Source organism: Drosophila tropicalis, unplaced genomic scaffold, assembly GCF_018151085.1.
Source record: "Drosophila tropicalis isolate 14030-0801.00 unplaced genomic scaffold, ASM1815108v1 contig_158, whole genome shotgun sequence".
NCBI classification, from domain to species: Eukaryota; Metazoa; Arthropoda; class Insecta; order Diptera; family Drosophilidae; genus Drosophila; species Drosophila tropicalis.
Genome location: NW_027172602.1, coordinates 10,149,849 through 10,286,817, shown reverse-complemented (window position 1 = coordinate 10,286,817; position 136,969 = coordinate 10,149,849). Strand labels below are relative to the sequence as shown.

The following is a 136,969-nucleotide window of genomic DNA, read 5'->3' as shown; positions in this document are numbered from 1 at the left end:
ACATCCAGGATGGCTGTGGTGAAAGCATCGGGGCTTCGGAATCTGTCGGTCAATTCTGGACCCATTGATCTTGAAGTCTTCGTAAGTCTGATATTTGGCTACCCAAATTGGTTGTGGCAAATGTGGATAATAACGTAGGTTACTGGCAAAGAATGGCATATCATATCGGCCACAAGGCGCATTCACATAGATGGGTCCTCCAGTTGTGGTGGTCGTTGTTATTGTGGTTGCAGCTGTGGCAGTGGTTATAGTGGTGGTTGTTGTGGTTATGATGGATGTAGCTGCTCCACCAACACCCCCCATCAAAGGCGCCCAGTCCATGCGAAAAGTCATTATCATTGCTTATACTGATATTTATACTATTCATTTGATTGCCTGCTGGCATAATGTCGCCTACTGCTTCTAACTCATCACTGTCGCTTGTTGCACTCTGCCGGAATGAAGATTCAGTATTTAGAACTGCGGCAGCCTGTGGCAGCTCCTGCTGGTTGGCGTCCTGTGGGTCCTGTTCGGCCTGTTGGTCCTGTGGAACCTGCTCTTGTACCTGCTGCTCATGCTGCTCCTCTACTTCCCTCGGATAGTCCAAAGCAGCAGACGGATCTACATAGTTCCCGTTGTCCTGCAAAATTTGATGGGGGATGATGTTCGTCCTGTGCTTCTTGCCTTGTTTAGGCATGTTCAGACTCACCCCAGTTCCCGAATTGATGATAATCTCCTTTGGAGGATGATCTTCTTTTTGATTCATTTTAAAAAAAAAAAAAAAAGGACCAAAACCTAAAACAACCGAAATAAAAATTCAAGAACTGATCAAAAAAATAAATTCCTTAAATTTTTTTTCAACTTTTTTTCACTTTTTTTACTATTTTTTTTACTATTTTTTTTCACTTTTTTTTTACTATTTTTTTTTTTGTTTGTTTTTGTTTTACTGTGATTATTATTAGTTAGAATTTTTTATTTTTTAGTTTTCCGTTTTATATATTTAGTTGTTTTCACACTCGCTGACTAAAATTAAATGAAATCTCCTAAGGCTGAATTCTCTATGTGGGCCAAAAGCAAATTCGAATTGTTGTCAAGGCCCTCTTGATTTCATCCTTAGACCCAAATCTATGAGACAAGGTGTAACTGTGTGTGTGTGTGTATTATTTCTTTATATGTGTGTATTTTCAGAGTTGTAGCTCATAGCACGATGAAAGTACAAAGTCATAGGCGGTGAGGGGAGCTGCAAACACTGGAAATCACTTTTTGAAAAGAGCAAACACAAGTCCATGAACATATATTATTCGATTAAGATTTCGAAACTTAAGTAAAACGTTCTCAAAGGTCTTTTAAATATAGACCAGGTTTTCGGTTTGTCATTTGATATCAAAAATTCAAAACTTAATAGAGAAAACTGAAGTTGGTCTTAAACTAAATTCAATTCTTTACTTTATTCATAACAAACTAAATGTAATCCTTTAAATAAACCTCATAAATGGCATTCACTTTGAAAAGAAGTCAATTTTGAATGAATATAAATGAATGTTTATTCATTTTTGTCTTTGTAATCAACTGCAATTGCAATTCAGACAGTTTAAGTATCTATTCACAGAGTTTAGTTACATTTATCTTTAAAGAGTCGAATATTAGTGAGTATTTTGGACAGAGAGATATTGAATGACTTTGTCATAGAGTGGACTGAAGGATGGGAAGATGGAAACAGAGTAAAAATGGTGCTAATAATAGAACAAGATAGCCAAGAATGGGTAGGGAGTAGATGAGGTTTGTCTGTCCAAGACTCTGGGCTAGATGATAAACTAATCGACATTAATGGAATCATGCTTCTACTTAAGTAGAGTAAAGAGTGAAACTTTTGTTTTCATATATATTTCAATAAAGATCAAAATGCATTCATGCAGTTCTCTCATAGAGTTGTCCACAATTCGCATACAGAAATCGAGAATCTAAATGTCTTTAAATTTCAATTGGTAAAGAGATGAAGAAATTCTTTTGGTAACTAATTTTCATTCAATCTCACGGATTGGGCTTATCTTTCTCTACCGCCAATTGGTAGCGAAATAAAACATAAACAAATATATACAAAAAAAAAAAAAACAAGTTAAACATGACACAATGACACATTTTTATTTGCTCTCAGCGAAAAATGAAAAAAAAAGTAGTTATTTGCAATGTGTGTGTGTGTGTGTGTGGGTGTGTGTGTGTGTCTTACTCCACTTTGCATGTGTCCTAATTGTGTTTTTTGTTGTTGACAAGAGGAAAGAGAAGTGCGAGTTCAAGTGTGTGTGGGGGGTTGGGGAGGAGCTTCATCATATCTTAACCTTTTGCAAAATGTTTTCATTTCTTTAGACTCTTTTTTTGCGGTTTTGTGTGTTCTTGTTTTCAGTATCTCAGCCAAAGACGTTGCTCGTGGCCTTCTTCTGTTTTGTTTTTGTCGATCGTACGTGCTCTTGGCCATTGGCCATTGGACAACGGACAACGAACATATTCATATTGTTTAGAATTTGCAGCACAAAACAGAAAGAGTGCAAAACAGGCTTATCGGAGACATAGAGAATCATCTTATTCTCAAGTCAGCCAAGTTTCAATCAAAAGCTTTGGCCAATAGAGAAAGCTTCTGCTTTTTGCTTCTTTCAAAGTAAACACACAGACACAGTGGTCCTTGGACAGGCAAAAAAGGAACAAATTGTTCAGGTAAATGAAAAAGAATTTTATTACATTACATGATTATTATGATGAGAATAACATGCGGTTGCTTGTCGCGACGGTTTTTGGCCAGGTAGACAGCAATGTCATTTGGCCTTATCGTCGAAGAAGAATGCAATGTGTTTTTAATCGGTTTCAATTGTTGCCTGCCTGCCTGCCCATCCTGCCTGCCTGCCTACTCGTCCTGCCTACCTATTCAGGCTAAGCAACGATTTAAGCCAGTTGACTTTTTGAAGCCATCGAGTGAAGTTGAATGTTTGGTAAGACATTTACGTGAATATTTCTCAAGTGTCTTGGAAAACTTTTGTCTGAATTGGGTAAGTGTGAAAACTGTGAGTTCATTTTTAGCTAGTTTGATACCACTGTGCTGCAAGGAAGCAAAAGCTTATGAGATATGCCCCCCCCGTCAACTCTGTCGCCCACATAGCGACTCTCTCACTCTCTCTCTCTCTCTCTCTGTCTACCACTTGTAGCTTGCGAAGCTTCTAAAAGATATCTCTAGATATATCCATGAGCAAGCACATGACGACACTCGATTTGTTTTAGTCGCAATTCGCAGAGGATGACAAAGGGAATGAGAGAAAGGAAAGTCCATTTTGTTTGACTTTTTCTTTGTTCGATGTGAGAGAGAATTCTCTCTCTTTCTCACTCTATGATGGCTTTTGCTTTCTCTGCGCAGAATTAAACTCTTTTGCTTCTTGTTAATCTTGGAATTATGCACAAAGAAGGCTACTTGCAATAGAGAGAGACAGAGAGACACAGAGAGAGTGAGCAGCAGCAGCAACAGTTGACCGTAAACAGTCGCAGACGTCGCTCTGCCTCTGCCGCCGCCATTGCCGCAGTCGCTGCAGCAGCAGCGCATTTGTTAGTTCATTTTGAGCTTCAATCATAAACGGTGTGTGGGGGCAAAAACAAAAAGACAAAAACAAGAAAAATAACCAAATTCGAAAATTAAAATTCAAAAATTTCAATTAATAATGACAAAAAACGAAAGGAAGGAAAAAAAACAGAACAGAAGCGAAACAAAATAACAAACAAAGAAAAGACGATATATTCTTTTGAGTTTGTTTTGTTTTTTTGTTGTTTTTTTTTTTTTTTTTTTTTGAGTTTTCGAAATGTGAAATGTGCTTTGTGTTTTATGGCATTTGTCTCTCAAATCAGTTAGTTCGATCTAGTGGGCCAGATACGAAAGGCAAAAATCAACATGCAACTTTAAGGGCATTTGTTGTTCATTATACAATTTCGTTTCTACCTAACAGTACCTCTAGATATATTTCTATAAATATATAAAAATATATATATTTATTTAATATTATTTTTTTTTTTTTTTTTGGTTTCGACTTGACCGATGTGAACAAAAGTAAAAACATCCTGAAAAAAACAAAGTTTGATTCAAGTGGAGAAATTCTAAATTCCTGTTTCGTCCTGTTTTATCCTTTAGTCTCTGCCCGTGTATACAAACGAAAAAAAAAAAAACCGCGGAAAGTCTCGAGTGCTGCATAAAATTATATTGTGACGTCACAAAATTAGTGCGTTTTGTCTGTGTAACCAAAAAACAACAACAACAACAACAACTAGAAGTGAAAATCGAAAAGTGTTTGTGCTCCAAAATGTTGCAGTACACCATGGGGCGCAACAAAAGGAAACCAGAGCAAGATACACAACAACAATATAAGCAGCATAAAGGCAACTATCAAGGACGTCAATCCTCCAAAATGTTTTACAATTCAAATGCACGTCGATCATGGTCAAGTGATCCGAATTCTTTACCATCAATAGCGAACATGATGACAACGATCAATTATGAGAGCAAGCCCCATGCAACATCATCACCAGCAGTAGCAACAACAACAACAAATGGAAATGCAATAGCAATTGCAACAACCTCATGTGAGTTTTTTTTCTTTCTTCTTTCAATTATTGCTTTTCATCTTCTTGTTTTACTTCGGTTTCTTCTGTTTCTTAAACGCATTGCACGTTTTAAGTGCAAATCAGCTGATTGACACATTCATGCACAGTGGTTGCAATATGCTCAATAATTGCACAGTTTCAAGAATGGACTTCTTGCTGTGTATATTGAGCTCTAAAAGAGACAAGAAGATAACAGAAGATAACAAAAGCCAAAATATGAGAGAACAAACCTTTTTTCTGCCCTTTTTTCGACAAAAATATTTTCTTTAAAAGGCTCCTAAGTCTAAAGAAAACCCCAATTATTCAAATTTACAGAAAGTATGGCACATATTTATATCCATGAATGTTATAGTTTAGTTTTCATAAGCAAACAACATTGTTTGGGCAAATTCTGGCTAAAAATTTGAAATCATTTTCAAATGAAATTTGGTAGGCTTGGAGCTATGTCTCAAGATAGAGATAAGTAAGGAGAGCAGACGATCATATCAATGGCAAAGAGAGAGAGAGAAAGAAAGAGAGAGAGGGGAAGTTGGTAAACTATTTTTTATGTGGCCCTAAAATAAAACAAAGTGTATTCTAAAGAAATTGCTTATCTTAACTTGTAAATGTTTTAAACTCTCTCTCTCTCTTGCTCACTCTCTCTTGTCACTCTCACTCTTTTGTTGTATTCTCAACCACTGTGATGTACTGCCCAAGGATGAAAGACAAATGTATACATATATAGGATGTATTTAAGTAGGTCCCCAAAGTGCAACAACAACAACAACAACAACAATTATTAAATGCGCCGGCAATATTTAAAACAACAAAGAATGAAAAACAGGCGAATGAACAAATGAACGCACTCAACACGGTTGTTGTTTGTGTTGTTGTTGATGATGTTGTTGTTGTTGCTGCTTCTGCTCTGAGGTTAAGGCACGGCAATGAACTTCATTTTAGCCCCAGCGTGCGGCCTGACGTTTGTTTTCGAGGTTACACATATTGTTTGTTGTTCTTGTCTGTGTGTGTGTGTGTGTGTCGAAAGAGAAATTTGGCAATGGCATTGGCATTAGTCTGCCCTCTTCGCCCCTGCACCATTTCTATGCCATAGCTTTTTCCCTTTTTAACTGTGTATCAGCAGTTTTCGCTTAGCGCCTTAGCAATTTGCCCCCCTCCCTACTGCTCTGCTCCCTACCTCAATGCCGCCTACCCTACCCTACCCCACCCCACACCCTATTCCATACTCAATCAACAGAAGAAGAAAAAAAAGCCATGTCGAAATGAACTGTGCGGCAAAAATTAAATAAACAATAGGTTCAATGCACTTAAAGACGCAGTAGAATTCAATTTGCGAAAGCACTAAAAACACATACATATACGCATGCATATGTGTGTGTGTGTGTGTGTGCATATTGTTTATTGAGAAATATAAAGAAAGCTTTTGGTAAAGCTTCAATGCGATTTGTTTGTGGCCTTCAAAAGAAACAAAAAATTGCACTAGGAAATTCTATTGCGAAAATTCGCATTGAAAATGCGTCGTACGTCAAGTAATTTGTAATTTCCTTGATCATTTCCAACTGATAATACTGAAGGAAAGGAACATTTGAGGGCATTTGTTCTCTAGATTACGCATACGCCTCGTGGGCCGCGTATTAGGCAGGTTGATCATCATTCGCCTGCTGCTTTTTAATTACTTTCCATTTATTGTTATCCACTCTCCTTTCAAAAACCTGTCAGAAGAAGCTGTCAAACTTCATTTGGTGCTTGATGTTTCTCCACTTCGTCTCTATATGGAATGTCTCTTAATCTCAACTATGATTGAGTGATTAAATATTGGCTTTTTAATAGACAATTCATTTAGAGACGTCTAAGCAGTTAACTTTTTATATCTTTTAGCTTTATGCTTGTTAAAGACAATTCCAAAAAATTACTTATACGCCACATGTGCACTGCACAGAGAGAGAGAGAGAGGGAGAGAGAGGGGAGGTGTCGATATTTATTTTTATTTTTTGATTTCAATTTAATAAAATAAACAAACTCTTCCGATCATGTGACATAAGGAACTCTCCTTCTGACAGTTGTCTCGTTTAACCCTTATCAAGCCCCGCACCTCATTTCCTTCTTCTCCAAGGCGAGGAGTTGCAGCAGGTGGCCGATACATATATGTACATACACACATTTGTATGTAATTCTTTTATTTATTACTTCCTGATGAACAAAGAAGAGAGGAGCAACAACAACAACAACCACATCGATAACAATGAAGGAAGTAAGTAAATATAAAACGTTAATTTCTTTTTGTTGCTGCCTCTGCCGCCCCTTTTCCTGATTCTTCTGACCATGAGAGATCTCTAGATGCAAATTGAATGACAAGAGCAGAAGCAAAAAAAAAAATGTATAAACATGTTCATAATTATTATTATTTTTTTTTTTTCTTCTTCTTTCTGTAAAGCGCATTTATGGTGCGTTATTTGCTCTGCCTGTTGTCATTGTCATTGCCCTACCCCAACAATTTGCATTGTGCAATTGATGATGAGGGAGAGAGAGAGAGAGAGAGAGCAAAACGAAGGTCAGTCCCAAGCAGCAGCAGCAGTAGACCAGACCAGCCTCAAAATACAAAAAAAAAGGGAAAGGTTCAATCAACCGAAAGCCAACAGCAGGCAAACACGAGCGCGAACTAAAATGCGATACGATACGATGCGAAACGACCCCTAGAACAACACCTGGGGTACTGACTTTTCCCCTACAGCTCCTCCTCCTCCCCCCCCGCTCCTTGGGGACTTTGTCTGCAATTGCGTCTGCGTCTCTGGCCACGTGCCAGCTGTTTGCAGGAAATTTGCTGTCATTCAAAGAAATTGCAGTTCAAGCACCTGAAAAACAAACAAAAAAACAGCCAAAAATTTGTTTCTAAATAATCAAAAAGAAACACACGAATTGCACCCTCTCTCTTTCTCTCTCTCTCTCTCTCTCTCTCGTCTCTCTGGCTTTCTAATGAAAATGCTTTCAATAGAAAAAATGGTTCGCTTCACCGATAAGCTTTTTTTTTTTTTGGTATTTTCTATATTTATTTTGACAATTTCAATCGTTAAAAGTTTCCAATATATATCAAAGCTCTTTTTGGGGTGGGGGTGGGTGGTGGTTGATAAGCCTATGCTTAGGGTTCTATATGGGACCAACTGATCTCTAAATATCACTCATTTGTCTCGTTGTTTATTCTGTAGACTTGTTTTGGTTAAAATTTATGAAACAAACAAAACAATTTGCAATTAAAGAGACTTCTAAAAGGTTCACAATGGAACATTTGATTTTTGACTTTTGTCAACAAAAACAGCAACAACAAATTGTTAAAATATTTGTCAATATTTTATGGCCATACATTAAGAATATCACGAAATTGCGCATTAAGAGCAAGAGCAAGAGCAACAGCATGAACTCGATTTAGATATAAACCCCTTTCCCAAGCCTCCCTCCCACCCACCTCCAAAAAAAAAAAAAAAAGAAAGAAATAAAACTTGTTATACAAATACATTTTTGGTTTTTGTTGTTTTTGCTTTTCTGATCTGAACAATTAAATGGGCAACATGTACATAAATTTACCCAACAGATGTCCTTTTATTTAAGTGAGTTCATTGGCCAAGGAATCACTTGTCCCCAGCCAGATGATGATGAGATACACAAACACACACGCACACACTCACACACACACACTCACACACTCACACACATATATAAAATCAATAAAAACGAGCCATGGCTGTGTGGAGTGAAGGTGGTGCAAGGGGTGGCCATAATGGAGTCACTCACTTAGATTCATTGAACCTCAGAGAGAGAGATATATTTCTGTGTGTGTATGTATAGAGTTTATTTCATCAGACATGGCTGACGGCCCCGTCCTTTAGGCCTGATGAAATGTTATGGTTCTTTTTTCGAGTTAAGCAAGGACATACATACAGGGACACGTGTATGTTAGTGGATAAGGTTAATGGCTTTTGCTGGGAATATGAAATGAATACCTTGCACTTGGAGCCTTTTTTCCTGTTCACCACTGACGTGTCGCTTAGGAGTTGAAAGGTTAAACCAAATGGTGGGAAATTCTCATTAGCATTGAACTTACGTGTATCTGGGCAATCATTATTTATGTATCTCAATCTACATATATGCGTATGATTTTGGCCATGTCAAAGTCATTACACTTGACGTCACTGGTTCTGCTTTGTTTTCTAATCTCTCCTCTCTCTCTCTCTTGTTAATTGAAAGTAAGCCATGTTTGGCAATTAATTAGCTCCTAAGCATTGCTAAGAGATCATGAATTTGCAAAAATCAAAACTATTAATCGTTCGAAGCCAAAAGCTCTTCACTCTTATACTTCTTACTCTTCGATAGATGTCTCTCTGGCTAGTGTGACCAGTTTCGGCAATATCTTAATTTCAGTTTGAATTTCAAAGTTCAGACTTTGTTTCTTTGAGAATTACTTTAATCCATTAAATTTATAAACAGGAAAACTTTGCTTCTATTTACTTGGAATTTTGATAGTTTTTGTTGTTGTTGAACAAACCCCACATGGCGTTGGAGAAGAGAGAGACCAATGCAAGCATTCTCACGTGCTTGCTGATCGTGCCCGCTCACCCTGCTCCCACCCTCCCCCCACACACACACGCACGCAACAAAGTAAACTTAAGAGCTTTGCCGGCATTTTGAATGCTCTCCATTACTCTCAGTGCTCTCTCAGAGTGCTTTCGCTCCAATCATACCATGGGAACGATCCCATCGTCGTCGTCGTCGGCGTCGTTTGCTTCTCCTCTTCATTCATATTGAGCTTGTCAAGTTGCTTCAGAGTTTCAGTCGACATCCCGCCGTCGTTACAAACGCAGGCAATAAGAAAATTGTGCGCAATATTTTCTTTCAATTAATTAAACAATTTTTTCTGTGTGTGTCTCTGCCGTCTGTTCGACTTTCGCGCGTATCGTTTATTATTTTTCGGTTTCAATTCGTTTTTCTCTTTATTTTTTTTTTTTTTTACGCAAAATTTTTTTTGTGAAACCTTTTGTGAAAAAAATACAACAAAAAAAAAAAAACGAAAAGAAAAGAGAAATAGAAAAGAAAAGCATATATTTTACTTTGGCTTTTGTGTGTTGTGTGTGGTCGGCGGCTAGTAAAATCCCATGCAAATCAGTTACGCCAGATTTGCAAGGCAAAACAATGGCGTTAATTGTGCCACAACAACAACAACAACAACAACAAAAATTACAATTGCAACTGCAACAGGAAGTCAAAAGGCAAACGCTTTACAAGCCAAAGGATATTGAAACAACAACAGCAACAGCAACAACAACAACAACATCGTTTAGTCAAAGACCACAAAAATTTCTAAAACTAAGCCGACAACGTTTCACCACAAAATTGTCCCATTAAATTTGAGGCCAGAAAAGGGGGAAGAAAAAAAACAATACACACACACACACACACACACTCAAACACACAACGAAAAACGACACAAAAATATTTAAAAATTAAATATACAATAAATCTATAAAAAGTTAAGAAAATAAGAAAAAAAGTGTTTAAAAAAAAGTGCCCAAAAAAATAAATTAATAATCAAATCTAAAATGGAGCAAATTTCAAATTATTTCGAACACATGGATTATATATCCTTCAGTGTTATAGCCCTACCCTGTGTGGTTATAGCCGTATACGGATTTCTGCAAGTGGCCAGTGGCCTGGCCAAAGGCAAAAGTAAGTGACACACATGACTCATTGTCAGACTAAGAAGTTAAGCACTTGGTTAAAGCATGTTTTATTTTAAGAAACAACACGATTACGATTAGACGAGAAGCTCTGACTAATTGCTTAAGCTTGAAATTTGGAAATTTATTTAAGCGAAATTCAAAATCAAATATATTCCATGTATTTAATTGATGTCATGTCCTCGTTTAGTGTGTAACTATTTTAGTCCATTATCAACACTTGTTAAAATTTAACCTAATCCACATTTCTCTTTTCTTTCTTTCTTTCTTTGGCCTGATCTAAATAAGATTGTTGTTATCTAAAGTGTATAACCATCTCAAATAATAATAAGGGCATTACCCAGAAACAGAAACGGTTAAACCATATAAGTATATATATATATATATATATATATATTTGTATGTATATACAAAGCGTGTGCAGAAATTTTAAATATTCCTTTTTTTTTTTTTTTTTTGCTTTTGTTTTCATAGACTAAGAGTTTTAACAGGTGCATTTAACTTAGCCGTTCTGTTTAAACTTCGTCATCGAGTCGGTCTTTCCCAAGGCCTCTTGTCGCCCCCTCGTTCCCCCATTGTTTCCCCTCTCCCGCCACCTATATTTATGTACATATTTGACGTAGACGTTTCTTTTTTGGATTTGAATGAATTTTTGATACTAATAGATGGAGGAGACGAAGGAGGAGGCGTTAGCTCATTTAAAAATAGCTAAACTAAAAAATTTATATGTCAACAAAACGTTTAAGAACGCCAAGAAACTTGTTTGCCTAAAGCCCGCGGGAATTAGATGGGAATGGAAATGGGTGACTGGGAATCAATGTACGTGTGTGTGTGTAGGTGTATGTGTGTATTATATATACCTGACCTATCTTAAGGTTATTCAGATTCAGATTTCGAATTAGTTTCTTTTGTAAGATCCCCTCCTGCCTACCCCTTGTCAGCTCAAACCCCTCTTTCTCCACCACTTGAAGGCAACTTTCATAAGGAACCCCAAATTCAAGTTTCTTTTAGTGTGTGTGTGTGTGTGTGTGTGTGTGTGTGTGCCTTTTATCTATTAACTATATAAATGTTCATAAATTTAGCACGTCAAGACTTTGGTTTTTTTTATTTGTTGATGTTTAGTTTTATTTTCTTAGTGGCTTACTTTCTTTTTAATTGAGAAAGGTCTGTCTGCTGTCGACTGGTTCCCTCTCCTTCCCTCCCCTCCCCTCATAATCGTAGCCGAAACCCATTAATCTTTCCATTCGCCAAGTGAAAATCATTTAATCAGCTCATTTTGATAACAAACCAAAAACCCGCACTTGAATTTGGATTTGTTTAACCGGCTTTTCGACCCAAAAGAAAAAGAAAAAGAAGGGAAATTCATCAAATTAATTGGATTTGCAGTGGATTATGCAAGCAAATAACTATAAAATTCTCTTTTTTTCTTATCCTTAAACAAAAAAAAAACATTTTAAATGCTATGAATTAGTTAGCATAAACAAAAGAACGAAGCAATTTAATCAAAACGTTGTTGTTGTTGTTGTTCTACATCTAAATGAAATAAATAAATTCTCTAATCATTTAAGCCAAGACAATTTATGAGCATTTAATTTTGGGAATAAAATGTTTGCCATCTCCACACCCCTTGCCCCATCTCCCTCTCTATCTCTTGTTACCCTCTCTGTTGCTCTCGTTGTTGACAAAGAGTAAAAGTGTTGAAGTTGTTGAAACTGTCAATTAGCCTTAATTTTCAAAATGTGTGAAAAATAAAACAAAATAGACAAAAAAAAGAGATTTCGAAAATCGGCTACTGCTACTTCAGAGATACCCTACCTAAGTTTTTCCTTTATCTACAGATCATTTTGAGGTCTGAAATTGTTCCTAAGATCATCGAAATGGAATCGATTTCATTGGCTTAAACGACATAGTGTATATTCTCATTCAAAATGGTAGCTAATCAAATGCGAGAGAGAGGGTATATAAAAAGTAAAACGTAAAAACTTTCCTCTATCTGAGAGGGCCCTTGACAAATCTCTAAAAACAAAAAAAATAAAAATAATAGAAAATTTCTGCTTCTAAAGCACGATAGATACAATTTTAACTGCAAATTGTTGTTGTTGTTAACAAATTGGTCACACCTAATTAGGAAATAATACTTACATAACAGCAAAACTCATCCAATGGAGAGTCTGAAAGAGAGAGAGAGAGAGAGAGAAAGAGAGGGGGTGGGGGGAAAAAAGTGGGTGTCAAAATTTAAATGAAAGTTTTGCTGGTTTTTAAGGTCACTTGACTTCATCTCCATGCACCTTAGATACTTATTCTTCTTCCACTTCCACTTCTTCTTCTTCTTTGGGGTGTCTCCGTTTGACTCTCGGTATTAACTTGGCAAAGAAAGTGCTAAGGCCCTATATTAAATTTAATCGCATTACATATATATATATACCATATAGTATATAGATATCATGGACATCAATTATGCAGATTGTTATCGTTTTATTTGAAATGTTTGCACTTGCATTTAATTAATAGTTATTATCGTTTTTTATGACATATGTATAAGCCATTTGTTTCTTTCAGTGCTATAGAATATATATATATATATATATATATATAGATTTAAACGTGTATTATTCATCATTCATTTCAAAATCATAATTATCATACATTTTTGGCTAGACATATAGCCTAAAATAGTTTTAATCACCTTTTCAAGTTGTTTCCATTCATCATTTAAGTATTTTTCGTATGAGTGTGTGTGTGAGCATGTGTGTGTGTGTGTCTATATACCTACATATGATATTTTGAATTGCCTCACGTTTCAACAAAAACACAACAGCCACAGCAAAGTGAAAACGAAGTTGTTAAATAAGAAGTTCGAAACTTAACCGAAAAGAAAGAAAAACTTTCGCTTTGGCTTTGGACTTGGCCATCATCATCATCATCATCATCGTAGTCAGAAAGAAGCAACAAAAATTTATAAACTGGAAATGTGACTCGACGGGGTTCGCTTGATCGAGCGACCGATCGACCGACCTTTCTTATGTCACGTATGTTTATATATATTTTTTTTTGTTTTGCTGATTTTGAATTTCTTTGACTTTTCACTTTTTGACTTGGGGCACACACCACACACACACACACACACACACACTGAAAAAAAAAAACAACCAGCAAAAACATAAAACCAACCATGTTATTTATGAATCTTTTGTGGCTTGGCCCCGGCGATTGCGATTATGTCACGACACACGACCTTCTCCCCCCGTTCGCATGATCATCATGGGCGTGATTTCTAAATTATTTCTGATAATTTTCATTCTCTGCCACTCCACCTACCTAGCTACCTACTTCGTATCACTTGCCTGCTGCCGGGGTTCTATCTATCTAATACGGCAAACCGAAACTAAATGCCAAGAAATTAGCATAAGAGTTCAAATAAATTAAGTAAATAGAAAAACAAAAACACAAAACGATAAGAACATGTTTATTTTTTGTGTCGTTTTTTTTGTTTTCTTTCTCTGATATCACTAAAAATCACAACTAATAATCAAAATCATATGATGATAGCCTAACCCCTATATAAATTATTATGTAATCAGATCAAAAGCGTGGGCGATCGTAGAAGAGAAGGTGCAAGGGCTATAGAAAGAATAGACAGATCATATATTCCATTTCAATTAGGACAAGATCGTTGTTTTGGCCATTGACAAAGTCTTTCTCACCCCATAAATTACAAAAAGTGGGATCTCTTAGGTATAGCTTTACAACAAATCTCTTAAGAATCAAATTGAAATAGAGTTAGACATCTAGGCGAGGCCATATTGTTCCCAGATATGTAGAAGAGGATTGAGAGTCGTCGAGTAGTAAGTAGAAGTCACACAAATCTCTCAGCCGTCCGCTGTGGATACTAAAAGGGGAGAATCCTTCATTCAGAATGTGACTAAAGAGGAATCTCTTGTTGCTGCTTATTTAATCGACATCTAAACGACGACATTTCCCATGTCCCAAAGAACCTTAACCCCAAAGTCAACCCAAAAAGTGCGTCGGAATTGGTAGTAGACACACCATTTAGCTGATAAATGAAATGGAATAATTTGATTTGTTTTTGTTTTTGTTTTGGTTTTGGTTGTTCGAGCAACATCTGTCTGAAATTTCACCATATGTGGTTTCATTTAAAAAGATTAGACACAACAAAAAACCAAAAAAAAATAGCTTATTTGCCAAATGACACAACAGAAATGGTTAGATAATCAAAACATTAGATATGTCTAGTCTTAGTTTTTAGTTCTCACACGATTCTTATGGGAAATTTGCATTTGCAGTTGGTCAAGAAATTGGCTAATAAAGGAATTAGAGAAAGATTTGGCTGTGATAGTAAATACAGGTGGGTAAGGCGGCAAAAGAAAGCGAACAAAAATAGAGATCAAGCGAGAGAGAGAGAGATAGTTTTCAAGACATCTGAACAATCAAATGCTTCTGCATTTCAATTGGCAATTGCTTAAGACATATATCCGTCCCATGGCCATTTGGTTTGAATTTCGCTTCGTTTGGCCTAGTGAAAATTACTTTTGACAAAATGCTCTCAAACGATCTTGGCCAATATCTTGACTTCTCTTCTCGGTCAACGCTCCCTCCCCTCTCTCTGTCTCTCATAGAATCTCTGATTTTCATAGATTTTTCATTCATATGTTTTCATCAAATGATGATGATTATAATTATAATTATAATAATATATAATGTGTGTGTGTGTGTGTGTGGGATGGATATAGAGGGTAGAGGGTAAATATATCTACATAAATACGAAATATATATACATATATGCTAGTGAGATTGGTATATATATTATTGTCATTTATAAGTATTATTTTTAACACATAATATCAACACAACCGCAAACCTCGAATGATTTATTTGCCTTGCCTTTTGGCTTTTGCTTTGCCTCTGCCTTTGCCTTTGCTTTGCTTTTTTCTCTGATCTGCTTTGACTTTGGCTCTTGTGGCAAAAAGTAATCAAAGTAATACAAATGAGAGCACAATTTATAAAAATAAACAACAAGAAAACACACACACACACACACTCACATGGCAAAATGAAAAACAGTAAACAAAATCAGAATCAGAACAAAACTAATATATATATGTATATATCTTTGTTTTTTGTTGCTGCTTTCTTTCGGCCAGCAGAGATCTCCTTCTCTATATTGTAGAACAAGGGCAAGTCAAGTCTAGAGAAATTGATGGCAAATTTTGATGCATGCCGGCAGCTGCCTCTGCCTCTGCCTCCGCCTCTGCTTCTGCCTTTGCCTTTTGGCCACTGACACAAACCAAAAGCAATTGAAGAATTGTGACAGAAGGCAAACTTCTTCTTGTCACTTGTTTATATAATATATCAAATCGTCCATCCATATCAATTTCAATTTCTTTTTGGCTATAAGCGATTGATTCGATTCATTTTCTCTTGGGCAATGCAAAAGCTTTGTTGTTGTTGTTTCTGTTGCCAATAATGATGATGAATTATCGGGTTAAGCGTGTGCCTACGTCGCCACATTCCGCTCTAAATATATATTTTACATAATTCATAATACATTTATGAAACGTGACACATTAACCAGACATAATCCCGCAAAGGGAATATCCTTGTAATAGGCTGGGGCTTAAAATCAAATGAGATCGGGCTTAAAGGCGGACGATATGGTAAAAACTTTGATCTTGAAACGTTTTTTTGTAAGCCAAATATCTGAACATATGACTTCACTTGATATTTTGCACGTAGCTTTTCTACCATTGGCAACTTGCACAAACATATACATATACATACATATATATACATTCGTATGTATGTGTATGTATGTTTTTTTGGCTTTTTTTTTCTTGATTTAATTTTAAATAGAAAGTAACCTCAATTGCACTTGTAAAAAATATAAGTAAATAACATTGGGAATAAAATAACAAAAGAGACAGAGAGAAGAGGAAGAGCTAGAGAGAGAGGAAGAGAGAGAGAGAGAGAGAAAGAGCTAGGAGAGGGGAGAAGTCAAGTAAATCAGCTCAGATCGAGTGAAAGGCCTTATAGAAGACCAAACCAAATAGAAGAAAGAAAAAAAGGCAAAACACGCCACAAGCAACAACCAAAATAACCAACCTGAAGAGGAAGCTCAAAGAGAAGAAATTACATGACGTTGACGATGATTATGATGATCATAGTGAGAAAGTAAGTGAGGTGAGCCAGTGGCAAGTTAAGGTATGGCAAAGGTAACAACATCATACAAAGATTGGCTTTCTTTTTTATGGGCGGAAGTAAATTATAAGAGAAAGAGAGACAGAGAGAGAGAATAAGAGAGAGAGAGACACACAATTCTATTACATATCAAAAGGAATTTAAGCCAGAAAGAGAAGGGTAAAGACTGAATAATTGAAATATTTACTCATTCACAACAAATCAACAAGTCAGCGCGCCCACCCAATCAAATACACAAACACACACTGACACTCACACACACATCACACACACACACACACACTCACACACACTCACACACACACTGAATATATACCCCGAAAATATATTGATATTTGCAATTGGAATGCCATCAGCGAACGCAAAATGAACAAAAGTGAGCGACAAAGAGAAAGAGGCAAACATGAGTCTGGGTGCGGGAAGCTGGCGGTGTTAGGGGTGGTGGTGGTGGTGTTGGTGGGTCAATCAAGCGTAGAGATAGTGAAAGAGAAGAATCAAGTACTTGATCAGAGATGACCCATTCCACCTACATACACTCTCCCTCACCCCATGACGATAGACACAGGAAATAACATCATCCACAAAAACAACAATTCTATATTAAGAAGCGATCTGACAAACTATATAACAACAAAAATTTTGATTCAACTCAATGAGAATTCATTTTTGAAATGCATTTTCAAGTTTTCGTTCTTTGGAAAGGATTGAAAGGATTTGTCCTAGAATCTCTCTAGTTAGTTAATGCCAAGAAAGATGCGTAACCTTGAGACTCTTTTCTTTGGCGTAAACAAGAAACGTATTAGTCATTTTACTGGACATATGTATAGGCCATCAGGTGGAATAGTGGCAACATTGTAAACAAGGAATCTAATCTTAGTCTAGTTAGGGGAAAAATCTAAACAAATTAGCAAGTTTACATTTTTAGATTTTCATCTGCCACAAAAGAATCTAGATATATATGTATTTTATTTCTCACAGCTTCTTTTCAATTAAATTTAGTTGGAATTTTTTTTTGTTAAACAATTCGAGAGAGGCAAAGAAAAGAAAATTATTTGTTTTGACAAGTGTCAAGCCTTTTGGTTCACAAGATGATTATTATTATTTTTAGTTCTTATTATTATTATTACGACAGTTTGTTGTTGTTGTTGTTGTTGTTGTTCATGTGGGTTTATTGTTATTGTTATTGTTAATTTTCGCATTGTCAGAATAATGTCAGCATCATAGAATTCTGACAGCCAGCACGCGGATGAAAGAAGGCGCGGACTTTTCTTTTTTTTTTTTGGTTTTTTTGTCTGCTTAGCATCGTTCAGAAAACGAAAAATACTTAATAAACAAAATGTTTAAAGGATGAGGTGACGGGGAAAGGGATGGGGGGTGTGGGGTGTGCTGGTTTTTGGTTAAAATAGATGCATATTAGTTTATTTTTATTTATTTGTTTTGCTTCGCTGTGGGTGTAAACACAAAGTTCCATAATGTTTCCAATTAATAACAATTGCCAATGTTTTTGTGGGTGGGTAGGAAGGAGGGGGGGCGGGGAATGAGAATATAAATATTTCACACAGTGACGCAAATTGTGCGTTTGCGTTTTTCTTTTCACTCTCGAAGAACCTTTTTCCTGTTTTTCATTCTTATCTCAAAAATTGAATTGATAAGAAAACCTTAACCAAAATATAATACTTCCGCTTGTGAAAGAGAGAGAGAAAGAGTGGGTGGTGGGGGCACTTCTCTCTACCTCGGAAGTGATTTGATTAACGTAACAACGAAAAGGGGAACGGGCCGGGCCGGGCCGGGCTCTCTCGATCGTCAGTCAATTGAGCATAACAGGAAAACAAATAATAGCCAAATGTCGTCAGAGATTGACTGAAAAACTTAGTTTAGGATCCAATCACACACACACACGTATTGTTGTCATCACATTGTAGTCTTCCTGTTTCTCATCTCCAGACGTACGTGTATATAGTAGGTCTTACATCAATCTAATTTAGTCTCTGAGTTTGCTTTGCTTTTGGCTTCTGTGTGTGCGCTGAAGCACGTAATTGAATGCGAATGGCTTAATTTTCTACTGGATTTATTTTTATGACCGCACAATTATACACACACACACACACACACACACTTACACACAAGTACATTTAAGGTAAAGTAAGTAACTATGAGAACCTTAACATTTCCGGTTCAAATAGGCTTATTTTAAACTGAACCCCCCTCGATTATCTCTCTATATAAGAAAGGAAAACAACAGATGTTTTCAGTCTCTCTCTCTCTCTTTCTCTCTAAGGAAATATCTCTTCAAAGGGTGTATAATCATCATCATTTTGCTTTTTTTGCCTTTGCCTGCGCCGTCGCCTTTGTCTCTTTATCGTATTGTATGACCATCCGGCAAAAACTTTTGCGCATGCGTTCTCAATTTTTCTCTCGTTGTTGCCATGCAAGCCAAGTAGAGCTTTGGAATTTATATATGCCCTTACAAATACTCTATTGGTGCCAAAAGTCCTTTGATTATATGCTACTTTTTGTATATCTTACTTAAAACCATTTAAATATTAAGTATACGCATATTAAGTATACGCACTTTGAACGAATAATTAATATTTTGTATGAAAATGTTGGCTAAATCCTTCGACGATTCCAAGGACGAATCGCACGCAGCTGCCCCGCAAGGAAGGGTATTGCCCGGTCGTCAAGTTGTGTGTGAAGCATGGAATGTTTTGCTGTCGCTTGGGGTTTCTTTTTTTTTGTTTTTTCTGTGCCATTTTGCTTAATGATCGCATTTTTTTTCTTCTCATTTTGTGTTTTTTGCCTTTAGGGGGAGCACTTCTTCTTCTTCTCCTTTTTCACTATACATTTTATGGCATTTGTCGTCGCTGTGTTCGTGCTCTGCATTCTGTGTGTGTTGGTTGGGATGATATTTTCTTTCTCGTGTGGATCGCTGTTGGTTCGTCGGAATTCATTCAACTTTTGGGCGAGCTCTTGTGTCTGTGTGTGTGTGCGTATGTGTGTGATCATGATGATGTTGATGCCACAATTAGAATTAGTCGATCGGTCATTGCATTTCCGTTTTGGCACTGTGACATCGGCAGTGGAGTGGTGTAAAGGGGGGGGAGGGGCACACGTGCCGTTTCTGTTTGAACTTGTTTGCCCTTTCAACTATGTACTATATATACATATATATGTATATTTGGGTGTAAGTACGATATCGATCTCGTTTGGTTTTTCGTGTGTGTAGTTATTTTGCATTTCAAAGCAAACACATTGATTGGGGAACTGGTTTATTGGCTACGCAATTCCATTCAGGCTTTCGGATCTCCCTCTCCCTCTCTCTCTCCCTCTCCCTCTCGATCATTTGCTTTTTACTCATAAATCATATGGCTTTATAGCATGCCTAATACAACACATTTACGCCTCAAATATATACATACGAGGCGTGGCATGGATATACAATTCACTGTCTCCCTCTAACGTCCGCGCGCGCGGTTTGCCTTGTCGTTCCATGTGACTTTTTGGGTAGATGGTAAGCAGGAGGAGGAGAAGGAGGAAGAGGAGGGTTGGATTCGCTTTTTTTTTTTGGCGCTAGGCACGAGCTGGTACCTGTTTACCGTAGTCATCATTGGCGTGTGTGTGTGTGATTCGTTGACTGCCTTTTAATTTTTTTTTTTTTTTTTATGTGATTTACTTTTTTTTTTTGTCTTACTTGTTTTTTGGGCGAAAGTTGATGACATTTTCATAAGGATCTATCCTTTCGATTCGACTCTTTTGATAAATTGTGTTTCCCTTGCCAATTCGAAACGTAATTGGTTTAACCAGTTGTCACATGAGTAACACTCACACACACACACACACACACACACGCACAGTGTGTTATACCTACGTGTTTTTATCATTGAAATGGAAAATCTAATCTAAATAGGAAGACAAAGAGTGGGAAATAACAGAGAGGGAGAGAGAGAGCGAGCGAGAGAGTAGTGTGGGAGCACGTGGTTGGAGCCTGGGTAAAACAAGAGAGAACCATACACACAGAGCGTGTGTGTGAATGAGTGTGTGAATGTGTGTGTGTGTGTATTTGGACTTGCCCAGTATCTTGGGCTTTGGCCTAGGCTTGATCATCAGAAACACGAACAAAACGAATTGAAATGGAATGGAACGACGGACCGACGATACGATAGCTGCGTCGAATACACCACTACGTATACGTAATGTATGCATGTGTGTCTCTGTATGTGTGCACATACGTAGTCAAAGTCTCCCCACCACCACCTCACTTATCAGCGGGGTGATTCACTATGTCGTCATCAATATCAACGTAGTAGTAGCTAGCACCCGGCCACAGAAATTGTATATGAATTGTGTATGACTGGGTTTTTTCTTCTCTGTGTTTTTGTGTTTTTATTTTATTTTCTTGCTTTCTTGAGGCGTCTTTCTGCTTGCGTTTCTATAATGGCGGGCGGACTAATCGCGGCGTCATTTAGTTTGCTTTCAACCGCAGGTGCAGTCAGTCAGTCAGTCACAACAACAAAACAGCCAAGTGAACACTTTTACATAGTAAATGACTATTATTTGTTTTGAAACAATAACAATTGTCTTTATGTCTTTGGCGATATGCATTTGTATCTTGAAGATTTCATGCAACTTTATTTACATAAAATTTGTAAGTTTGTGAGAGAAGGGAGAAGTTAAAATGACTTTTTATCTAATTTACTTTTGTCTTTGTCTCTTCTTCGCTTCAGATGACAATATGCAACGACGCAACAGCAACAATCAAAACAGCAACAGCAACAACAACAAACGTTACCCACAAAAGTATAATATGGGGAGTAATAATGGAAATGGTAACCTAGCAGGAGCAGCCGCAACAGCAGCAGATATCATGACCACAAATGGACCAAATGGAGGATACAAGAATCAATCGAGCCGCAAAAATCGCTATAACAAGCGTCAACAGCAGGATCAGCAACAGAAACGCAGTGGGGAAACGAAGTCCACATCACAGCCGACGTCCTGGTTGAAGACCAATTTCGGTCATCATTTCGTCACAGCAGTGACTTCTTCTTCATGCATCGAAGGTAGGTCTAAGCCATTCCCTTATCAGGGAATAGAAATCAGCCATTAGCAAAAGGATCTTCTTATGGCCCAAAGTTAGTTAATCACACTCTTTTTTTTGGTGTGAATGATTCATATTCATTCTTCCCGTTTTTGCTTTTCATTGGCCCATTTAAGCGATTGCGCGACTTTGCTTTGACTTGGCTTTCTCATGAAATTCCAAGCAACTCGATGAAACACGGCGTGCGAAATATAATAATAATATGATTCATTCATATTATACCAATACGTAAATACAGACAAAAGGCCTTTTAAGACAGAAGAAGAAGAAGAAGCGACTTGGGGAGATCTACACACACACACATACAAACAGAGGTTTTGTGCCACTTCCCTTGATTTCCCCCAACAACAAATGTTGGAATGGTGATAAAAATGTGTGTGTGATACGATTGAGATATAGATACGAGCAATACGAAGACGCAGTTTTTTTTTTTTTTTTTTGCCCTTCTCATGTCCAAGTAATTAGAATTATCTTTACACTTTTATCTTTAAGTAGTAACAATTCAATTTAAGTATCAGATACTGTGTGTGTAGTTGTGGGGGGGCACTAAAAATCAAATTTTCAAGTGCATTATATTCCTTTTGGCCAAAGAGGGGTAAGGAGGTAAGATGGGGGGGAGGGATGAAAGAAAGATCGACCTTAAAACCAAAACTATTTTCAGTTTGTGCTAAATAAGAAAATTGCAGGAAATCTTCGCTTAAACCTAATGAAAGTAGTCACACTCGTCGCACTGAGAATAATATATATACTATATATAGTAGTTGTAGTAGTAGTAGGGGGGAGAATATAAAAATAGTTTCACAGATGTAAGAATTATGTATTTTGCCTTCTCCCCTCTTCTCTTTCATCATTTGCTGATTTGATTTCGCTTTCGTTGAGCATTAAACATTCATGAGGCTCTCACGAGAATAATATAAAAACACAAAAAAGGGTCGATTAAAAGTGAAATGAATATCATTAGCCAAAAGTTGAAGCTGATAATCTGATATAGCCAATGAACAAACATATGTACATATGTATATATATATAGAGAGAGAGAGAGATGTTTTTGTTTATAGTTTTTGTTTTTTAATGCCCGCCTTATGCAAGTTTTTGTTTTTGGCAACATTCACCAAACAGATGATCAATCGATCACTCCAGCAGCAGCAGATACAGTCAAGACTCGCTTGAGGGGACATTTAACAAAAGAAAATTCTCTTTCATGGTAATTCATGGAGTGTTCATTAGGAGAGTCTTCACTGTGCAGCCCTACATTTATTATATATGCTCGTATTTATAGTCTCGAAATAAGCTAAGACGCAATAGACCAAAGACCAAAACAAACTGAACTGAAAACTGATTAGCTTTCGAGATTTCTCATTTCTCTCAAAGGTGGCGCCTCAAACCACCTTGTTGTGGTGGTGGGTAGGGGGGGACGGGAACGATGGCAGTGTGATTATGATGGTATCAGGTGTGTATTTCACTCACTATGAACTATTATTACTGATACTGATAGCCGTTGTCGTCTTCCTTAATCGTTTTGCCCCCTTAACATGATCATTACATAACAAGTTTTGTATTTTTATTTCTCTCTTGTCATTGATTAGCACTTGGGAAAAGGGAAACAAAACGATGTGGTTTTTCTTTGAGGAAAAACCAAGCAAGCAGTTTATATAAATTGATTGCTACTTGCAAAGTTTCAAGTGGAGAAAGGTTTCAAGTACCTACTTCTTGTGTGACTATCTTTCTAGTACTGCCAAATATATTTACTTGCACTTGATCTTATGAAGGGCTCACCTACTTGACTCGGCTAAAACAAGTTAACCTTGATATTACGATAAGATGATGAGTTGTGTCTCTCATCTCATCATCATCATAATCATCATCCGCTCCATGCCATGATGATTGTTCCACTTGCCTCACTTTTAATGGGTTAATAATGCCTTCAAAGCAGCGGGAATCTTAAATTGGCAAGTGCCTCCGTTAGATCATAAATGGGCAAAAAGCGTAATGAGTTCAAGTTTTCCCCCCACCGCGAGGGGAAAGAGATTCCAAGCGGCGGGGCGTGAATAATGAACCAAATACTTGCAACTCTGGATATGGAGTGAAATAAATACTTGGCGCAGCTGCTGCTATACCATCGAGCTAAAACAATTATCTAACTGGCGAGACTTAATTACAAGGTGTCCATAAGAAACGTTAATTGAAAAGCAAAAACGATGATAGAAAAGCACGAGTGAGAGAGAGAGGGGAGGAAGGGGAAGGTACTCCCTCCCGATTAGCTTAGTATACATGGTCAGTCATCTGATATATGATATCAATTTGAAATTTCTATGAATGAAAATGCCAAAATTAGGTCGTATAGTATATGGAATCCAAGTCGGTTGTCTATATAGTATATGCATCTATATCTACTATATCTATTATCTACTGCCTCCACTTTCAATGATTAGATAAATTGGTTAGCGTGTGTGTACTTAATTTTAGTTTAGTTAAACTGAATTAGCTATCTACTTTGTATATATGCATATCATATGATGTAACTACCCTTAACACACACACACACACACACACACACAACGTATTATTGTGGTCATAAAATGTATTGCCAACGTTTTGTTTTATATTTTTTTTTATGGCTCTTAATAATTTTTAGTTTTTTGTTTTTTGGCGCGAGTTGCTTATTAAAAATCTCTAAGCCTGACCTCAATGGGCCATATTTTGCATATTTTGAAACTACTGAAACTGAAATCCAAAACTAATATTAGTTTACATTAAAAGCAAGTCGTCGTCGTCGTCTCTCTGGCCATAAGTGTGTAGTTAGCAGGTCTATCTACGGCAAATGGTTGATGTTTCGTTTATTTATTTTTTCATTTTCGTCGTATTTTTTGTTGGTTTCAGTCACGTAGATACATAAAATATCTATGTACCTTGTGGTACGTGAGCTTGTGGTCTTGGAAGAGGAAACTCGAAACTTGAAATCGTAAACCAACCCCCCTTACAAAAATTGTATTCTCTTCTCATAAGTTCTTGGCAAGAACTTTTGGAGGAAATGATAACCCTCAGCCAGGATCGTATGCGAATCTTTTTGAATTCAAATATCGTTTAGAAGTTTATCAAGAAATACCCAAAATAAACTCAGACTCATCAGGATTTCTGATCATAGACGAGTCCTTTTCGACTTATGAAATCGTAAATTAGTCATTTTCTAATCAATAAAAGGACTCGTTATGATTTCGACTAAGACTCGGTGAGTGACTCAGAAACGACAAAAAGATCTTCTATTCGAATTACATATTCAGAACTATTCTCCTTCTCTTCAACTTAATAATAGGTACTCCTAAAATCGTTTGGTTTACAAATATTGTTCAGTTTTAGTTTCCAGAAAGAAGCCCATCCTTCTCTTATGGGTCATCAAAGTCATTATTTCAAGTAGTTTTCTTAACTCTTTTCTTCAATGTTGTTGCACACATTTTGAATATATAGATAGTCCAGTTTTTTGGTTTCAGTTTGTAGTTTGTAGCTGATTAGGAATCACTTTCCACTTGACAACAACCATACAAAGTTTCGTTTTCGTTTTTGGGGCAATGCGCAATCACTGTCGCCTGTCCCCAGTCCATTTCCAATCCCCAGTCACAGTCCATTGTTGCCGTAGGTAACCGCAATTCAATTTCAATATGTATATATATGTATATATATATACCACGCTTTCTGGCCACATCTTATCGCCAGCTCCACCTGGTAACCCAAAATGTGTGCATAGAAAAAGAGAGTCTTAACTTTTTTTTTTTGATTTCGATTCTCTTTTTTCGTCTAGACAATTAGCAACACATTTAATGGGAGTAATCAGTTAGTTGATCATCAAAATGTTAAAACTGTTTTTGTTTTTTTCTCATATTATTTACTTTAACGTATATGTATATAATATTGCCTATTGCGTGCTCGTCAAGCTAAATTAGCAAATTAAATCATCTAAATAGCATGCAAAATGAAAATCTGATATATAATATATACATATATATATATACATATAGTTCAGTTTAACGTTTTTTAGAATCCTTTTAGGTGATAAAATGAAAAAGTTTTCACATTTGTCTAGCTTTATTCAAGGTCGTATACTATATTTAGTCGGCACTTATCATAGAGCGGGCACACTTTAGGTTCAATTTCATTAACAATGTAGGGAACAAGTTTTTATGTTTGTTTTGGGGTCCAACAGTAGTCGGAAAGTGCTTATCAGCACATTTGTTCAATGTTTAACTAGTAGTTAGTTAATGTCAGTGAGGTGAAATTAGTTAATTTACTTTAACCATAAGTGACCCGCCCCCCTCAGAGAGAGAGAGGGAGGAACTAGAGGGACGATTTGATGATCAACTAACTAGTTGACCAGTTTATATTTGTGTTATGTTTATGTCCTAATCAGTTGAACATAAATTTTTTGATGATTATTCAAGGTTATTGAACAATTTTGGCGCGTGCTAAAGTACAACAGAGAACGTTAGGAGGAAGTGCTTTCGATCTCTCTCTAGCTTACTCTCATTTCTCTATTTGCCTTATCTAATCAAATGTTACGTTTCTCTGTATGTATATACATATGTATATATATGTATGTATGTACATATGTACGTGCTAAACATATAATTATATATGTAAACAATAATTGCCAAACTCACCTGATTTATGTATCAATGAGAAGCAAATGCCGATGATGATGATGATGATGATGATGATGATGATGTCGTAGAAGGGGGTAAAGCAGTATGTATTGTATACACATCATGATCTAGTCAAATCACGTAATGTCCTTCAGTTTGCCCGAACATGTCAACAAACTCTCGAGAAAACTGTCAATCGATATGATTGATTTTGCATACAACTAGAAAATTGCACCACCGCACCACCAATCTGTCGTTGACATGCATCTCTGTCTAGTGCAAGGAAGTATCAAGTGGGATTATTGAAGGGATTATCTAACTTATTAACACCTATTCCATTTTCTTTACCCAACGGGAAACCTCATCAAGATGAGTGCTAAATGCGGAAGCCGCGGAACGAGCTTAAAAATAAATTAACCAACAACAACAACAACAACAACACGAATATAAATAATAAGCAGTAGTAAGAAACGAAAATAAATAATTGTAATGCCGCTGATAACACATGCTCTTAAGGCGTGGCCAACAGGTTGTCATCGGGTTCTCCGTACACCAAGAATTAGCAACACATGTTGTCAGAGTCGCTCGGTTTGTTGTTGTTCGATCAGTCGATCTGACGAGTTGGCGATCTGCCGTTGTCATCGCAACATTTCCACTCATGCGTAGCCTTTTTTTTTTTTGTTCTCAAATTAAATACGCACACACGATCAAATAATAAAACAACTTGAAAAAAAGCACGTGGCGTATGCTGATGTGATCGCTTTGATAACAAAACGCGCACACGCACACACAAATCCATACATTGTGTGTGTGTGTGTTTGTGTGTGTATATTATACCTGGTAATATGAATTATCAGTTTATTTGCAAAAATTCTGACGTCAAATCAATTTTAGTAAGCCAACCAAGCTTAAGAGTTGAAATGTTTCGATTAGCATTAGTAGTTCTATCGATTCATGCACATCTCTAACATGCAGGGGAATAACGGTAAAGGGAACATGATCCAAACAGCTGAAATATTGAATATATCAAATTTTATACTTGCATTTTGCTAATTGAACATTTTTCTGTTTTCTTTCTTTATTTGCAGAGAAATTCATTGTGACCCACAATCCGGGACATCGCAATAGCACCAGCAGTGAGGTGACCACAAGCAGTGAGGATCTCGATTCTAGTCGCGAACATCTGAACAGATCAAAGGCTGACGCCGGCGCTGCCAATCACAACAACAATGGCGGTAATAATAAGAAGTCACGAGCAAAACGTCAATCGAAGCCGCCAGCAAAACTGGGCAAGAATCAGCAGCAGCAACAGCAACAGACGCAGCAGGAATCCACCAAAGTAAATAAATCGAAAGCCACAGGAGCAACAGTTTCAGGATCTGGTAACGGCAATGGCAACAAATGGCGTCAGCAGCAGCAGCCGCAACAACAGCCACAACATAAGCAGCATTCGCATCAGCAAAAGAAGAAAAACGGCAACAGCTTGGCCAACAAAAGTCATCAGATGTGCAGCAGCAGCAGTGGCAACAGCAGTTGCTCATCCTCGGCTTTGAGTTCACCAACCAACTCGCCGGGCAAGCCTGGCCAGCAGCAGCAGCTGCAACACCATCAATTGCAGTTGCAACATCAGCAGCAACAGCAATCTCTATTGGATTGGCCAGTATTTGCAGCAGGCAATCTGAATTTTCATGTTCCACCGTTGCGACAATTGGAGCAGATGGAAATGGAAATGAATGATGCCCATGCCCTGGTGATGCAGCAATTGCGACGTCATATTATCGGGCATCACTTGCTCCGGGTCTATGGTTTTCCCGTCGAGAGTGTTGTCCACGATGGTGCCATCGAGATCTTCAAGTGTCTGCCGCCTCATGTGGGTATAAATCATCTGGTGGAGGCTACCAAGCAGTTGCCTGTGACTGTGATCAATTGTCATGATGGTCTAACAACAACAGCAGCAGCAGCAGCAGCAACAACAACAAGCCCTGGCATGAACATGGACAATGGAGCATCAACCTTATTGGCGGCCCCGTTTTCGACGTCTCTGTCTAGTGATTCTGGAAATAGTTCGCCTCGGAATTTGGACTCCGAGAACTCATCGGCTGGTGAGTGGAGTGGGAGCGAATATACTGGAGATATAGAGCTTGACTTCTGTCCCTCCAAAGGAACTTTATCCTCAGCTTCGTCCTCAACCTCGTTTTCTGGTGGAGAAGAAGTCGAAGAAGAAGTGGCTGGACCGGAAGCAGAACCACAGCAAGAAGACGTTAGATCTCTAGCGAAGCAGTGCACCCGATGCGCCAGTCACTTTGTGGTCGATGAACAAACCGGCGAGTATGTAACCCAGGAAGAATGCTGCTATCACGAGGGCAAATATCAGCACTATGCCGGACGCTGGAGTTGCTGCCAAATGGACACTGAATTGGCATTGGGTTGCTGTCAGCATGATTATCATGTGTGGGCCGGTTCGGTGGTCGGTATCAATGGACCCTATTATGATTTTGTACGCACCACACATCGCTCGCATCCCGGGAGTGCCGCCGCCGCCGATTCCCTCGCCAATCCCTCGGTCTATGCCCTCGACTGCGAAATGAGCTACACGGCTCGTGGTCTGGATGTCACCAAAGTCTCGCTGGTGGCCCTCAACGGTCAATTGATCTATGAGCAATTCGTCCAACCCGATTGTCCGATCGTTGACTTCAACACACGCTACTCGGGCATTACCGAAAAGGATCTGGTCGAGGCCAAGAGTTTGGCCCAAGTGCAGCGTGATCTGCTCGAATTAATCTCGGCTGATACCATACTGATTGGACATGGGCTGGACAATGACTTGCGTGCATTGCGTATAGCTCACAATACGTTAATCGATACGTCAATATCATTTCCTCATGCCAGCGGCTTCCCGTATCGTCGGGCCCTACGTCATTTAACCAAAATGCATCTAAAGCGCGAGATCCAATGCGGCGATGGGACGACAGGACACAGCAGCTTCGAGGATTCTCGTGCCTGCATGGAACTGATGCTCTGGCGTGTGCGGCGCGAACTGCTCGATCCCAATTGGAGTTGGGAGGACTAGTTGATAGTTAATAGTTAATAGCTAGATCTAGCAGTAGTAGTAGAAGTAGTAGTTAGTCAGTTTCATCTTGTTTATAGTTTTAGTTCATCGTTACCTTTTTTTTTCTCTCTTTCTGTGTAGTGGGGGTAATTAGTGGTAGTTTTCGTTTTCCAGTGCGTAGGGACACACTGGGGACGGGATGACGACAATGAATCAATGGGTGGGTTAATTAACGAATGAAATGAAACGAAAAGGGGTGGACGCCAGCAAAAGTACTTTTAGTTTATAATGTTTTTAAATCTCAGCTGTGTCCTCAGCACTCCCTCACTTTCTCCCTCAAATCTCTCTACTTTTCCTTCACCTTTCGCCAATTCTAATTCGAAATCTATCTGTGTAACTTAGTTTCCAAAATGGGTCAAAGTGGCTGAGGCACAGCAAATAGTATTTAATAGGAGCCAAAGAGCATTTAAACGCAAAGATTTCACCCGCTTTTCTTCTTTCCCTCCACTCCCATCCCAACACTTTCCTTTTTTTGCACAGCAATATATATATATATATATATATAAAAACATATAAATATATATATATATATATATAAGCAAAATGAAATCTCTTTGGGTTTTGAATGCTCTCTAGTGGTAGAGAAAAACAGATACATATACATATACATATGAATAGGTAGATATACACGATATATATATATATATATACAAGATACAAACACGATTGTATATCCCCAAGAAAATGTCCCAAAAAAGGAAGAGAACCCAAATACGACACCCAAATAAGAAATGACAAAAAACTTTGAGAAATCATTTTTTTTTTTTTCATATATATATATATATACATATATAAATATAATATTGTATCCATCTATATTTTTTTTTCTTTCTTTTTCTAGGTTTAATTATTATAATTATTATTATTATATTTTTTTTTTTAGTTTTTTTTGTATCCCCACACAAAAAGAAATGTACTGAAGTTTTAGCTGTGATGTTTTTTGTTCACTCTCACACACACACACACACACCAAACACACCCACACACACATATCCACAAAGAAAACACAATTTGATCACTCCATTAAATGTTTCTTTTTTTTTTAAGAAAAAAAAAAAGATATATACATATATATATATACGAATTGTAGCAGCATCTCATGAACGAAAAATGATAAAAAAAAAAACAAAAACAAAAACACGAGAAAAAGTTAAATTTTATAATAATGTTGAACTACTTTATATACACTACTTATACATAGGTATATAGAAATTTAAGAAATTTAAATTAATTTTCTTTGATTTTTATTATTAATTTCTTTTCTGTTTGTTTGTTTAATTTTATTTATTCACATCCACACACACACACACACACACACACACACACATGTATTTCCATATAACAAGAAGTTCTTTTAGTTGTAAAAACTAAGTTAATTTTCTACATTGAATGTTTATAATGTTCCTAGCAGCAAAATAACATTAAAACATCAACCAGATCGATCACCTACACACACATACACACACACACACACACACAATCAGAACACAAGTTTTAAGATGACGAATAATGTATTCTCTTCTATATGCATATCTGAACAGACATATGTATAGATGAAATGGCAACGAGAAAACAAGAAATGAAAAAGAATGATCCTGCAAATGATATGATGAGAAAATAAAACAGAAATATTGAATTATTTGAAAACGAAAAAGTAAAACATGAAATGCATTTATCATTTGGAGGGTGGGGAAGAAGATCAAATCTAATTGGTTGTGTCCAGAGCTCTCAGAGGACTCCCTCAAAAACTGAATGAAGGCTCACTCCAAATGTTGACAAGGATTCTTAGAGTAACCTCACCTGCCCATACCTGCCTAAAACCCATGCTTATTACAGCAAATACTAAGCTGAAGGTTCTTAACAATTAGATTGGATTGGATTTCCAGAGAGCATCTCCAATACCAATGTCTCTTAATCTTGGCTCAAACGAAACGCTTATCAAATATGGACTTATGTGTCATTGAAAGCCGATAAAAACTGGCATAAGAACGATCTCGTAAGTTTCTAAATGACGACGTAAGTCGCAATCCCCCAAACTGTTTTGATATTCACACAAATTATATATATTCCTTTAGTTAAGATTGATATTTTTCGAATGGGCAAGCTCGAAGTCAAAGTAATATCCAATTTAGATCAGAAAGACGACCCCTCTTTAGATTAGGTTGAAAACTGAGGAACAAATGGTCTCAGAATTCTAACAAAAGGTTGTTAAAATCACTTTTTGAATATTCATAACATTCTTTATAGAAAAACTATTCAAAAGTAAATAGTTAGGCTTATAAAAGGCTAACAAATTTGATACCAAAATGGATTATGTCATTTGTTTGTTGTTCATTGTCTTCGAAATCAAATGACATCACGAATGTGTGACTTTGTGTATTTAGATATGTATTTGAAGCATTTTTGATGTACGATTTTGAGTCTTACGCTTTTCTGAATGAACAAAATAAACACGTTCTCACATAGAACTTGGCGCACTTGCAGTGCATTTTTCTTTCACTCATTTTCGGCCATGAATGACGCCAATTAAAGCCATGTGGCACATGAATGTACACATTATATAGTATACTATATACATACATACATACATCGTAGTAGAGTACATCTGTTTCGTATATATCGATGATGACGACAGGCGACTTCTTTTCTTTAGCCATATACATACATATATATATGTATGTATGTATAGTATATCGATGATGTTGATGATTCAGACAGCTTTCAGCCTTATTTGGTTAATAAACACAAAAGTATCTGTTATTTGTGAATCATGTAATTATTTAAAAGATATTGTTCATCAAGAAAAAGAAATTTTAACATGAAACTTGAATTCGATGACGTAGTTTAAATGTAGATTGAGTTAATAGTAATCCAATGTATGTATGTATATAGTTTCGTGCTTTAGCCACGTTTGGCTGATTATATAGCCACATACATACACAATGTACATAATACAATCGGGCCAATTCATCTCACAGCATGATCATCCCACCCAACCCACTTAACCAGCAACCGCCACCAACCACCCATGTCTGCCACAATTAAAACAATTGATGTTACTTCTCGCACAAATGTGACAAACACGAACATTTCGTATATATATACGCGATATATACTATATAAGATGATTGTCTCAAAGGCGTTAATGAAATTGCATTGCTTAAAGTTGTCTCTTGATAACCCCAACTAAACTGTTTGGCCAAATGGTTACTTTGGATGAGTCTTTCTTTTATTTAGCTTCTATATATAGATTTTTGTCTTCTTTGTCCATGAATACACTCCCGGTCAAGCGTCTATATCCATGCATTCATTTACCAACTGAGAATTAAGGACGAAATACTTAAATATTTTGATACATTTCTTTTCAAGCTATCGTTTTAATGGCATGTTATATATAATCTGATTCGGCCAATTTTCATACTATATCTTAGTTACCAAGTTATGTTAAGTTTTCGCAATGGTTTTGGGGACATTTTAGGCAAATCCTCAGCAATTGAACTTTTCTACTAATATTTTCTTGTGTAGTTGATCCTTGATCTTTAGCTAAACTATTCTTAAATCAGATAAAAGTGATTAAATATAAAAAAGTGTGTACTTTATCCTCCAGTTTTTTTATTGTTTACTTTTTGTAGGTACTTACGCACGATTAGAACTTTCGAGTGTTAGCTTTTAGCACTTCCGGGTTACTTAGGTTGTTTTTTTTTTTTTTTTGTTTTTTTTGGTTTGGTAAACATTTGCAAAGCTGTTACAGGGGGAAAAATTGAAAATTTGAAACATATGTATGCAGTTCCAACCTCGATAAAGCCAAGATCAAAACTATCAGGGCTACAGCTGTCTGTCTGTCTGTCTGTCTGTCTAACTGACAATGGCTCGATGAAAGAGAATGGGGTGTGGGGTGGATGGGAAACCATCATAATTATCAGTATTCATTATCGTCATCAACAGCAGTAGCAGTAGCAGCCACCGAGTCTTGGTCTCACTTTCGCTTTTTTGATCGACCAAAAAGAGAGAGAGAAGAAAAAAATGAGGAAAAAAAGGGAAAGGCGTCTTTGGACAACGTCGTTAAGCGTTCATTTGTTCGTACATACCAACTACATGTAATTTTCTTGTGGCCACAAGCTGTGTTAAACATGTTGTCATTTGGTGTGTTTGGTTCTACTGGTTTTCACCGCTTTTTCATGGCTTTTCCTCTAGGCCAGTTCTTCGATGGCAAGAGTCTAGTTGCCTCCCCAGATGCTCCTCCTCCGCCACCAGCTCCTACTCCATGGCGAACTTCAACTGAACGTTAATTCAAGTTGAAGGCTTTCCATGCGTCGTTCATCGTTCGGCTAAACAAACGCACCTTGGCTGCCAATTTTCAGTTTTGTTTTATCAACTTTGTTGTTTTTTAAAGTCATCATCATTTTTAATTTTTGAGTGTGTGTGTGTCTGTGTGTGTCATATTTGCCTTGCATGTGCCGACGGCGACGGACAATATCCACAGAGACAGAGATAGCCACGTGGGCTGGCATTACCATTACCATGGCATGTGTAGGTGGTGGCTTATGGTGAAAGTTCAAGGCTGTTGGCTTACCAATTTACCCACCCACACACACACATATGTATATGTATGTATATAGGTCTGGCGATATATGCAACGTGCACAAATATTCAAGTCTTACATTTGATAAGAAAATGGCATATGAAGTAGATTTAAGCCATTTTCAGGGCAATAAACTTCTTTGTCAACATTTGGAGTGAGCCTTCATTCTAGAGAAATCTTTTTTCTCTCTGAGTCATGTAATAAATTTTGGTTATTTTATTTATATTTATAGACTTGAATGCCAGCCTACACCGATTACGTAATGCCATGTTCGAATTCAAAACGTATTGTTAATCAATATATTTATGATGTTGACTCTTCGGGGGCGTTTCGCAAAAGGATTTAATTAAAAATATTCCTGCTATTCTTTTGATCTCTGCATGACATGAGAAGTTTACATGTCTGAAAGACAGTTTAAGGATATCATTGACACATTAACTTATCCTAGCTTGGAGTGATATATCCTTGTTGGCTATAAAGAAACGAACAAAGAAATGAAGTTATTGTAAAGAATGAACACCATTAAAAGATAATTAAGTTATTAAACTTCTTATATACCAACTGAAAGATGTTATCTCTATTCAAAAGAAGTCCTGGTTCTTAGTATAGGAACAAAAGAAATCTTAGAAAAGAAAAACCTGTGAATAAAACGTTTAGTTTAGTTTCCTTGGAGATTTTGAGTACATTTTGGCATTGATCAAAGTCAGAATTTTAATTGAGTTTAGGTCATGTTCTAATAATGCAATTAAAGTAAACATTTCACTATGTTGTGATTACAATGACCTTTTTTTTAACACCCAAACCCAATACGGGATAGGATTTTCTCTTTACCAAAAATATTTAACCAAAATTCAAGTTGTTGTCATACAACTTTCAAAGGCAAAAAAAAGAGAAGAAGAAAAAACACCCATACACACACATTTTTAATGACTTGTGTCTGTGGTGTGGAATTTATAGCAATTTGTTACCTTGTTGCTTGTTGCATGTTGCATGTTTCTTCATTGAGCCAACGTATGTAGGTGGCTCTTGGCATTTCCTTGAGTTGGGTGTGTTTTTGGGAGACGGCTGAGTGCGCGCAAAGTTAACCCGGAAAATAAATGAGACGCCTGCCTGGTGCACGATCGAAACTATAACCAAGACTCAGACTCGGCGTTTCGGTTAAGTAATTAAAGCATGGATCGATGGGGGACCAAGTTCAATGTATAATGTGTTTTTTGGTTACTTTTTTTTTACTTTAATTGATAATAGTGTTTCGTTTTGTTTTGCTTTTTTCTTTTCTTTTTTTCTTTATATAGGCTTTTTGATCACTTTGTTACTCCACTTCTCTGTTACCTAATTAAGATAAGCTTAAACACTAGAAAAATTGAAATAATGGATAAACTGTACACAATTTAACAAACAAAGCAATAAAAAGAATAAAAAAAAGTAAAACAAAACTATGGCAATCTAAATATATATGTTTGTGAGGGCATCTCCGGCTCAATGGAGATACCCTCGAAAGCTGTGTTCTCGCCTGCTGGAAGATATATGTATGTATGTATGTATATAACGAAGATAATGATGACATGGATCACTGCATTGCCGATGCAGAGACTGAGGCTCCTGGTATTTGTTTATAGATTACGCCCGTCAGATCATGATTCTTTTGAATGATGCAGCGTCTGTATGGAAGAGTATTTACCAATTAATTATAATAAGTGAATGGGGTGAAGTAGCGACTTACTTATTCCCACTATATAGACAAATGGTTGCAGGTTTTGGGTTATTTGGTTCCAATTGGGCCACCTGCTCCGAAATGGCCATACCAATGCCAGATACATTTGGATTAATTTTACCCTTGGCTAAAGAGCAAATAAAAGTTATTATGAATCCAATACGAGTATTTCTTGTTACACTTACCCGCTAAGCACAAGCCCTGACGATTCGTCACTAGCGCACCCACCGTGTCTGGCTGCGAGACTCTGCAACATACAAAAAAAAAAACAAAAAGGAGTTTTTTCAATCAAATCATTTCATTTGTAATGCTGTCAATACTTACATTTCAGTGAGAACCTTTTCTAGCTGCTGCTCCATGAGAAAACACAATTAATTGAATTCAACAAATCTTTCAATTTATTTAACAAAGGCAAAAGATTGTAAGTCCACAAAATCAAAACAAACCCCAAAATTAGTGTGACCAAAGCTGAAGGCACAAAAATACTAACAAAATGTTGATAACTTTGCGCCCGATAACGTCGACTACGATAACTTTGCTCAAATAATGCCGACTACGATAACTTTGCGACGTTAATATCGATTGCGATAACTTTTCTACGATAATGTTTCGATAATAGCACTACTTCGATATATTATCGATTTTGTTTCCAGCAGTGCAAGACACGTCAGCTAGGCCCCACAACTGATTAATAAGGAAAAACACAATTGTTTTCAATTAATTTCGTATATTTTGTTACGATATTGATTCCGGCTGAGAAACCCAGAACAGCAAAATGGTAAGCGGACGCACAAACACTATAAAAGACGGACAATTTTTGATTTTGAACTCAAATTACAGGTACTCATTGCTGCGACGGTTTGCACAAAAAATGGCAAAGGTAAGTTGAAAACAACGAAACAAGTTCTTCTTATCTCCGGCACACCACCCAAACACACACGTATACACATTGCATTCTTGTAGTTATATTGTCACGTCAGTTTGTGGATATGACGAAGGCACGCATTGAGGGTCTCTTGGCGGCATTCCCCAAACTGATGACAGCTGGAAAACAGCATACGTATGTGGAAACGGACTCTGTCCGCTATGTCTATCAGCCCATGGAGAAGTTATATATGTTGCTGATTACCACAAAAGCCAGTAATATTCTCGAGGATCTGGAGACATTGCGTCTGTTTTCGAAAGTGGTGAGTTTCCATTGAAGGTCAGAGGAAGACTTGATTGTTAATTGCCGGTCTTTGTGTCTTTTCAGATACCCGAATATAGCCATTCGCTGGACGAAAAGGAAATTGTGGAAAATGCTTTCAATTTGATTTTCGCCTTTGATGAAATTGTTGCTTTGGGCTACAGGGAAAGTGTAAATCTGGCTCAGATAAAAACATTCGTGGAAATGGATTCGCATGAGGAGAAGGTCTATCAAGCTGTACGTCAGACGCAAGAGCGTGAAGCACGCCAGAAGATGCGCGAGAAGGCCAAAGAACTGCAACGCCAACGCATGGAGGCCAGCAAAAGGGGAGGACCCTCCGCCTCAATGGGCGGACGTTCGGGTGGCTTTAGTTCCGATAGTTTTGGCAGCAGTGGCATAAGCTCAAGCAGCGGCGGTGGCGGCATAGGAGGTGGTGGAGGTGCTCCTTCAATTGAATTGGATATGAAGCCCGTGGCTAGCAAGGCATCTGTCCAGTAAGTAATCTTAACTTGCTGCGATCCATTAGCTAAGTTAAAGAAACATTCATTTTATATAGAAAACCCGCTTCTCGCAATGCCCTCAAATTGGGCGGCAAATCCAAGGATGTGGACAGCTTTGTGGATCAACTAAAGAGTGAGGGTGAGAAAATTGTTAATCTAACGCCAGCAGCTGGCGGTGCCGGCGGTGGTGCCAGTTCAGCCAGTTCCAGCGCTGTGGCTAAAGCTGCTGCTATTTCTGCTGATATCCATAGAGAGAGGCAAGGACTCATCACTTTTTTGCCAATTATTCCTTCGCTAATGACGATTACCCGTTTTCTTTAGTGTCCATTTGAAGATTGAGGATAAACTGGTGGTACGTCTGGGTCGTGATGGTGGTGTCCAGCAATTAGAGAACTCTGGCTTGCTTACCCTACGCATTACCGATGAGAGTTTGGGACGCATTTTGCTAAAACTGTCCAACAATGAGACTCAGGGACTGCAGCTGCAGACACATCCTAATGTCGACAAAGAACTCTTCAAGACACGTTCCATTATTGGCTTGAAGAATTTGGCCAAACCGTTTCCACTTAATACCGATGTCGGTGTATTAAAGTGGAGGTTTGTTTCCCAGGATGAGGCGGCCATTCCTTTGACCAGTAAGTTAAAGATTAAAACGAAAGTTTCCCAACTAAATTGTATCTCTGTCTCTCTCTATTTCATTTATATAGTCAATTGCTGGCCATCAGATAATGGTGAAGGCGGTTGCGATGTGAATATTGAATATGAATTGGAGGCATCACATCTAGAATTGCAGGATGTAACCATTCTCATACCCTTACCGTGAGTACAAGTTAACAAAACTCATCGATCCTTGTGAAATATTTCTATCTCGTCTTTCTTTCCCGTTTCCAGTATGAATGTGCAACCGACAGTGGGTGAATATGATGGCACATTCAATTTCGATGCACGCAAACATGTACTCCAATGGCAAATTCCTATCATTGATGCAGCCAATAAGCTTGGCTCAATGGAATTCAGTTGCAATGCCTCCATACCCGGCGACTTTTTCCCCTTGCAAGTTTCATTTGTATCGAAAACCACTTATGCTGGTATCAATGCTCTGGATGTGGTTCAGGTGGATGGCGAGGCATCTGTTAAGTATTCCAGCGAATCAATTTTGATTGTTGAGAAATATGAAATCGTTTAGAATTAAATCTATTAATATCTATATATATATATCTTATTAAATGCATATTCATATATACAAACACATGAGTAACTGCTATGTGTGGGTGTGTGTGATATGTCTATGTATGTATATCCTATGTATACTTAGTATCTGCCGTAAAAAAAAAAAGTTAAAGTAATCCATTTTATTTCATTTGATTATATTCGTTTGTCTCGCCAAGTAATTCCCACGTTTAACGGTTAAAGAATGAAATCTGATTTATAATATTATACAACTTAGCTATGAATAATAATAATAATGAATGAAAAAACAGAGCTATTGTTTGAACTAACTTGAAATTCTATACCAAATCCTTGCCAAAAGCCAAATTGACACTGACTACTTTATTCGATTTGCTAGATGATGATCTTAAATCAGAATTCGCAGAGAATTTTTGCATTGTCCTTGGCAACGTTATTTATTAGATTTATGAAACTTGGTTTCTTTTTTTTCTGACCACATTTCGGCATTTAAATTTAATATGCGTAGTTAAATATTCAAATAAACATTCTTAACATAATTAATGAAACGTAAGTATAAAACGTTTTTCAGAAAACCAACAAAAATTATATAAAAATATATATGTATATATATATATGGGAAACTTAGTTTTCTTCGTCACTATCGCTTAAATTTAATATCTCCACCTGCTTGGCAATGTCTCCATCGTCCTGCCGGCCACCTTTGTTCTTTTGCTTGCCATACTCCACACTCAATAGTCGCATTACCTCGGCAGCTGTTAAGTCTGGACGTTTGAATTTCTGGAAATTCTCCTTGACATATTTGGCGAATCCTTTGGCCTCACCGGCTGGAGTGGATACAATATTGCCCGACTTGTCCTTTTTATTGAGCAACAATGTGATCGGTCCATGACAGAGGCGACAACGCAAATGCTCCACCTTACGCGAACGAGAATGGGCATGGGAACTGTAAGAGGGAGAAAAGGAGCAAGAGGGTGGTTAAATAGAGGGGCGGGGGAATATTGGAGAATTCCTACTTACGCCGCATCACAATTCTGGCATTTGTATGTGTATTTGAATTCAATGGCATAGCTATGGCAAACTTGTATGGCTGGCAGTTCTGGAAATTTGTCGGTGGCTCGCTTTGCCCACATTTTCCAAACACGTCCATGGCCACCCTCGCCATTGAAGACCCAAGCGGCTGCATGGCATAGCTCATGGATTAGAGTGCAACGCAAGCGATCGGCGCTGGTTAAAACCTTTTGGCTCAACTCTATGGTGCTAGAGCGTTGATTCAATTTCCTTTTGTTCTTACATCTGCCAGCCGTGTTCCTTAGCAGTTTCGACCAGGTGATGGGCACATTTAGTTCGCCATTGAATATGTTGGCATTGAAGAGTTTATATAGATGATCAGCCAATTGTTCCTTATTCTTACTGAAATTCTCTCTATAGAAGAAGGCTTCGTTATCGCTTAAATGTCGCGGTATTTGACCTTCAAGTGATTTCAGGAAACTATATTTGCTTCTTCCGTAGTCGGAGTCCATGATTTTCTTTCGCGCCGATGAATTGGGTGGTGGCATAGATTTAGGATTGGCTACGTCCTTTGGTGTAGCTTTGGGTGTCGCTTTCGGTGTGGCTTTATTTGTCACTTTCGGCGTTGACTTGGGCGGTATTTTAGGTGTAGCATTGTCCTTGGCCAATTGCTTTTTAATCTGTTGCAAACGCTTATGCACTGGCGTCCCTGGCAAATGGTCATTCTCCAACTCATCCAGCATATCTAACTCTATGGCCCTGTCAACTATTTCAATGGCCTGTGCCTCATCCTCATAGCCCACATTTGGTGTGAACAATTGTCGTCGACTTGGTGGCAATGTTTTCGCTTCAGTCGAAGGATTTTGATTTGGATTCGGTGTGGGAGGTAGTTTTGCCTTGATGCTAGGCCGGCAGGAACGTAAGATATCATCAAGGCGTCGGGTGACTACAAAAAAAGAAAAAGAAACCGATTGAGCATGATGTTAACCATGTTGTTTGGAATTTAGTTTGTGTGACTAGGATACCTGGTAAATACTTATTATCAGTGCCCACCACTTGAACTTCTCGCTGCGACAGATCCAAATATGTAACCTCATTCGATTTGGAGCTTGTCGAGGAGGAGGACGCCGAACCAGAAGGAGAACTGCTGCAACTATTTCTTGTGACGTCGGCATCGTCGTCATCGGAGGCATCGACACTACTTGTATCCGAGTCAACCAATGCCCGCCAGCGTGTCTCATCTAAATGTTTTGTCCGAGGACGTTGTCGTTGGGGTCTTTCCGTTTGTGCAGCCCTCGCATTGTTGGGCAAGCGTGTGGAGTTTAGGGGCGTCTTTTGATTATTGGTCGGACGCAAAGCTCGCTTAACTGTCAAGTATAAAAAGTTTTGAGTTTAACTTTCTGTAAAGATCTGTCCAACTTACATATACTGAAGTCACCCAAGGCACTTTCATCCAGATGGCTGTTGGAAGGATTCATTTTAGCCCTTGGTTGACGTGGCTTGCACTCGGTGAGAGGTTGTTGTTGTCGACGGTTGGGTTTTGTTGCTTGAGACTTGGGAGGAGTTGCTTTTCCTCCACTATTGCTGCTACGTTTTAGGGTACGTATAATGTCCGGTGTCTGCCACGCTTGGCCATACAACTCATTTAGTAGTTTCTCCGCCTGATTGAGGAATCGCTCATCCTCGGAGGCATCGTCGACCAGCAGTGGGGATTGAACAGATGCCGGTGCAATTTGGCCTTGGTTTTCTTTCTGAATCTCCGCATCACTGGAGGATGTTGAGCGTGTCTGGGAACAATCCTTGGCCGGCTTATCAGCCTCTTCATCATCACTTGAGCAACTACTACCCATTCGGGGTATATGGATCTTTATATTAATCTTGGCGGATATATTAATACTGCTGACTTGAATGGATGGTTGAGCAACCAAACCTTCGTTAGATTGCTCCTTCCGGGGCGATTCAACTTCATCTTCGCTGGACGACGAGGCAGTCTCTGGTATGGTTATGTCTCTTTCCTCATCTTCATTAGAGCATAGAGTATTCTCTATTGTGTCATTACTGGCCAGGCGTCGACTACTTTCACGATGCTGTTTCTCTTCATTCTCCTCCTCCTCCTCCGCGGAACAGATGGTATTTATTTCCGTATCATTGTCGGCTAATCTTTTGCTTTTCTCCAATTCACGAAGATCTGCCGAGCAGAATGTATCCATCACAGTATCATTAGCTGGACGCAGATTTGGGGATGAGGAAGGATTCTGCCAGTTTGATTCTTCCTCCACTTGGCTTAGGCTCATTGAGTCGGTTTCGGCATTGGCCAAGCGACTATGCTTATTTCCCGAGGACAAGGGTGAGGCTGTGGAAATCTCATGGCCTCTTTCAGCCCTCTCATGGCGCTCCATGGAGACGTCTCTTAGGAAGGCTTCAATGCGTTTAACTTTGTCAGCGGTAAGCAATGCGGCTTGCGGTTCCTGTACCGGCTCTTGTTCACTCACAGCCATAACTTCTTTGGGCTGATCGTCATCACTTGAGTCTGAGATTGTTATGCAAGACCGTTCATCCTCATCATCTTCCACAGTGTCACTGCCGTCGTCGTCCACTTCATCCCTCTCTTCGGTGGTGGAGGATATACATATGGAAACCATTTCAGTGGATTTCATAGTTAAATTTGTCACATTTCCGCTAAAGGCGTCCACCACTTGATCACCTTCATTTTGAGCTGGAGTGCATCCAATGTCATCGCCACTGAAATGAAGTGCGTCCATATAATCCGATCCATTGAAATCCACCTGCGAATTATCTGCCTCCATATCCAGCTGGCGCTGAGCACTGGGTGTAAGCATCTGGACCATCCTTAGCTCCTTCTCTTTATCCTGATGGTCCTGTTGTTGCTGTATCAGTTTCTTTTTTTTATTCGAGGACAATGTCAATTTGGAGAATCTATCGTCAATTGGCACATTCACCTGACTCGGGTCCACTGCTCGGAATAACTTAAAGCGTGGATCTGCCGCCATCTTGTCCCTATCTCTCTTTGTTTGTTTCCTCGTTGTTCTCTTAATCTAACTTAACAGTTAAAGTTTGTTTTGTTTTTTTAAATATACAAAAACAAATTTAAAGCGGCGGCGTCACAACAGAATCAAGGCTACTTTTCAAAATCGATAACACAAGCCGATAATAAATTGGCTAGTTTTTTGCTGCTAAATTTAGCCATTTAATTATTTATTAAGATTTGCATTTTTTATTTATTAATACCTTGGCATGGTGTTTTATTAAAACTAAAGTTTAATTCGCTTAAATTGTAAAACGTTTACATATATGCAAATTGATTATTTAAGTAAATCGTAGCTCTCTACTTAAGCAGCTGTAATTTGTTATCTACATGTGTAGAATATGAAAAGCTGGTCACCCCATTCTTTGCGAATTGGAATGCAAAGTTTGTTTTGGTTTTAAATTAGTATAATTAAATTTAGATTTAAATTGAATAAATGCCGCCATTAATATATCAACAGTGTGGTGAAGTTGTCTGGCTAAATAGATCAAAAACCCGCAATCGTCTCTATGGGTTTAAATGCATTTATTGCAAGGGTCAGCCGGAGAAACCTTCAACAACTTTTAAAGATTTCAAATTCCATTTGGAGAAGAAGCACGGAGAAATATTTACAAATTGGCTAGACAACGGTAGACCAGAGGAACATGAGACAAAGTCCCAAAGACAAGTCCTTCAGGTGTCTGATCCAAGAAAAAGTGGATTTAAAATGGAGCCACAACAAGACCTACATGAAGAGAAAGTGGCCGAGCTGCAGGTGGAAATAGAAAAAGTAAAAGAGGAAGAGGAGCTTGTGATGGTACCTCAATTGCCAGAGGACACAAAAGAGGAGGGCAGGCAAACACCAAGAGAAGAAATCGAGCAAGAAACTGAATTGGCCTGGCCGATAATCAGCGATAATGAAAGTTTTACATCCGCTTCCTCTTGCTCTTCAAGAGATGCTCTAGGGGATTCCACAACCGTAAGTTTTTTGCAGAGACAAAATGAAATGTTCTTATCGAGAGTTTTTGTTTTCAGGTATCAACAGATTTCTCTCAATTCTGGCTAATTGATGGTCATCCCATTATGCTGTCCCTTATTGAACAACTGGAGCAGGAGCGTCATCTCTGGGACTTGCAAAAGTTCTCCTTTCGCAATCACAAAGGTCGCACTGAGAGCTGTGAAAGGATCTGTAATCATTTAAATGCAAAATTTCATTTGCAACTCAAAAGTCGGGAAATGGTGCAGCATGTGAAAAAGTTACGACATCTTTATAATAAGGAAAAATGTCGTCGGGAAAAGGATAAGGATATTTCTTCAGGAGCAACATCAACTACCAGCACCTGGTACTTTGAAAGACTGAGTTTCCTTTCGAAAGGCTTACCCGTACCGGTTTTAAATCACAAGGAACATTTGACTTTTATAGAATTATATGAAAAATGCAAAGGCATTTGGGATATGCAGGATATGTCCTGCCGTTTGAGACATGTCCGCCAAGAGGCCAAGGAGCAGCTTCTGAATCTATGTACAAATGAATTAAAGATTAATTTTCAACCCTGCCAACTGGAACGTTTCATCTATCGCCTACGCAAAAACTATCAGAAAGAAAAAAAGAAACGTCTAATGCCTAAAAACTGCAAGGATTATCCAAAAGATGAACAGGAACTTTCCACTTATGCTTACTACGATCATTTAAAATTCCTGGACCAGCACTTAGCCCCCTTCAAATGTTGGCAATGCCAGCAAATAATAAACAGCGTCGATGCCTACAAAATCCATTTGGCCAATCATAATGGCACATTACCATTTGATTGTCCATTCTGTACCCGACAGTTTGCCCGCATGAGCAGCTGCAGTTTACACATGAGACGCCAGCATCTTGATCAGACTGATGAGCAACAGCAAGTGATTTGTCAGGATTGTGGGAAGCATTTCGCCTGCAATTCTGATCTTCTTACCCATCGTCGCCAACATACCGGCGAGAAGCCATATTGTTGCCACATCTGTGGCAGTCGTTTTCGTTCGCTCTCCTACTTTGCCCGCCACAAGCGGCGGCACGAGCAAAGGCCCTGCGGCAAGTGTCACATTTGTGGCAAAAGCTTCTTCGAGCAGGCCGTCCTTAATGATCACATCAAGGCCCATTTGAATGTACGCGACAAAGTGTGTGATATATGCCAAAAGACATTCACCAGTTCCAAATATCTGCGACAACATAAAGAGATACATGCTCAGAAGAAGCGTTATATATGTAAAATATGTTGCAAAGGTTTTGCCCAATATGCGGGTCTTAGCGGGCACATGAAATCGCATGGAACCACAGTAAAAGAAGCCGGTGCCGCCACGTACAAAGAGCAAGCAAGGGACTGAACTCATGGCCATTCAAGCCTGGCTGGAGACCGTCTAAATAGAGCTTCAGTATTATTTATAAAACAATTTCAAATTCATTGAAAAAAAAAAAAATAAAAACCAAGGAAACCTTTTTCAACAAAAGGTTTGCATTCTTCCAACTGAAATAATATTTTTACCCCTTTTAAATTGACTTAAATCTATTGCTGATTATCCAGAATTGAAATTGCCTTTATCGGTAATTTAGTTATAGTTTTTTTTTTTAACATAGTTTTATTTATAAAACATTTTGTTTTTGTTTTCTTATCTTATCTTCAACGGGCTGTGCCTCTGCCGCCAGCGACGCTGAGCCGAACCGAATTTGATAAGAAGAATTGAAAGAGTTAAAGTGGAATTATTGTACGATATCTGTGTCTGTATTGTATTTTCCCCCTCATAGTCTGGTTTAGTCAGTTGAAATTGGAGCTGGCTGGGAAAAGTCAGCAAACTGCGTCATAAATGCAAAAATACTTGAAATATTTTACACAAAACAATAACAAATGAAACAAACCACAAAATATAATAAAAAATAAAAGAAAAGAAACCACAAAGCAAACAGGAAACGAAGGTGGTGCAGAATTAGCAGCAAAAGAACAAGGATAGAGTGGAAAAGAACATTCCAAGAAACGAGAGTCATATACATAAGTCAAAACGGAAATTGGCACTTGTCACACTGAATTGTGAGGAAATGGGGCCCTAGGTGGGTACAGTGGATACAGTGGGTCCCTCTGGGCAAATTGATTTTCCATTTTTTTGTTTAAGATATTTTTTATTATTAGTTTTCAAACTGAATAGCCGTCGAAGTCAGTTGAATTTTTCTAGATTTTTCACTTATCATTTTATAATTCAATAATTAATAATTTAATATCTACTTTAGTTTGGCTTTGTGTGTTGGTTGAGGTTGAAATTTGTTATAAATATTTGTTATGATCAAAGAATTACTTTTATGTTTTTTCTTATAGTGCTATTGGGTTACGGTGGCGATAAGAAGGAAGTGGTGCAGCTGAAAGAGAAATAACAACAACTACAACGAGCTGACGTCATTTTGAGTGTGTGTGTGTGTGTGTGTGTGTGGAGTGTGTGTGTGAGTGTGTGGCAGAGGCAAGAGAAGAAGCTGGTCAACTGCGGCAACTGGGAGAGAAGAATTAAATGCAAACGTATTGAAAAAGATAAGACCTCGAGGTCAGTCAATCGAGAAGAAGCGATAGAAGCTAATCAAACGCTGTAACCATGCCAGTAACGCCTGGAACTCCAGACTCGTCACACATGATCTTGGGTGCTGCCGCTTTTGTGGTCCATGAGCGTAGACAGCCAAACAAATCGCTAATGAATTGCTTTCGAGATCGCACCACATCATCAGCATCATCGGCAGCATCGTTGGCAAATAACTCATCCGCCCATGTGTACGCAAGATCACAGAGTTCCCTCAATGGTGGTGGCATTACACTTGATGCCGGTCGTCCGGAGGCTGTGGTCTTACTCAGGGAGCTACGAAGGAAGCCCAATAAATTGGCCTTACTGAAAAGCAGCAGTACAAAGGATCTATCACGCATCTTTGCCGATGAACCCATGGCCTTGGTATCGAATACCAGTTTGGATTCCAATTCTAGTTCAGCCGGAACGGCTAGTCCGGCAGCAGCTCGTGCCAGTCTTAGTGGACGAACGCGTGAATGTTGTGCGGCATGTTCCAAGCGTTGGCATGATCTCAAACAGCGTATGCATACATTGGAGCAGGATCTGCAGGTACAGACCAGCTATAACCATGATCTGGAAGTAAAAGTTACAGAATTGACGCGTCAGGTGAATGATCTCCTGCAACTGCAGGAGACCAGGGACCGTAAGGCTGCTGCAGAGGGCAAGCAAAGTGGTGGCAAACGTATCGGCGGTGGTGGCGGTGGCAGTGGGACTGGGGGAGCCAACGGTGGTGGTGGAGTTTCACGCTTGCCTGCCTGGATGAATCTGTCAAACTGGTGGAAGTCTCGTCCCTCGGTGGAAACATTGAGAGAGCAGCATATATTCTTTGATGAGCCATGTTTCGATACCGAACTGGAATTGGTGTTAAAGCACGATCAACACAAAACCGTGCCACGCATTGTCGTCGAATGTTGTGACCTGATCGAACAGAAATATCGCCAGTCTACAGAACCCATAGTTGGCATCTATCGCCAGTGTGGTGACTATAATAAAATACAAACCTTACGCTTCAATATCGATGCCAATGACTATGAGTCGCTGCATCATTCCAAAGTTGATATACACACGTTAACCGGTGTCCTGAAGCTATTTCTGCGTGAGATTAAAAGTCCTTTGATTAGTGTGAACGAGGCGAAAACCTTTATAGGCAATCCCAATCAATGGTGTAAGTATAAGCCTTCTCTCTCTGTCTGTCTTGAGAGATCTTAAAAGTTTTCCATCTTTCTGTTTATAGTGCTTACGGAATTCTCTCTTAAATTGGATATACTGAAAAGACTGATAAGATCTTTACCCGAAACTAATCGGGATACCATGGAATATATATTTGGCCATTTTAATCGGTAACTATTAAACTAGACTAGTCTTAGCAAAAGTAATTGAATCTTAAGTCTTTATTTGATCATGATAATTCTATTTTTCTTAGGCTGACAAAGGTTCCATTGCAACAGATCAATTCGGAAACATTATCGATATCGATATCACCATCAATTTTTCATACTGTACCCCAAGGTGCTCATATGCAGGATTTACAACAACTTCTAAGAGAGGGTGAAACCCTTGCCGATTGTGTTAGGATTATGATCGAGTACAAGAGTCGGATATTTGAGTAAGTTGGATCGAAACCAATACAAAACAAAACGAAAGCCAAGATGGTGATGGTTCCTGCCACTTCAATCCGCCCAACCCCCTACAATCCAGCATCAAATTCCCAAATCCCTTCCCAAAGCTTCTACATGGTCGTCTACGTCGTCGTCGTCGTCGTCTCGATTAATTGATTGATCCCTTAACGATCTTTGTACCTGTCTTATTTACAATTTATATTGCTTTATTCATAACTATATATGTATGTATCTATGTACCCGTCCTATTACCTTACCCATGTACTCCTCCTCATCTATATAGATGCACAGCCGATCGTCGTCGCATCAGCGTTAAGAACCTAAAGAAGACGCTTTCACAACCGGATTTACTATTTCGTAATAGATTCTAAAATCAAAAAATAAAACTGGCGATCAATCTTTGGAGAAGTAATGAAAATCATCTTCCAGAGAGAGAAAGAGAGAGACAGAGAGAGAGTAACATTTGTATATAACTCAACTCAATGCATTAATACTTAAGTCAATATCTACTATAAAAATTATTAAAATATTAAAGTTATTAAATTAAAACAAACTTAAGAATCAAAAGTTAATGATTAGTAAATGAAATTTTAAAATTAAACCATTTTATCTTAATCGCGATTTATACACTAAGAGCAAAAAAGAACTTCAAGAGGTCCTTGTTTCAGAAGGAAATCGATTTTGTTGTCTTAAAGTGGGTTTAAAGGACGAGAATAGAAATAAGCAATTTCTATTCTAGTTCTTTAAACCCACTTGGATTTGTATATTGGAAAGGGCATTCCATGGGCGTTTCTTTAATGATCAAACTCGATTTGGCTTCTTTTTGGGAAATGTATACAGAAATTAAGTCAAGATTGAATCAGATACATCGACTTGGCATTTCTCTCAGTGTAGAGAAGCTTTTGCCGAGCAGAACAGAAGCAACAGCCAGTGACAGGTGCTGTTCTGCGTAGACTATTAAGAAACAACACAAAACAGAAGAAAAACAAAAAAACAAAACCAACAAACATGCAACGAAAAACTAAACAAGCGACAACGGCCAAGCCTCCTTCTGAGAGAGACAGAGAGAGAGAGAGAGGAGGAGCTTCAGTTTCAGTTTCAGTCAGTTTCAGTTGCTTGAGTCGTTTGTGGCGATACGCGGCGAAAACCTTTTATTTTTCACTTAAAACGGATCGGATTACCAGTTTTAAAAATTAAAAAACCAAAAAATAAAAACAAAAACGCAGAAACAAATACATAAATTAGAAGAAAAAAATAAGGAAAATCAAATGTAATTTACAATAATTCATTTTAATTCCACACACACACACACAGACACCTACGCACACTCATACACACTTGCTTGGCGGCATGCGCATGCGTGAATGCTCACACTCAATTTGACCATTCTGAAGTTAAAGTTCATACAGAGAGAGCGAGAGAGAGAGAGAGTGAGCGGAGAGAGAGAGGGAGTCAGAGGTGTCAATTTTGATTCTTATTAATTGTTCCTCCCCTTAACTATATTATCACTCCATTTTGACCTTAACGGGCATTGAAATAGCCGCTTATGAGCTTTATAGACACTCCCCCTGCCCCCTCTTACTCAGCCCTCACCAGACAAAGCTTTGAAAGTTTATTCAACCAGTTGCTGGTTGGGCTATTTCGGTCACTGGGACAAAAGCGTACGCAGCAAGTGGTTAAAAAGAGTGTGAGAGCGGCAGAGCGGGAAAGCTGGAGAGCGTAAAGAGTGTGAGAATGAGAACGATATTGTCAATCGTAACGATATCCTTCAGTTTAAGCTGTTGCTTCCAACATACACTATCTTTTGATGAGGTATTAAGCATAAGAGCTTCATTTACAATCCTTTAGATGATTTTTCTTCGATAGAAAAGTAAAAAAGAAAAGGAAAAGCATTTTACTTTTGGTTTAATGCTTTTAGTTCTTATCTTTTATGGACTATTACAGACAATTATCATAAATAAACTTTATTTAATATAATATAATTTCTTACAAAAGTAAAAGTTAGCATATCATAGATAAGGATTGAATTTTTGTTTTGAACAAGAAATAAACTGTAATTGCCTTTGAAATTATTTTGAAATAGCAAAGAAATCTAAATATATTTTGGGCTTAGTTGTAGATGATGGCTTATCAACATATTTGAAGAGTATTTGAGAGTTTAATTCATTTGACTTCAGTTTAAGGGTATTTGAAGTTTTCAACCTTGCTTTTAAAATTGTACTTATTATTTTAGTTTGTTTTTTTTTTTTTTTTATATCTTCTCATCAAAATGTATTGACGTAATTGCCCATAAACTCACACACACACACATTCTCAACACACACTTACATATATGTATATATATCGATTTCGATCGCAGGTGTGTTTAGCCCAAAGTGGTTTTTATTTCGCAACTAAATGTACATAGATTCTACAGCTAGCCAATAGTATGGGGTGGGGGGAGGGGGAGGGGAAATTGTAAGCTGCTTCCATACGTCATTCTCACAAAAAAATTGCATTTATTTTTGTTGTTTTTGATATTTTTGTGTTTTTTTTTTTTCATTTATTGTTGTTGTATTTTTTAATTGTTGCTTGTTATTTATACCGTTGGCAATTTTGCTGTCAACTTGTGCGTTGACGACGACGACGACGACGCCCACAGGTTGTATGAGTGATCACTCTAGGTGTGCCGGCACCCACCCTTTCGACTCACCTCCCCATCCCACTCCACCCGTTGTGATCGTTTCTGTTGCTTTGTTGATCCCTCAGGTCTCTGGACTTGGTGCTGTTGCGTCTGCGTCGCTTTGTTGTCATTGTTGTCGTTTTTCTCTGACAAACTGCGCGTCATGCTCGTGCACTGACGTCATAGAAAGAGAGCGAGAGACGTCCCCCCCGCATTCCCACAAACCGTTTCCAATGATACCGCGTCTCTTGGTCACAATGGGCCACACAAGTGTAAATGATTCATTGGATTCTTTAGCTAGATGAGCAAGCTCAAGGCAAAGTTTTCGTTTAAATATAAAAAATATCATTCCAAATACATAAATGTTTATATATAATTTCATCAGTTAAAATAAATCCATTATCAGATTCTATCTAAGAGAAAAGTCATGCTCATGTCATAAAGATCCAAAATAAAAAGAATTGTCATGGTTATTTTTAGACAGTTGCTTTTTAGAGAACCTTTTTTTTCTTGAAGAAAATCGGAGAAATATTAATTGTTAAGTTTAAGACGAAATCGAAGAAAGACAAACGTGTGACTTGAATTTTCGTTTTGGCAGATTCTCTTGTTGTTTTTTTCTGCCGTTTCTGTCGAGACCCTAGGCCAATTACTTTGAACGTGAGTGCCATCACGTCGTATGAGCAATATTTACATATGTAGCTACATATTACGTATACGTATATAAATTCTACGGATAATAAACTTAAAAATGGGCTGTAACAATAAAAAAGGGGGATTGACGTTGGCTTTTGGCCCATTGTAAGTTAGTTTAGTATAGAAATATTCATTCAGTCAGTCAGTCAGTTAGTTAGTTGGTCTCTGAGGTTCGTGTTAGTGTGCGTGTGTGTATGTGTGTGTGTGTGTGCTTAAATGCAATTAAAGTTTAGAAAATAAAAGCAACTAGCAAAGCAATTGGAGCGGCAGCAAACAACAACAAACGATATACATACGTACATACATATGTGTGTATGGGAAAAAAAACCGTTACAGACCGTTACCCATACCTAACTATCACACTGGTATACTGTGTGTGTCTGTCTGTGCATGTATGTACATGAGGGATCATTGCACATTGCGTCAACGTTTCAAGATCACAATTCCGACAAACACAAACACACACAAAAAGAGCGAGAGAGAGAGAGAGAGTGTCACCCACAACATCCCCTCGGTTGCTTCTACCCCACTGCACCGCACCGCACCTCCAAAAAGTAATTCCAATTCCAAATTCAATAGGAGCCAGTAGCCATCCCCAAAACCGAGAAGCCAACAACAAAACAGTTTAGCAACGACAGCGGCAGGTGGCGTTAGCAGCAGCAGCAGCAGCCGCCGCCAACGAAAATAAAATAAAAGCAAAGTAACACAAAAAATTAAACAAAAAAAAAAGCAACAAGAAAAAAGAAAAGAGAAAAGAATCAAAAAAAGGAAAACATGTGAAAGTGCGCGTTACTCGTCTCTGCATGTGTGTGCGTGTCTGTGCCTATGCGTGTGTCTGTCTGTGTGTCTGTGCGTGTGTGCGCGACGATCGCAAAAAACCAAAACCGAGTTTACAACAACGATGAGTGCGTGCCGCGACCGCGTAAATGCCGCCCCCGTCCGCTCTGACGCCGCCTCTGCCAACGCCAGTGCCTCTGCCTCTGCCGCTCTAGCCGCTGCTACTACTAACATGGCAAAGATAACAGCGACGCTAAAGTCTACGTCAGCAGCAGCAGCGGCAGGCAACGACAATGAAAATAAATTCAAGCTGGCAGAGCAAATGGATTTTAGTTATCAGAGAACAGCGAAACAGACAAGCCCGACTAGCAGACAAAGAGGAGACGCCGAGGAGAAGAGAAAACTGCAGCTACAACAACTGCAACAGCAAAGGCGGCAATTGCGCAAAGACTTCTTTAAGGATATTTATCGCGAAGAAGACGAAGAAGAGACCCAACCCGAAGAGAATCGTACAGAGAAAATCAATCCGAAGAGAGAGAAGAGGCATTCGAAGCCGGAACAAAACATTAAGCAATTGATTAATAAATTTCAAGCCATGATTGTTAAGGAGAAGCAACAACAGGAAATGTCAGCGAAGGAGCAAAAAATGGAAGAGAAACGCATTATGACAGCAGATGAGGGAATGCCATTGAGTGGCCTTAGTCCCTATAGCAGCGACAATGAGGAGGCCATTACCGGCACAGGGCAAAGGCGTAACAACAACGACAACAACAAACCAAAAGTAACACGCTGCTCCAGCAGCGATTCAGCCCTGGGCCTTGAAGTCGATGATGCCGCCATGGAGGTGACACCCCCACCACCCACACAGCGTCGCATGACACTGACAGTTACAGATTTACCATTACGACCAGCCCTACTGCCATTGGCCGAACCCACCGCATTGCCAGATTCACCATTAACATCACCCACCACCACCACCAGCACACAAGCAGCGGCCGGTATACCCACCAAAGTGTTGCTAGAGGAACGCATGGTCCCAGCACCAGTTCCCGGAGCATCGTCCTCACGTCGCGAGTCCACACAAAGCTGCCTCAGCGATTTGGGTGGCCTGGCCGGAGTACGCTATGTACGAACTCCGTCCGTTGTCGTATCGGATTATTCAGACGACATTACTGCCTGTGGCATTAGCATGGAGGAAATGGAATACTTCCGCCTACAAAGAGCCAAAGGACAACGTCGCTGTTCACTGGAGGCAGGAGCCAGTGCTACTAGCAGTGCTGTTGGCAGTGGTATGGGCAAAGATGAAGGCCAAATATCGGATGTTAGTGCCGCCAGCAGCTGTAGTAATCTTTATTATTGCGGCTCCACCATATCGGCACTGGATGGCGGCGAATGTATTGTGAATGGTGTGAAAGTGGCTTTAGCTGGTCGCAAATCATCGAGTACAACACAAAGTGGCAGCGGCAGCAGCAGTGCAGAGGAGGAGGATGACGACGATGATGATGATGATGATGTCGATGCCGATGTTGAAGTGGAATGCATTAGGCATGGCGAACAGGAGCTGAATCAAAGGCAGCTTAGTGAATTGCTGGCAGCCACACAACTATGCGATCAGGAAGGCTTCAAGCAGAAGCAGCAACAGCAGCAGCACCAGCAACAACAACAACAACAGCAGCAGCAGCAGCAGAAGAAGAAGGTAGGCAGCACCAGCCATGGAGAGGGAAATTCTGATGGCGTCACAATTAACGGAAATCTCAATTTATAGTACATAGTATAGATAAAAACAAAAAAACAAGAACCTAAAAACACAAAGCCTAAAAAAACATAGCGTGACTTTTGTTTCACACTATTGTTAATGTTGTATTATTATTATTATTATTATAATTATTAACTATTATTCGTTTAGTATGTATTTTTATATGAAAGCTACAAGGAAACCTCTATCCTTTGCCCCTCCTAGTTCTAGCCAAGAGAGTTTTCACTGTAAACGTTGAGAGTATGAGTTGTGTCTGTGTGTGTGTGTTAGTGTGTATTGCCTCGAAGGCTGTTAATTAATTTGGCTTTTATCTTATCTCCCTCTCACACGCACATACATACATACATACATACGTACATAAAATGGGGTTCCGTTGTATTTTTTTTTTTTTTTTTGTTTTTTTTAGGAACTTCACTTTGCCTGGAATGGATGTTGAAATTGTGCGCTTAAAGTGCTGATAAAAGTAGAAAAAACAATAACAATAACAAAAACAAAAAGCATATATAAAACAACTTCTTGTTGATAGCATGGTTTTTTTTTCCTAGACTAGTTCCAAGATATACAGATATCTACCATATGTACATACATATATAAAGATAAAACCAACAAAAAGAATATAAGAAAAAAGCATATATTCAACCTATACATACCACATACATATATGTATATATATAAATATATATGTATAACTGTTGACCCTAGAAATTTTTATGGAGAAGAAAAGTGGACGAAAAACAAAAGCAACAACAATAATAATAATAAAGTCATACAAATATTTATCAACCTTTTATTTAGTTCATGCCATACAGACATACCTAGGTACATATATGTATGTATGTACATATGTATGTATATGTGGGTATTATGATGTTAAAGGCTTATCTGGCAAAGAGGTTTATCTATGGCATTTTTATGCCAGAAACCCATACTGAGAGATGGAACCAACTGGAATCGTATAAATATATAGATTTAGTGCCTCCCTCCACCTCCACCTCCACCTCCCAAAAACGAACAAATTTCTTCTTTTGTTATCATTATCTAGTTACTAATGAGAAACCTCGTCAATTTAATTAGCCTATACTTAAAGAGTTTTGCGAGAAGAGACTTTTATCATTTATCAGAAAAAGGTTTAGTCCTTTCAGGACCTAATTAAAATAGGCACCTACTAACAAATGGATCCGCTGCTGTTAAGGATTAAAAGTAAAGTGATTACAAAGTTCATGGGCAGAGATCGGGCACTATATGTATGTAGTCATTCCTAACTATGGGCTTATCCTCAACTTGGCAATCTAGCAAATGAAACCCCTAACCTATCTTGTATCTCTCTGCAATTGTTTTGCTTTGTAAATTACATTAAAGCCAGATAAGTATATATATATATTGCTTATAAAGATTCTACCCACGTCATTAATGGCAGTTTCATAATGTATTATAGAATAACAATGGCTTCTAGGGAAAATTTTTAATTTGTTTTAACGGAAACTCGAATTACTAAGAATTAAATGAAATTGTTAGAATTTTTTAGTGAGTTTTCTCAGTTTGACCATTTCCTAGAATTGTTATGGGCCATCATCCTCATTCTCCTCATCGTCATCTCCTCCCTGGTGTCACTTTGTTTATCAAACTTGTCACCAAGTCGAGTCGAGTTGACTAGAGTTGGTTGTTTGCTTGATTCTTTCCACATTCCATACAGATGTAGTTGGCGGGGGCCTTTTAGGCCTTAAGTTGGAGTGAGTTTTTGCATTTTCAGTTGTTTTTTTTTTTTTTTTTTTGTTTCGTGTGGGTTTTATTTTTATTTTTTTTAACCAAGATAAAAAAAAGAAATCTTTGTTGATGCTGTTGTTGTTGACGTCACTGGACGCCTTTGCTCTTTGTTTCTCTCAACTTCTCCAAGAAACCGATCCGCAAATATTTTTAATGATAAATCGCTATAGGAGCTTGAGAAACAACAAAAATACAGAAAAAAGAAAACAATTTATAAGCCTACTTAACCTTAGAAATGTACAGTGGGGAAAAACCTCGTTTTGACACACACACTGAAGAAGGCTAACATTGAATTTTGCATACCCTAGTCCGCTTTGCTTTATAACCTTTTTCTTTTTTTCAATTCAACTTTTCCTATAAATCTTTTAATCATCAATCTAAATTTCTATCTTATCATGCTGACAAATTTTTCAACATGTTCTCGAGATTTTAATGTAGATTGAAAGATATTACTCTAACTTCAAAATATCGATATAAATTTTTCAAATACTTCAAAAATTGACTAAATTAAAGCTTGATGAATTAAAGGTTTATTGGAATATTTTGGTGGTCCTTGGCAAATTTTGTCCTCATTTAGATGATGACTTTACATTTGACTTATATTTTAATTCAAAATCAAATCGAATATGGCAAAGTTATAGATTTCAAAGAATTTTCATAACTTTTATAAAGTTTATTGGTCAGATGTTTATAACGCATAGAAGCAGATGCTTCCGCCCCCATAAAGTATATATATTCTTTATCAGTATAAGAAGCTTTGTCGATATAGCCACATCCTTCTGTCCGTCGGTTCGTATGCGTTTTACTCAGCCATCTTAAAAGCTATTAGGATGATACTTTATATTTAAGCTACTGATACCCCGGGTAAGATAAAGTATGAAAATCATTAGGATCGGACCACTATATCATGTGGTTATAGAAGAAACATTGGTGAAGAAATTGAAGTATCTCCATGAAATTAGTAAATTTGATAGATTTAGATGTAAAATATATGAATGTGAAATAAATCCGCAGTTTACAGAAATGTACAATAGATTTCAGGACCATAACTTTAAGGCCCTAGAAGGATATGACGTTCATCTAGACACTCCACCTAATTACCCTTTCTATACTCTTAGTTTTTAAAATTAAACATTAATTGAATGTAGATAAATTTTATTTAAAACGGAATCAAAAAATATCTTCTAGTCTAATAATAAGTTGAATTTTTTTGTTTTAGAAGAGAGTGGAATTATTGTTATTGTTATTATTATTAATGTTTTTTGTTTTTCAATTCGTCATGTAGTTGGTATAATAATATTTCCATTGATCGGTCATGGCATTTAATTCTTTAACGCCTTCGGCTAGGCGTAACAAATGTTGTTTGTTTATTGTTGTTGTTTTTTTGTTGTTTTACTGACGTAGCCAGAGGGCAGAACCGCAGAACCGCAGAAACCGCTGATGATGAGTTGATGATGAGCCACATATAACACCTAGCATTATTATTGGATGGTGTTGGCTATTGTTTTGTGTTGTTGTTGTTGATGTTTGTTGCTGTTGTTGGTTTTTATGACATAGTCGTGCACATCCGTCAGTCGCCCAATAGCCGTCAGTGATTGTCAGTCATGGGGAATAGTCAGTCTGTCAGGCATTTGGTCGATCTGTTCTCGTTGCTCGTTTGTCATATCTAATCAACACACACACACACACACACATACAACCAGCATTCTCATTCCGCTTTGGGGATCTAGATTTTGTTTGTATGAGGGGGATTGAGGGCGCGAAATCGAATTTAGCTGAATGAATGAATGTTAGAAAGGGGCGGAATGGAGGGAGGCAGTGAGGAATGGATGGACAGGGAGACGATGTATGGTCTTGGGGGGGTTCTATTCCGTTCCGTCTGCCACTTTGGTTGAGACGGCGGCGCGCCGGCCTCGAGCGAACATACGAACTAACGAACGATAACTTCCGTTGACGTCAGCAGGGCCCATCAAGCAGCAGCAGCAGCAACAAACGAGACCAGGGCTGAGCGGTATGATCGTCAAAGTAAATTACATGACGGCGCCATTGCAGTCAACAGCAACAACAACAGCAACAACAACAACACACACACCAAAAGCCAGTGGAAATTACAGAATAAATAACCAATGTGTTGCGCTATTTGTAAACGGTGTTGTCTCTACGTGTTGAAAGTTTGTCTACGTCTTCAACCTTTCCAAACATACACACACACATACACACATACACATACATATATACATACCTATGGAATGATACATTCATATATCATTCGGTTAATTGGATTTCTTGGGATTTGCTAATCTCGAGTAACATTGCAATTCATGGTAAAAGATTATCAAAACGCGACACATCAATCTTCACAAAGAAGAAGATATAAGCCAGATATGTTCTATATAGACAAAGTGTTGTAAATAAAATAGGAATAAGATTGGAGAACCCAACACTGAAGAAATACATTAGAAGAAGAGCAAGAAACACAGTTTCTCCAAGTGAAATCCATTTTTTAGAGCTTAAAAAGTGTTTTCAAAGTTTATAGATCTAGACTTAAGAGAGTTTTAGGGATTGAAATTTATAGATCTTTTCAATTTTTTGGGATCCATGTGGACTGAATTTAAAAAATTGTCTTTAATTGTTTATAAATCTTTTAAAATTCCACATTTGCTTTCATTTGAAACCGCCTCAACCTTAAGTCATATTAATTAATTTTAAAATTAACTTTTTTTTTTTTAATTTTTGCAAATCTAACTCTATTTTAATTCGCTACTCAAATGTCTTTTGGGATCTACCAAGTCAACAGAGCAAAAAAAAAAAAAAAAAAAAAGGAGAGAAAAAAAAAACCAAACAAGTTGTTGCTTTTGCCTCGTTATCCATGTTGCAGGTTTTTTCTTTTTGTTGTTATTTTTGTTTGCTGTCGCGAATTGAATCTGCTTTTCTGTTTTTCTTCTTTCTTTTTGCGATCGTGTCGCATGGGGAATTGGGATGGGGAAATTGCGTGCCAACGTATTTGTCATCCATGTTACTTCACCTACACAACTGCGCCCAAAAGCCCCCCCGAACCAACTATCCAGACAGCCAAGCAACTGGCAAATGGCAAATGGCAATTGGCAACTGTTGCTTCTGTTCTTGTATTTCCTTGGCTCCTCGAGGATTGTGGCCTGTGGTGATTGCCTTAAAGGTTATGTTGCACGTCGCTGGTGCACAGGAAACGACATGCGACATGCAACACCCAAAACACTAAACAACCACCAAGAGGAAGAACAAAACTTATCAAATATGCAATAATTTTATTGCAAAAAGTTCTAACTCTTTGCTTGGCATACTCATTAATCAATAGGAGATTCCATAAGTTATTACATTTCCATTGAACTTTCTTTCTTTCGCTTTATTCAGTTATAATTCTCAACTGGTTGAAGCATTTTAAAGTCTGCTGTTATATAAGTATAGAACTTAATGGCTTTTTGTTGCTTTCATTTGGTATTAACTTTGTTTATGAACCGGGTTGTTTTTCAAGGTTCTGTGGACTAATTTGAATGATCTTTGGCCTCTTCTCTAGGGTAGGTTGGCTTTTATTAGAACTCCAGTGATTCCTTTTAAAGATTTGAATCTTTGAAAGTGAAAATAAAAGGAAAGACCTGGAAAGTTTGACTAAATTCAAAATGAATATCTAAAAGTGGTTATGATTAGATTAGCAAATCGCAAGAAAAACAATTGATTTGTAATTCAGCTTTACTTGGTTTGGTTAAAAGTTAGTTGAAGTGTATATAGCCTTCACCTAATACTCTAATTACAGGGTATAAAGGCAACTAAAACTAAAAACGACAAAATTGAGAGTGGGCTGCTAGCAGCATTCTCATATAACATAGGACAGTGAAGCCTGCCCTTCTATGACTGCGAACTACAGTGAGAATATACCCACATGTACATTTTTGTAGCAGGATAATCTAAATTTGAGATTACAGAAATTAAAGTAAAGTTGTTCAATGTTTCTCTCTCTCTCTGTGTGTGTGTGTGTGTGTTTGGGTTTGTCTTTTGCATGCGGCGCGATATCTATGATAGATATACTCGTATTTCCATTTCGTACTCCATAATACATATGAGCCAATGCGGGCTGCCTTTTTCTCTGCAAAGCCCCCTAAAAGTGGCTACTCTTATCAAGACATAACCATCTGGCTGACTACATAAAACACTCAACTTTTTGTTGGGATTTTTGTTTTGGTTTTTGTTATGAGTTTGTTTTTATTTTTTTTTTCCCCCAGATACTCAAGTGGTCAATTAATATAAGAAAAAACAAATATTGTGACAGCCTCACAGAGTCATAAAGAGAGTCAAGTTGAGGTTGTGTCGCGCGGCATCAAGAAGGAGATTAGGATTCATTTGCATATATGCAAATCAATCAGCAATTTGCTAGTGCAATTAGCCACGTTGCCAAGTGGCCAAGAGACCCAAAGCTAGGATCTCAGGCAACATGACATTTCTCAATTTCTTGTTATTTGTTTCAATCAGTCAGCCAGTTGTCGTAGAGATAAGCTCTCTTGGCCCAATCCGCAAATGTGAATCCTACAAAAACCCAGCGAAGCGACGTTGAAAGAAGTTCGGATCGTACAAAAAAGGACAAAATTAAAGCGTCGTCTTTGGTATACCCTGTAGAAAGTATTAGATTGAAGCACTTTGGCTCATCTTCTGTGTTTCGCAAATACATTTGGCCAAATTTTATGGACTAATATATGTATATTTGATTTAAAAGCGTTACTTTGGGAAATAAATGTTCCTTTGAAGTGCTATGTTAAAAACCTAGACAAGTTTAGTTAGGCTCCAAAGAATCCTAGGGAGTAAACTCAGTTGACTTGGCTCTAATGTCCTTCTGTCTGAATACTCCCTCGAGCCAATCGATGCAGGGTATAAGCAAAACATCGACGACTATCGACGACGACGCACAACTGGTCCCGGTTTCCGCATCTTTGTTCGCTGGCGTCGCGTCGCAGTTGCGTCGCTGCTGTAGCGTTGCGTTTCTAGTGGCAGCGGCGGCGTATCTTAAAATTGAAGCTATTCAGTTGCTTTTGCGCCGTTCCAAAGTCAACAACTAGCCAAGAAATATCGTACGTATCGAATGAACGTCGTTTTGTTGTCGCGATTCTGTTTTTTTTTTTCTGTTTTTTTCTGCTCTTTTCCTCTGCATGCGTATGTGTGTGTGTGTGTGTTTAGATACATTTCCCAATGTTGAAATCGAAATACTTTTACTTGATATATTTTCCCAAAAAAAAAACTATTTCCCAGGAAAGTTGTGTGTGTGTGTGTGTGTGTGTGTAAAAATGTCGTTGTTGGTATTCTGTTTTTGTTGTTGCCGCCTTTAATTAATACAAGTATTTTGAAGTTACTTTTGCCTTTGCCTTTTTTGTTGTTTTTGCCTTAAATACTTTAGATAAAAATATTTGCCACATTTGTGTTGTTGATTGTTATTTGAGCTCTTTAAATAAACAAAACCAGAAAAGACAATCAAATTGTTGGCATCTTAGATTGATCTATTTGATTTGGCAGCAAAATACATTTCTCTACTATATTATGTACCTGAAAAATCAGACAAAACTGAATAAGATTTTTATTTATTTTACGTGTTCGATTTGAAAATTTACTTAATTGCTTATAATTTTAGCCTTATTCATTTCGTTCCCTTTGAGTTATGTGATTTGTAACACGAATCGACATCAAAATTGAGGTTCTATATAAAACTTGATATGTTTGAGTGGAAGTAACTGTAGAAGGTCTTTGAAAATCGATGAGTTATATAGTTGTTACCCTACATATTGTATATACATTGTGAATAGGGAATAGTATAAATCATTATTTTGATAATTTAAAAGTTGTTAAGTCTATATTTACCTCACTGTACGCTAAACGCTGTCTTTAAGGCGTTAATTAAACCAGTTCTACAAATAACTTTATATTATCAATATTTACCAATTATTGATTAATATAATTGTGATCTGACAACTTCTTTGTCATCTTAATGGTTTTAGGACAATAACTTGTTTAATTTACCTTACTTTTGCCTCTATAATTCGATTTCATCTCACAATACTCAATGTATGGTTATTAAATTTGATAGTGCAGTCCTCGGTAGACGAGTTGTCTAAGTGACCCAGTCATTTGAGCAACTGAACAACGAGGATCCGGGTTCGAATCCCAGGCTAGTGTATGGATGTAGTTTTCGTCTAAGCCGAAGGCCTTAGTTGCCAGTGCTTGTAAAATATAGTTAGGTTGATAGTTTAAAACTATATCCTATACTTATAATAATAATAATAAATTTGATACACTAATATTTGCTAACAATATCTATTAGCCTACTAAATTTTATAGAAATTGAAACCAAATTAGCCAAGTAATCAGTAAGATTAGCTAAAGTGATCATGGGCTTATAAAAGTAAGCCAGTGATCGAGTAGAATGGAGTAGGTTAAAAAAAGAAAAAGAGATTCTTAATAACGATTTCTAATTGTAATACTTAATTATAATTGTGAATGTACAAATATCGAATTTGATTTAAGACTATGGGAAACGTTAACTACATAGAAACGAACCGCCGCATAAGCGATTCATTGTGACCCTAGACAAAAACCACAAAACTGGACACTGATCACTGAACTGGCCAATGGCCACTGGTCAAAACAGCTGCCATAAATAGCATATGGCAGTTGTGGCAGTTGCAACTGGCAGTTAAAGTTAAAGAAGGAAAAGAAAAAAGGAAAAAGAAAAAAAAACGTTAAACGTAAAAAACATTTATGGAGTGGCCCAGTCCAGTCCAGTCCTAGCCTAGCCTAGCTTAGCCGGCCAAGACGTGAACCAGGCGGAGGCAGGAGCTTGGAAGCTAAATGGAAGCCAAAGTGCCGCCACCATTAATCAACGCCCAAGTTAGCCACCAACTAGGTGGAAAGTAATAACTCCTCTGCTTCTCACTCGCCATTCAACCAGACTGACTCTTTATGATAAACTTTGACATGGATGGTGGGTGGACGGGAAGGGGAGGGCTGTGAATGAAGCGATCTTCATAAATCAAATTGGGCAACAAGTTAATTGAAAATTGTTAAAAGTGAAATTGAGCCAAGACCAGAGCACTCCCCCCGCCATATACCCCGAGGCATGAGCATTTTCCAACAAATGTGCCACTAAACTGACAGATTTGGCCATAATAAAAACAAGCCAATGCGAAAGACGTTGAGAGTGAGCCTGAGACAGAGACTAAAAACCAAGTTGGAGTTGGAGTTGGAGTTTGAGCCTGGAAAATAAGTTGCCAACTTTAATTTATTGTGACATAACGGTATAATCTGACATAAATTATTGATAAGACGAACGCGCGACCATAAAAGTACAAAACAGTTGGAAAAACTCCAACAACAAGGAGTTCAAATGAAGTCAAATATATATATATACACATATATACACGTATAATATATGTAATATAAAAATATATTTTATCCAAATTCCGAAAACGAATTGCTTATACTCTAGTCGCTATAAATAAAGAGCCTCTATCCATATCGTCTATCGATACTAAGAGGAATCGTCCCAGAATTAAGACCTAGTTCTTTGATTTTATAGAAATTCTAAGCACTAATCTGATCTATATCTAGTTATTCTTAACGAAGAAGAATTGAAATATTAATGTATTTGCTAGTCGTAATCTAAATATCAATCGATCAATCGAGAAAAAGGAAATTTATTCGCAAATGATACATTAAGGATTCCTTTGGGAACATTACAAAGTTTTCTAACTTAATTGTTTGGCTACTCTTGGAACTTTAAAGAAATTCTCAAAAGTTTGAAGAAGTTTTTAAGTTCAATTTCCATCAAAGAAGTTTTTGAAGTTCAATTTCCATCTGAAACTGAAATTTCTGAAATTTTGATCAACCCATAAGTTGGATATACATTTGACTAGAGTATGGGTGTGCTTGTGTGTGTGTGTATGTGTGTATAGAGAAACAACAACAGCTAACAAAGCTTATAAATCATTTGGCCAACGACAAGAGACACTAACAACAACAACAACAACTACACTCCAGGCCTACTTGGAGTGGAAGTTGGAGATGGAAGTTGAGAGTTAGGAGTTGGAGAGCTCTATGGCAAAATGTATCTTTTGGATCTATTATTTGACTTATATGTGAGCATAAATGTGTTGATATGATGACGTACAACAATAACAACAACAATAAACAACGACTCGTTTGATAGTTAATACCAAGTTTTCCATTCGTTTTTTCTTAGTTAAACTAAATAATCTTTCAACAAGAGCTTAGTTTTTACAACACATTAAAAATTTTAAAGTTAATTGAACTAATTTCTGAATTTCCCTTTCCTTTGCAGGTAAATATAATGGAAATCAGCTTGATTCTATGACTCAATTTAAGCCTACTATTATACGAAAGACTTAGGCAAAAAACCTTAAATTGATTGCAATACGAAAGTTAAAGAGACTTTGCTGGCAATTGAAGATGGCATTGTTTCCATCCTCATCGCGTCCGCGTACGCTAATGGAACAGCTTTTGGCTAGAAAAATAGAGGCTGCTGCAGCGGCTGCAGCAGCCGGAACGGGCTCTGGCACTGCCTCAGCCTCAGCCGCAGGAGCCGGCTCCTCAAACGATCCAAGCACCTCCATTCAAAATAATTCAAGCATAATTGGTGCCCCACCACCAGTGGGTGGTGGGCTGGGGCTGGGTGTTAATATCGCCACAAGTCGCCTGCGTCGTACTGATTCGTTGGATTCGACAAGTAGCCTCGGTTCGCTGGCCTTTGGCGAGGATGTTTGCCGCTGTGATGATTGCCTTTTGGGCATTGTTGATCTTTATGTGGTCAGCGGAGCCGAGGCTGAGGCGGCCAAAAAGAAGGTAAGATGGTAAAACATTGTCAAAGCTTTTGTTAGCAAATCATCTAAATCGATTCCACAAAATTTGTTGAATTAGTTTATGATCTTAATCAAACATTAGGAACACAGGCGTAAAATTTCGATCTTATCTATCTATTTTGATTAAAGACAGACGGGAAATTAATAAATTTAAAGCTTAAGTCACTTGGCAGGGCAAATATTTCTATAAATCGAACTTCTAAACCCGATTTATCCCAACAGTGCCAAAATTTGTATTATTTTTCACTTGGTTTCATTTTTTACCACTTAGAGAAGATATCATTCCGACCTTAATATCCTATCCTGCTAGATCAACATAAATACTTGGATCCTTTCGAATCAGTGAATAGTTCTTCGTCAGTTTTAGAGCTATCATATTACTTTTATGCAACTGAGCAACGTATTTTAATACTTAAGGAAATTGGCTACTAATTGTAAGATGATATGATTCAATAGTCACCACTGCGTATGAGTGATGTCTTATGTTAAAATTTGTTTATAGAAAGGAATGCTAACGATAAGCTTAATTTTATAAGCTTTATGATTATAATTATTTCCATTATGTATATAGACACATCGTATATGTTCATATTAATCGATCGTTATCTTATTCCTTCTTAAAGAAAGAAAAAAGGGTTCTATTCTGGATCTTTCTGTTTGTCAAAGTTATGGATCTATAAAGAAAATTGATGCTTTCAAACCTTGTAAGTACCCGATTAGAGAGAGCAATTTTCGTCCAAGATCGTTCAAAGCTTAAATAAATAACGGTCGCCTAACAAAGCTTCTTTGGGGTTGCTAACTTGGCTAAGCGATCACCGAAACAAAGCTTTTGCCACTTGAAACAACAATATTCAAAAAACAAAAGAAGAAAACCGAAAAAGTTCACTTGCTTTTGCCGATCGTTCTGAATTTCAAGGGAGACTTAAGGTTGTGCGGCTGAGGCACAGGCTACAGCTTAGCGTTGGCGTCAGTCATATTGAATTACGAGTATTTTGGACTTATGGACCGGTCCAAAAAGCTGTTGCTGCTGTTAATGCTGCTGCTGCTACGCGATCGCCATTGACGTCACTATACCAGAGAGAGAGCGGAGAGAGAGCCAGCGAATGCTAGAGAGTAGCTTAAAAGAGAAGAGAAGACCAGCTCGTTGATCGTAAGAGAAAGTAATAGTACTTTCTCGGCAAATTCATCATTCTTTTAATGGAAGTTTCTTCAAGGATCAATGTGATAACAAAATATAATTGTTTTTGGGGGCTAGACGTTTCAATTTTAATGAGCATCATTATTTGTTACCCACTCCCACTTCCATTACCCACTCCCCCATACTTTCACACAAACGCACACCACATGGCATGGCACTCCCTCACATTGGAAATTCTATTGGCGTTGTCTAACCATTCCATATACATATATAAAGTCCATATGCCTCGTCTTTGTGTCTGTGTGTGTGATTCTGTGGCGTATCTCCGTGGCTGTCATTGCTGTTTGTGTTATCAGTCTCAATATTAGCTATTTTCACGTCATTCCCTCATTATTGAATGGGTTGCTACTTGAGTTAGGACAAATATTTCGTACTTAAACTGAATTTCAAAGACCATTTTCGTTTTGGCCAAGCCGAATCTGTTTCTCTACTTATGAATAGACGGATCATTATGGATTGTTAACTATTTTCTGTTTCCGGTTTATGAATCTCATGTCGAATATGTGAAAAACAAGGAAATTTCGTTAAATGTTTGGGAAGTGTCCCATTTAAATGTATTTTGGGTATCCTATATTCCCAATTTTCTTTTGAATACATTCGTCTTATATATATATTTCACATCTATTCATATATGATATATGCTCCAGTTCTAGGGGTTTGAAACTCAATTGGAAACCCTCGTAATTAGTTAGGACTTTATACACTTTACATTTGCCGCCGTTGCTGCTTCCAGCTGTTGTATACCCTGTACAAGGCATTGAATTGGGTATATGTGTATCCAATAAATGAGGTAACAACAATATTTAAAATTTCAACTATCTAAATGTGGAAACTACTTTTAACAACATTTAAGGTCGCCAAAATGTTTGCCTGTTTTCGATCATCATTCAGCCATGAGATCTAGATCTCAGAGACTATAATAACTAGAGCCAATTTAGAAAATTTAGTTAAAAGCCTCGTTTGCATGCGTTACTCCGCCTTCTTTGACCATAGGACAAAGTACTTCTATATGACGGCTTATTGCATACTTTTGAGGGCAAAGTTTTCTCATATTACAGCTATAGATTCGCCACTAACTAAGGCTAAAACCTAATCATCTAAGAATCTAGAAAGTACTTCAAAGAGAGTCGCAGAAGGACGCAAGTTGTTACTGTGTCAGTCCTCACTTGAAACCATCTAGAGGATATTTGCAAAGTCGTTGCTTTTGGGTATCAGAAGTACGGAAATTTTTTTCTGCTGCTGTTGTTGCTACTGCTGCTGCTGGTGGTGGTGGTGGTGCTCATCGCTTCAGCGCAGAGTCAGTCTCTCAACCAGTTGAGCTTTTGCAGCGATCGCGTGCGGTTTCGGTCTGGCTGCGTGGAGAGAAACGAGAGAACCCCACCAATTGTGTCTGTTTAGTCAGTCAGTTAGTCTGTCTGTCCGTCTGTCTGTCTGTCTGTCTGTCTACCGTTTCTGTCTCGGCGGTACGGCGGAGAAACCATCACTGAAAACGCGTCAACCAAAAAACCAAACCAAAGCAGCAAACCAATCGACTAACCAAGCCAGCGAAATTCCAAAAAATTCCAAAACGACGATACAAAATTACCGAAAATTGATTTTAATTTGTGTTTTTGTTTTCGTTTTGTATTCAGTATTTTGTATTTCTTCTTTTTTTTTTTTTTTTTTTTCGTTTAATGAAATTTTTCGCTTGTCATAAAGTTGTGTATGTATTTTATTATTATCATTTAACTTGTTGCATGTGGCAAGTGGCAAGTGGCAAGTGTTAAGGGATAAGGGGCAAATTGTTACTGTTGCTGCTGCGGCTAATGTAAAAAGCGTTAATTGTCTTAGCACGCGCCAAAAGCAAAACGCATACAATCCAGAAAAAACCAAAGAGCCAAGAACAACAACACGAAATATACATAAACATATACCATATATGTATATATATATGTGTATGTACATACTTTGCACCCAAAATTTATTCAAGTTTATGTAAACATTTACACATCAACAACAACAACAACAATAACAATAACAATAATAATAATAACAACAAGAACAGCAACACTAGCAACAAAATTTTTGCTGAACGACAACGACGTCAATGGGTCGAGAACTCTCAGACTCCCAGTGTATGTGTGTGTGGGAGAGAGGGGTGGGTAGGGGAGGTCACACCCCACTTTTTTTCGCCCCTCGCCACCAAGTCACACTAAATGACTCTCCAGCCAACGCATCTAAATTATATAATTGAAGATGGACATACGAGCGACCTGATCGGAATGAACAGAGAAACGTTTTTTTTTTTTTTACAACAATTTTCGGCAATTGAAGCTCATTTAAGTCAGCCAAAAATGGCACTTCCCCCACATCATCTCCTCCCACAAGTTCTCCCTTTCTCTCTTACTCCAGCTGCTGCTGTTGCTGCTGTAATTGGCGTCGATCGTTCAATAACATCCGCCGTACAATACAATAAGCAAAATCCCTTCACTCTCCTCCCCATCTCTCTCTCTGAGACTCTCTCTCTCTCACTCTTTAGAATCTCTCTTTTCCTCATTAGTTGGTATCCACCGCCCCCAAAAACGATCCAAAACCAAGTGAACCCAAACCATTCTGTGCGTCAATAGCAACCAAAATAGAAAAAAAAAATGTTTACTTTATTAATTTAAGGCTTTCGGTAGTTAAAAAAAAAATGTATGTATATATACATATATACTTATTATGGCAACAACAAAACCTTTGTTAAAAAGAGACAGAGTGTGTGTGTGTGTGTGTGAGTGTGTGAATAGTATTGTAATGCGTTGCGGCACCTAGTAAACCATTTATATATGTATATACATATATTGGGGATATAACTATATATGTACCTATACCTTATATCGAGTTGTGTTATCGCTATTGTCGACGTCGTTGTTATTGTTGTTGTCGTTCACCAAAAAACGCATTGAAGTTTCATATAATACAATAGAATTGCTATACCCTATCAAAATCTCGACATGGGTATACCCCATAGTCCCATATTCGTATGTACATACATACTATATGTAGATATAATCTTGATCTACTACAGATACAGAGAGAAAGAGTTCTATTCAACGCCCTGAAAGTCGTTTCTGTAAACTTTGCCTTGATTTTGCATTAGATAACACTAAATTCTAGACATAAAGCTAGACCAAATGGGCTTCAATATATGTATAATATTCATTGAAGAAAGTTTCCTAAGTTTTTTAAAACCTTTTAGCTTCCAGCATTAAATTCTAGACACTAATAGGTTTAGCAGAAAGTTTCATAAGTTCACTTTTTCGCTTTACATAAGCCTCTGCTTTGCTTTAGAGACCGTTTCTCAACACTATATTCTAGACATAAAGTCACACCAAATGGGGATAAGTACTAAGAAATCGCCAGGGATTCATAGAAGAACATTTTCAAAGTTTATTCTTCAAATTGTTGTTAGATTGTGTAAAATTTCAAATTCATATACCTTTCAAGTGAAAAATATAGTTCTAAATTGTAGAAATGTATACAAATATTTGGGATAAATATTAAGGTATTCAATACTTTGTTTACTTTACGCAACGACACAAGTTGCAGTCGACGTAACTATTGTTTTTTCTTTCGTTTTCGCATTATTTACTTATAGGCAGAAACAAATATTTCGTGTTTACATGAACCAGAAATTTTGTAAGTTACCCATTAAAGTAAGTACATGTAATGTACCTACATACATATAAATATATGCCCAGTGAAAATCTCAAGTTGAAAGCCAATTCGTTACCTCCTAGTATAGTAGCTTAGCTTTTGTTTTGTAAGAACAAAACAAAATCTTGCAAAGAAAAACAAACAAACAAACAATAGTAGCAAAAATACGCAAACCTCTTTGTCTCTCTTTGTAATAATTGCTCAGTGCCGGTGATCCAATGTCAGACTTAACATCAATTTTTGCAATTATTTAGGTGATAATCGCGAATTGTGAAAATAAAATCGTGCTCTTCTTCTTGTCTCACTTAAATGTTATTTATAGCAGACAGAGATAAATCCATCTCTCACTTATATGTATGTAGGCACATATTTGTATATGTATATATAGTACATTGCTCAAGATTATTCAAGTAAAACGCCAATTTTCTGAATGAATAATGCTATCAGCTCTGGTCCAAGGACGTTTAGATGTTTGCCCAAAAGCTCTAGTACCGATCCAAGTGAGAAATATACACACATTTGACAAAGATCAAGCTAAGTTTGTGTGAATCTCACCTCGAAAAATCCTTTTAAAATTAAAAATATGATTCGGATTGGTTCTTTTCAATACTTGCATTTGAAATGCTAACGATTTCACATTTTACAACACTGTTTTCTATTGAAAAACGTCTAGATTTTCAAGAATTCAAAGCCAAGATTGCTCTAATGAATAAAGAGTTTGAAAAAAAGATGAAAAATATTCCAAATTCCTGCTTATTCCCTTATATCCTGCGACTCTTCGGATGTTTTACAACACTGTTTATTGTTATATGTTTTGATTTGAATTCAAATTGAACTCCGAAAAGAAAAGAAACCACATTTGCACACATTTCTTTCTAATTAGCCAAATATTTCAAACAGAAACGATCAATCTTGCTTGTTCCCAACTTTTATCGTTTTCATTCCTTCAACGATATCGATCGCAAGAACAACCAAAAAAAAAAGCCATAAACCCAAAAATAACTCTAAAAAAGATATGAAAGCGAAGGTCTTGCGAATATTTAGTGTACTGGGCATGCGGTTACGGTTACGGTTACCCTAAATGGGACCATGGAATATGCTTGTAAGCAGACTGTAACGTCAACGTCTCTGTCAACGTCAACGTCGCAGCTGGCGTATCAAGGTTTCGAGGTGTTTGAGTTGTTCTTGTTGTTGTTCGGTTACTTGTTATCGACAACGCCGACAACGACGTCGGCAGAAGCAGCTTTTGCAAATGACGTCAAATGGTTTTGAAAGAAATTTCAGTATATACATATATGTTATATAGACTGCGAGAGAGAGAGAGAGAGGGGAGAGAGATTCGAATTCATTTGTTGTTGTTGGTTTTCGTAACTGGATAGCCGTTGCCATTTCCATTATTATCATAATGTGTTTTTTTGTTGTTGTTGTTGTTATTGTTGTTTTTATGGCTTTTGCCTTGCGCCGAGTCTGAATTTAAGTCTGAAAACGCTTCGTTCAGCCCTGGTCTGGTCTGGACTAGACGTGGTAGTAGTAGCCTCAGATGGAGGTGCCAAGATGCCAACACGCGCAACTTCTACCAAAAATAAAAAAAAATCGAAAAAAAACAACAAATGTCTACTTTAAGTTTTCAGTTTGTTGCTACATGGCAGATACATATGTATGTACATACAGATGTATGTACATATGTATGTATGTACATAAAGAGATACATCGTATGCATTATAAATTTAATCAATTTTGATTGATGTGTCTGATCGACGATCGGCGCGAGGAATAGCGCACAGAATGGCAAAGACTCGGATTTTTATACACTTACAAATATAAATTGTGGCGTACCCTGGACACAAAGAGAACGGAATCTCGATAACTGATATCAGACACATGGCGTATACGTTATTTTCTATATAGTTTGAGTATTGCCCCTTAGTTATGGCCCATTACTGATAAACAATACCGATACTTATCGATTATTGCTAAGCATCGTCAATTGCCAATCAAACATGGCGTATACGTTATATGGAATTACTAATTGCCCATTCGACACGGCGTATACGTCATGTAACTCATATTAGTTCATTTTTTCAATCTTAAAGTAAGAATATCTTTTCACTTCCGGATTGTATCCCATATATCATTGCCATCCACAAATGCTATTAGAGGGTATCCATATCCATATCCTTATGGCTAGCAGCAGTCGTCGTTGCCATCGAGCGATTTAGGTGCGAACAGGTTCAGGTTTTGGCAAATGCGTAGAAATCAATCAGCAATCAACAATCACCAATCACTGCAGCCGCAACAGCAACAGCTTCATCAAGATGTCTTCTCTGTCTTTTCCTCCACCTCTCCACCTTGTTGGCCCTAGCTGACTCTTTTTCTATATATACCCGTCACTCAGAAACCTGAAAGGTTATATTTGGCTTACATCAAAGTTATTGTTTGTTTTAGATACTTAAAATGTGTAAATTTGGGCAGTTCTTAAAACGAAATTCATAATTTGAGATAAAAATTAAACATATTTTAGATAATTTTTGATAACAATACATTACAATCAATCAGATTCCCAGCCTGCTCTTTTTCCATAGCATACTTTGTGGCGTCATAAAAATAAAATTTAAGAAATTCTCACAAAAAAGCCTTGCGAATTGTAAAAAATGTCTAATTTTTTTATAACTGAACATTAAATATTATATAGGAGATAATATTGTGTCTCAAAACTCCCAAGTTTCCACATAACACTGAGCAACGGGTATATTGAATTCGTTTATACACATTTTCTGTTTTCTACAATCTATCTCTCTTCCTCTCCCTTCTCTCTTTTCACCTCTCTGTCTCTCTGTCGCTCTCGGTGTGTGCGTGTGTGTGTTTATAATAGCCACAATCACAGGTCGTCGGCGGCGGCAGCGGCAGTCAGTGTATACCTTTAGGTCTAGTTCTAGCTGTTATGTGTATCTCTCTCTCTAATGTGCACTAGAACGCCCATTGCCACATGTCGTGTAAAATGTCCGTGCGTGCCTTTAAGCAGCAGCAGCAGCAACAACAGCAGCAAAAACAGTCATCGCCTTCAGGTCAGAATCAAGGACGACCTGCTGCTTTGAACGTGCAACCAGCAATTGCAGCTCTTGCATCGGCATCTGGACAAACACCGCCAACTCCGCCGCCATCGCCTCAAGTTCGCATCTACGAGGATTTCGATAGAATGAGCGCCAAAGAAGTGTATTATAATGAGGCGGGTAAAAAAGTTACTGTCAAGTTGTTACATTTTCCGGATGTACCACCCGAGGATATAGCCAAACTACATTTCGATGATGATGACGATGACGATGACGACGGTGATGATGATGATATTAATGACGATGGCTTGGATAGTGATGCTGGCAATGCAATGAAAAACAAAGGAACAAAACCAACCACAGCCTCCAATGAAGATAGCGAAGATGCTGGAAGTGAAGCAGAAGTTGCCTCCGGTGCATCGAGTAGCACAAATGTGAAGAAAATCTTTCGTCGTAAACTCTCCGGCAATAATATGCAGCCACGCAAATGTAGCCTGGCCTTTGCTCAGGCTCATGGCATCAGGCAAAGAGCCGAGAAGAAACTATCAATGCCAACGATAAGTATAACAGCGAATTCGGGTGACCATGTTGGCCACACAGCGGTGGGTCATAGGAAACTATCACAACCCTTGGGATCACCGCAATCACCCATATTCCTGCGACGATCACATTCGCCTTTGGGCCAGAGTTTGTGTCCCGGCTATATACAATACTCAAAGTCATTGCTGGAAGTGCCCATGCCAAGGGATTATGGCTATGCGAGCAGTGATGATTTGAGTTCTGAATGGGACTCAGATGTGTCCACATCGGCAGCAAATTCAACAACTAATTCGTCCTCAGCATCGGCAGCGAATGCCTCAACATCTGCGAGTGGTACAAAGAAGGTAAACTGTGCAAAATTTCTATAAAGATCGGGGCTCAATATCACATTTTGACATGACAAATATAAAATTAAGCTTTAGATTGAATCCCATTGAATTCTAAATGTTAAGCTTTTAATTATTGTTTATGTTGCAGAGTTCTGGTTGGCGTAAAATACGTAATATTGTGCAATGGACACCGTTCTTTCAAACGTATAAGAAACAACGTTATCCATGGGTCCAATTGGCCGGTCATCAGGGTAATTTCAAAGCTGGGCCCGAACCTGGTACTGTTCTTAAGAAACTCTGCCCCAAGGAGGAAGAATGCTTTCAGGTGCTTATGCAGGATGTCCTGCGACCCTATGTTCCTGTCTACAAAGGTCAGGTGACGAGTGAAGATGGTGAACGTGAGTTTATCTTTTTATACACAGCGTACTAGAAAACAAAGGTTATTAATTATTGTCATATTTGGGTTTCGGTTTTTTCTAGTCTATTTGCAGTTACAGGATCTATTGAGCGATTATGTGCAACCTTGCGTAATGGATTGCAAAATCGGTGTGCGTACGTATTTAGAGGAAGAACTATCCAAGGCCAAGGAAAAGCCAAAGTTACGAAAAGATATGTACGATAAGATGATACAAATTGATCCACAAGCACCAAACGCTGAGGAACATGCAGCCAAGGCGGTGACCAAACCTCGTTATATGGTCTGGCGTGAAACGATATCGAGTACTGCAACACTTGGATTTCGGATTGAGGTACATACATACACATATACATACGTAAAGAGGGAGCTGTCCCCTAAAGTATGCAAAATGTTAGTTTGGTATGTCCTGTAGTTGACAAAAATTCTTCTAGAAAAATGTTTGTAACCATGAACATTTATTATTCATATGCATATTATGGAAATTCGATTTGCTTGCATACTTTAGGGGGCAGAGTTTCTCCATTTCGAATATTTGAACCAATATAGAATCTCTGCTGATCTGTCTCTCTATTTCTTTCTCGCTCTCTCTCACTGCAGGGCATCAAGAAAAGCGATGGCACTAGTTCCAAAGATTTCAAAACCACCAAGTCACGTGAACAAATTAAATTGGCCTTTGATGAATTTCTCAGTGGTCAGCCACATATACTGGTAAGTAGTATATCAAATAAGTATTCAACTTTGACCTTATGAATGATCATATCTAATTTGTATATAGCCTCGCTATATTCAACGCCTGCGGGCAATTCGCGCCACATTGGCTCTATCCGAATTCTTTCAAACTCATGAGGTAATCGGCAGTTCGCTGCTCTTTGTCCATGATCATGCACATGCCAGTATCTGGCTAATTGATTTTGCCAAGACAGTGGCTCTGCCTCCGGAACATAATATTGATCATTATTCAGCCTGGAAGGTGGGGAATCATGAGGATGGCTATCTGATTGGGATCAATAATCTCATTGACATATTTGTCGAGCTGCAGGCGGCACATGAGGAACGTCAGGAACGTGAAGAACGGCTGGAACAGGATGCAGACACTATTTTAGGCGAATGAATATTCCCAATTAACATTCCCGACATACACACACCCATACACAATCATTTCCCTTTCAACAAAAAAGTGCTTGAAAAGCAAACAAAAAAAAAAAAAAGAAAGAAAACGAGAGAATCAACTTAGTTTAATTGCATTTTTTTTTTTTTTTTTTTTTTCCTTTCCCATTAATATTTAAGAAAACGAAAACAGAATACAACAAAAAAAAAAAAAAAAAAAATAAATAAATAAAAAACAAAGACTGAAACAAACATTTTACATATACATTTCATACACATATTATATAACTATACACATTAAATTGTAAATTAACTTTATGTCCTGATAACACCCAAAAAACTAAAATGAACATCAATAAATTTATAAATACTGTCATTAATATTATTTTAAATAAAAAAAATACTTTTATGTACCACTAAATACTAATATTAATAACTAAACACTAATAAAAATCGATCTTTTAATTAAAAGATCAAAGATTGGTGGAAAGACTTTGTTAATTTTCTTTTTTCGAAAGGTTTTAAAGGTTAGAATGTTTTTTAAAGCATTTAAAGTAAAACATTTTCCGTTATTTTTCAAATTTTAAATTGTCGTTTTTTTTTCAATTTACAAATATCGAATGTCAGCTTAGTAAGTTATCGATAATATGGGCTCTTGGTAAAAATAGTCGATAATCATCGCCACAAATCGATAGTTATAGCCGATAAGCGATAGACGATAAGCTCACAGAGCTGCCCTTCGATAAAAACAGCGTAAAAGCGGCTTTAGTTTTTATTTATTTTTTTCGGCTTGCAGATGGACTATTTCCATTTAGATTTTTATACCAAATAATTAGTAAAGTGAAAGTGCGTGTATATGTTTAAATATTTGTATAAATACCCTTCGAATCCCAAATATATGCATAGAGATACATAAAAACATAACTTAACAAGAGGAAGAGCGAGTCACCAAGAAAAATGTAAGAAGAAAACATCAAAACGAACAGCAACAACAAGAACAAGAGTGAAATGTTTATGTGTTTCCTGTGTAAATAAACAGACCCAAGTCCAGCTTGATGGCAGCGACTACTCCCTTCCCCTCATCGCCGATCCGGTATAGCATTTTGTCTAGTTTGGTGCTAGTTCTTTTGTGTTTGTGTTGTTTTTTTTTTTTTTGTCAAATGTTACGCTTCCAGGCATTTCTATGTCAGACATGAAAATTTGATTTTTGATATTCACGTTTTGCAAAAAAAAAAATTCTGCATACATTTTAGTCTTGAGTGTGGTGTGTGTCTACGTGTTTCACTTAAAAGACTCATTTTGAAATGTTTTGTCAGCTTTTTCATTTACAATCAAAAAATCGATAAAGCGTTGGGTTGTGTTTATTTTATGCTTCGTCTGCATTTTGCAGCCCCCTTATTTGTACCGTTGCTCATTGGCGGCGGCAGGCACCCCTTGGCACATACACACACACAATACAGACATAATGTACATTCGTACATGTATACATATATGTACGTATTTTTATGAATTTGCATCTAGTATGTATGTGAGTGTGTACTGCTTCCAACTGGCAAATAGAACGAAAACAACAACAAAACAGAGGCTTAAACTGATAGGGCATATAGGAAATTTCGATTTTGTTTGACTAGATTATCTATGTATTGGCATGTATATACATATAAGCATGTATGCAGCATAATTATGCATAATATGTGTGTGTGTCTGCGTATATTGATGCCTATGTACGGGGTTTCTTTGCTTTCTTTTTCATTTTAAACAGAAACAACAACCGTTAATCCAATTAAGAGAAAGAGAGAGAGAAAAAAAGTGGAATGCCAATTAAGCCGGCAAGGCGGCTTTCGTATGCCCTACAAGTACATATTTCATTAAAATTTTTCAAATCGACTCATGTTTTGCAATTAAAATTTAAAGTTTTTATTTTAAATGCAAACCTTGTATTATTTACCTACTATTAAATTGTTAAAATTTATGGTATTTTATATTTTGGAAACGAAATGATTAAAAATTTGGCTTATGGCCGGCCCGCCCTTTTTCGCCAAGTTTTCTTGACTGCTCTGCCCACTTCATGCCACTATTGCATTGGTCAGCATTCTACAGTCAAAATACTTGCAGTTTTTTCCCCAGTCTAATAGTCAGCCTCTGTTGGTCAAGACAACGGAAATTTTTCCTCTTCTCTCAGCATAAAATAAAATTGATTTACAGTAATTAAACCCTGTAAAATCCGCATAATGTCAATTGCAGTTGACAAGAATGGAGCCCGTCAAGCGACCCACATTGCATTTAGCAGCTGATGCTGCATTTGGTTTAGATAACAATATGACATCGCCCACATCGTCGGCGGCGGCGGCGACTGGTTTCCTGCCGGATATGCCGCAATGGAAAAAGGATTTAATACAGCGACGAAAAACTAATGTGGCTCGCACCCAGGCAGCTCAGCAGGCCTCGCCCACAGCCAACACCACCTGCATGACGACAATGGCAACGACATCAGGTGCCGCCGCCACTGCTATTGATACTGATACGACAATACCTGGGGCTGCTGGCAGTTGTGGGGCTTTTTTAATGGAAACCACTGCCGGAGCTGGAGCTGGAATAGCAGCTGCAGGTGAGTTTTGCTGAATCTTGAGTCTTGATTAGAAAAAATCTTATATAACAACAACATTGCCCATGACACATAATCAATTATTTCTGCCACATTGGCAAAGCTGTGTTGTTTAATTGGTTTTGTTGTTGTTGTTGTTGTGCTTGTTTTTCATTCTGTTAATTGGCCAACAACTGGCACAACGTTTTCCTTAGGGCTGTTCTGATTTCCGTTTAATTTGGCAAGTTTAAATAAAAGTTCTCAAAACTATTTGAAGCATTTAAGGTGGAAAACATAACGATACCAATCGACAACTAGTTGAACTAATTTCGGTTAAGTTTTGGTGGCCTAGGTAAAAGCTTTTCAGAACAGCCCGTTCCATGGCAGGCAGCTGTTTAGTTGATATCGATTACCAACCTGCTTGTATGCAATCAGTGTTCAAATTAATGGCGCTGCCATATCCAATTACATATTTGGTTGATAACTCGCACATACTCTCCTTGTTTGTTTTCTTTTTTGAATTTGATTGTTATTGTTGGTTGGCATTTTCATTTCACAGACTCAATAGCAACTGAGGCTAGTCAGCAGCAGCAACAACAGTCAAATCTGTTGGCAAAAAGAAATATAAGCCAAACACAAACGACTACAGAGGAAAAGTCTGAGAAATCTCTTATTGGAGGTCATCATACCCAGCAGCAGCAGGCAACGATGATGGCCTTTTCAAATTCAGCTGAAACAACAGCAACAACAACAATACCATTGCCCATACCAAAGCAGCGATCAAGTTTGTTTAACACAACAACAGCAACAACAACATCGACTACAAGAAGTCAGAAGGAGCCACAGATTCTAAATATGGATCTCAGAGAGCAAAAACATGAAAGAGAGCAAGAAGAGAGAGAGCGTGAGCATGACGTTGTGGTGAATAACAGCATTAACAGTAGCAGCAACAGCGGCTTGCGTGGTGAAGTTGAAACCAGCACGGCGAGAGAGGGCGAAAAATTTACGGCGAGAGAGAGCGAACAATTTACGGCGAGAGGGCATGAATTTACGGCGAGAGGGCATGAATTTACAGCGAAAAAAGATCAGATCGTTTCCGATGCTGAAGGCGAAAGCAATAATACGAAAGAATTGCTGGCATTAATTGATAATAATAAGAATTGTAAAACTAAAATCATATCCGATAAATTGCAGAGTAATAAATTTATAAAACATCAGCAGCAGCAGAAGCAACAATTGTCGCCCACCAAAGTAACGGTAAAAACGACAATGGTAGCCATGCAAGAAATGAAAAAGACAACAAAACAAAATGGCCAACATCGTCACCATCTAAAGAGCAGCAGCGGCGGCAGCAATAACAACAGCAACAGCAACTGCAGCATCAGCAATAACAACACAGGCATGGATGTGGAGAAGCCACCCCCCTCAGAGTTGGATGAGGATTTGAGCTATGGGCCAGGAATTGTATCCAAATTGCGTTGTCGTTATCTCAGTTTGGCCCTGCGTGAATCCCATCAGCAGAATCAAAAGCAACGATTACAGCGTTCCACCAGTCTAAATACATTACTGGATCGCGATGACGATGAGGAGGAAGTGGTGGTTGTGCCGGTGACAGTGATGACAACAGTGACCACCAAATCGACACCGCCACCAATATTAGGAGCTAAACCGGTCATGACCAGCACCACTAACACCAACACCACCATCACAAGCGGCTATATAAAGGGTATTCAACGTCCAGTCAGCCTGGGTGCAACCACTGGTGGCGCCACCAACAATAAAATCACCACAATGAAAACAGAAGATCATGTGGTGGGAGCAGGAGCAACACGATCAAGGCATATCAAACGTGGCAATGAGGTAATGAAACGTGCCCGTTCGGTAGAGGCATTGCTCTGCGAGAAGTCACCATGGAACACTCAACGAACAGCAATGACACCCATGTCACCCACCTCGCCATCAGCAACATCAACGACCAACTCTACCTGCGTTACTATCGAAGATAAGATTCATAATGCCCGTGAGCGTTTGCATAGCGGCACCGATACCGCTCCACCCAAACGTTTGACCTCCATAATAGATGACACAGAGCGTCCACCACCGGATTTGGTTAAGCAGACATTGAAAATGTTTGAGGCCAGTGCTAATCGTCGTCCGCGAGCCGCACACCGTTCGAATGGTGTGGGTGGAGTAGCTAGTAAGGTGGCCACCTACAAATCGATCATAAAGGAGCAGAAATCATCCACCAGTAGCAGTGGTGGTGGTGGTAGCGTCACCCCCACAGTCATTGGTAGCCCAAACATATTGGGCAAGAGGGATCCGACAGTAATTGGATTTGCCAGTTCGACACCAAAACAACAACAGCTAGTGCCCGGTGGTGGTAACACATTGTCGCATCCTCCGGATGTTATACCACGACAAATGATGATCGGAGGCAATAATGGAGCAATCGATTCGCCTGTTTCGGCTTTGACGAAAATGCTGGGACGCTGCCAGCTGACTGAAGAGCGAGAGACTGAGAAGAGCGAGGCAAACAACGACGGGAATGAGAATGAGAATGTCGCCAACAACAAAGACGGCAACGACGACAACAACATCGTGGACAACGAGGGCAATAGCGATGACTACGACGACCACGACGTCGACGACGATGGCGGCAACGACAACGACAACAAACATAATGATGAAGGCGACGGCGACGATAATATGGGCGCGGCAGGCGATAAGCATAAGCCTCCAACGATCGCAATTGCGGAAGGAATTGTCGTCGGCGGCGGCAGCGGTGGTGGTGGTGGTGGTGGCAGCGGATCTCAACGTTCATTTGCCGCAGCTGTGAACGAGAATGCGCACGTTACCAGCAGCAGCAGCTCATCATCCATAAGTAGTGCCTCAACACGCAAAACAATTGGCGAGCCAACAATAAGTACCAGCACCCCAAGCACTACCAAACAAATTGGAGTTATAAGACCGCTGTTTAACAATACCAATACCACATCATCTACATCCTCGTCCAACATTCCGCTAACCAGTCGTGAAATTGAAAAGAATCGTATTAATGAGATGAAGAAATCGGGAGCTTTGGCTGCCGATGGCGCCGCAGTCGGCGCAGTTGCCTCCGCAGGAAGTGCAACAACCACAACTAGTCTTGACACCGTGATAAATACCAAGGATAATAATGCCTCCGAAACGGATGCGACCAATGCGTCACCAATTTGGGCATTGCGCAAGCGACGACAGCCGCAGACCTCAAACTCAAATACGGGTAGCCATCATGGAGGCGCCATTTCCGGCGATAATAACACCTCAATGGTATTCAATTTCTCCAAGAGCACCAAAGAAGTGCCGGACTATATAGAAAGCGATGTTGTGATATATCGCCGTAAACGGGAACTGCCAAAGGTGAGTGATAATACATGAAAATTTATATACAAATCAAAAGGGAATAAGATGTCTAGAACTGCTTGGACACGAACATATATGTATGTTGTATGGAGTGTATGGCCCTGGCCATGGCCGTATTATTCATGCTGCCATTAAATCCCCCCCGTCATGAATAATTACATTTTCTTGATAATAATAATATAATTTGCATTGTTGTTATTGTCGCATTTGTAGAAAAAACGAAAAATTCCAAACGTTAAGACCACACAAAATACGGTTAATACGGCTAGACAATACCCTTTTTGCATAAAAACAAAGATTAACCGATTCAAGTTCAAATCATTGTCATTAGTATTAGTCAGAGGACTAAAGGAGTTGCAGGTGATTAGGAAATGTTTGTTGTGTACCCTGCTGATGACTTATTCTTGATTTGTATAGAGTATAAAAAAACAACAACAAAGATATAGAGAAAAACACCTACCTAAAACTCTCTAGCGGCAGCCTCAATATCATCAAAGTTTTTATTATTATTGTTGTTGTTGTTGCTCGTTATTATAGTTCATATTTTCTTTTTCTTTCATTCTATGTTGTTGTTTTTTTTCTTCTTTTTGTTAATACTTTTTCGGTGTCATTTGGCAGCGGTTGTGCCATGCCATATATAAACAAAATATGAAACAAAGCTCCAACACATTTGGAGAGTGCGAGGGAGAGAAAAATATAGAGTGTGAGACAGAGAGAGGGGGCCAAAACTGAAAATAGTAGTTAGAGAGAGGGAGAAAGAATGACAACAGCGCGATCAAGCGCATTTCGAAAGTTCAACAAGGCAAGGCAAAGTAAAAAATTATATATATATAAGTATATAGAACGCCAAAATTGTTTACTAAGATTGTCTATAAACATACTTAAAGTACACAAACACACACACGCATATGCATTTATAAAGAATACCAGTTACTCTGCCGTTTTGAAAGGAGATCCAATAATCCAGTTTAATAACAACTTTCAAAATTCTTGGGATTTCACTATATAAACAGTGAAATAGTTTGAAATATATATATTAAATAACTTTAATATCAGCTTAAGAGAGTCTTGCAAACAAATGTTATGAGATTTATATTCAAGTTATATTAGATAAGGATTAGAATATCATTAGATTAGATTAAAAAAAAAAAAGAAAAGAAACATATTCAATAGAAAAACATCTAGAGAACTTTTTGAAATAATTCTAACTATTCAAAGCTATATGTTAGCATATGTTTTCAATTAATTTAATTAGTAAATGTTCTTTAAAATTCCACAAAGAAAAGCACGAGAGTTGAGAGTTAAACAATGAGATAAATACATATACATTCATATAACAATGAAACAAAAGACTGGCTCCCTGACTGACTGTTACCTTGGCATTGGAAGTATTGGAATAATGATGAACCCAACTCCAACAACCAAGAAAAAGTTGTTCCGTTTTCAACTCCAAAGCATTTTTTTTTCTTTCGCTCCTTTGTTTCCTTAGTTCAACCTCCCTCTTCTCCCGCACATGCCAAGTTGATCTCTCATTCCCTTTGTGTGTCTTTTTTTCTTCTCATTCAGTTTCTGATTCAGATTCTCAACGACCTCAATAGTTGGTTTAGTAATAATAATAATAATAATATGTACATATATGTGTAAACACTGAAACGATGGCGTCGTCTTCTCAATTATCATTGAAATAACATTTCGATCAAGCTTTGCCTCGACTATATATACATATTTACTTTTATGCTATGTATACCTACTATATATCCAACCAACATATGTACAATATAATGTATCTGCATCTGCTCGCAAGATGCTTCTTTCTTTGTAGTTGTTGTTGTTGTTGTGTTTAAAAGCTTGAAGATGCAACCTTTGTCCGCCATCCATTCCCTGCAGCCTCTGCCCCTGCCCCTCGCCTCCTATCGCCGCCTACCTCCACATTGTCCGTCTGTTGCGTTCTTTTCTGTTTTGATAGCAAAGAAAAGTCTCAAAAAGAAGAAGAAACCAGTTTTTTGTGCCACAAAAGAAAGACGAATCAGAATGAAAGAGAGGCAGAGTGGGAGAAAGGGTGAGAGAAGATATTTTTCATTTGGTTTTTTCTTTTTGCTTTCTGCTGCCTAGGCCAGAGATATGAGACTTGTGAGTGTGTCTTGGGAGGAGCGAACTCAACTGGACTCTTGTGGTGGTAATGTGGTTATCTTTGAGAGCGACAGAGAGAAAGAGAGAGATTTCAAGCCATGCCGGGACCGGCCCGGCCGGATCGTTCTTTATTTTTTTTTTTAGTTTTGGGCTGGTGAGCACAGCTGTTTCAAATTTTTGCAGCCATGTTAATTGAGAAGACAAAGCAAAACCCAAAAGCTCCTCTCGCTCTCTCTATTTCTCCCACAGACATATCCCACCAGTTGTTGGAAAACCCGTTTGCCGATCTGTCTCCCTATCTCTCTGAATGTATATTTTTATCTCTCTCGTTCTCTCTCTGACAGTGAACTCAATTTTTGTCAATTTTTTCTTTTTTCGTGTTGAATTCTGGTCGTTGTTTTATCTGGGTCTGGACTTTATTATCTGACTCTGGGCATATGGTTGGACATGCCGGTGTCGTTATGGGAGTTGGGGGAAGAGAGGGCTCTAAAATTGGGCCACTTAATGAAGTGACTCAGTGTCCAGTTTCGACCCATATGTCATCCATATTTGGGCCCATCCCATTAAACATAAGTTGCAATCCTTTCTTTAATAATAATTCACTTTCCTTTACAGCCAAATGAACCGGGCTTTGTGTTGCTGGGCGATTTATCAGTGGAAACATCCACCGATACCGACTATGATGACTACTCGATGTGTCCACCATCGCCATGTGATGTGGAATTCGAGAATGCAAATATTGTGATTGACGGCAAGTCCAGTATACGTCAGAAAACCAAAGATGCATCGGTAAGTGAACCAAAAACTATGCCAAAGATCATTATAGATTTGTCAACTATATATGTATGTACAACAATGTGTGTGTGTATATAGTAAATAGGCTATTGGATACTATGACTAACCACATAGTCGTGTTGCCGCAATAAAAAATACTTCACTATCCCGGGTCTCGGGCCAAAATGCAGATAGCGAGGGTTCTATTTTTTTTTTTTCTTCATTTTTTGTTCTGTTTTGTTTCAAAAGGATAAGATAAGATTACAATTTCATATACAGATATAGTACACATATACATACGTATTCAATCGGCGGCCTCTATGTAGGCGGTCGGCAATTGTAATGAAAATGTTCAATACTTAACCAAAACAACAACAAATGATGTTGGGGAAAGGGAAAAACGAAAATCTAGATGCTAGTTAGATCAAAGTCAAAATGCCAGTGGAAGATAACTTTTCCCCATCGCCGCCGCCACCTCCTCGTATTCCCTTACTCAAGTAGTATATAAAAAGTATATACCTATGTATGTATATAATGGTTATCGCTTATTTATTTTTGGTAACTGAAACTATTAATCAAAATGCATTATATTTGGTTTATTTGGGATTTTGTTTTGGGTGCGTTTCATCAATGTGACAGATATGGAAAGATAGATATACCTAGTATTTGTTTTTCCATATTTTAGTAGGTAGACATTTTATTGTTATTATTAGTGCTTTTGTTGTTGTTGTTGTTGTATTGATTGTTCAATGAATTTTTAAACATACAATTTGCTAAAGTCATCCCCCAATAAACACAATCTGTAAATGAATCATTCTTTTCGTCAATTTATGTGCTTTTTTTTTTCGTTTTTGTTTTTGTTGCTTTGTTTCAACGGGGGTTAAAAATGATTATGACTAATAAGAAACAAAAAAGAAAGTATCAGGGGGGAGGGACAGAGATACGACTGACTGACTGACTGACCTCTATGCTTATGGTGTTCATTTCGCGGAAACGGAAAGTTCTGAATCATATTCAGAAAGAAATTTATCACATCCTTTTATACACCTAAACGAATTTGTTGAGGTCAGGCAAAATGTCAGCGGGAAAAGGAAGTGAAATAAAGGAATGTTGTTTGAAATAATTGTATAATACGTTAATCTTTTCATATTTTGTTTTATTCCCAGTTCCGTGTACAATTTAACGATACATTAACATCAACATTTGAATATCCCTCCGAGGCATCGTTAACCATTGATGACCCACCGTATGCCGATCCATTTGGCAATGTCAATAAATATCATCAATTGCTATTGGCTGAACAGATGCAATTGTTGGAGCATCAGCAGCAGCAGCAGCATCACCATCATCATGTCACTGTCGATGAGATAATTGAGCTTCCAACATCAACGACAACTACATCATCATCATCAGCATCATCATCAACAACAACGTCGTCGTCGTCGGTGGCAACTAGCAATATGTTGGGAAATTTACCATTAGGTAAGTATTTCAATACCAAATATCAAATACAAACTTATATATAAATATAACCCAAAAAAGCAAATCGGGAAAACATTAGTAGTCCCCCGATTAATATAAAATAAACTATTTATTTGTGGCATGAACAATGAAAAAAAGATATAGTAAATAAAAAAAAAAAAAAGAAAATGGAATGTGGCTTGCTCTATCTTGCCTGATTGCCTGCCTGCCTGATTGCCTGCCGCCTATCTGTCTCTCTCTTTCTCTTTACAATTCTGTCTCTCTTGATCTATCTTTCTATCAATCACTATCAGTGTGTCTGTCTGTCTATCCTATATCCAACTATTATTCGTTTGTCTGTCTCTGTCCTTAGTTTTTAAATTAATTAGTTAAAAAAAAAGAATAAATTCTGCTGTGTTTTTTTTTTTTTTTGTTTAAGTTTTGTTTTGTTTCATATTCATAATCTTGTTGTCGTTTTTTTGTTTTAAATTAACACTTTTACATAGACTGGGGGGCACACACACACACACACACTTACTGATATCACATATGGCACAACCATGCACACACACACACACACATACTCACATACAAAAGATTTACAATAAAATAGACTTAGATTAAGGAACTGAACAAAAGGAAGTTAATGTTCCTAGACGGCAGGATGTATATTGGGGGAAATGAAAATGAAATGTAGCTAACTCCCCCTAAAGTCGTCTCAACCCTCCGACCCTGCCCTGGATCAACCAAAACAATCCCCTCACAAACAAAACAAAAACGAAAGCATGATAACTTGAAAAGTTTATATACTTTACAGATGCAGATAATAGAGTCAAGGTAACAGCCTCAGCACAGCAAATAGCTGACCCTACTAGCTTCGTCTCTGTCTCCGTCTCTGACTTCGCCTCTGCCTCTGTCTCCGCCTCTGTCTCAGTCTTGAACTCCTCGAACTCAGCCTCAGTCCCAACCATGATCAGGGCCAGGATCTTGGGCCTGGGCCAAGGCTGCTGCCAATGGCCGTCACCCAAGCTCAAAGTCCTTGGCAAACAATTTCGCAAGTTAACTCAGCTCATCAGGTGGGTGCAGCTGGTCAGCTTTAGCACAGCAAACCACAAAAGCAAAATTTCTCAGTTCTACCACCACACATCACAGAACACAAATCTCTCCCCCCCCTTCACCCAACCAACCAACCACCCACTCAAACAACCAATCCAAGTACCAAAAGGCAAAGGCTTTCAATTCTGCCTAACGCATATTTGCAGATTACCCAAATTTAGAGAAGGGTTTAATCTTGCAACAGTCACAGGAGGAACAGCCAGAGGAACAACAACAACAACTTTCTCATCCTCAGCCAATAGAAGAGGGAATCCAACAGCAATCGCCGCAACGGCAGCGGCAACCATCAGCAATATCCCCAAGCGACCAAATCGGAAATGTACCACAACCAGCACCACAGCCGCTGCTGCTCCAGCGTAGAGTGAGGCGATCATCGGTTTTATTAAAGCCGCAATATGCTTGCTTTTTGCAAAATGAGCCACAGACTTTGTCATCGTCATCGTCATCGGCACCGGCACCGCCACCACCCAAGCCACAGCCACGAAAAGCAGCCTCGTTTAGCACCATGCATAATCTTCATCCGACTTCTCATCATCCTCATCAACTGAATCAACGGCAGCCAGCAGCACATCATGCGCAGAGTAAATATAATCCACCCAACAACAACACCACCACCACCACCACTACTACTACCACCAATACCACAACCATCACCACCACCACCAACACCATCATCTCCACAGCTCGAAGCCACAGCAGCAGCAGCAGCAGCAACAACAACAAAAGCAGCACCACCTGCACCAGCAGCAGCAGCCACAATCGCCGACGTCCCAGTCTACCGACAATGCGTTCCTCAACGTCGCTAGCTCTACCCAACGCCTCCACAGCCCTGCTTCAGGCCCGCATACCAGGCAATACGCTCTACTATGTCTGAGAAAAACTCCAAGTCAAACCAAACAAAATCCACCAAAAGTCAATCTCCTCCTACACGAAAACGTAGGCATATGGCGATATATCTTAATTTTACATATACTGTATATTGATAAAAACCCATTTAAAGGCTAAAGTCCTTACCATATGGGAATCCCTCCCCTCCAACAGCAAACCCCGAACCCCTGGCCTGGCTAAACTCTTTATTGGGCTTCTGCTTTTGCTTTCTAAAAACAATAACATTTGGGAAATGACAAATCTTCCTTAAACCCCTTTACTTACCCCTCCCTACACATGTATTTTGCTTGTAACCTGCTCAATGATTAGTGATCACTGATCACTGCCAATGGGTGATCAGTCTCTGTGTTTAAGCTAATAGTCGATGGGTATTAAATTACACTGACATAACATCCCATCCCTCCAAACCCCCGGGAAACAGTATCTCTCCCTTGTTCTCTATATTGTTACTTGCTTTTAATCCTTGAAAGAGTTTGCAGAATCCGGAGAAATGCCTTGTATATTGTATGTGTATTAACGATAAATAATTATATAATCTTCTAATCCATAGAAGAGATCAGTTAAAATCGATAGTTAATTCATTTAGATCTCGAATAATCGATTGACTAAACTCATTCATTGACCATGCAAAGGAGTATGAACCGATTAAAGCGAAAGTAATAGGTTTCTGCCTTTAAAGTTATTACAATGATTGGCAATCCCCCCTCTTACCGCTCTCTGTCTTCCTTGTGCCCCACTCCGGGGCCTGGTTTTGTAACACTTTATACATATATTTTCGGTATGCCAGTCAGAGTCAATAAAACAACCAATAATCCCGACCTAGGCATCTAGCTAGGGCTTGTCTAATCCCTATTCCATTCACAATTATTACGAGGATGACGTCTCCATAAAAAAAGAAAGAAAAAAATACAAAACAAATGACAAATTCCGAATGCATTGTTAAGTAGCTTTTCTTATTGTTGTAAACTAAAAAAAATAGTATTTGGTATGCAGCAGCCAGCCAACCGCCACTCACCCACCCGCCACTTGTTAACCCACCCAAAAGTGGTAGAGAATCGGCTCGTTTGTGGACGAACTGGTGGGTGGACCGGTAGGTGGCTGGAGGGAGGAGGGAAGTGTTTGGCATTTGGTACCATGTATTGAATTCCAATTGTGCTTTTTCTTTGTGCTATTTTTTGTTTTGTTGGCTTTTTGTGTTGTTTTTGTTTTAATTTTATTATTATTATTATTATGTGTGTGCTTGTCAGTTACGTTAACCAATTGCTTTTGTAGTTGTTGTTGTTGGTTGTGTGTTTGTTTGTTTGTTTGTATGTGTAGTGCAATTTCCCCCCTCGCCCACTCTCCTATCATCACGCCACCATCAACTCTTGCTCTTACTCTCTTACTCGCTCGCTCTCTGTCTCTCTCTCACTCACTCTTCCTTGTCTAATTCTAATTCTAAAAACAAAAACAAAAGAAGAAAAAAAAAAAAAAACAGTATTAAAAAACAAACATCGCAAAAAAATGGTTTTCATTTCAACTTTTTTTGTATTCTTTGTGTTCTCTTTTTTTTATACTAATTTCTTTTGCAGATATTATTTAAATGTAACAAAATATCAATACATAAATATGTGTATATGTATGTGTGTATGTCTATATACATATATATGTAGCAATATATAATACAAAATAAAACAACTAAACCAATAAATAAATAAAATAAAAAACTGAAAGGCAAAGACAGCAACAACTACCCCGATGAACCATGAACAACCCATTTAAACTAAAACGATATCGAAAACTATATATAAAGAGAAAAGTAAACAAAAAAGAATTATAACAATCATCTATAAATCAAAACTAAAAGCCATTACAAATCATACAAAAAGAACAATAATGAAAAAAAAAAAACCAGCCCACACCTCTAACCAATTTAGAATGCACTCAGAATTGCCAACCAATCATAATCAACGAAGTCTAACAACCAAACAAAAACTAATCGTCAATTTATATTACTTCTTCTTAAGGTAACTAACCCAAAAACAAAAACAAAACAAAAAACAGCAATTAATACCATTAGATGAAAACAACAACAAACAACAAACAACATCTTACCACATACTAATACCCCCCCCAAATGACATGTTGATATTCTAAATACAAGTATAATCCATAAACTGACTTTACCATCTTAAATTGAATACTTTTTAAACTGTCCTGTCGTTTCGTTTCGTTTCAAGTATTGGGAATTTCAGGGCCAAATTATTGACATTGAAGAAGAAACTGACTATTCCAATTAACAATTACACTGATTGGCTTTGTCTATATACATGATTATTGCCGGTTTGTGCAATGGCCATATACCGGAAGCTTCTATTTATATATATACATACATACGTTCAAGTGGCTGATGTTTTCAACTTAATCAAACCAATCCAACTCGTTCGTTCTCCACTGTCTTTTCTCACACACACACACACACACACACATTCTTTCTAGACACAACAAAGACAAGTTAACAACTGCATTGTTGTAGTTAAAACTAGTTATCACTTTATCGATACGAAATCAATTGCATTTGTATGTGTAAATTGAATGAAGAGTGTGTTAAAGTTTAAGGCCGTCAAAAGTTATGCTTTTATGTTGAAAACATTTTAAAATTAAAATAAAAATCACTACCGTATGCAAAAATATTGATCTAATGACAAAAATTGTTAACAGAACTCAAAGGAAACTCAATTTATGAACAGAATAATAATAAAATTAAATCATTTTAACCGATGACTTTAGTTTTTAGAGTTTTAATTTGTTTAGTCAAAATATCAATATATTTGAGTTCTAAATTCTTCTGTCTCATTTTTCAGTTACTAACCGAAAAGTATTCAAATTTATCTCAAGTATTAAATAAAACTGAAAAGTCACTCAAAAAACATTAAAAAAACGATAAATGTATATTCTCAGAGCTAAAATCAAATATGATTCTATACATATATTTTATATTAACATGTCACCTTATGGAGGGGAGGGGGAGAAAGAAAAACTAACAATACACAATTGCAAATCTTCAATAAAACTGCACCAGTTCCTGTTATTTCCATTCCCAAATTCATTCCATTGCTAATAAATTACCTCAATCAACCAAATCATTGTCAAGAGATGTGCCAAATTGGTCTAACTAACAAATTCTTGTACTTAACCACATTTAAATATAATACTACTACTATAAATACTTACCACTCGTATATTATTTGAGACCTTTTGGGACACTCTGTTTGTGACCTGCTTATAAAACTATTTATGTAAAGTTTTAAATGACGAATTTGCTGATACTTATCTCTTGGAAATCATATTGCAGGCTCAACAGCGCTGGGCTTCTATACGCCAATGAAGGGATCGCCAATGGACAGCCTGTTCCAGTTGGGAGTCACGCGTTATACTCTACCGGATAGTGGCAGTAGTAATAGCAACAGCAACAGCAGTGCCAGCAGCAACAGCAACAACAGCAGCAACGGAGGCAGTCCATCAGCAGGAGGAGGAAAGCCATCAGCAGTGGCAGCGGCGGCGGTGGCATCGACTAATGGCAATGCCGGCAAAGGTTATAATGGAAACGGTAGCATATTGGGAATTGGCGCTGGTCTCATCAGGGATGCTGACAATGGCCAGGGGGGAAATGGAGAATTGGGTGGCAGCGACAACGGTGGTGAGATGGATGAGGGAGAAGATGCTCATGAAGATTATCTACCGACCAGCGGTGGGATTGTGTACAGTGAGGGCACAAAAAAGACAGATTTATTATATTAAACAAATTTAGACAACGGACAAGGGCCGTGCCCCGTCTACTTGCTGCCCCCCGCAACACAACTTCCACTCCCACACACACACACACACACAGAAAAACCGTGGAATTCCCATGAAAACCGTGCGCTTAGGTGAAATATTAATTTCAGTTATATAAAATTTAAATCTGGCAGATACATAAAAATACATACGTATATAAACATATATATATATATAGAAAAAGAGAGAGAAAGAAGAGAGAGAGATATTAAACATAAGTGGTATTTGTAAGTACGATTTACATATATGCATATATATATATATATATACATATATACATACATATATGGCATAAAAGATACAATCGCATTTTTTTTTTTTTGTTTTTCAATTAAATAATATTATAATATTTTATTGTATTATGTATTAATGTATCTACATAATATTATATATACAGTGGCGGACACGAATTTAAGACGTTTTTTTTTTTTTTTTTAGTTCTAATTTTCTCGGCTCCTAAAAACCTTAATCGAATAATTTTTTCTGTAATTTGTTGGTTATTGTGTTCAGATTATGAACCGTAAAAATGGTCTTCATAGTTTAATCCGTTTTTTTCACAGGTGCATTTGAACAAAGAGAAGTCCGTTTTTTGGGGGCATTTATTTAAGACGTTTTTTCCAAAAAATATGTCATTCGACGGGAAATTCAATTTACTTTCTTTCGTAGTTCAAGAAAAAAAAGTACTTTAGTATGAATTAGTGTCGTAAAATGGACTCGCCCAAAGGACCAAAAATTTTCATACAAAATTCAGATTTTCAATTGGCCCCAAATTGAAAGTTGGGGCTAAATCCAAAATTTGTGGTATGCAGTTTATCTTAGTTTTGCTAGATCTACAACTTATTCGAAGATTTCAAACGTCTATCTTTAATATTTAAGATTTTGGAAAAAACGTCTTAAATAAATGCCCCCCAAAAAACGGACTTCTCTTTGTTCAAATGCACCTGTGAAAAAAACGGATTGAACTATGAAGACCATTCTTACGGTCCATTATCTGAACACAATAACCAAGAAAATACAGAAAAAAATTATTCCATTAAAATCAAAAACAAAAAAAAAAAAAAAAGAAACGTCTTAAATTCGTGTCCGCCACTGTATATATATTTATATAGATATGTGGTAAAATCCATTTCGAGACGCGTTTTATATTCTCGCTCAGCATTATGTGTATTCGATTTTTGTTTTCTCTCCCCGTTTATTATTATTATTATTTTTTTTTCTTATTGTGTATTAGTATTTAGTAGTTTAGGAATGAAAAATTAAATACTGTAAACATCAAAAGGTTGAGCCACCATATTAAACTCGGTCGGAGTATTAAATATTAAACAAAATAAAGTGAAAAATCATTAAAAAAAAAAAAAAAAAAAATAATAATACAACAATTTATGTTTCCCTAAATGCACTGATGCGATTTGGACCCCCCTCCTTAACTCCCCCCTCACACTCCCTTGCAAACCAATCAGTAATGCCACTCCCCCACCGCCCATTAGTTGCGGAACGAAAGTAATATATAAAAACATTTGCCTCATAATTATATATATGAATTTATATACATACATATATATTTTACATGATTTAGCAATTATTAAATGAAAAGAAAATTTACAAATTGTATGCCGTTAACAAAATAATTACTTTATACAAATATGCCCAATATACATATACATACATATATATATGCTCAGATTCTGAGTGATCGTAATTGATGTTTTTTAAATCCAATTTCTATGTGCATTTTTCGTTTGCTGCTGCAAATTAAATTTAATATTTAAAAAACAACGCAACTTATGACAGTATTGTAATCGACAAAATGCCAGGAATACATGGCAAAACGGATAAAGATTTATGGATTGACTGCCACCCATATTTTGGTGGAAAACAGAAAATTAAATATAACAAATTTAGTTATGAAACATAATATATAAAGTTTTTCTATTTGGGAGCGTATCCTGGGAAAAATATGCCTATATTCTATGTTGACAATCTAGCTGCATTTTGCTACAATCGGTGCATTTAAAAGAACACAAATATTGAAATGCTTCTAATGTCTTGCCCTTTAAAAAAATTCGGGAACGTTTTTGGCATTTCAAAATTTCGATTGTCTCGAAATTTATCGTTTCGTTTAAAAATAATCGCTTCACACAAGTTGGCAGCACCGTTTTGTGCAGTTTAACCGCCAATCGATAAATCAATCGTTTCATGCATTTGCTATCGATAACAGACCTGCCTCTGTGTTGTCTATTCTCGTCCGTGTGCGGGTATCTGTGTGTATGTGTGTGCATTTCGGTTAGTTTTGTGATTGTGTCTTCAAAATACATACATGCAGTGGATTCTTTTTGTAGCAATTTAATATCAAGATTACAAACACTCGGAGTTATGCCACAGGCGCCAATGCATGCGTCAAGCCTGTCGTGTGGTCGTGCTAAAGTATGTCCTGTTGTTAAATACAAAACTCCGCCAAAAACTGTATTACTTTTTAACCTTAGTTGACATTGAAATGTATCCGCTTCAATGGGGCGCGCGTTGTGTTGGTGTGTTCTCGTATCGGTGTGACTCTACGTTTGATTGTATGTGTGTGTGTGTGCCAGTGCTCTATAAAAGGAGGTGAAGGAGAAGAAGCAAAAGGAGAATATAATTGTATGTGTGTTTGTGTGTGTGTGTAAATGGGAGACCAAATGTCTGCATGTGTGCCGTGTGTTTTGGCCCCAAAACTCCCCAACAAAAATACGCATTGCAAAGCGACAAAGCTGCACGATAATAACGATAATAACACGCAAGCAAATGTCGCGGCTCATCGGCAGGGCAAGCAGCAGCACCAGCAACAACAACAACAACAATAGACTAAAACAGTATCAGCAACAGCAGAGAAAGAATAAAAAGAAAAACGATCAAAACAAAACCGTTTAAAAAAACCAAGTGCCCACCGAGTGTAAATGTGCATAGATAGTAGTTGTGTAATCATTCATTAAAATCTGAAAAAAATCTAATATATAATATATATATACATTCTTTTTTATATATATATTTCTTTGCTTATTTCAATCGATTTGTTGTAGTTGGCATTCGTTATTAATTAAATCAACAGTCGCAGCAACACTCACAGAAGGCATCATAGGCTCATAGGCTCTGGAAACGAACAGCTGAGACAGAGAGTCCGAGTGAGAGCGAGATAGCAAAAAACAAAAAAGAGAGAGAGCGATCAAGAGAGGAGCAGTTAAAGTTAATCGATACCAACGCCAGCACCAGCTTTGGCTGCACAGCACCGGCAAACGCCACCGCCAACGCCAACAACACAGCAACAACAGCAAAAGCGACAACAACAATAACAACAACGAACAGCAATACTTGGTAATTAAAAGGAAATTTACCATCGCATCGAACACAGTCACTGAGATTCTGTGATTCCGATTTCGATTTAGATTCAAATTGGTCGTGCTGCTACCGCCGCTGCTGCTGCTGTCTCGTCGCTTGATATTTTCAGTGTTTTTTTTTTTTTGTATTATTATTATTTTTTTTGGTTTTGTTAAAAATAGCGCACACTTGCCAAGGCATTGGGCGACCACCAAGCAACTAACTAAAAGAGCAGCAGCCGCAGCTAAAGTGAAGAAGTGGCCCTAATCCCTTATCTTCCTCTTTATCTCTCCCCATCTCTTTCGTCCTTAAAGCGCACTCTGTGGTGCTGAGTGTCAGAACGCCGTCAAAATTTCACTAGACCTAATGGCCAAGGATGAGGAAGATGATCTGCTCCCTGATAAGGATGCTGCCAAGGGTTTCTATGCTAAATATGAGCCCAAAGAGATTTTGGGCAGGTAAGAGACAATAACAACAACAATAATAATATTCTTATCCATAAGATAAAAGTACAAATTAATTTCCCAGGGGTATGATTTCCTTCCTAGAAACATGTCCAACACCTAAAAAAAACTTCAATTCAAACTGATTTAATAGCAATGGACTATGATGAAACTGAATAAGCTTCAAAATGGCAAATATTAATCAATAGTTTCTTATATCAATAATGGTCGTAATCTATGATCCATAACGTATCTGAATATATCCGAAAATTTTCCAACTTCCAAGGATTTTTTTTAGTCCTAAAGATACTCAAAGAATAAAACGCCTATAAATTTTAACTTGAAATCTTTTCTACACTAACTTCCAAAAGGTTTTAGTTTGAAAAACTTTCCAATTGGACTAATGTTTTTCAAAAAACAACTAAAAGTCCAGTTTTCAGATATTCAGAGAAGTTTTTCAACTAAAAAGAGGGCCCTATAAATAAGCTCTTGCACTTTTTGTGTGGGTCCCCGAAACTGTTTTCTTTGCGAAATAGATATTGAAGCCTTTTATTTTTTTGTTCTTCATTTTGTGGTGTGATATTTTTTTAAATGCAAACTTGGCAGTTCTATACTCGCTTCGTTTACTTAATTATTATTATTTTTTTTTTGTTTTTTGTGTTAAATTTTATTTTTCAATGCTTGCAAATTGCTTAATTATGACTCAAAGTTGTTGGCTTGAATTGGATTGGCTTGGCTTGGCTTTGTGGTCGGTCGGTCGGTCTGTTCTTCTCCTCTTCACATACAGCTGCTGAGCGTGTGAGTTAAGACTTGAGGTATAATATTCATATTGTGGATATTGGTGTTCTTTATGCAGGCATTGACAATTTGGGGCGCCAGGGAAAATTTCATAAATTTTGCACCCCAGAGAGCAGGAGATACAGAGGCACATAAGAGTTCCACCTTGACTTGAACTTGATGGTGGGGGATTGTTGTTAATGATCGAGAATGAGAATGATGATGATGATGATGAAGATAGGGTGACTAAGCACACACACAAACACGGAGTATATAGAATGATGGTTGAATTTGTTTTTGGTTTTATTTGCCATTTTGTAAATGTAATAAACAAGACTCTTTAGGGTTTAATTTAGATAAACTACACAAAAGTGCATGCATGTTAGTTTAATTATTCAACTAATTCCACTTATCTCTTGTTTACCCATTCCCATTCCATCCCATAGAGGCATCAGCTCAACGGTAAGACGATGCATCGAAAAAGAAACTGGCAAAGAGTTTGCTGCCAAAATCATCGATTTGGGGGCCACCACAGAGGCTGGCGAGACGAATCCATATCATATGCTAGAAGCCACTAGACAAGAAATCTCAATATTACGCCAAGTGATGGGCCATCCCTATATAAGTAAGCTGCAATTGACTTTAGTCTGCTAACAATCGATAATATCTGTTACCTTTTCAGTTGATCTGCAAGATGTCTTCGAATCAGATGCATTTGTATTTCTCGTCTTTGAGCTTTGCCCCAAGGGTGAACTCTTTGATTACCTAACATCGGTGGTAACGCTATCCGAGAAGAAAACCCGCACCATAATGCGACAAATATTCGAGGGTGTCGAATATATACATGCCAAAAATATTGTGCATCGTGATCTAAAGCCAGAAAACATATTGTTGGATGAGAATCATAATGTTAAAATAACCGATTTTGGCTTTGCTAGACAATTGCAAGAGGGCGAAAAACTTACAGGTGAAACGAGTCTATGGAAAGTAAAGATTGAATTCAAATTTTGTTTGTTATTCTTTTTAGATTTGTGCGGAACGCCTGGTTACTTGGCTCCAGAAACTCTTAAATGCAATATGTTTGAAGGTTCGCCAGGATATTCACAGGAAGTCGATATGTATGTGTATATCTTGCATGTTTTGAACTTGAAACCTAAGCACATTTTCGTGTTTTCTTTTAGCTGGGCCTGCGGTGTCATTATGTTCACATTACTTGTTGGCTGTCCTCCATTTTGGCATCGAAAACAAATGGTTATGCTACGCAATATCATGGAGGGAAAATATAGTTTTACCTCACCTGAATGGGCTGATATTTCAGGTGATAATACCAAAAACAAAAAAACCAAAAAAGGGGAAGTTGTCATTGATTTCATTTCAATTTCGTTAACTTTAGAGGATCCCAAAGATCTGATACGCAAATGTCTAGTCGTTGATCCTGCGCAACGTATAACCGTTAAGGAAGTATTAAGACATCCATTCTTTAATCAAATGGTAAGTGATTCAAATCAGTTATATTGGGTTAAAACGGAGAACTATAAGCAGCAGCTGTCACACACAACAACCACAAAAATAAAATGGATTATCTGTTTAGTTATAGTGACAAGAACAACAGCAACAACAAATATTATCAACTTACATTACATATACATTTATATATTTTGTAGTATTATCTACATTTTCTATACTTCTTCTACTCGTCTAAGAGCACCTTTAAAAAAAACCTCAAAAGCACACTTATGTATTATAGACACAATATCAAAGTGCACCGATTTTAACTATATACATATACATATTTCTAATATAACTAGTATATACAAAAACAAAATTTAAAATCAAATGCGCACCGCATGATTTTTGCTAGGATCAAATTTCAATGCTTTCTATATACTTTCCTTCATGTAGTATATAGTTTTAGGCAAATTATCTCCTTATTAATCTGTCCAAGCAGCTAAACAATATTTGATTTAAATTAGTTTTTAAATACGACAGGTTTTTGTTATAAGCTTTATTTAAATATAGAAATATTTATTTACTATTTTTTAAATTGGTTTGGTTTCATTTTATTATTGTTATTTACGTATAAGTATTATAATTTATTTATTTTGATTATTTTTACATCTATATACTTTTCTCTCTCTCTCTCTTCTTTTCTTACATAAACAAAAAAAAAAACCTACATTAATTTTACGACAAACAAACAACAAATTCTTACACACACACAAAAAAAAAAAACACAAAATTTGTACCCAAAATTTTGTTTACCCTCGATAAATTGAAAACAAAAAAACGATATCATCTCGATATTGAACGATGTTCTTCGATCTTGTCTGATCAAAAGTTGTTTGAGCAAAATATTGATGGCCTCAAGCGCAGCCTATCGACCAAGTCTAGAAGAATGAGTCGCATCACTGAAATTGCCCTGGTAACGAAACTTTTCTGGACTAACCCAAAAACCAATCAATCAATTAAATATTTAACAATCCTCCAAATCAAAACCAATCGAATCAAAATATCCAAAATTGTGTTTATTTGCATATTGCATCGTCTCTTTTCCCGCCATTTGTTTCCTAATCCAATTCCAAGCTCCAACCCAAACATTGTTAGTCCTTTTCCCCCCTCTGTCTCTCTCACACACTACCTCTCTCTCTATTTCTGATTGATAACTGCGTCCATTTCATTTGCAAAAAAAAAAACTAAAATTGTTACGTTCTTACTTACATTATTAAATAATGCTATTTAACTTGATTTTTTTTTTAAATTACTTTTTGTTTTGTTATATTTTTGTTTGTCGTTCTACCAAAAACAAAATTTGCTCGTTGCCCGATTGATGCGCTGATCCTTTAAATTTTTATTGTTGTCTTTTGTTCTGTGCCACAAATTAACTACTCATAAATAACTGCCCTTATACCCCCTCCCCTTTCTTTCTGTCTCTCTCTTTCTCTCTCTCTCTCTGTCTTTATCATTCTACTGTTGTCCTTTTGTCCTCGCTCCTGTTACTTGCAAAACAAAACCCACCATTCACGTACCCACCACAGCCCACCACGTACAAAAGTGTGCATGCCTGCCTCGTTCTCGTTCTCGTTCTCGTTCCCCCCTCTTAAGTCCAATTTCGAATGCATGTGTGTGCATAAACTTTCAGCAAGTACTGTATAGAAACCGTTTAAGACCTAACCAAAAAGCAAAACAATAAAAAAGGTGCATATAAGAGGCCAAAAAGAACAACAATTATATATACATAATTATTTCTTAACAAACATATTGTCTTTTAGTTTATTTTAGGTTAAACATTACACACACAGTTTAGTTAGTTATACATTTTACTTAAGTTAGTATCATTATGTTAGACAAACGAAAGCACAAAAACCAGGATTTAAATAGTGAATCTTCGTTTAAGAGAACTTTTGTCAAGTTTTGAACTTTATAATAGAGACTTGGAGATAGGCTCTAATTTTTAATGACATTTTCTACTAAAAAACTATTATACGAATGTCTTCAAAACTTTATGGAATATTGTTTGGAAGATGGCAAAATGTAAAGAAAAACATTTCATAGATTATCAAAAAGGACTCAACATGAACTTGATCCTATTTTCTGATCCTAAATGACTACTTCCCTTCATGAGTTGCATATGAGTCCTTCTGTAGATCAATTTCGTCTCCTTTTTACAGACAGTTTATATCATTTTGTGATTTTATCTTCTATAAATCTGACAATAAGTTCCGAGCATATAAAAGTACAATCCTTTTTGTTATGAGAAAGTTCCTTGAACTTGTAGAAGAAGAGTTCAATTTGTAAACTTGGCCAATAATAGTAAGATTCAAAATAGAAATTTAAATTCTGGTTTATTTTGTTTCTTTTTCTTTCTATTTAGTTTAAGAAATTAAATTTGCTTATATGTATATGTCTTTCTTATAGTTTTTTTCTTTTTTTTTATTTATTGTTAATTATTATTGAAATTTCTTAATTTTCAACTGCGCGCTCTTCTCTACACTGAACAAAATTGAATCGAAAATTGCTTTAAACAAAAAAAAAAATTGGAAAACACGCTCAGGTTCTAATGGGTCATGTACCCACATCTGCCTACAGCAGATATCAGCAACAGCACCTCCAGCATCAACAACAACAACAACACAATCAATTCAATTGTACGAGTCCTGGTGCATATGGACAAAGTTCGGCGGCTTTTCGTTATAATCAAATTAGTAGCAACAACATAAACACGAATAACAACAGCAATCACAGCAATAAGAATATTGGCCCAAATCCCTGCAGTTCATCCTATATATATTATAGTGCACCGCAGAGTTCGTACTCATCGAATCGATTACGTGATGACGATGCCTTCGCCTCCGCTTCAACCAGTGGTGTCCAGTGTCCAGGTGCCAATAGTTCCTCCTCCTTTAAGACCTTAACCGCCACGGTCTATTATCAGCAGCAGCAACAACCAGCTGCAAATGATAATCACGATGATGATGATAATAATCATGAGGATGATGTTCATCTCAATGATGTTCGCATTGATGAGGATGATGATCAAGTTGAAGATCACGATCAAGATCTGAATTCTGAGAATGCTGCTGCCAAGCATTTGTTATATGAATCCGTGCAGGCAGGTTTTTCCATTGATTTTGCTTTATCCACTATATTAATATTATAACTTCTTCTACACTCAAACTTTTTCAACTGCCTTTCTATCTTACAATTAGTTGGTATTTTTTTTATTGTTTTCGATTAATAACTTTAGTGCTTTTTTTCAATATATGTAGTAGAACGCGCGCGCGATGCACCCAAACACCAAACAAACTATATAGATATACATATATCCAATTTTCTTGCCATTACATTCCATTGTATACATGCACCCCCCCGCCACCACCGCCCACCACCCACTGCCCTTGCGCCCCACTTGTCTGTAGGACAAATACTTTTAACTCATTTCCGTTTCCTTTTGGTGGAAGTACTGCTAATGGTTGATGGTTAATATTTTTGGCCAATCAATTAATGAAAATATCAAATGACTTTGATAATGGATTGATCTGTCATTATCATCAAGATCCATCACATTAAATCCATATACATAGTTAGCTTAATATATGTATTTCTCATTTAATTTATTAGTTTTATTTTATGCATTGTAATTCTTGTTCTTGATTATTATTATTCTTAGATGATTATGATTTTTTTTATTTAGTTTTATGAATTATTTTCGTTTTTCTATCTTTTTTAAGAATAAAACACAAATGTATTTTGTATTTTATATGCACCTTTATGATTATTTTATAAATAAATTAGTACAAATTTGGGTAAAATGGAAAACACACACACAAACACAAGCACACCCGCACACGCACACACATAGAGTAAAGTATATGTTATAAATGCTTATAATGTAGTTGAATCTGTATTAAACAAAATCATAGTTAGTCCTTTCCTTTTCTCCCCTGTACACCTCCTACACCTCCCCTTCACTGTCACACTCACTTTAATCATTTGCATGTAATTATATTTGCTTTTTATTAACTTTTGAATTGTTTATATTGTATATTTTCTGTTTTTTTCTTAATATTGTTTACCAAGTGTCCTTCAAATCCTTTAAATACATATGAAAAACAACAAAAAACACATAATTTTGTTTTGTGTGTGTCATTGTTCTCTCGTTCTCGTTTTTGTTCTCTCTTTCTCTCTCTCTATATCTCTCCCTATCTCTCTCTATCTCTCTCTCTCTGTGTCAGAGTCTGTGTTGTGGAGACTCCATTGTGAGTAAACCAAAAGAAAATGCAAATACATATAAATTCAAAACATATTGCTAATTATATGTAGAGACATATTCATTCTACAGTTAGCCACATAAGTATACGCACACACAAATATATTAAAACAAAAATAAAATCAAAAGCAACAAACAAAAATCAACATATAAATGTACAAGCCGTCATAATTCCACCACCTACGCCGTCCCACTCCTCCTCCTCCTCTTGCTCCTCCTCCTCCCACTCCTCATTCTGTTTGTATATCCTTTTGTTTTGTCTTGTGTGTAATTAAATGTAACAACAACAACAACCACAACAGCAACATTATAATAATGGCCCAGATATTTGTCACCATATCTCTCCATCTACACATCGCAAAAAGATTTGCTAACGGAATGCAGGAGAATCGCAGATCGGATCGATTATTCCCAGAGCGCGCAGTTATCGATCGATTATTAAGTCGGTTATCGAAATTCTAATGTATACCTGGACTTGAACTAAAACAAAAGTGTGGTTTGTACTAAAACAACAACAAAAGCAACAATCGTGTTTTAAAAGCCTGCATTTTTATTGCCTAATTTATATTCTTTAAGCTCGGCTCGGTTTATGCTGCAATACCGATACATATGTATATATATACACCTGGCCCTCGTTTACGCATCAAGGAAACATTTTCCCAACTCCAAGCCATGTCAAATGTCACCCAAGACAGCTCCAAATAGGCTAAAGATAACTTGTTTCATCTGATTTCCAATTGTCTTCTTTGAATCGAGCATAGATCTTCCAACATATTCTACATAGTATTGATCTTCTGATCTTTGAAACGTTTACCTACCACTAACTAACAGATCCGTTGATATTATAACGACTGGGTAACTGACATGTTAGTCCTCTTACTGAATTCATTGATTACTGAGATCTTTATCTTTATTTTTTAATCGAACTCTTCCCGAAAATATTTCCTAAATCTGTTCATGTACATACATATATATATCATGACGTTCATTATCATGATTGAGAGAATAATAAAAAGCAAAATTGATAAATTGAAACTTGTAAGTTTAAGGTTTAGTTGGAATGTCTTAAAAGAGAGAAGTTAGCCAATTTACAAACACTTGAGACCAACCTAGCATTGAAGTAAGTTCGTCTTTAGCTAGGGCAAATCGATCTTTTTGAAGGATCCAAAGGCTCATTTTGGAAATTACAACGAAATTTGATCAGTTTCTTAGGTAAAATCTCGGTTTTGGCAGGAGAAATGTGCCTCATTTTGCTCCCTTAACAATCAGTCAATCGGGCCAGGTGTATATAGTCGTGTATTATATAGTTTAGCTGCAAACGATCTGCAAAATACAATTTTCTCTGCATTCCTTCTAACCAAACACACACACACACACAAAGCGAAAATTTTTTTCTTTTCGAAAACGTAAATTATTTTTGAGTGAAAACTTCTTTTTAAAATTCAGCAGCCGCGCTTAGCAAATGAAAAACTGAACAAAACAAAGGACTTACCTTCAAATCACCCACATACCTAATCCAAACACATTTTATATTTTGTTTTTTTGTTATGTTTTTATTTTGATATTTTTGCTAGTTATTTGCTTTGCTTTGCTTTACATGCTCACAACTCATTAAGCTGATCCATATATAACGAGAAGGTCCTTGTAATCCATGGCCTTTAAATGACTTGCGTCTTGTTTTGGTTGCCAATGTTTTCTAAATTAAAGTACTTACACTTAACTTAATTGTAAATATAACAAATCAAGCACCAACCACTCCGCTCCGATCCTACATAGAAAGCGTCGTGCACTAATAACCAAACAAAAAAATAATAATAATAATTAATCCCACTATATATATTTGTATAGTATTTTTGTAATTTCTTATTTGTATTTGGCATTGTCGTCTATCCCAACACGTCTCCCCACTCCCAAAATGTGTATTAAGGGGTTCAATCATATTAAAATTAATACGTTTTTCTTTTGTCTCTCTCTCTCTCTCTCTCTCTCTCTCCCTATTCTTGTTTGTGCACTTTTTTGTTTGTTTGTCTTTACAATTTTTACAACAGCTGCGCAAACAAAGTCGCTTCAATGCGCGGAAAAAGTTCCAATTTGCCATATTAGTGATACGTGCAATGATTAGAATACGACGCCTGCGCTTTACCGCCGAACCGCTTCATGTGGAGGAGGCCATACGGGATCCGTATCGTGTGAAAGTGCTGCGCAAGGTGAGTTTGCTTCTCTGTCTGTCTAAGCTGGACACTAATTTCTGAATGATATTTCGCAGGTGATCGATGGCTGTGCCTTCCGTGTCTATGGGCATTGGGTTAAGAAGGGCGAGGGCCAGAATCGTGCCGCCCTGTTTGAGAATACTCCGCGCACTGAACTCCATGCGCTCTATATTAACAATCTCAGTCGATAGAATTCTTCTTATGGAATGGAAATAATAATGCAAATGCAATGAAACGAATGGATTATAATTAGCAAAATTGCAAACAAAAAACAAAAAAACAAAACTATAATTAATTTAGCTATGCATAGAGAAACAACAACACACACACACACCTACACACAGCCATACACCTACACACTCACACTTTGAGACAAAACACCAAAATCATAATTTCTATAATCTTTCCTTTCCTTTTTCTTGTTTTGCTATTGCCAAATCGTTTTAGTTCAAATCACTTGCCTTTGGTTTATAGTGTTAACTATTCATCATCTCTTTCTCTTTGCGTTTCGCTTAGTTTATTTTTTTTTTGTTGTTGGATTTTCTTATCATTCTATTGTTGTCTTGTTTTAAATCGCGACAACCATCATTTTAGTGTAGAATGTAGTTTAAAAAAACATGAAAAACATAAGCAATGCTAACGGTAAATAAGCATACATATATTTTATGTAAATACATACATACATACAAACATCTGCATACATAGATTTATACATATTTGTATGTATGTATATGTATGTGCTAGGGAATTGTCCCAATATTTGTGGAACAAGTTTAAAAATGCTTTGGTTTTTTTTTTTTTTTTTGTTTATACTGTATGGAAACCACCGTTTAGATGCGTTTAAAAAAATGCCTATTAAAAGGTCTTCAAACCTTATCCTTGAGCCTTTTTTGCAAAAGGGGTTACCAGGATCTGAATTTAATTGCATTTTATACCAATGAAAAGGTTAACATTCATAATTTTGGTATTCTGAAATGTTCTAACTACATATCCAAATGCAAATAGAAGTTTAGTTAATTGTTTTTGTGTCGGGCATTGAATTTAATACTTTTCTTTGCAAATTCATTCAATTCAAGTTGAAATTTTGTTAACTTTTTTGTATAAATAAATGATTTATTATTTAAATCAATTGATTTGAAGATGAGGCTCATATTGGTTTGTTTCTTAGGAATTCAATTTAAAATGTATTAAATTAAGTTCCCTAATTGCTGCCAGAATTTGAATCTTGGCTACACCCAACATTTTGTGAGAACTAAATTCAAAAACTCCTTAAGCTTTTGTTTTTTTAAATAAGTTTTTTGGAAATCAAATGGTTGGATTGTTGTGTTAAGTGTATGGTTATAACTAATAAATACTAATAGGGCTAAATGTTGCCCATTGTTCCTAGAGCCATAAACACACACACACACATCTATTTCATATTCCTTACATACCCTTGGATAGACCTTTGGCAACATCAAAGGCATTTAAACGGTTTTCGTGAAAGGTTATAAACAAGACCAATTCGCTATTATGTGTAGAGTATTATTATAAAAAGAGAAGAAAAGAAATGAGAAAGATAGGTAAAGGCTAAAAAACGAAACTATAAACAAAAACAACAAAAAATCATTACCAATAGCAGCAAAAGCAAATAGTTAACTACATTTTCTAATAGACAAAAGCCATATCCACCCACCCATCCAAACACACACACACATCCACCCCCACACACAATCTCCACATACACAAACATAGCTATATAAAACAACAACAACAAACAAACAAAAAAAAAACCACAACAACATATGTATTTTTATTTTCTGTTAATGATTTTATTAAATTATTTAATTGTATTTGCTAGGCGTTTTACATTTTAATTGTTATGTTGTAGTATAAACACAATAAATAAAGTATAATAAAATAAAAAAAAAAACACACATATTTAAAGGAAATAACAAGATGATCGATCCAAAGATCAATCAAGGATTCAAATGTGCTGGCTACAATCGTGGGCACGTTCACAGCAAGCCGGATATGGACGATTGGTATTGACAAAGTCACGGAGCTTGCAACCCTTTGGCGGGGCAACAGCCACACAAGTGCGGAACTCTACATGACCGCCATCCATGCAGGTGACCCCCGCACATGGATGATTCGGCGCCTTGCCGATTTCTCCTGGCGACATGAAGGTATTCGAGTCCAATACACATTTGCCGGGATACGCTGATGGGGGAGCGAAAGGAATAACGAAACGATTAATATGGAATCCGGATGGATATGGTGTGAACCATACTACTCACTGGGATTACTGAAATCGGCACGTGCAATGGCAGCCTCCGTTGATCTAATGGAACCAAGCATGAATACACCGGCGCAGGCAAGGATCAGGCAAATGTTAATGGTGGACGACATCTTGCTGAAATTTGTTTCTCGATAATGTCAACTGTTGGACTGTAGATCCGTAAATGATGTGGCTTCAGCTCAAATGCAAATGTTTTATATGATCGCCACCAGTGACCAGTGACAGTAATTTTTGTCTTATCACAAAGCCCCAAAGCCCGCTGGACGGCTTATCGAGATGAGTTGTCAGCGATTTGACCTTGTCCATACATACATATGCTCCTTTCGTTCCATTACAAACACACACAGAGAGAGAAGGAGAGATTTCCGCCGGTTCTGGTTCTCATAGCAGCTCCCTGTTTGGTCACTTTTTAATACATATGTATACTCTTCCAACAGTGGTCCATTCATATTGATCATTCGCTTGGTAAGCATTTCCGATTGCAAATTTTTCTTCCCTCATTTAGGTTGGAAACTTATCTCCCTATATACATACATAGATTGGCAACATCGATCATATAAAGGTTGGTATCAACATACAAGTATGTATGTACATATTTCTGTGAAATTTGGCAACGATTCAAGTTTCGCAACATCTTTATAAAGTTTCTTTCTTTCAGCTAAGTTTGGCATCGTTTTCTTATAAAATTTATCAATCATTTTGGCAACATAAACATTTAGAATCAACATAAGTGTATATTAGCAACAAATTCCTATAAAGTTTGGCAACATCGTTTCATAAAGTTTCATGTAGATATGTTCATCCTTGTGGGTTGGCAACTTTTTCAGTTTGAAGACTTTACCAACACCTTTCTATGAGGTTTGTCCACAATCCTTTTAAAGCAGTTTGATGTCAACAAATCCTTATGAAGGTTGGCAACATTCTCCCATGTCTTTGTGATTTGCAACATTCAAAAGGGTATTCAAAGTTCTCCATTCGCCAAAAATTTGTTCAGTGATTTTATTATTGTTGCTCCAACTTCCCTGCGGTTCATTGAGTACTTAATTATATTACGTGTGTATATACATATGTATGTGAATTTAATTTATTTATTTACATATATGTATATACATATTATTGGTATTATTATTAATATTGTTGTTGTTGTTGCTGCTGCCTGTTTAATTGTTGTTGGCAGCTTATCACGTTCCTCATTTTTTTTACTTTTTGGTGGTGGCGCCCGTTGTTTTGGTTTATTTTTTTTTTTTTTTTTGGGAATTTTTTATTTTGGTTTGTCTTGGAATTCCTGTGGCCTGTATGAATTTGTTATTACTCCAAACTGTTGGTTGACTCATCATCTCATCTCAGCCAGTGCAAAAACGCATCGAACTTTCACCATCGGCCAAAAACCGATTCGATATGGTTCTTGACCCTCAAATGCTAATTTCAAATTTGAACAAACAAAATTCGTAATCTTACCAAGCCTCACATACATATTTATAGATATTATCACTCATATGTATCTTTCATACAATCATTTGTTAGGGAAATAGTGTTTCAACCCATAAATAACCCAATTAAAATGGAAATGTTCAAAATCCTTATTTGGTTTAAACATTTTTTAAAATATTAAAGATACGAAGAATGATTTCTGAAAGGAAAAGTCTATAAAAAAAAACCCTCAATAATTGAATTGAGAAATAAATAATTCATTAATTTAAAGAAATTTCCTGTTTTTATTTGACTGGAAAACTGTCTTCGATTATCGACAACATAAATGGATATAAAAAGATGAGAACACTCAACGAATTAGAAACTTTTAGTAATCTAACTTTTCTTTATAGAACTTATAAAAAGAATTCAAGAACAACTTTTTGTTTTTTGCCAACATTCTCAAAGACTTTTAAGACTAATAAGTTAACACGCCAAAAAAAGTATTCAAATTTATTGGACAGAGTATCAACTCATAGCTGAAAAGTTTGTTTTGTGCTGATTCTTTACTGAGAAGTCAAGAAGTTTATTCATAGTCCAAAAAGATCACTGTTTAATCAGTCCTTCTTATTGAAGGTAAAGAAACCCGACTCCTCCGAAGTCCTTCTGATCTAAAAAACAAAAAGATATGCGACAAAAAATAACTTAACTATGTTAACTTTGAGTACTTGAAAACATAAATTAAATTACCCTCAGCTCATCAGATTCTCTGAATAAGCTAAAGATCCTCTGTTTTGTTTGAACCCACTTTCAAATAATTTAAAATAATTGTATGTTACCACTTTCAAATAATTTAAAATAATTGTATGTGTTTCTTTTTTTAAAACATTTCTATTTATTTATTACCTTCTCTATTGATTGATCAAAATTAATTCGATTTATGTGTAGGCTTTTTCTTTGTCTATGTCTATGTTACAGAGGATAAACTATATTGCGTTTATTGAACCTACTACATAATTGCATTCCTATATTTAATATACATAAATATAAATATATGTGTGTGTGTGTGTGTGTAGATATATGTATATATTCTTTTTGACAACATAATTTCTTCGGCTTTCCACTTAAATATTAAAATTAAAAGACTTGTACAAAATGCAAACAACAGAATCAGTATCAAAATTAGAATTCTTAGGAGTGCAACAATTGAATCCAACAGGAACGTTGATGAGAGAATGAAGTCAAAGTGTTTCCGAGAGATTTATAATATCGATTGGCTTAGAGATATGGAGATTTGTTATTGTTTGTTCGACAAGTGACAAAAGGTAATGTATGTGACTCATAAAATGTGACCTACATACACATACATTATAAAAGAGATTCAATTGAAAAATTTGTATCGAATGATATTCGAAATTTTGTAGAATTTAGATTCCATTATACAGCGGCAATTTGGCAGTGTCGACCTTCTCTTCCACCTTAAATGATGGGAATAAGCCACCCAGATTGGTGCGGGTGTTCTTGCCCTTGGAATTGCCATCCCAATGATTACCAGCCACAGAGACAAGATCGCCCACCTTCAGTTGAAGATCCTCATGTGTGCGCGGCTTGTGGGCAATAACCACGCGACGATTGTGCGCATTCTGGCCGCCATAATAGTAGATATCATCCAGCGATTTAAAACGATGCGAGGCATCCGGATACATGGTTTGCATAATCTCGTACGCAACACGGCATACTTGCGATGAAAATGTGCAGACCAGATAGTCCGACAGCGAGAGCAAATGAATGTCAAGAATGATACCGTTTAGAGCGGTGTCAGTATATCGAGTGGATACGGCTGCCATGCGAGCAACTTCGGGATCGCCAACAATTTGATATTGTGGATACTTTTTGCGTGCCTCCTCAATCACGCGGGCGTCATCCGAGGCCAGAAAGATGCGCCGTACTACAGCAGTGCCATTGATCTCCAATGTGCGATAATAGTCCTCCACATGCGTCATATACTCCTCGATGCTATGGAATGCGGCCTCCGTACCGACCTTGTCCGTCCGTCGCACATGTACCCTAGTGCCCACAAAAGAATATACATGCATATATGTATTTTCCGAATGAAGTGAATAATTTTTCTATTAACTTACCCAACTATCGGATGCTCCCAGCCTAGATTACGCATACCAGACAAGAGAAAATCCCGTGTCGGTGTCTGCGGCCTCAATAAATATTTTAGAAACTGCCCCACCCACCAGACAATGGGATCCCCATGTAGACGCTTAAGACGCGGTGCCAAGTCTTCGGGCACGGCCAATGGAAGATAAGGCGGACGTGGCATCAAGGAATCAATAATGGGCAATACCAGGACTTGTGTATTTGGCTTGCCGGGCCAATTGTAGGCATTCGTGGAGCCGGCATCATGACAGGTATTCGAGACCGGTAGAAAAACCTCCTCCCAGCCGCCTTTGTGATAGCGCCAACCGCGAGATTTTAAAATTAAGGTCCTCTCGGTAGCATAGGCCACAATGAAGCAGTACACGACATGATGCAGTTGACAGCCATAGCCACAGCCCTATAGATAGAGTTTTTCAATGTTTTGATCTTCATCATAATTTATGGTGTGGTGCTTACCTTATTTAGCTTGCACACCAATTTCCTAGCATTCTGGCAATCACTGGGATTTTGTAGATAATTCAATCTACGTTGTACCAGATCACTAAGATCTTTGGCCTCTTTGTGGCGCCATGCCTCATAGCCATCCGTTTGTCGTAATCGATCCATATCACTTAATAGTGAGCGTTTGTGCTCGGCACCCTGCACCAGCACCTGGTTGATTTGCTCTTCTAAATCAGCATTACCATTGGCAGCACCGCTGCCCTGGGACACCTGTTTACGTATTTTACCCAATTCGCTGCTAAAATAATTCCAAATTTCGGCAATATTTGTTTGAATCCGACGACGAGTGAACTCATATTCCAATGTCGGCTCAATGCCAGCAACGGCATTGGCCCCGGGGATAGTATTACCATCACCACCGAATGCTGAGCCCACATTAGCTTCACTGGCAATCCCTCTTGATCCTCCACCGCCGCCGGCAATATCCATTAATTGAAGGTCATCCCAATTATGGTTAACCGCCGGTGCCGCAATAATGCCGAATGGCTCCCCGTCACCAGGATTAAGTTTTGGATTTTGTGCATCATTCTCTTGCAGTCTTTGTACCAATTTCAGGGCGCTTTGTTTGTCAAGCTGTTCGCTGAAAGAAACGAAAAGAAGAAAAGAAATAAGCACAATAAGCCGAGTCGACGCGACACCTAATCAACATATGAATAAAGGAAAGAATGTATGGGCGAGGGGAGAACTCTGATTGTGGCTTGTTAGTTGAGTGTGTGTCTCAGAGTGTGCCTAATCCCTAGTTTCCCTTCCATGGGAGGTTTTAATGTATACATGTTGGTAATATTCTTTTATGTACCTCATTAACTCATCTATTAACAGTTTGAGTTCCTCATTCCGTTGCTTGGTCTGCTCCAGCAATTGCAGAGCATGATTTATCCGGCGTGCATTTATCTCATTTTCACTAGTGGCCAATTGATTTTGAGAATTTGTCAATTTGGTAACGAACACATAGACGAGCACCACCCAGGCCAGCACAAAAAAGATAAGAGCTCGCGCCCATGAGTTTGCCGATGAGCCAAACAGTTGACGCACCAGCAACATTGCCCAGCAATTGGTGCTGCCTCTGCCACTGCCTCTGACCCAGTCTCTCCTTCCACCCAGTCCGAATTCGTAATGCCTTTCAATTCAATTTCAATAAGGATAACTGCTCACTGTCGCTCCACACGGTTATTCACGGCCTCTGGTCAAAATTGTTGCGTTTTCAGCTTAACTAGTTAATTAACTATCAATAATTGTATGTAGAATTTCTAGAAGCAGTCCTCGGTAGATGAGTTGTCTAAGTGGCCCGGTCATTTAGGCAACAGAACAACGAGGATCCGGGCTTGAATCCCAGGGTAGTGTATGGATGTAGTTTATCGTCTAAGCCGAAGGCCTTAGTTGCCAGTATATAGTTAGGTTGATAGTTTACATCTATATCCTTTACTTATAATAATAATAGAATTTCCAGAAGTTAAATTTTGTAGTGTGCCACGAAGGTTTCTTTTTTTCGTTTTGCCTCTATTGTTCTTGATGCTGTTGTTTTTGTTGATGCTATCCTGTTGTTGCATAGTCACAGCTTTGGCTTTGCTCCTGCTGCTGGCTTACAGCTACACATCATCTCACGCACTTAGTTGTAGTAGTGCGGGGTGGAGCGGGTGAGCAGCGGGCTGTAATGGAACATTTCACAAGTAAATTAGCAATTAAATTGTGAATGACAAAAAAATTGCCAAATGGGCGTGAAGTAATTTCTATAATATGAATGAATGTAAAATTTTACGGTACACGGCTCGAGATTGCGGCTCTTCGTTTTGCCTTCCCACATTAATTGTTATTGTTGTTGCTATATGGTTGTTGTGGTTGTTATTATTGTTGTTGTTGGCTAGAGAGGAGCTAATAGCATATGCCACACATATCCTACGCTACGTGGGCATTTTCAGATCTTACGAATTTGTGTATGTATTTGTTTGTATTGCGTGTGCGTGTCTATATGTTTGTGATTGCAATTTTAATTTACTTCAAAGCGAACTGGGCCTTCTTTCTGTGATAAGGCTTATAGGCTGGTTCTGGTTCTTGTTTTGTTTTTCAATCATTGCAGCTATTCGATTATTTGTTATCGTTCTTAGTCCCACCACTAACGTAATCGATATACAAAAATTATAGCAGGCTTTTTTGAGTAAAAAAAACGGTCACACTGTCTAACGGATTTTCATACTCTAAATATTTCACAATTTATTTTTTCTTTTGACTTATGATATATTTTTTCTTTTTTTTAATAAAAAATGATTATAATTTTGAGATGGTGTTTTGTTGTTGGTTTTGTTTTTTGTCTAGAAACTAGATTGATCTCTGACGAAAATCAATCTAAAAGCTAAGCCAAGGTGAGTTTTAAAATTAAGATTTTTTTCTTTTGAAATGAAAAATGATTAATTGTATAAATTAGAAAAAATTCAGTATATGTATAGGCATTAAAAAAAAATGAAGTTGTACATATATAAATTATATTATTATAATTACGACCACAAAAAATTTGCTTAAGTGTTTGAAATGAGTTTTGGATTTTTCAATGTTCTGTGTGTGAGTGTATGTGTAAGTGTGTGGGTGTACGAGTGTTTGGTTTTGTGCGGAGGGGGAGAGAGAGAGAGCGCGCGTTTGTTTTATATGTTATATGCGACAAGTTTTGATTTATTTTTAAATTTAAATACTTATATAAATTACTTCTTTATTTTGTGTTTATTATAATTATTGTTTGTTTGTTTTTTTTTTTTGTCTCCATCCATTGTTTTTCTTCTCCATTATTTTGTATGTAGAGTGGGGGCAACTGCGGCATTTGTAAATTTTCATTTTCTTTATATTTAAATGTTCATTTTGACTTGTGTAAAAATATCGTTTTGTTTTCTTCTTTTTTTTTTTTTTTTTTTTGTTTGTTTGTTTTGTTTTTGCATTCGCTTTTTAGTTACTATTTTTATGTATTTGCGTCTCGTTTCATATTTAAATGTTAACGCTGCATTCTGAACTCTCGGCACGTGGTGGAAAAGGGGCGTGGGAGGAAGGAGGTTGCTGTAATGAGGAGTGGTGGATAGGATGGATGCACAGGGAAAATTGGAAAAATACCTGCAAATTTCAATCGTTTATCGATTCTGATTTCATTATCCTTTTGCATACTGTATTTATATATTATATCCACATAGTCATCTATTGGATTGAGTGTGCTCTTTCCAAGCTTTTCATCATTTGTATGGGTTCTGCGTGTATGTTTGCGTGTGTGTGTGTGTGTGTGTTGTGGGATGTGTTATATGTTGTTTGTTGTATATATATATATATAATATATTATATGTATGTATAATTAGTTGCTTAATAGTAAAATTTCTTGAATGTTGTTTGTGGTAAAGTGTAGGTAATGTTGCTTGCTCTATGTCTTCGTCTTCTGCTTCTCTTTTTGCTTAATCTTCTGTTTCAGCATCTACTTCTTGTTCTCTTTTATAATCATCATCATCATCGACGTCGTCGTCGCCACCGTCGACTGCTGCACTACATACATATGTCTTTCCACCAGATATATACTTCTGCCTGATCTTTAATTCCAATTCCAACTCATTCGCTGCGGAGTTTCTTTAGATCCGGAGATTTGGTGTCACCGCCTCCACCACCACCAACACTACCATCACTACCACCGATGGCTCCCCCATCGCAATGCAGGGCTGCTCGCTTTTGTCCAATTGCGGGCGCTGTTTCTCCACCAGCAGCTGCTGCTGCCGCTGTTGACTGCAATTGCTGCAGTTTGCTGCTGTCACGCAAAATGCCGCTGCTACTGTTGCTTTCATCAGCCTCAAGCTCATCGTCATTATCTTCATCCTCCTCGTCCAACTCTTCGTCATCGTCTTCATCCTCCTCATCGTCTTCATCATCATCGTCATCGTCCACATCATTGCCAAGGACACCATTGCCATTACCATTGGCAGCTGCTGCTGATTTTGGTGCCTGAACAGGAGTAGTTAAAGAAGCCGCCGTCGCTGCTGGTGTCGATACTGCTGCTGCTGCTTGCCCATTGTTAATAACCTGCGGCTGCTGTTTGCTGCTGCTGTTGTTGTTGTGTGTGGCGACTGCTGCTGCGGCTGTCTGCTGGGATTGCAAGCGATTGTTGCTCTTAAGTGGTGCTTCGAGATTGCTTTCCGAATCGGATGCCAGCGGCGTGCCATCATTACCACCAATGCCAATGGCCGTTGGTTCGCCATCTTCCGTTGATGTTGTAGTGGCTGTGGTCTGTGTGGTCCCGTCATTATCATCAATGATTGGCTCCTGTGAGGTGGAATCATTCGACACAAAGTTGGAGTCACCATCCTGTAGAGCAGCTCCCACGGCAGTTGATGCTGATGTGTTATTCATTTTGGCCGCGCCCGAATTGTTGATATTGGGCAACAAGGGGGCCGGATTGGTATTCTCGTTGTCTGTTTCCGACTCTGCGGCAGTGTGGCGACCACCTAAAAAGACAATGAAAGAAATTTCATATATAGAACAGACCAGATTGCCAGAGACAACAATTTATTTTACCTGCTCCTAGACTTTCATCGTCTAGATCAACGGCTACACCATCATTGGTATCATCGCCATCGCTGATCTTATTGTTGCTGCCATTTGTGCTGATTGCTGCTCCGGCATTTGAATTGACACCGGTGCCAGGCGGCGGCATATCATCCAATAGCTCTGGACTCAAATCATTGGCCACATAATGCGCCCACAAGGCCAACTCAACGCGATGCGATGACCAATGTGGCGTATCGCCGCCAACTTCGGCATTCAGCCGTTCCACAGTGGCCTGGATGTGCTGCACAAAATTGAGGTACTCCTTGGTGGTATAATCGATGCCCTCGATCTCTGGTATGGCCATTAAGCATTCATCGGCCATAAATGGTGCCAAATGGGGGGCAGCTGCTGCCAACAGTGCAGACGCCATTGTGGTGCCAACACCCTTGAGATTGGATAAAGCTGTAATGGCCTGCTCCAGATTGGGCAACTTGCGGAAAGCCTTTTTCGTCTCCTGGACAACAGCGCGCGGTGTATTCACTTTAACCAAATACGAAAGTTGCGGATAAAATTTGCCACGCGACTGTTTCCATTTCATGGTCTGAACCAATTCATCATATAACAGATGGGCATCCTTCCCCCTTGCCTTGATGAGACCCGGTAAATCATTTTGATACCAATGATCCAAACGTATTAGCTCTTGGGGCTTCTTGCAACGCTTTTCGGCCTTAAGTTTAAGGACCTGGGGATACATTTTGTAACAGTATTCGAATTGTGTGGTGCTGCCATTCTCGAAGAACGAGACAGTTGCCTTGCCGTTGGACATTTTGCTAAAATCGGGATGATAGTAGATCTCGTGGAGGGTGGGTGACGATTATTAGTACGGTATTGGTATGGTATGGGAGTGACGGGCAGCAATTGCCCTGGCCTTTGCTTAGCCTTGGCTATATAACTATTTATCGAAATCGAACTAATCCTTTTCTGATGTTGCTCCTGCTGCTTCTGCGAGTGCCGGTGAATTTCTCTTGGCCTGAAAGTTGAAACAAGAGCAAAAGGAAGAACAAGAAGTATAAGAAGAAGAGCACACAATTAGCTTTACAGTTACGATTACATATGCATGCACACAAACACACACACACACACAAGCACACACTGCTTTTTCGATTGGCTTCGATTAATTACGGTTACTACAATTGCGGTTGTTGTTCTTGCTGCTGCTTCTGGTCAGTTCCTGTTAGTCAATTCGATAATCGCATTTAAATTTTGCAATTTTATTCTATTTTTTCGCTTCCTTTTTCAGTTTTTTCTTTTTTTTTTTTAATTTTACTCTCAGCCAGTTCACAGTCATACACACAGTCGGGTTCTTTTTGGTCCGTGTCGGTCTTTCGCACGCACTAATACAACTACCAAGCGCTTACATACAAACACACTCACACATAAACATCAAAGAGAGGCACACACATACTAAAACAGCATGCTACACACATACATACACATACAGTCGCAAGCGCACACACACACGCACCACCAACACAAACATACACATGGCAGCACACAAAACGACGAGGCAAAAAAAAATTTCTTCTTTTTATATATGTATACATATATAAAAATTTTTTAAAAATCATATAAAGCCTAGATATGTAACGTATGGATTTTTTAAAAACTAAAAAGAAAAAACGCAATAACAACCAAAACCGGAACAATTAGAAGAAGAGAAAAGAAACAAACTTTAGTTTCAAATTCGAGTCGAGTTGAGTTTGAAATTGTAGTTGAATTTTGATGGCAGCTGCCACAACCACACCAAACACACACCAAGCCACACACAACACACACACACACACATAAAATGACAATGGCGAGACAGAAGAGAGAGAGTGAGAGAGAGAAAGAAAGAGAGAAAAATGAAAAAAATTGCTTTTTTTGTTTCTTTTTTAAATAAAATGCTAAAAACCTACATACCTGCACGATAATTGTGTGTGTGAAGGGGGGGAGAAAAAGAAATTCAAGAATAAACAACACAAAAAATGCCGCCAACAACAATCAGAATTACAAAATAATAATAATGATGATGAATGGCGGAGAGAGAGAGAGACTAGAAGAAACAACAAAAACAAAAAAAAAAGCAACACAAACACGATACAAATTTTAGATTCGCTCTTTAAATTTAAATTTGTTTTCTACTATTATTTTCTTTTTGCTATTTTCTTATTTTTCCTGTTTTCGCTCGCTCGCTCGCTCGCTTGCTAACACGCTCGTTCGCTCGCTCTCTCTCTCACTCACACGCGGTGGCTATAAAATCGCGATTCTCGCGACCGTTTGTATTGAATGTCTAGCGGCAAATAATCATTTCATTTTTGTTACCGATTGGCAAATTAGCAGCAACGATTACCGATAGTAGCTATTTCGATAGTTGCCGAAGACAATAGGGTAGCGCAATGCAAAAGTAAATAAATCTGTTCTTGGATTTAACGTTTTTATACGTTTATGCAGATGGAGATATATAAAATATTTTTCTGAAAAACAAGAAAAAATTTGCGAAGCTGGTGAATAATTATTATTAAATTACAAACTCAAAATTTTTAAAATATCAATCCCGCGCAATATAGTCGCTGAATTGACAGCCCTATTGTTTACATTTCAAATTAAATTTAAATTGTCAAAAATGTAATCCCACTTTAAAAAGAAAACCTACTAACGTTATATTATCTCACTACCTATGATAATTTGTGGGTTTTTGAAAAGAATTGCGCGGTGGCAAGAAATTTATATTATTATCTTCTTGAATAATTTATTTATAGTTTTGCTCTGTTGTTTTTTCAATTAAGTTACTAATTACCTAAACTCTCATTTGAAAATATGTGTTTGAGTTAAAAGTCCAATTGCCAATTGCATTTTTAAAAAGTCTTGAAGTCCCCTTCTAATAATAAAAAAAATGCCATTAATTTATTTTCAAGTTTAAGGTCCATACGGAACACAACAATATTTTCCTGCAGTTTACAGAGCAGATTTTGAAAAACAGCGCCAACAGCAACAGTGAAGGGAGTTATAAGAAACTATCGATAACTCCCTTAAGTTATCCAACAGCTAATATTATCGATAAAAGAAATAATTAAATTGCTAAATAATATAAATTTATGTATTTTCAGAAATATAAAAAATTATTGGAAGTACAATGTAGTTCTGGAAAAAGATCGCATGGTTGTTTTTGAAACAATCAATGTTTTGTTGTCAGATAGAAACAGGATTGGCAGAAAAGAGCTAAAATATGATTAGCCGGTTGTTACACTGGGCACACTAAAGTGGCTGCTTGTCGGCAGCAAGTGGTTAACGGTCGATCGTTTGTTTGTTAGTTATTTAATTTTTAAGATATGTACAATTTGCGTATTTTCCAATGCCTGGGAAAGCTATCTGGCTGCTGCATCAAAGTTGGACAACCACACAGACTGATGGCCAGCCAGCACAAGCGACACACCAAAGTGGCAGTTGCGCCTTCGGATCAGCTGGAGCAAATAAAGGCCAAGTATTTTGAGAAGCGGAACGAGCTAAGCTCCACTGAGTGGCAGAATGTACGAAGCTCTTTAATTGAAAGCTATAGGCACATAACCACACACAATGTGGACGCCGTCATTCTGGGTGTATGCAGCAGTCCAGATCAATTGCTTTTGGCCAAGAGTTATGTAGCCCACCTAAAGAGTGAAGGCTGTAAACCAAACAGAGCCACATTGGGACGACTATTGCGAGTCTACAATGCTGCATATCATGCACGTCCGCCGCTCAGTGATGAGGAGCAGAAGGAGATTTTAGATATATGCCAGACACTACAGCAAGAACATGAGATTTTAGATGCCACAACTTGTGAGAACGTGATATGGGGTCTGGTAGCCACTACAAATGATTGGCAACGTGGTATACCTTTGCTAGATCAAATGAAACTGACCACCAAAAATCCCACTTCATCGGCTTATAGTGCCCTGGCGGCGAAGGCTTTCTCTGTTCCGGATCCCAAGTCTGAGGAGCTGGGTTGGCATCTAATTGAGGAAATGGCCTTGGCCCACAAATTACCGAAATGTGAGGTCTATTTGTCATTGCTGCAAAACAGAACAAGCAAAAAAAAAACTTTTACGTCTGATGCGATTCCTGGAGCAACATCAAATCCTTGTCAGTGCACAAGTGGCCGAACGTCTAAAGGTCCTTACGGGAGGCAAATCCACTCAAGTGAATCGTCTGGGCAAGTGTTTGCATTGCCAGCAACATTTGCAGCCGGTGGCCATCAGTGATGAACAGTTTCAGCAGCTAAGAGAATCATTTCTCGAAAAGGTTCTCATCCGGCATGATGTGTTTCAGAAATCCACACCCGAAGAGGTGGAACGCTTTAAGGCTTATGTCGATAGAACATTGCCCTATGATTGTGTTATCGATGGTCTCAATGTGGCCTACTCGATGGGCACCAAAAAGTCACCTGCCCAGCTGGCCCAATTGGTGGCCAATGTGGTGCGATATTTTCGTGAGAGGCGCAAACGTGTCCTGGTCTTAGGGCGACAGCATATGCGTCAATGGTCAAAATCGGCCATGCACTATATTCAGGCCAATGCCAGTCTGTTTTTAGCCCAAAATCTGTAAGTTCTCCAAATATTACGAATTTTCCGTTTCATTGCCCTTACTTTTGTTCTTCAGCTCGCATGACGATCCCTTTCTGCTGTATGCCACATTAAAAAGTGGCCAGGATACGGATTTCTTTTCACGCGATCTAATGCGCTCGCATGCTCATTTACTGGGACCTGATTTAAAGCCAATCTTTCGTCGCTGGCAGCAGGAACATCAACATTCACTTGTTGCACAAACCCATACAGGTCAGATTGTTGTGAAAGAGCCCATTAGGTTTCGCCTGACGACGCATCATATGCGGGAGGATGAAATGACCTGGCATGTGCCATATTGTGAAACATATACGGCAAAGCCTCCAGACAGTTTTGAGATACCAGAGCAATGGCTTTGCCTTAAGCTTGATGAAGATCGAAATCGTAGTTCCTAGCCGTACCCTTCCTATGCTTTGATAATTGATTTGTGGAAATTAAAGAGTTTTGTTAATAGTTTTATTCCCTTGCGAAGACTAACAGACAAATGTGGGGGAAGGGAAATACGACAAACACACACATGCATACAAAAATTAAATTAAACATTAACTAAAGCGCCCAAATACGGAGACTAATCGCACTCCTGACGCGAGCACTTCTCAAATGCCCCGAAATTGATGTTCGATGAGGTTGACTGTCTTTTGCGTCGTCGCTCGTTCATCATTTTCTTCTCGGCTGCGCACATTAGTCGATCCTTGATATAGTTATCCATCTCAAAGTCCATATCAGCGGGCTTAACTAAATCATTTGGATCACGCGTGGCAGCCGAATCCAAGGCCTTAATGATCAAACTGAGCAAAGCGTGAGCCAAACGATGGCACACATCATACTCGATGGCATCCTGACTGGTATAATAGATGGCAGACTGCGATGTTGGCTGCACTCCAATGGCCAGCAGTATATTACAGAATATGCCACGCTGCATGCGGGCATACGGATCCACCAGTTGGGGAGGAATCCGCATTGTGGTTGCCAAATGGGCAATGAATTTTGCAAATTTCTTGATCAGCACATTTAAATATTGGGTGCGGCACTGGCGTTCGAGTTTGGTCAGCATATCGTAGTAGAGCTCCTGTTTGCGTTTAAGAAAGTCCTCTTTGCGCCGCTCCTTGTTCTTGTTGCTCTTAAGAATCTGCTCGAGCTGTCTACAAGGGGGAAATAGATGCAAGTTCTTTTACCTCAACTGACCACTGGCCACTTTTTGTTTGAACTTACTCGGTGGTAATGGCATTGTATTTGCCCAACATCCGCTTGATCCGCTTTGCCCGCAACTTGGGATCGTAGACATTTTTGAATTGCCTGTAGTTATCTAGAAGAATGTGCAGCTTGGGCTTGGACAGGGACACATCATACGGCTTGGCCTTGGGTGACATGGCCGGCTGATAGGCCATGCGACGCACGTAAGATTGCAGCTTAACTAGATTCTCCTCCTGCCTGCGCTTACGATTCTCTGGACTGCAATAATCGGGATCTTCCTCCTCTTCGGCCTCCTCAGTGGTGGATGTCGGCAACGGCTCATCCCAGTCGGAAACATTGGAACTGGCCATTTCTCTTCTGCTTCTGGCGCTTTTTAATTTTTATAATTTGTTCCAAAGAAAAAAAAAAAAAACTTTGTAATTTTCGTCTAGACGTTTTTTTAATATTTTTAAATGTATATTAACTGAATGGTGCCACTTGAAATTTTTTGGATGTTGAGCTTATGAACGCCGAACAGTTTCTGAAAATCGAATAAGGTAAAGAGTCTGAAGTTGGGAGTCAATTCTATATGAAAATGTCATGGCCAACTAAATGACCTTGAAAATTATATATGTACCTATGTATACTAGAAATAATGCCTAGAATTCTGTTGTTCATTTCTCTTAGGTTATATTGGTTAACATACAATAAATTTAGTTTTATTTAATTCTATTAATAACAATTATAATGTCAAATCTAATGTGTTCGCTTAATAACAATCATTCTGAACGGAACGTTCCAGGGCAAATGTATACTCCTCGGCGAGCTCATCCACAGATATTTGTCGGGTCAATAGAGCCAATATGCTATCCACTTGCATTTGTGTGCCATTCAGACTATCTTTGCTGGCTAATTGGGGTGACAACTCAAATGGTACATCCTGTAGGTAATGAATTGGGCCACTGCTACCACCACCATCTGCTGTAGGTGATTGTTTTGATCCCGCTGCTCCTATTGTTGGTGGGTATGGCAAGGCACTGGCTCCATAAATGGCTGTCGGCATTGGTGGGTACATCATTCCGCCACCAGTTGTTGTACTGGGTTGAGGATCCGTATCCGATTTGCGTTCCACAAATACAAATTCATCGCCACTAGTTGCCTTTGGTGGCTCTGTTGGTCCTTGTATAGCCTCCTCTGTTGGTGTTTCGGCTGGTTTTCGTTTACCAAATATTGAGAACATTTTTGATTTTTTGAAAAAGGCGAAGAATTTGTAATGCGTTTTGACGCGTTTTTAACTTATGAACTATGACAAACAATTGTTTTGTGTTTTGCGTTGTGAAATGCTGTTTGTTGTTGTTTTTTTTTTTGCCAGAATCGCATTTGCCGATATCGATAACATTGACATCGATTACTCAAGAGCAGTCACTGTTTGCTCGATAAGTGTTGAAAATCACCTCGAGTCACTATTTTATTTTGTTAATCAACCCTGTTTCGCATAACAGGAAATGCCATATTTCAACGTTGTCAAACACTATGTGATAACATGTTCTTTTTCAGGCGTTCGCCTTTGCGCTGACATCGTGTCTCCAATTGCATCTGTGAAAAATGTAAGAATTTTATAAAGAAATGCGAGTGAAACACACTTTTAGTGAATACAATAATACAAGTGGGTGATGGCTAAATGAAAATCTCAAGAAATACAGAATATTACCAGTTTAAATAATTGAGAAAAATGTATGTGTTTGGCGTGTAAATACACGATTTGAGGTTAAAGACGAAGATGATGGGTCGCCAAATAATTGGGAAAACACTTTCATATATTTTTCCATATTTTTTTCTTGTGTTACACGTGTTGAAAGAAAACTCCGCTTTCGTAGTCAGTTATTGACTCAACCCCCACAGTATTTGTTTTTTGTTTTGTGTTTTGTTATGTCCAAAACGAATAAAGTATGGCCAAGATGTGTATAAACATTGTAGTAAAACGTTAAGCGTTAAGTGTGGATTTCTATACATTTTTTTTTCTTTTTATAATAACATTTTGTTATAACGCGCACTTTTTGCTTACAGCATGACCGACGTAGCTGAATCCGCTGTGGAGAATTTCGAGGAGCCGGCAGCTGCCGCACCCTTGGAAACGGAGAATGCTGATACCATTTTGGAAACAAATGTGGTGGCCACCACTGAATTGCCCGAAATTAAATTGTTCGGCCGCTGGTCATGCGATGATGTCACCGTCAATGACATTTCTCTGCAGGATTACATTTCGGTGAAAGAGAAATTCGCACGTTATTTGCCCCATTCGGCTGGTCGGTATGCTGCCAAGCGTTTCCGCAAAGCCCAGTGCCCCATTGTGGAGCGCCTGACCTGCTCCCTGATGATGAAGGGTCGCAACAACGGCAAGAAGCTGATGGCCTGCCGCATTGTCAAGCATTCGTTTGAAATCATTCATTTGCTGACTGGCGAGAATCCTCTGCAGGTAAGATAACTACGAATCAACCCCTATCTCCTCCTCTTTACCTATCTTTGGTACGTCTCATGCTAAACTAAGTCTGGGATATTAGGTAGAATGAAGACGCATATTAATAAACGATTGTTTTAATATCCTAGTGCCTGAAGATTTGATTAATCCCCTCTTCTTGCTCTCTTGGAATTTAAAACGACATTTCCATCTAAGATCTTAATGATACAGTCAGTCGGTCCACCTCAATGCCAGGGATCATCTTTTCAGAATAGACATTTTAACATCATAGTACTTCACGAAAACAACATTATCCACTTCTTGCTTTCTTGGAACTTAAAATTACAATTTGATTTCGAATAGATTTCTCAACGAGTCCACCTCAATGCCAGCTATGGTTGTATATCTTAACCAGCTGGGCATCGTCTTTTAAAGAATGGGCTTAGAAAAACTTTGAAGGGGTTTTAATATTATCCTAGTGCCTAAAGATTTCAGAAGCCTCTTTTTGCTCTCTTGGAACTTAAAACCACAAGAACTAATTGAAAATGAATTCTGCGTATAATATCCCACGTCCATCACTAAAACTATAGCAATGAGTTTTTTTTACAAAACAATAAATTGTTGTAGTATTCTAAATGGACTACAACAAAATGATAAACTATTCCTCTTAAGGATATCGGCTAAAAGATATAACCTTAATAAAGTTCAAAAATCAACAAAATCACCAAGAAAGAGAGAAGAACACCAAGTAGTCACAGTCAGTCCACCTCAATGCCAGTTAGGGTAGAATCTGTTACCAACTGGGCATAATCTTTTAAAGAATGGACTGAGAATAGCCTTTAAAAGGGTTTTAATATTATCCTAGTGCCTGAAGACTATATAAGTATCCTCTTCCTGCTCTCCTGGAACTTAAAACTACAAGAAAACTACTGTAAACTCAATTGATTAATTAATCTTAATTCTACGTCCATCACTAAAACTATAGCAATGAGATTTTTCATAAATCAATAAATTGTTGTAGTATTCTAAATGGACTACAACAAAATGATAAACTATTCCTCTTAAGGATATCGGCTAAAAGATATAACCTTAATAAAGTTCAAAAATCAACAAAATCATCAAGAAAGAGAGAAGATCACCAAGTAGTCATAGTCAGTCCACCTCAATGCCAGTTAGGGTAGAATCTGTTACCAACTGGGCATAATCTTTTAAAGAATGGACTGAGAATAGCCTTTAAAAGGGTTTTAATATTATCCTAGTGCCTGAAGACTATATAAGCCTCCTCTTCCTGCTCTCCTGGAACTTAAAACTACAAGAAAACTATTGTAAATCTTACGTCCATCACTAAAACTATAGCAATGAGATTTTTTATAAATCAATAAATTGTTGTAGTATTCTAAATGGACTACAACAAAATGATAAACTATTCCTCTTAAGGATATCGGCTAAAAGATATAACCTTAATAAAGTTCAAATATCAACAAAGTTATGCAAAGAAAAAGAGATATATCAACCATATGGTCAGAGTCAGTCAGTCCACCTCAATGCCAGTCGATTTTAATGTCTATATCGCAACTAGGCATATATATAAATTGGACTTAAATAAAAGAGATGCTTTAATTATCCTAGTGCCTGAGGATTATAATAAATAATGCCTCCTCTTGCTCTCTTGGAAGTTAAAGCAACACTTTCTATAGACCTAAACTCTTAGTTTGTTTTGATAGTAGTACTATTTTTAATGTAATACATGAATTTATTATTTTCATTATGCTCTGTTGCCCCATTCTAGATCCTTGTGAGCGCCATCATCAACTCGGGACCACGTGAGGACTCCACACGTATTGGTCGTGCTGGTACTGTCCGTCGTCAGGCTGTGGATGTGTCGCCATTGCGTCGCGTTAACCAGGTAAATGATTATAAAAACCACCTACAACTATATCCTGTTCGCCAGCAGCAATGGCTTGTGGTTCCAATTCAACTTGAAAGAGACTGCTTGCTTATAAAGCTTGGCTAGAATAAAATTCTATCGTATATCCGTAGCGTTTTAAATGTGTATATAACCGACATTTGGCGTATGAACTGAAGAAACAAATCTATCTCAAAAAATATTTAATATTCCATGATGCAGTAAAAGAACATAATTCTAATTATCTAATTTATATGGTTTTTCCAGGCTATCTGGCTATTGTGCACTGGAGCTCGTGAGGCTGCCTTCAGGAACATCAAGACCATTGCTGAGTGCTTGGCCGATGAGTTGATTAATGCTGCCAAGGTGAGAGACGAAAAATCATTTTGTCATTGATATCCAAGGTCTACTCTAATGCCAAGCATTGATGATTATCTCAATGCCTGCGCCTCAGACACAAATCCAGAAGTTTTTTAGTTTTTTAAAATGAGTTTATCTTTTAATATTCAGAGGATTTTCTTTAAATATTCAGAAAAGTTACATTAGAAAACGTGTTGGTTAGTAATTATTATAATGAGAAGTCCAATCTAATTCTATCTTGTGATTATTTCCTAATATGATAGACTCGCTTTTGGACTAGACAAATTTTCTTTTATTATCCTTGTGCTTTATGTCCTCTCTGATATGGCACACGAGAAACGTAAATGAACAAATTATTTGAATAAAGTTTAGTTTAGTTCAATGTTTGATGGTTCTCTCCAGTCCAATCTAATTCTATCTTGTGATTATTTCCTAATAAGATAGACTCGCTTTTGGACTAGACAAATTTTCTTTTATTATCCTTGTGCTTTATGTCCTCTCTGATATGGCACACGAGAAACGTAAATGAACAAATTATTTGAATAAAGTTTAGTTTAGTTCAATGTTTGATGGTTCTCTCCAGTCCAATCTAATTCTATCTTGTGATTATTTCCTAATAAGATAGACTCGCTTTTGGACTAGACAAATTTTCTTTTATTATCCTTGTGCTTTGTGTCCTCTCTGACAAGGCACACGAGAAACGTAAATGAACAAAAGTACTAAAATTAGTTGAATTTGAGGTACATTTCTATGGAAAGTATAATATTAATCAATTTACATTTTCTTTATATTTCGTAGGGCTCTTCCAACTCCTATGCCATCAAGAAGAAGGATGAATTGGAGCGTGTGGCCAAATCCAACCGTTAAACAAAACACAACAAAAAGAAAAGGCAAACATTTTTCTATGTGGGTTTTTTTTTACTATGCTAAACGTGTGTACTTTGTGTGTAAAGTAACACAAAAAAATAAATAAAACATGATAAAAATCCAACTCATCCAACCCCCAAGTGTATATAAATTAACTAATTAGTTTGTTCATAGAGAAAATAAATAATTTGTAATGTGTTTGTGTTTCGGGTTCATTTGAAGTTATATATCTAAATATGAACTAAAATGGGTCGAAAAGATCGCCACATTGTTGTTCAGTTAGTAAGAAAATTGTGTACATTTTCACAAATATAAGTTTGATCGATGAACTCTTGTCGAGTGGTAATCTAATTTGATAGTTAAATGTGTCTTGAAAGTTCTTCTAAGACGCCGAGTTAATCTTCAACCTAACCTCATCGGGCAGATCATTGAAAGATTTTTAAATTCGATAACGCAGCCCTAAATTGCGCGGTCGATTGAAATTTAAATTTTTCGGAGTAATTGACTTGTGATGCCATTTATAACCTAAATTAAAATCGTTATTTTTGGGTAAATCTGTCCAAATTTAATTTTTTCGAGTCCAATGTGGTATTTTTGCATGTTTTCTGAGATTCGATAGGCAGTTTAACCGCAGTGCAGTGCACTGGATGAGCCGCAGTGTGACCAGTCATTATAAATACCGAAAGCCCAGTGCTTTTTTTTTTTTTGAAATTTCATTTCAGTGTGTTGTTGGCTTTTCTCAATAATTTTGTTCTTATTTACTGTAAATAGTGTGGAATTTATAAGTCCAATTCATTCACAGATCGGTATCCGTCACATAAGATGTTCAATGTGAATGCAGATAATCAGCAATCAACGGAGAACAACGTGAATAATTTGAGCGCCATTCCAGAAGACGAGACTTTGCATCAAGGCCATAGTCAGTAAGTAGTAGTAGTTGCAGCTAGAATTAAATTAAATGAAATTAGAGAGATAGAAGACGCATGCACACAACCACACGCACACTTACACACCATCGCACACATATGTGTGCATATATGTACATATATACTTTAGATTCCAAGTACACAAGATTGTGGAGAAATTTTACCGGAACACCCATTTGCTGAAACTGATCGAAGGTTGCGTACAAAAATTCGTAGCTCATTATCAGGATACTAAACGTTCGGAGGATTTGCTGGCTCCACTACAACTTCGTCTGGATTTTGTCGTAGGAGATTTGGCAAAGCGTGCACCGCAACTGCTGAGACTGGTCATACGGGAGCCCATTCAATTCGCAGAGGCTGTAAAATACGCCGCATTTAGTCTGGTGCGGCAACAATTGCGTCTGCTTGGCCACAAGCCGGTGGACATTGGTCAATTGCACGCCCAATGGCGATTAGTGGGACTTCAATTCCATCCAAATTTACTCTTTGATCCCGGTCAACAATCCTTCCCCTTGGGTTTGTCCTTTGTTCAGGGCATTCTCTCCGCCTATACGCCACCGGAGACGCTTGTGTAAGTATCTAAAGCAGGAACATACATCTCCCGTATGTTTCAACAGGAAGCTAAATGATGATGATTTACTATATAGTTCCATATTTATACTCTTGCAGAGCGGGTATAATGTAGAGTAGTTTAACCCGTCTATCTTCGGTCCCTGTTCGAACCATTATAACACAGACAGAATGTTGAAAAACTTGAAATGATCATTTCCAAGTTCAACAAGTAAAAGTAGAGTACGATTGAGAACCATTATAACAAACTAAATAATATATTAAAAAAAACCTAATACGATTAGAACTTATGTCATCCATAACTGCAAGGGTATATATACACACACATAAAATTTGGCCCAATCAATGTTAATTTCCTTGATTTTTTCATTGTTTCTTGTAGCCTACAAACAATATGGTTTTGTGGTAGTGGTTGCCTGCGCAATGCATTACAGACCAGCTCCACGGATGGTAGGTTAACATACACACACACACACACCACCTAAGCTTCTAACCTATACTAAACCATACTAATCTGACATTTCGATTTAGCTAACTAACCAAATTTACTATTCTTTCTTTTTTGACACTTGCTAACCGGCATACTAAAGAACTGTAACAATCATCAAGCCACCTTAGCAAAATTTAGAAAAGTCAGAAATGTCAGAGAAAAGCCATACTCAGGGCATTTCGAATCATTTCATTTCATTTCGATTTGATCAACGACATCGAGCAGTCTACAAAATTTTTAGTAAAATTTAATATTGAAATTCTTTTTTTTGGTGCAGGGATCAAGTTGGCTTTGTCATTTACTTTAAGTACAAGTAAAAGGCAAAATTATTTTTTTATCATAACACAGCTACAGTAGAGAGTTCATTTGTAGTCAAGAGTTTTACTGCAATCGTTTAACCATTTATACATTGAAAACAAAAGTGAATATACACACAACAAGGATATAAATGAATTCATTGTAATAAAGGTAATGCTTGCTTCAGGCGAAACTAACATAAATTGCTAACTAAAATATTTGTTGAACTTGGCAGAAAAATTCTTCAGCCATTATCCTTGTTTTTTGTTAATTTTCTATAACTCCATATTCGATTTTGCAGCTCCCTTGTGTTCCAACTGTAGCCGGCCTATGAGCGAGTATCAAAAATTGCGAGTCACTGAATCCTATCGGTTGCTAGCAGTTCTTTCTATATCCAGTGTGCAGACACCCCGAAATTCTGGTTGCATTCATCGTGCTATATTAGCTCGTGCAAGAGGTATATATATACAGGATAACAGATGACTGCGAACCTTTTATTAGCCTTTGCTTCTTTAGATCATACATACGACTTGGATTTGAAATTGGGCGCTGATTACCTAATTACTGGCTACTTTACGACCACATCAACGACATACAATTTTGAAGTATGCCATCTAAGAAGAGCCTAGGTCGTTCCCGACGACGCAATCCTATACAATTGAATGATTTCCTTAATGGCGGTGAGGAGAGAACAGAACAACAGCAGCAGCAACAGCAGCAACAGCAGCAGCAGCAACAGCAGCAGCAGCAGCAACAGCAGCAGCAGCAGCAACAGCAGCAGCAGCAGCAACAGCAACAGCAGCAGCAAGAGCAGCAGCAACCAGGACATCAAAATCTGCCACCCCAGCAGCCGCGACCGTCGCCTCAACAGCAAACTCAATCCCAGCGAAAACCAAAGATAAAAAATCACCCGCAACATGAATCCCCCGGCTCAATCAACTTTGCACCCAAATACCGAGTAAGTAAAAAGAGAGCTTAAAATTGATCAACTTATTCCACATAATCATAGAAAGTATTTATTTTGCGAAATCTTAATACTTTATACATACATATGTACATACATATATCAACAAAATGACCCAACAGCATATTATTTTTCTTCCATCCTCCAGGACAACCCAACAATCATTAAAGGAAATTGATAATATCAATGCAAACGAAGCCGAGACGTCGTTCAGTTTCATGAGCAGTGTTACACCTGTAATGACGCCCAGCAGTGTTTACCAGAGCCAGGCAGAAACGGTCAATCTCATAACCGCTTCGGCGCCAACCGAAGTTGGCGCCGAAGTTGCCGTCAACTCCATGAGAACAATGGCTCGGACAAATAATGTTTGGCAACCAAATTCTGACAAAATTGTAACTAAAGCAGCACCCACCAATGCTAGCTATGCACCAAATATGGAAGAGTTTCCGACCATTGGTGGAGCTAAGGTCAAGAAGCATGGCGGCGGAAATAGAAACGATGCGGGAGCAAGCACTAGCAATGCTCAACCGTCCAATCCACCATCGATGCAAACGTCATCGTCACGTGCACGTGGCGGTCGTGGTCGTCACGTAAGTGCACCAGTGCTGGGAAACTTTCTACCTTCTGCAATTCCACCGGCAAGTACTGTGAAGCATCAAGAAGTTGGTGAATGGTTGAAATCTGTGCGCGAAATGAGTCATGCAAAGGAGCAGCAAAAGCAGGCTAAAAAGAAGCAAGATCAGGAGGAGAAGCCCAATGAAAAGGCTCGTGGCGATGGAAATGTTCCGAAAACTAGCCATTCCAGTAATAATCCAGCAATTTCAATATCGCTGCCAACTCAAAATGTTACGGCTCGTCCTCCGTTGGGCAATAAACAATGCGGCATGGCGAGAAGACAAACGGCTGACTTTGATCAAAGCAAAAGGCGTAATCGCCACAGTCAGTGGAATTGGAGCAACCAGTGTGCTCCAAATGTATCTGTCAAAAGGGTTAGTCGGTCCTCCATGCATAAATCGTCCAGACCTGGTCCTGGAAATGGGCACAGTCATTCCACATATCAACGGCCCGCCGAAAATGCCACAGCAACGGCACCACCCATTGTGGTGGATGTGTCACGGAGTCGACTTAACTCAAATGCCGCGGAATTCTGTCCAACGTTGGGTTATCGTGAGCCTGATTTGCTGGCACTAAGTCCACCCCCATGTTGAAGAGATAATGCCGCAACAGCAAGTGCCTCCTGTGACCAAGATTGGTGTAAGTATTGAGAAATGTTTAACATTTTTGAAACATTTAATTTTTTGTGTACAATTCCTCTTAAGGATCGACGTAGTCGCCAACGTTTCACGCGCTCCCTAAGGCCGCACACACTCTTCGAACTAGTTGCGCCTGGATTATTGCCGACACCAGATGAAACGGAGATGGACGTTCCCCCTTCAACATCTGCTCAGGCGGAAGTTGGTGCTTTTATGCCTGATCAGCAGGTTGTCAGCTATCAACAACCGCAACCGAATCAATTTGTATTGCCGCCTGGATTAATCCCCACGCCAATTGACCCCTCAATGAATTATTACATGGAACCAGTGGTTCCAGTAGTTCCATTGTCTGTTCAGGGATCGTTTTTGCCTGACCAGAGCAGCCAGGATTTAATCAATCAGCAATCAATTCAAGCCAATAATAATCAGCTCTTCTGGAATGCACCGCACTTGGCCATGCCCATGTCACAGCAAAATAGCAATGTTGCCCAGTCGGTTTTTCGGCTAGCCAGCCTCCCCAGTACTGGGGTGGGTACAGTCCGCCCCCGGAACAATCATTAACCCGGGAAGTGTCTACTATCCCACAAATGGCGCAGTCATCGGACCCGCCGGACCACCCATGGAGCAATATCAGCCTACTGCCATCGAGTATTACGTGCCCGTCGCCATCAATAACCAATACCCACAATATCAGCCAGCACCAATGGTCGGTGGAGGAGGAGGAGGGGGAGGGGGAGGAGGAGTCCATACCTACCCAGCACCGGGACCTCCAATATACACGCCCACTGTTGGATATGGACCGAACCACGACTCTGGAGGGGGAGACGGCAACACCAGAAACCGAGGCAGAGGAAATGGAGTTCATCACAAATATAACAACAACAGGCCAAAACAGTATAAAAATAATCGACGTGACCAACACCCAAAACGCAGGCACTATTAATAGAAGAGAAAGCGTCGACACCACCGCCAACACCAGTACCATCAGTAGGGCACCACGTTTACCAACTTCAAATCGTCTACAGTCGGCTCATCAGCTCTTTGGCTCTAAATCAACAAAATCATCCAGACCGGACCTAAGATTAATGCCAGAAAGCATTTCAAAATTGTACAGTTTAATTTGCTCGAATAATTCGGATTATGCCTTTGTCTATGCATTAAGTGCGCAATTATGCCAGAAGATAGTGCCCATGGATTGCTTTGTTTACCTGAAGATGGCCCTCTTGGCCAGCCTAGCCTCCATCGATAAGGATGAGATGCGGCAACCAATTGCCCTGTGCATCATTTCCACGGACAGCACTTTGGCCAATCTCTTGTTAACCTGTGTGGGACAGCTGGCACCACGATTTATCGGCCCCCATAATGGTGGACAGCAGCCGGCCTTTAATGCTCTGCCCACACGATATAATTGGATAACCGCAAGCCCCCCTATTGATGGCTCAACGTGGCGTCTACTATGCAGGCGATTGGACAACTTTGTCGCGTGACCAAAGCGAAGAGCTCCAAAAGTGCATTGAGAATGGAGTGGTGCCTGTGCCACAAATAAGTGGTGAACAGCTGCTAGAGGCAGCTATCTGGACCTACTGGCAGCCGGAACATTCAGTAAACCAGACAACTACATTTGCCAATTTTTGCCCGTAAGATCAAGATCGTTTCGATTATTACAATTATATTAACATATTGTTTTATTGATTTTTAGCATATTTGGACTTCCCATTTATATGGGTGAACCATCTGGCGAAGACATAACGAATTTCATTATCCATCAATTTAGTGAAAATGAGGCTATTGAATCCACTCAGGATGCACTTAATGTTAATGACGATGATATGCGTTTGCTTTTTCTTTTGCTACATGAACGTCAGGTTAACTTTAGCGATCAGGCTCAGTATATATTGAAAAAATACTTTATAATATCACGCAAAGAGCGGCCTGGTGAGTAAATATGCAACATATCTCTCTCTCTCTCTCTCTCTTTCTCTCTCTTTCTAAATCATTTAATTGCCATCTCTTTCAAATTGATAGGTGTATTTACCAGTAAAACATACATTGTGTTGAAACAATTTGCAGAATCTTTTGCAAAATTGTCTTTACGTTTGGATGTTCTTATCCAAGATATAATTGTGGCAATTTTCCATTCGGAATACTTTGTTCAACACATTTGTGGAGTCAGTTCGTGTCCACCGCCAGCTGTAACCAATTTAAATGGCATTAATCAGGTTGATGCCTATATGAACGATTTCGGTCGCTGGCTCTTGCAATATTTGGATCGATATAAAGATGATGAACTGGATACACAGCAGCCGCCGGCAAAGCGACATCGCGTTAGCCTTGACGTATAAAAATCTCAATTACATACATATATATTATATATATATATATCTTGCTCTCTAGCAATCGCCTAACTACCTCGCCAAGAAGTGTTCCTTAATATACATTTTTTTAGGATTTCCGTTCCCTCACCTTTTTTTTTACTAAATTTTAAAATTAAAATTGCGTGAACTTAAGATTTGCGAACAACAAATTTGCATTGTACGGACCAAAAATTATAATTGAAAACTGCCAAATGAAGGATAAACACATGTGTAGATTTATATATATGTATAATCTATATATCCAAAATTTGTACAACTTCTGTTACAATAAATTATAACTTCAGTTAGAAATTGTTTGTGAACTCAAGATGTTGGCTATTAAGGTTGCCTGCTCAATGAATTTTTAATTTTTAAATAGAATTAGTTCTGTATTTGACTTCAAATGCTGTTCGTCTGCATTTGCAATTGAAAATTGACTAACTCTATTAGAGCAGAAACCCATAATGCAAGATGTTGCTTTCAATGGCTATAAAATAAAGGCGAAAGACAGCGCGGGAGAGGGACCAAAATGATAGAGAGAGAGAGAGGAAGAGAGAGTGGTTGAATCAAAGCCCTAATTCCTAAGGCATTCAACAATGAAGAAGCCTTGTATGGCTACGCAAACAAATGTCCAAAGGTATAAGTCGAGGCTGTAGCTTCTCCGTCTGCCTCCTGCCATGGCATCGGATCCATTGTTGATTGTAGACTCGATGGGTGAAAATTAACCATAGGAGTCCAAACGTTTCAAACACGTGACTTGAAGCATTAAGCAAAGAATGAAAGTGGCGATTCAGTTACTGGTGCGGAACAGAGCGCGGCAAGCAAACTACTCCCTGGCCACAAATACAGTTCATTGTGCTTCATTACTTGTGCTTAAGCAATTGAATTAGCCAAGTCAAACAGTGGGTAACAGAGGTAAAGAAGAGGTGGAAGAACTACCTAACTACCAAACCACCTACATACATATAGCACATGGACAAACTAAGCCACAATAACCTCTGCTTTGGTTCCCACCACACTCCCGCGTGTGCGCGTGTGTGTGTGTCTGTGTGGGTGTGTGTTTGAAAAGGAGCAACAGAAGCAACAACTAGTCAAATGTAATTACTTGTGGTTGTGGATCTGAATAGACCGATACTGATACTCAATTCTACCAATCTCATTCTCCACCCCGAGTCAATGAATAAACTAAATTTACAATTCGGTTTGTGGTGACCCATGGAATTCACTTAAACACCTGCTGCCACCTAGAATGTATCCTTTTGCTTGTGCTAACTGACGAACAATAAATCACTGTAAGAACGTTTTCTCAAATCAATGTTTTGTTCAAATCTGATTTTCACTTGCCTTCTATTGACTAGGTCAACTACTAAGATATGGTTACATTTTGTTTCTCATCGAGTAAATGTAAAAATGTTTGCCTAAAAGTATGCAAGCTTAATTTAAAACGAAGTTAACAGTGTCCGGGAAGGAGTAACAGCTTAAGGCGGTGTAACATTTGAAAGGTGTGTAGAGAGATCAAAATAAAAGAACTGTAAGAACGTTTTCTCAAATCAATGTTTTGTTCAAATCTGATTTTCACTTGCCTTCTATTGACTAGGTCAACTACTAAGATATGGTTACATTTTGTTTCTCATCGAGTAAATGTAAAAATGTTTGCCTAAAAGTATGCAAGCTTAATTTAAAACGAAGTTAACAGTGTCCGGGAAGGAGTAACAGCTTAAGGCGGTGTAACATTTGAAAGGTGTGTAGAGAGATCAAAATAAAAGATTGATGAGACCGGCCTACAATATATACATATATAGTAAAGGTTCTATGTTTTCAATCCATAGCCAGGTTTATACATATATAAGACTCCTATTTGAATATTATAGGGAATGGGTCCCTTTCATGCTCCTTTTCGATTTCTTTATCTCGTTACTGTTGCAATTCTAAGTAGGCCAAGCTGTTAAATAATTCAAAAGCGAAAGTAAATTACTTTGTTACCTTTTTCAACATCTTCAGCGTTATGTGTAGGCTAAAAATATGCCAATATTTACCATATACTAAACAAATAAATTAATATTCATTCGCAAATGGAATTGTGAGTTCAAGATGACCGGACCGGATGACTTCTTGACATATTGACTCATCAACTACACAGAGCGGCTCTAACTTAAGAACCAACAGTCGAAATGCTAATGACAATAGCCTCAACTGAACTGAACTGTGTTCTCTCTCTGTGTGTGTGTGTGTGTGTGTGTGTTTGGCAAAATGGAAGTGTGCTCAACCATAATAATGGCCAAAAGAAAAACGGGGATGTAAAAGTAGAAGAAAATACAAAGAAAAAAAACATAAATAAGTGAAAGAACAAAATGGTTTATGTTAATGAACATCATTTTTCTCTGTTTGTTTTCACTTGTGTTAAGTGTCGTAAATAAATTCATTAAAGTGACATTTTTCAATTTTAATGAACAATGGTCACGCACCATTCCCAAGACCTTAATGAATTCCTCGTCCTCGTTCACCTAAAATGAATACAAATAATATTCTTGCCCCTAATCCCTGACATCACGCCTCATTTCAAAAAATTTGACAAACGAATTACGGTTCATTTGTTCTTACCAGGGCTACGAATTTCGAATATCATAACCAAAACTCAATAGATAATAAACTATCTAATGCAATTCACAGTTGGTTGAATTAACTAAGCAATGCATTCACATATCAAATGGAAGTCTATACTTAAGTTTAATCAGAGCCAGGAAGCATCTAAATTGAAACCAACAGAGTTTACAAAAGTTTGAATGAGAAATGCTGTGTGTAAGGACATTCCTGCAGCCCTGGCATAAACTTATCATCATTAAAATGCAAATGTAAATCATTAATCTCATGAAAAGGTAATGTAACGTAACTGTTACTATTCAATTAATCAACTCTGATTGTGATCAGATTGCTATATACTTATTACCTACTGCTTATGCATGTAAATATCTATCTATGTAAGTACCCCCCACTCATAATTGAGTAGATTTCATGGAATTTATGATAATTTTTTTGTTAACACTGGCAAACGTTGTGTTTGTGTGTATGCAAACAATAAATTAAAAGGGAAACCACACCAAGAACACATTGAGAACCTCTTTTCAAGAGATAAGCATTAACATATCACTTGGTAACAGACAAGTACTTCACCTACCATTCCATTTTCTGGTGCCATCAACTTTCCTTTTTTCGGGGTATGCCCCAATTATGAAGCATTAAAAAATATATGTACATATATATGTAGGTACTATATGTATATTCGCATATAAATCGCTTTATTTTTATGCACAATTACCAAGCAGTACAGTAGCTGAAATATATGTATGTAATTGAAGCATGTGCGTAGTCAATTTAATATGGGTGGGGGAACAGTTATTATAAATGTGATCCCATTACCAATTTTGGCTAGATCCTTGGGGAATGCTTTGAATGGTTTATTGTTAAATACAATCTTTGAAAATGCTTGAGAATGCCTGAAAACAAGGAAAAACGCTCCTAATTGAAATTACGCATACGCCATGGGTGCTTCAATGGACGGAAAGTGATCAATCAGTGCCGTATTAAGACAACGGCCTGGGCTTATTCGAATTGATCGAGTGATCTATGAATTTTTGCAAGCTGATCGTTGCCAATTGCTAAATTGATTTGAGTGCAGTCGAAATGAATCGGAAGTAAAACTACACAACTTCGGGCAAAAGACCAAAAGTATTTTGAAAACAATCTATCGAAGTCCCTTCCGAAATTCTCTATATATCCCGCCCGACGCCACTGTAGTCGGTGTCTTTTGACTTTCTTCGTCGGGGATGGGTTTCTTGTTTTTGTCGTAGCTGGCTGATGTCGCTTTTTACGCTACTCAATTAACTTAATTCCCTTTTGCATAAAACTGAGAAAAAAACCGAACAGCAGACAAAGAGAGGGACAGCGAGAAAGACAGGGAACGAGATAGATATGGAGAGGTGACTGCTTTGCCATTGCCTCCTGTCGACAGTCTGCTCCTGATGAGCAATTCGTGAGCCTGGCAGTCATGTATATTTTATTTATTTGTGATTTAAAGCGATTTTCAGCCTCGTCTCTTCCATAACCAACTCAACCGAGTGCACAAGGCAGCAGCAGCAAGAACAACAGCAACAACAACAAAAAATCATATAAAAAAAAGAACAGGGTATAAAAAGTGTCAAGCATAAAAAATGAAAGAAAGAAAAGAAGGGAAAAGAAAAGAAAAAAAACACTGAAGGATAATCAGTTGCTTGAGCGCTTGTGGTCACCAAAAGTTTTCGTAAGGAAGTTGGCCAATCAAAAAAAGTTTAAGAAAATAGAAATAGAAGTAGAGAAGGAGCAGAGAGGAGGGGTAAAGGGAAAATGAAGATATATATATAAAATGGCATACCCTCAGTCTTTCGTTTTGTGCCTAATGCGATTATGGAGGCCTCGGCAGAGTTGGCGTCTGGTCAGACAGTT

General features: G+C 37.9%; 20 protein-coding genes and 7 non-coding genes across 52 annotated transcripts in view; 19 read left to right on the top strand and 8 right to left on the bottom strand.

Annotated features, from left to right (window-relative positions):
- Positions 1-877, bottom strand: part of LOC137587350 (trichohyalin-like) — a 3,198-nt gene extending 2,321 nt beyond the window's left edge. Inside the window, exons 1-2 of the mRNA XM_068303710.1 lie at positions 689-877; positions 1-619 (exon numbers count right to left, since the gene is read on the bottom strand). The exon at positions 1-619 is cut by the window's left edge and continues 60 nt beyond it. Of these exons, the coding sequence (XP_068159811.1) occupies positions 1-339 (339 nt within the window). The 5' untranslated portion in view covers positions 340-619; positions 689-877. The remainder of the gene's footprint in view (positions 620-688) is intronic.
- A 3,314-nt stretch (positions 878-4,191) lies between these two features.
- prage lies at positions 4,192-31,051 on the top strand. Of its 4 annotated transcripts, XM_068302921.1 has the most exons (4): positions 4,192-4,590; positions 21,275-21,610; positions 27,371-28,384; positions 28,445-31,051. In XM_068302921.1, the coding sequence occupies exons 1-4, from the start codon at positions 4,311-4,313 to the stop codon at positions 29,350-29,352; spliced, it is 2,538 nt and encodes an 845-aa protein (XP_068159022.1). In that variant the 5' UTR covers positions 4,192-4,310; the 3' UTR covers positions 29,353-31,051. The 4 variants fall into 4 exon arrangements, with proteins under 4 accessions (XP_068159022.1, XP_068159025.1, XP_068159023.1 ...); XM_068302924.1 differs by having other exon boundaries at positions 4,197-4,590; positions 27,371-31,051; XM_068302922.1 differs by lacking the exon at positions 4,192-4,590 and adding an exon at positions 9,564-10,323 and having other exon boundaries at positions 27,371-31,051.
- Positions 31,052-35,155: 4,104 nt separating this feature from the next.
- Positions 35,156-36,166, bottom strand: Lamtor5 (Late endosomal/lysosomal adaptor, MAPK and MTOR activator 5). The gene is made up of 4 exons (XM_068299264.1): positions 36,012-36,166; positions 35,873-35,934; positions 35,697-35,814; positions 35,156-35,634 (listed from the first exon to the last, which is right to left on the bottom strand). Exons 1-4 carry the CDS (start codon positions 36,044-36,046, stop codon positions 35,544-35,546), a joined length of 306 nt encoding a protein of 101 aa, XP_068155365.1. The 5' UTR covers positions 36,047-36,166; the 3' UTR covers positions 35,156-35,543.
- A 152-nt stretch (positions 36,167-36,318) lies between these two features.
- deltaCOP (coatomer subunit delta) lies at positions 36,319-38,853 on the top strand. Its single transcript, XM_068299250.1, has 8 exons — positions 36,319-36,465; positions 36,528-36,567; positions 36,651-36,874; positions 36,940-37,367; positions 37,430-37,630; positions 37,695-38,008; positions 38,081-38,192; positions 38,265-38,853. The coding sequence occupies exons 1-8, from the start codon at positions 36,463-36,465 to the stop codon at positions 38,557-38,559; spliced, it is 1,617 nt and encodes a 538-aa protein (XP_068155351.1). The 5' UTR covers positions 36,319-36,462; the 3' UTR covers positions 38,560-38,853.
- Positions 38,854-38,971: 118 nt separating this feature from the next.
- Positions 38,972-42,688, bottom strand: Gcna (Germ cell nuclear acidic peptidase). 2 transcript variants are annotated; one of them, XM_068303083.1, is made up of 5 exons: positions 42,533-42,688; positions 40,996-42,472; positions 40,598-40,939; positions 39,582-40,518; positions 38,972-39,507 (listed from the first exon to the last, which is right to left on the bottom strand). In XM_068303083.1, exons 1-5 carry the CDS (start codon positions 42,581-42,583, stop codon positions 39,186-39,188), a joined length of 3,129 nt encoding a protein of 1,042 aa, XP_068159184.1. In that variant the 5' UTR covers positions 42,584-42,688; the 3' UTR covers positions 38,972-39,185. The 2 variants fall into 2 exon arrangements, with proteins under 2 accessions (XP_068159184.1, XP_068159183.1); XM_068303082.1 differs by having other exon boundaries at positions 40,996-42,670.
- Positions 42,689-42,978: 290 nt separating this feature from the next.
- On the top strand, positions 42,979-48,393 carry RhoGAP16F (Rho GTPase activating protein at 16F). Of its 4 annotated transcripts, XM_068303369.1 has the most exons (6): positions 42,979-43,576; positions 43,633-45,085; positions 45,942-47,338; positions 47,408-47,513; positions 47,597-47,779; positions 48,076-48,393. In XM_068303369.1, exons 3-6 carry the CDS (start codon positions 46,210-46,212, stop codon positions 48,161-48,163), a joined length of 1,506 nt encoding a protein of 501 aa, XP_068159470.1. In that variant the 5' UTR covers positions 42,979-43,576; positions 43,633-45,085; positions 45,942-46,209; the 3' UTR covers positions 48,164-48,393. The 4 variants fall into 4 exon arrangements, 3 of the variants coding, with proteins under 3 accessions (XP_068159470.1, XP_068159472.1, XP_068159471.1); XM_068303371.1 differs by having other exon boundaries at positions 47,597-48,177; XM_068303370.1 differs by lacking the exons at positions 42,979-43,576; positions 43,633-45,085 and adding an exon at positions 45,152-45,679.
- A 3,510-nt stretch (positions 48,394-51,903) lies between these two features.
- On the top strand, positions 51,904-54,457 carry LOC137586596 (PH and SEC7 domain-containing protein-like). The gene has a single exon (XM_068302694.1). The coding sequence runs from the start codon at positions 52,049-52,051 to the stop codon at positions 53,687-53,689; it is 1,641 nt and encodes a 546-aa protein (XP_068158795.1). The 5' UTR covers positions 51,904-52,048; the 3' UTR covers positions 53,690-54,457.
- A 6,068-nt stretch (positions 54,458-60,525) lies between these two features.
- On the top strand, positions 60,526-74,968 carry IP3K2 (Inositol 1,4,5-triphosphate kinase 2). 3 transcript variants are annotated; one of them, XM_068302692.1, is made up of 6 exons: positions 60,526-60,540; positions 63,798-64,318; positions 73,279-73,528; positions 73,611-73,879; positions 74,146-74,256; positions 74,324-74,968. In XM_068302692.1, the coding sequence occupies exons 2-6, from the start codon at positions 63,926-63,928 to the stop codon at positions 74,657-74,659; spliced, it is 1,359 nt and encodes a 452-aa protein (XP_068158793.1). In that variant the 5' UTR covers positions 60,526-60,540; positions 63,798-63,925; the 3' UTR covers positions 74,660-74,968. The 3 variants fall into 3 exon arrangements, with proteins under 3 accessions (XP_068158793.1, XP_068158792.1, XP_068158791.1); XM_068302691.1 differs by lacking the exon at positions 60,526-60,540 and adding an exon at positions 72,084-73,145 and having other exon boundaries at positions 64,254-64,318; XM_068302690.1 differs by lacking the exons at positions 60,526-60,540; positions 63,798-64,318 and adding exons at positions 66,840-67,235; positions 72,084-73,145 and having other exon boundaries at positions 74,324-74,967.
- Positions 74,969-75,411: 443 nt separating this feature from the next.
- On the top strand, positions 75,412-87,034 carry bif (bifocal). Of its 2 annotated transcripts, none has more exons than XM_068303728.1 (6): positions 75,412-75,614; positions 76,900-77,263; positions 77,799-80,638; positions 83,387-83,560; positions 84,712-85,027; positions 86,269-87,034. In XM_068303728.1, exons 2-6 carry the CDS (start codon positions 76,909-76,911, stop codon positions 86,994-86,996), a joined length of 4,413 nt encoding a protein of 1,470 aa, XP_068159829.1. In that variant the 5' UTR covers positions 75,412-75,614; positions 76,900-76,908; the 3' UTR covers positions 86,997-87,034. The 2 variants fall into 2 exon arrangements, with proteins under 2 accessions (XP_068159829.1, XP_068159828.1); XM_068303727.1 differs by lacking the exon at positions 75,412-75,614 and adding an exon at positions 76,455-76,511.
- A 1,559-nt stretch (positions 87,035-88,593) lies between these two features.
- Positions 88,594-91,022, top strand: LOC137587362 (dermokine-like). Its single transcript, XM_068303729.1, has 2 exons — positions 88,594-89,016; positions 90,345-91,022. The coding sequence occupies exon 2, from the start codon at positions 90,374-90,376 to the stop codon at positions 90,788-90,790; it is 417 nt and encodes a 138-aa protein (XP_068159830.1). The 5' UTR covers positions 88,594-89,016; positions 90,345-90,373; the 3' UTR covers positions 90,791-91,022.
- A 2,027-nt stretch (positions 91,023-93,049) lies between these two features.
- On the top strand, positions 93,050-105,283 carry PhKgamma (phosphorylase kinase gamma). Of its 6 annotated transcripts, none has more exons than XM_068302505.1 (11): positions 93,050-93,109; positions 93,880-94,171; positions 94,489-94,632; positions 95,841-96,019; positions 96,077-96,361; positions 96,422-96,512; positions 96,576-96,712; positions 96,788-96,885; positions 99,446-100,003; positions 103,210-103,368; positions 103,428-105,283. In XM_068302505.1, exons 3-11 carry the CDS (start codon positions 94,541-94,543, stop codon positions 103,560-103,562), a joined length of 1,734 nt encoding a protein of 577 aa, XP_068158606.1. In that variant the 5' UTR covers positions 93,050-93,109; positions 93,880-94,171; positions 94,489-94,540; the 3' UTR covers positions 103,563-105,283. The 6 variants fall into 6 exon arrangements, with proteins under 6 accessions (XP_068158606.1, XP_068158605.1, XP_068158609.1 ...); XM_068302504.1 differs by lacking the exon at positions 93,050-93,109 and adding an exon at positions 93,124-93,250; XM_068302508.1 differs by lacking the exons at positions 93,050-93,109; positions 99,446-100,003 and adding exons at positions 93,124-93,250; positions 97,733-97,816.
- On the bottom strand, positions 104,859-105,924 carry LOC137586465 (uncharacterized). Its single transcript, XM_068302510.1, has 2 exons — positions 105,651-105,924; positions 104,859-105,573 (listed from the first exon to the last, which is right to left on the bottom strand). The coding sequence occupies exons 1-2, from the start codon at positions 105,760-105,762 to the stop codon at positions 105,338-105,340; spliced, it is 348 nt and encodes a 115-aa protein (XP_068158611.1). The 5' UTR covers positions 105,763-105,924; the 3' UTR covers positions 104,859-105,337.
- A 2,026-nt stretch (positions 105,925-107,950) lies between these two features.
- On the bottom strand, positions 107,951-111,820 carry FucT6 (alpha-(1,6)-fucosyltransferase). 4 transcript variants are annotated; one of them, XM_068303354.1, is made up of 5 exons: positions 111,726-111,820; positions 110,529-111,378; positions 109,688-110,312; positions 109,204-109,628; positions 107,951-109,129 (listed from the first exon to the last, which is right to left on the bottom strand). In XM_068303354.1, the coding sequence occupies exons 2-5, from the start codon at positions 110,771-110,773 to the stop codon at positions 108,490-108,492; spliced, it is 1,935 nt and encodes a 644-aa protein (XP_068159455.1). In that variant the 5' UTR covers positions 110,774-111,378; positions 111,726-111,820; the 3' UTR covers positions 107,951-108,489. The 4 variants fall into 4 exon arrangements, with proteins under 4 accessions (XP_068159455.1, XP_068159457.1, XP_068159456.1 ...); XM_068303356.1 differs by having other exon boundaries at positions 111,656-111,779; XM_068303355.1 differs by lacking the exon at positions 111,726-111,820 and adding an exon at positions 111,489-111,714.
- Positions 111,821-112,138: 318 nt separating this feature from the next.
- Amun (protein amun) lies at positions 112,139-116,580 on the bottom strand. 5 transcript variants are annotated; one of them, XM_068296968.1, is made up of 4 exons: positions 116,195-116,580; positions 115,964-116,021; positions 114,260-115,262; positions 112,139-114,189 (listed from the first exon to the last, which is right to left on the bottom strand). In XM_068296968.1, exons 3-4 carry the CDS (start codon positions 115,056-115,058, stop codon positions 113,303-113,305), a joined length of 1,686 nt encoding a protein of 561 aa, XP_068153069.1. In that variant the 5' UTR covers positions 115,059-115,262; positions 115,964-116,021; positions 116,195-116,580; the 3' UTR covers positions 112,139-113,302. The 5 variants fall into 5 exon arrangements, with proteins under 5 accessions (XP_068153069.1, XP_068153061.1, XP_068153086.1 ...); XM_068296960.1 differs by lacking the exon at positions 115,964-116,021; XM_068296985.1 differs by lacking the exon at positions 115,964-116,021 and having other exon boundaries at positions 116,417-116,577.
- Positions 116,581-117,528: 948 nt separating this feature from the next.
- Positions 117,529-119,331, top strand: mldr (mitochondrial ribonuclease P catalytic subunit). Its single transcript, XM_068303223.1, is given in 3 exon segments — positions 117,529-118,325; positions 118,327-118,851; positions 118,910-119,331. Coding segments are annotated over 3 exon segments (1,605 nt in total). The 5' UTR covers positions 117,529-117,603; the 3' UTR covers positions 119,268-119,331.
- On the bottom strand, positions 119,315-120,582 carry LOC137587000 (uncharacterized). Its single transcript, XM_068303224.1, has 2 exons — positions 120,085-120,582; positions 119,315-120,014 (listed from the first exon to the last, which is right to left on the bottom strand). Exons 1-2 carry the CDS (start codon positions 120,414-120,416, stop codon positions 119,441-119,443), a joined length of 906 nt encoding a protein of 301 aa, XP_068159325.1. The 5' UTR covers positions 120,417-120,582; the 3' UTR covers positions 119,315-119,440.
- A 128-nt stretch (positions 120,583-120,710) lies between these two features.
- On the bottom strand, positions 120,711-121,410 carry LOC137587001 (uncharacterized). The gene has a single exon (XM_068303226.1). It carries the CDS (start codon positions 121,283-121,285, stop codon positions 120,815-120,817), a length of 471 nt encoding a protein of 156 aa, XP_068159327.1. The 5' UTR covers positions 121,286-121,410; the 3' UTR covers positions 120,711-120,814.
- A 159-nt stretch (positions 121,411-121,569) lies between these two features.
- On the top strand, positions 121,570-125,760 carry RpS5a (ribosomal protein S5a). The gene is made up of 5 exons (XM_068302747.1): positions 121,570-121,652; positions 122,113-122,521; positions 124,293-124,409; positions 124,677-124,775; positions 125,568-125,760. Exons 2-5 carry the CDS (start codon positions 122,114-122,116, stop codon positions 125,634-125,636), a joined length of 693 nt encoding a protein of 230 aa, XP_068158848.1. The 5' UTR covers positions 121,570-121,652; position 122,113; the 3' UTR covers positions 125,637-125,760.
- Positions 123,065-123,231, top strand: LOC137571963 (small nucleolar RNA psi18S-1854). The gene has a single exon (XR_011031510.1). It is a non-coding gene; the product is annotated as a small nucleolar RNA psi18S-1854 (small nucleolar RNA).
- Positions 123,460-123,625, top strand: LOC137571961 (small nucleolar RNA psi18S-1854). Its single transcript, XR_011031509.1, has one exon. It is a non-coding gene; the product is annotated as a small nucleolar RNA psi18S-1854 (small nucleolar RNA).
- Positions 123,831-123,996, top strand: LOC137571964 (small nucleolar RNA psi18S-1854). Its single transcript, XR_011031511.1, has one exon. It is a non-coding gene; the product is annotated as a small nucleolar RNA psi18S-1854 (small nucleolar RNA).
- On the top strand, positions 124,444-124,598 carry LOC137571956 (small nucleolar RNA psi28S-2876). Its single transcript, XR_011031504.1, has one exon. It is a non-coding gene; the product is annotated as a small nucleolar RNA psi28S-2876 (small nucleolar RNA).
- LOC137571959 (small nucleolar RNA psi28S-1192) lies at positions 124,985-125,123 on the top strand. Its single transcript, XR_011031507.1, has one exon. It is a non-coding gene; the product is annotated as a small nucleolar RNA psi28S-1192 (small nucleolar RNA).
- LOC137571958 (small nucleolar RNA psi28S-1192) lies at positions 125,166-125,304 on the top strand. The gene has a single exon (XR_011031506.1). It is a non-coding gene; the product is annotated as a small nucleolar RNA psi28S-1192 (small nucleolar RNA).
- On the top strand, positions 125,347-125,485 carry LOC137571957 (small nucleolar RNA psi28S-1192). The gene has a single exon (XR_011031505.1). It is a non-coding gene; the product is annotated as a small nucleolar RNA psi28S-1192 (small nucleolar RNA).
- A 592-nt stretch (positions 125,761-126,352) lies between the features above and the next one.
- Positions 126,353-130,102, top strand: LOC137586763 (uncharacterized). 4 transcript variants are annotated; one of them, XM_068302913.1, is made up of 6 exons: positions 126,392-126,559; positions 126,693-127,133; positions 127,515-127,582; positions 128,221-128,376; positions 128,436-128,877; positions 129,032-130,102. In XM_068302913.1, exons 1-5 carry the CDS (start codon positions 126,459-126,461, stop codon positions 128,546-128,548), a joined length of 879 nt encoding a protein of 292 aa, XP_068159014.1. In that variant the 5' UTR covers positions 126,392-126,458; the 3' UTR covers positions 128,549-128,877; positions 129,032-130,102. The 4 variants fall into 4 exon arrangements, with proteins under 4 accessions (XP_068159015.1, XP_068159017.1, XP_068159014.1 ...); XM_068302914.1 differs by lacking the exons at positions 128,436-128,877; positions 129,032-130,102 and adding an exon at positions 127,900-128,090 and having other exon boundaries at positions 126,353-126,559; positions 128,221-128,357; XM_068302916.1 differs by lacking the exons at positions 127,515-127,582; positions 128,436-128,877; positions 129,032-130,102 and having other exon boundaries at positions 126,354-126,559; positions 128,221-128,352.
- Positions 130,103-130,586: 484 nt separating this feature from the next.
- On the top strand, positions 130,587-132,802 carry LOC137586762 (uncharacterized). The gene is given in 4 exon segments (XM_068302911.1): positions 130,587-131,560; positions 131,562-131,773; positions 131,836-132,071; positions 132,162-132,802. Coding segments are annotated over 4 exon segments (1,602 nt in total). The 5' UTR covers positions 130,587-130,723; the 3' UTR covers positions 132,479-132,802.
- The last annotated feature ends 4,167 nt before the right edge of the window (positions 132,803-136,969 follow it).

What these genes read in the sequence shown, in the direction of transcription:
- IP3K2 (XM_068302691.1), top strand. Translation starts at nt 72,198, where the DNA reads ATGTCGTGTAAAATGTCCGTGCGTGCCTTTAAGCAGCAGCAGCAGCAA. An exon ending in CACTTGGATTTCGGATTGAG is followed by an intron (nt 73,880 to 74,145) that starts GTACATACATAC and finishes CTCTCACTGCAG; the next exon opens with GGCATCAAGAAAAGCGATGG. An exon ending in GTGGTCAGCCACATATACTG is followed by an intron (nt 74,257 to 74,323) that starts GTAAGTAGTATA and finishes ATTTGTATATAG; the next exon opens with CCTCGCTATATTCAACGCCT.
- LOC137586596 (XM_068302694.1), top strand. Translation starts at nt 52,049, where the DNA reads ATGAGTGCGTGCCGCGACCGCGTAAATGCCGCCCCCGTCCGCTCTGAC.
- FucT6 (XM_068303354.1), bottom strand. Translation starts at nt 110,773, where the DNA reads ATGTTGCTGGTGCGTCAACTGTTTGGCTCATCGGCAAACTCATGGGCG. An exon ending in TTAATAGATGAGTTAATGAG is followed by an intron (nt 110,313 to 110,528) that starts GTACATAAAAGA and finishes CGTTTCTTTCAG; the next exon opens with CGAACAGCTTGACAAACAAA. An exon ending in TGGGAGCATCCGATAGTTGG is followed by an intron (nt 109,130 to 109,203) that starts GTAAGTTAATAG and finishes TGTGGGCACTAG; the next exon opens with GGTACATGTGCGACGGACGG.
- prage (XM_068302924.1), top strand. Translation starts at nt 4,311, where the DNA reads ATGTTGCAGTACACCATGGGGCGCAACAAAAGGAAACCAGAGCAAGAT. An exon ending in AGCAATTGCAACAACCTCAT is followed by an intron (nt 4,591 to 21,274) that starts GTGAGTTTTTTT and finishes TCTTCGCTTCAG; the next exon opens with ATGACAATATGCAACGACGC. An exon ending in TTCTTCTTCATGCATCGAAG is followed by an intron (nt 21,611 to 27,370) that starts GTAGGTCTAAGC and finishes CTTTATTTGCAG; the next exon opens with AGAAATTCATTGTGACCCAC.
- Lamtor5 (XM_068299264.1), bottom strand. Translation starts at nt 36,046, where the DNA reads ATGGAGCAGCAGCTAGAAAAGGTTCTCACTGAAAT. An exon ending in TCAGGGCTTGTGCTTAGCGG is followed by an intron (nt 35,815 to 35,872) that starts GTAAGTGTAACA and finishes TTTGCTCTTTAG; the next exon opens with CCAAGGGTAAAATTAATCCA. An exon ending in TGTCTATATAGTGGGAATAA is followed by an intron (nt 35,635 to 35,696) that starts GTAAGTCGCTAC and finishes TCTTCCATACAG; the next exon opens with ACGCTGCATCATTCAAAAGA.
- LOC137586465 (XM_068302510.1), bottom strand. Translation starts at nt 105,762, where the DNA reads ATGTCGTCCACCATTAACATTTGCCTGATCCTTGCCTGCGCCGGTGTA. An exon ending in TGCCGATTTCAGTAATCCCA is followed by an intron (nt 105,574 to 105,650) that starts GTGAGTAGTATG and finishes CTCCCCCATCAG; the next exon opens with CGTATCCCGGCAAATGTGTA.
- Gcna (XM_068303082.1), bottom strand. Translation starts at nt 42,583, where the DNA reads ATGGCGGCAGATCCACGCTTTAAGTTATTCCGAGCAGTGGACCCGAGT. An exon ending in CTTGGGTGACTTCAGTATAT is followed by an intron (nt 40,940 to 40,995) that starts GTAAGTTGGACA and finishes TATACTTGACAG; the next exon opens with TTAAGCGAGCTTTGCGTCCG. An exon ending in TGCCAGAATTGTGATGCGGC is followed by an intron (nt 39,508 to 39,581) that starts GTAAGTAGGAAT and finishes TCCCTCTTACAG; the next exon opens with TTCCCATGCCCATTCTCGTT.
- LOC137587001 (XM_068303226.1), bottom strand. Translation starts at nt 121,285, where the DNA reads ATGTTCTCAATATTTGGTAAACGAAAACCAGCCGAAACACCAACAGAG.
- bif (XM_068303727.1), top strand. Translation starts at nt 76,470, where the DNA reads ATGCCAATTAAGCCGGCAAGGCGGCTTTCGTATGCCCTACAA. An exon ending in GGCTTTCGTATGCCCTACAA is followed by an intron (nt 76,512 to 76,899) that starts GTACATATTTCA and finishes TGTCAATTGCAG; the next exon opens with TTGACAAGAATGGAGCCCGT. An exon ending in AGCTGGAATAGCAGCTGCAG is followed by an intron (nt 77,264 to 77,798) that starts GTGAGTTTTGCT and finishes TTCATTTCACAG; the next exon opens with ACTCAATAGCAACTGAGGCT.
- deltaCOP (XM_068299250.1), top strand. An exon ending in GCTAGCAAGGCATCTGTCCA is followed by an intron (nt 37,368 to 37,429) that starts GTAAGTAATCTT and finishes CATTTTATATAG; the next exon opens with AAAACCCGCTTCTCGCAATG. An exon ending in GCTGATATCCATAGAGAGAG is followed by an intron (nt 37,631 to 37,694) that starts GCAAGGACTCAT and finishes CGTTTTCTTTAG; the next exon opens with TGTCCATTTGAAGATTGAGG.
- Amun (XM_068296968.1), bottom strand. Translation starts at nt 115,058, where the DNA reads ATGTCCAACGGCAAGGCAACTGTCTCGTTCTTCGAGAATGGCAGCACC. An exon ending in CGATGAAAGTCTAGGAGCAG is followed by an intron (nt 114,190 to 114,259) that starts GTAAAATAAATT and finishes TTGTCTTTTTAG; the next exon opens with GTGGTCGCCACACTGCCGCA.
- LOC137587362 (XM_068303729.1), top strand. Translation starts at nt 90,374, where the DNA reads ATGAAGGGATCGCCAATGGACAGCCTGTTCCAGTTGGGAGTCACGCGT.
- LOC137587000 (XM_068303224.1), bottom strand. Translation starts at nt 120,416, where the DNA reads ATGGCCAGTTCCAATGTTTCCGACTGGGATGAGCCGTTGCCGACATCC. An exon ending in TACAATGCCATTACCACCGA is followed by an intron (nt 120,015 to 120,084) that starts GTAAGTTCAAAC and finishes TCCCCCTTGTAG; the next exon opens with ACAGCTCGAGCAGATTCTTA.
- RpS5a (XM_068302747.1), top strand. Translation starts at nt 122,114, where the DNA reads ATGACCGACGTAGCTGAATCCGCTGTGGAGAATTTCGAGGAGCCGGCA. An exon ending in CATTGCGTCGCGTTAACCAG is followed by an intron (nt 124,410 to 124,676) that starts GTAAATGATTAT and finishes TGGTTTTTCCAG; the next exon opens with GCTATCTGGCTATTGTGCAC. An exon ending in AGTTGATTAATGCTGCCAAG is followed by an intron (nt 124,776 to 125,567) that starts GTGAGAGACGAA and finishes TATATTTCGTAG; the next exon opens with GGCTCTTCCAACTCCTATGC.
- PhKgamma (XM_068302505.1), top strand. Translation starts at nt 94,541, where the DNA reads ATGGCCAAGGATGAGGAAGATGATCTGCTCCCTGATAAGGATGCTGCC. An exon ending in CCCAAAGAGATTTTGGGCAG is followed by an intron (nt 94,633 to 95,840) that starts GTAAGAGACAAT and finishes TCCATCCCATAG; the next exon opens with AGGCATCAGCTCAACGGTAA. An exon ending in ATCCATTCTTTAATCAAATG is followed by an intron (nt 96,886 to 99,445) that starts GTAAGTGATTCA and finishes AAACACGCTCAG; the next exon opens with GTTCTAATGGGTCATGTACC.
- LOC137586763 (XM_068302912.1), top strand. Translation starts at nt 128,837, where the DNA reads ATGAATCCCCCGGCTCAATCAACTTTGCACCCAAATACCGA. An exon ending in ACTTTGCACCCAAATACCGA is followed by an intron (nt 128,878 to 129,031) that starts GTAAGTAAAAAG and finishes TCCATCCTCCAG; the next exon opens with GACAACCCAACAATCATTAA.
- RhoGAP16F (XM_068303369.1), top strand. Translation starts at nt 46,210, where the DNA reads ATGCCAGTAACGCCTGGAACTCCAGACTCGTCACACATGATCTTGGGT. An exon ending in AGGCAATCCCAATCAATGGT is followed by an intron (nt 47,339 to 47,407) that starts GTAAGTATAAGC and finishes TTCTGTTTATAG; the next exon opens with TGCTTACGGAATTCTCTCTT. An exon ending in ATATTTGGCCATTTTAATCG is followed by an intron (nt 47,514 to 47,596) that starts GTAACTATTAAA and finishes TATTTTTCTTAG; the next exon opens with GCTGACAAAGGTTCCATTGC.